This window comes from Talpa occidentalis, unplaced genomic scaffold (genome assembly GCF_014898055.3).
Source record: "Talpa occidentalis isolate TD23 unplaced genomic scaffold, MPIMG_talOcc4v2.1 talOcc4.9, whole genome shotgun sequence".
In the NCBI taxonomy this organism is placed as follows: Eukaryota; Metazoa; Chordata; class Mammalia; order Eulipotyphla; family Talpidae; genus Talpa; species Talpa occidentalis.
This window is the reverse complement of record NW_023605305.1, coordinates 115,038,984-115,158,707: the sequence shown is the minus strand read 5'-3', so window position 1 is coordinate 115,158,707 and position 119,724 is coordinate 115,038,984. Positions and strand designations below refer to the sequence as shown.

General features: G+C 44.9%; 2 protein-coding genes, 1 long non-coding RNA gene and 1 pseudogene across 5 annotated transcripts; 1 reads left to right on the top strand and 3 right to left on the bottom strand.

Moving 5' to 3' along the window:
* Nucleotides 1-7,310: 7,310 nt before the first annotated feature.
* On the bottom strand, nucleotides 7,311-14,922 carry PLEKHO1 (pleckstrin homology domain containing O1). Its single transcript, XM_037499604.2, is given in 7 exon segments — nucleotides 7,311-7,874; nucleotides 7,877-8,108; nucleotides 9,077-9,178; nucleotides 9,538-9,642; nucleotides 10,252-10,392; nucleotides 14,259-14,405; nucleotides 14,863-14,922. Coding segments are annotated over 7 exon segments (1,218 nt in total). The 5' UTR covers nucleotides 14,890-14,922; the 3' UTR covers nucleotides 7,311-7,410.
* A 523-nt stretch (nucleotides 14,923-15,445) lies between these two features.
* On the top strand, nucleotides 15,446-22,702 carry LOC119237268 (uncharacterized). Its single transcript, XR_005123235.2, has 4 exons — nucleotides 15,446-15,508; nucleotides 16,540-16,618; nucleotides 17,406-17,756; nucleotides 22,283-22,702. It is a non-coding gene; the product is annotated as an uncharacterized LOC119237268 (long non-coding RNA).
* Nucleotides 19,254-72,988, bottom strand: VPS45 (vacuolar protein sorting 45 homolog). 3 transcript variants are annotated; one of them, XM_037501446.2, is made up of 15 exons: nucleotides 72,742-72,988; nucleotides 71,995-72,129; nucleotides 70,174-70,234; nucleotides 62,229-62,308; nucleotides 61,137-61,205; nucleotides 60,878-61,015; nucleotides 60,333-60,443; nucleotides 58,030-58,164; nucleotides 57,134-57,247; nucleotides 56,576-56,743; nucleotides 48,895-49,053; nucleotides 48,583-48,690; nucleotides 47,718-47,839; nucleotides 38,444-38,575; nucleotides 19,254-19,886 (listed from the first exon to the last, which is right to left on the bottom strand). In XM_037501446.2, exons 1-15 carry the CDS (start codon nucleotides 72,832-72,834, stop codon nucleotides 19,799-19,801), a joined length of 1,713 nt encoding a protein of 570 aa, XP_037357343.1. In that variant the 5' UTR covers nucleotides 72,835-72,988; the 3' UTR covers nucleotides 19,254-19,798. The 3 variants fall into 3 exon arrangements, with proteins under 3 accessions (XP_037357343.1, XP_054546855.1, XP_037357344.1); XM_054690880.1 differs by lacking the exon at nucleotides 72,742-72,988 and adding an exon at nucleotides 72,594-72,628; XM_037501447.2 differs by lacking the exon at nucleotides 19,254-19,886 and adding an exon at nucleotides 19,900-20,750 and having other exon boundaries at nucleotides 72,742-72,915.
* Nucleotides 72,989-86,297: 13,309 nt separating this feature from the next.
* Nucleotides 86,298-86,398, bottom strand: LOC119237304 (U6 spliceosomal RNA; annotated as a pseudogene).
* Between the last annotated feature and the right edge of the window lie 33,326 nt (nucleotides 86,399-119,724).

The window sequence follows — 119,724 nt, the reverse complement described above, 5'->3', positions numbered from 1 at the left end:
GCTGGACCAGTGGGCAGCGAGGCAGGCGTGCCAGGGTGCACGAGGGCAGGGGGCGGGGAGGCTGGGAGGCAGGCAGCACGGAGCCTCCCGGCCTGTCCTGATGACTGTGGTGACTGGTGTGTCTTCTGGACCTTCCATGGGACATCACCCTGTGGGAGGTGTTCAGGAACCGAATGACAGATCTATCCCAGCATGCCCGCTCATGCCCGCTCATGCCACTCTGCTTCGGAGCCCTGTTAGATGTGGCAGTTCAAGCCTTTCAGCTCTGCTTGGTGTTGGCCACCACTTGCCCCAGGCTTCTAGGGAAACACGGATAGCTCATTTGAATCATCCCTGGGGGGTCCTAGCTGGAGTATAAACCCCATATACCAAGAGAGTACCCCCCAATTAATCAACTCCTACCCAGTTTTTCATTCAGTGCTTGATCAAACACTCAAAATTGAGTCCACAGCAGTCTTCTTCTGCTCCTGGGGTACGCGGGTCTTCACTAGTCCCTTCTCCCTTATGAGGCCCAACACGTTCTCAGCTGAAATGTGCTGTGTCTTAGTTGTCATCCTGACCCTTTCAGGGAGGGGCTTTTGCATTGCCTTTCCCAGGGGCAGGTGGTGCTGACTTCTAAGGAGGTGGGGGGGTCACCTGTGTAGGGGAGACCGCCATCTGCAGGGACAGCCAACATCCAAGGGCACAGCTGCCCCACTGCACAAGTCATTGTTCCAGCCGGGGTTTTCGCCCCCAGGCCCTGATTCAGCACAACTGGTGTGTGGGGCAACTCCCCAGGCCGGGCAGGCTCATGGTTGATTCTGGCAAATGGAAAGAAATGTGGAACCCTTGGCACTTGACGGGACTTTAATGCCGAAGCAGGGGGCCGGGTACACAGACACACCTGCAGGCTGGGCAGGGGACAGGCGGCAACGAGTCTCCCAGGCCCCCTCCCCGCCCAACTCTCTCCCAGCTTTGGCGTCTCGGCCCAGGTGTCTGTATTTGTACACGCGTGGCCCTGCTCGCCGGCCGCTCCGCCCAGGTGTCCGCGATCCCGGGGGTGCTGCCCCGTGCTCACGCTCCCAAGTGCTTTTTGCAATAACACGATATCACGTGTGGGCGATGAAACCTGGGGGGAAGCGAAGCTGCAGGTGGAGGCCATGGAGCCCACAGAGGCTGGCTGCGGAAAGGCGAGAAGGGGCCTGAGCCCCCACCTTCCCCACATGGTGTCCCTTGGTTGAAGGGTCTAGTTCCTGACTTGGTGGAAAGTTAGTCTTTGAGGGCCTCCCTGGTGGTGCAGGGGTTAAGTCTCAGTGCTATCAAGCTAGCACCAGCCACTGCGGCCTGAGTTCGATCCCCGGCCAGGGAGCTATCCACACGGCGCAGCAGACCTCTCCTGACTCCCCGTTGCTCCCCTCAGCTGTGTTTCAGTGGATCTGCCTCAGTGGATCTTCCCCCACTCTGTCTCTGGGAATCCTCTCACCCCCTGCCATCTGGCCTGCACCCCAGCTCTTGTAGCAGAAATAAAAATAAGTCTTAAAAAAAAAGTCTTTGAAGCGCTGCACCTCTATCAAGTCCTGAGTTGGGCCTTAGTCTTTTACGGCTTTCCTGCCTTAGGCGCTCAGACCTCTTTAAGCAATAGGAGCGAGACTTTGGTCTGTCAGTAGGTAACTGATTCTTTACCCCTCTAAGAGGCCAGTGCAGCTTAGTAGCACTCAACCTAGTCCCCCATCCTCGAGCGCTGTCCCCTCACTCTCCAACGCCCGCATCATCTCGTTGGCCAGGGCGGCCCCTCACCAGATGATGCTGGTGCCTGTCTCCCTGGCTGGAGACTTTCCTGTCTCTATTACTTTCCTTCAAATTTGCTTGCAAACCAAACAGTTCTTTTTATAGTTCCTTTCTCTTGCCATGTCTCATTGTCTATGGCTAAGGAAAGTGTAGTGGCAAGCCTGCCGGCTGGCATGCAGGGGGCCAGGCGCCTGGGGAGGCGACCGAGCCCTCCATCCCCCTGAGAATCTTGACTCTTTCTCTGGGCTCTCTCTGGGCTCGCTCTGGCGTTCTCTGGCGGTCTCACTTCTGTAGACACCCGTCCTCCCCGTCCTGTCTCTGAGTGACGCCGCCCTCAGAGCCCCGCCTCTAGGCGTAGGTGTGCACACTTATGCACGCCCACACCATGGTCCAGGTGCCCACTGCCAGGCACGCGTGCCCCATGCCCATGCTCCTGAGCGCCTCCTGCACCACCACGACCCAGGCCGCAGGTGACAGCCACAGAGGCCAGTGGTGCAAAAAGCCTGATTCGCTTACCCTAGAGAAAGCCTGCTGGCCCGTGCAACAGTCTCCCTGGAAATCTCAGCCACCACCTCCCAGGCCACTGGGGACACTTCCTACCTTCCAAGTACCATAGGGGACAGCTTCGAGAATTCCTCCACCACCCCGGAACACAGGCGGCCCCTTTCACCTGCTCGCCTTCCTCCGCAAGGGCCTCCTTGCTGCCTGTCCAAGCCCTAACAGGGCCCGATGCCGATGCCACAGATTTTGGTGTGAATTACGGCTGCATCCCGCTTCTAAAACGTGCGATTTTAATGTCAGCCTCTACTGCTAACAAACCACCTCAAAGCTTTGTGGCTTAAAACAACAGCGACCTGCTCATTTCTCACATTTCTGTGTTCCTGGCGGCTGGTGCTCCAGTCTCACCTGATGGGCAGCATCCACCTTGCTTGCCGGGGCCTGGATGTTGGGGTGGTTCTGGGTGGTTTCGGGAACTCTTTCCCCATGTGGCTCACGTTCTCAAGGGGGCCAGCCCAGGATTCTACGAGCCGCTGCATTTGAAGAGGGCCAGTGAGAACGCCTCAGGACCTCTGGAACTTACACGGCAGCGAGTTCTGCTGGTCAAAGCGAGTCACAGGCACAGCCAGGTCCAAACAGCAATGGCTCCTGAGTGGGAAGGAGGCGGGGCCAGCGAGAACCATTATTTAAAGATCTGTCACAGAGTTGGCGTAAGATGCCTGTTACTCAGCCAAGCAGCCATGCCAAAGAGGCACTCGAGTCTAAATGCTTTGACCCCAGAGCGGGGTTCAGGCCAGAGCAGTGCATTCTGGAATCATCCACATACAGACATGGTGCGCACGTGAGCCGCCTGCCCTCAGGTCCCAGGTCCCGGCATCAGTCTGCGGACAAGGTGCTGGCCCGGCGCGGGCCTCCGCTGCAGCAGAGCGGACAGCCTGTCCCCGCCTGGACTGGCCTTCCCCTCTGGCCTCCCCTGGCCAGGACGGCAGGATGGCAGCTGCGAGCGCAGGCCCGGGACAGAAGCACAGCGCGGGCTCGGCGGCGCGGTCTGGCTCCCAGTGCTGGGCAGGGCCCCTGCCAGCCCCACTCCACAGCTGCCACTCCTGGCCCTTTCCTCCCACGCGTCATCTAGAAGGTGATGGTTTAGGCAGCGGCCCAGGCTGGCTGCTCTCCCTGAGGTCCACGCTTCTGCTTCTGGGGCGGAGGGGCTGTTTGCTTTTATGGCTTTAATATCTGGAAGCCGGAAAGCAAGAAGGAGATGGAGCTCTGTCCAGAGCCAGCAGGGGTGACGGGGGAGAACCAGGAAGCCACGAGGAGGAGGTGGAGCCGCTGGAGCCGGTGATGAAGATCCGAGTTCCGACCCACGACTCTGAGTGGCTCTCCCGCGACCCGCCTTTGTAAGAGGAGGCCCGCGGGGTGCTCCGTGCTCCCGGCTGCGCGCCCCTCTGCCCTGACACCCGCGGGGGCCTGGGAGCCCGTGCTGGCCAGCGGCTCTCCCACCTGAAAGCAGTGCGCCCACACTCGGGACCTCCCCGGGGGCTGCTTTAAAGCTGGCCCTCATTTTGCATCCTCGCCCTGCCGGCCTCCCAGCCCTGGGTGGGTTGGGTTGGGTTTGGGTGAGGCACGGGCGTTTCTGGCTCCATCTCCCGTTTTCTGAGCCGCCCGGGCTGCACTAATCGACCCCGAGGGTCTAGCCGGGTGTTCCTCAGATCTCGTTAGCTTCTAATTAGCGCAGAGAATCTGGGTCAGAGGCGACTGGTGGCGCGATGGTCTCAGGGGCACAGGCGAGGGGCACAGCAGACAGGTCCCTGGTCTGCGGGCGGGGTGAGCCGGGGACAGGGGCGCGGACTGCGGTCACACACGCAGACGCAGGGTCACGTGCAGGAGGCGCACACTCGTGCGTGTGCGCGCGTGCGGGTGTCTGTGTCTCACTCCTGCATTTACTTGGGTTTCTTTCCAACCTCTCCATATATGGTGTGGCTCCCGAGCGGGCTGGGGATTGGCTGCTGTCGAGAGACGGGGAGTGGGAAGAGAGCAGCAATGAGGCCTGCCAGGCCTGGGGGGCCCGGAGGGGGCCGGCGGGCTGAGGGTCGCGGCATGGGGCTAAGGCGCTGCCCGGGAGGTTCGGGAAGGGGAGTGAGTTTTGGAGACTGGCTTCCTGGGAGGACGAGGTTGGGGAGGGTTGGGAGACGGCGGCGCGGGGGTCCTGGCGCTAGGCTGAGCACCTGCGTGTGGTGGGTGAGGCTGGAGCAGGAGTTGGAGAAACTTGTGGATTCTCCCCGGGCCCTCCCCGCCTCTTCACCCTAAACCACCCAGGCCGGGCGGTGGGACCCGCATGCAAATGAACTCATCAGCCTTCCAGTCACACCTCAGACATTTCCTACGGGAGGGGGAGCAGGGCTGTGGCTTTCTCTGTTTCCCCCAAACCCTCTGCCTCACAATGTATTGCAAACTGCCGGAAAGGTTGAGGAAAATGTCACCCACTTCAGCTGTGTCCCGGCTGCCCTCGCCGCCCCCCCGTCACGGCTTCCTTTCCCATGTGTGCAAGAGAACACAGCGGAGTCTTCGGTGGGGGAGAGGAAGAAGCCTGCTCCCCGCCCCCCAGCTGTCTGCAGGCCACCGGGCAGTGAGGCCCCCGCCGACCTACCAGGGTCGCTGTGACCGATGACGGGGAGGGAGGGCGCTGCAGGAGAAGAACTTGGAATGTCAGCGTGAGGGGAAGAGGAGCCGGGAGGAGGGAAGACGAGGAACCACATCACCCCCCTGTCCCGGCGCCCGGGCTCACACCCCGCCTTCCCGAACAGAAGCCACGCGCAGCCGCCTCAGGTTTGCGGGCAGCCTGGCTGTGTGCCGAGCGCTGAGGTTTCTGGAGACGGGACCACGCTCTCTCCCCACCTCTCGGGGCCTCGGCACAGCTCTGGGCCTGTCTCTCCTTGAAGTTCAGGCAGCCCCAGCCCTGACCAGCTCCTGCGCCCCAGGCCGCCTGCAAACTGTCCTCCCGCCGCCTGAGCCCGCCTGAGCCCGCTGCTCGCAGAGAGTCACACTAATAATAGCAGCAGCTGCCGCCACCGCAGGTCAGCGGCCACGAGTGCCCCACATTTCCTACCCAACACCCCCTGCACTTTGCAGACGACTGTGGTGGCCCTTGGAAAGCGTGTCTTGCCCAGGACCTCGTAACCCCAAAGGGGCAGAGTCAGAACTTGAAACCAGATCTGTCTGGTTCCAAAGCTGGACTGTGGGGGCCCAGTGCGGTGCTCCAGGCCCCCGAGAGCCCAGAGTCCAGCTCTTAGCCTCCCAGCGCCCCCTCATCTTTCTTTCCTTCTTCCCCTCCCGTCTCCTCTCCGGCATCACCCTCCATCCTCCAGCTCCCCTGGGAGCCACGGATAACTGGCATGTTGGGGTACACACGTCACTCTTGCTTTTTGTCTTTTTCATTATGTGGGAACAACAAGGAAGGAGGAAAGGGAAAATGCTGGTAAAATTAATACAAAGATGGAGACTTAAAAAAGAAAATATCATTTTAAGCGAGACTTGGAGCTTCACAAGTGCACCCTGATGACCCGGCGCTGAGTGCAGGGGGCAGCACCCAAGCGTGGGGGCAGGGCCGAGGGCCATGAGCACAGGGCGTGTGCACCTGTAATTATGGACACCTGGGCCCAGTGAGCGCGGGTGTGCACGTGTGTAAGTGCCCACACCTGTGCCGGGGAGGGGGTAAAGGCAGCAGCAGCACAGCGAGGAGGCCCACTCTGAGGAAGGCCACGAGACAACGCCAGAGAGAGCCAGAGAAGGGGTGCAAAGATTCTGGGGGGGGGGTCCAGGAAGCTCCCTTGCCTGCCTGGCTCCCAGCTCACCTGCCTGGCCTGGGCCTGCCTCCCTGCCTGGTTCCCTGAGAGAGCATTAAGGCCTATGAAACTCCACCGAGGGCTCCGGGACTCCTGATCCGTCTGCCCTGGGCCTGCCTCTGCCACCAGGACAGAGGCCTCTTCTCCCCTTCTCCACCCCAGCGTCCTAAGGCCACAACAGGGCGCCTCACAGCCTGACCCACGGGCAGTCTGTGCTCGGTTTCCCCTTTCTCTGCTCCCCGTGAGGCTCTCGCTCTTGGCTGCCCAGGTGAGAGGCCTTGGAGGGGGATGGAGAAGCTGCCAGGTGCCCACTGGAGAGTTTCTAGCCCTCATTGACTTGCTGCACGTCTTCTCTCTGCTCCCTTCTCTCCCAAATCCTTGTCTTCACAGCTCCCCTCGTGCTTGTCAGGAAGCCTAATCTCGGCCACGCCTGGGGAGAGCACACGCCTGGGGAGGCGGGAGGCAGCTGCCAGGCAAAAAGATGTTTTTCTAAAGTCAGGGTTTGGCTGGTGCAGGGGGAGGTCTGCGGAGGCAGAGGGGACAGGAAGCCCTGGCTTGGCCGAAAGAGGAACCTGGACACACGCCTGGTTTTCCCCTTCCCCGACCCCGCTTATGTCACAAATAAGTTTCATTCTTAGTTGACTCTTCTGGGGGTCAGCTGCTCCCCACGCCAGGCCCTGCGCCCAGCGCCCGAGCCCACCCCGACTCTCGGGGGCCGTGTCTCTGAGTCAGTGACGGGAAGGGGAGCTGGGGGGGCACCTTGGGGCAGCCCAGTCTCCGCCAGCCCAGCAAGGCCCCGTGAGCAGTCGCCTGGAGTTTCTAGCCCCACAGCAACGCCTCAAGCCCGGGGTGCATTTCACGGCCCTGCGCGCGGATGGGGGTGCTGGCGTCCATAGCCTAGAGCTGCGCAGCTGAAATTTCACCCTCAGATTGAAAACCTGGAATGAGACACGAGAAAGCCCCCCCACCCCCCGCCCCCTGCAGCCTGTCCTGGCCTTGCAGCTCCTGCTGGCTCTGGGGGGTGGGGTGCAGGTGTACGGTCAGGCTGTGCCCTTTCAGGTGAAAGCTTAACACTGCTCCGGGGTCCCCTCCTCTCACCTGGGGCAGCTGGGGTCTCACAGAGATGAGGGGCGGGAGGGGTGGGGTAAGGAGGGCGGGGGCGGGAGGGCCGTGGCAGGCTGGGGCATCAGCAAGAGCGACGAGTTTGATTACGTTTTTGTTTTTTTGTTTTTGACTGAGGTAAATAAAAAAGGTTCCTCCTGCGACACTGTCTGCCTCCCCGAGTTCAGGCCCGGCCCCTTCCTCACATCAGGCTCTTCCGAAACTGACTGTGCTGGGCGGCCTGTCTGAGGTGGGAGTCGGGGGTCTGCAGGTCCATCTGCCGGTAGAGGTCCCGCAGCTCCCGGACCTCCTGCAGCACCCTCTTGGCCTGGCTCCAGTTCGAGGAGGCCTCCCCCAGCAGCCGCTCCGTCTCCAGCAGCAGCTGCTCTGACTGCGAGTCGGGGGGAGAGCGAGGGGGGTCCTTGGCCTTTCGCTTCCCGTCTCCCAGCCCCTGAACCTCTGCCAGCAGCTCCTGAGTCTTCTCCAGTTTCCTGGCCACCAGGTCCTGGATCCGGGACAGCTGTGCCGGGTGGGCCGGGGCGGGCGCCCGGGGGTCCTCCGGCCGCGCTTGCAGGGGGCGGGCGGCGTCCCGCGGAGACAGGATCTCCTCTAGGGAGGCGCAGCGGCCCTTCTCTGTGGGGGTCAGTTTCTTGGGCGCCTGGGGGTGTAGGTGGCCCCCTTGTCTGGCTTCTCCCAAGGCCGCGGGAGGCCGCCTGCCCGGTCCGAGGGGGGCGGGACGCGGTCCGAGTCTGCTCTCCGCCGGCTGCCCGCCAGCTGCGCCGCCGACTTGTCCAGGTCCACCCGGAAGCTCTCGGCACAGGAGGTCGGCTCCTCGGGGGAAGGGTCTTCCTCCTGGATCAGGTCCAAGGTCAGCATCCCGTCCGAGGTAGAGGTCGAAGCCTGGGGAGGAGAGGGCGGGCCCGAGGGGGGTCACAGGGGCGCCAGCCGGGCTCCCTCGAGCCTGAAGCCGGCAGCGTCCCGGCCTTCCGGGCCCCTCCCGACGGGCCTGGGCTTCTAGGGGCGATTTCTGACTGAATAGTGATTGCAACTTCTTTTATTTTCCTGTGATTTCAAGTCATTTCTCCTGCCTGGGGCCTACATCCTCCAGCCTGAGCTTCCTGGGGTGTCTCTGTGCTCAGCATGATGGACCCCGAGTTGGGTTTGACACCCCCTGCCTCTTTCCACCTCTGCCCCGGGCCCCGCACACGCAAGCGCCCAGCTCTGTGGCTCTCAGAGCCCCGGCTTGATGATAAAACTCGTCCTTCTACTCCCAGAATGCTGTCATTACAAAAAAACAGCGAAAAGGGTGTTCACCACCACGGACGTGTCTTATATACGCTGTCTCAGTCGCTCCTCACTGCGGCTCCTCAGGGTAGACGTGAGAAGGGCCTCACTTTATAGCTGAGACACATTTCAGGGAACCACAGAGAACGCAAATCGCCAAGCCAGGCTCTGCCCCAGCTCCGTCCTTCCGCTACACCCGGCCTCGAGCTCGCGCCGGGGCCAGCAAGCCCGGCTCTCCGTGCTGGCGCTCACGGGCCTTGCTCCCTGGCAGCCCGAGGCCCCGATGTCACCCACCTGCCGCCTTCACTGCCTGGACGGTCATCACCGCCTCTGTTTTTCACCTGAGGTGTATCTCATTTCCCAAGACGATACATGCATCGAGGGCAGGGCCTTCTGATCTCACGGTAGGGCCCAAGGAACTCTTGGCCCGGAGGAGTCGGGCGGGGGGCAGAGTGGAGGGCGCCCCTAGCCCTCGGCGTGGGCATCCCGGGGCCTCCCAGCTGTGCCGCGGGTGGCTGAGCCGCCGCGTCGGAGAGGATGTGGCGGTGACTCTGCCAATTTCTATCTCCTCACAGGCTACCTACCACGGCCATCAGGTGTCCCCGAGTTGGGGGGCGGCGGGAGTGCTGGATTTTCGCCCTGTCCCGCGTGGGGTGAGCCAGATAGCTGTCCTCCTCGACTGTGACCTGCAGAGTCAGGCCCACGTCAGAGACTCTCGCCCTGGCACGCCCGAGGCCCCAACAAGCGTGGACCGGGAAGTGGACCCACCCCCTGCACTGCTTAGAGTCCCGACCTCCCAGGCGGGGGTCCCGGGGGCAGGCCTGGGGCAAGGGACCTCCGTACCCCACGCCGGAAGCCACGGCAGGGCCAGCACCCCAAGGGCCAAGAGGAAATGGCAGGTGAGACATGGTGGCGGGAGGAGAACAGGGTTTTCAAAAGGGAAACGGAGACGCAGAGCCGGTGGGGGCAGCTCCACAGGGTCTGCCTCGTCCCAGCGGCCCCCCGCCCCGCGCCCCTCGCCCTTCCCCGCGGCCGGTCCCCTGACCTCATCCAAGATGCGGTTCTTGGCTCGGGTAATGGCAGCGTTGAGGGCGCTGATCCACGACTCCTTCTCTTCTGGACTCACCGCCAGGAAGATGAGGTTGGGTGCCTGTGGCGAGAGGCTTGTTTCAGCCAGCGCGTGCGAGCGGGCGCCTCGCCTCGCCAGCGGGGAAAGGGGACATGATCATCTCATCCTCTCGGGCCCAGCGACTCTGTTTTGGGACCAGGCCTGACACCAGGACATCAGCCCCTGCTGGCGTGAACTGCCACCGCCCGGGGGTTGTGTCAGGAACGACCTGGGGGGGCGGCGGCCAGGGAAGCGCCAGTAACTTGCCACTGGCGAGGCCCGCAGCAGGCTTGGCGAAGGCCAGGCACTAAAACAAAGATCCTGAAATGTCTGAAGAAATAAGACTGTGACAGGAGTGGCTTCCCGGGCTCCCTCAGATAAGAGGAATTGGATTCGGAACTTCAACCGGCTCGTGGTACAAGGAGAAGCAATTTTCTCCCCGGAGACAAACGCGCACGCCTGTGTCCGCGAGAGACCGGGTGTGCGTGGACACCTTACAGGCTGGCCGGCCCGGAGGGGAGGAGATGGCCGCAGTGTTCTAGGTTAAATAATAATGGCAGAAGAGCAACGCAGGACTCTGAGCTGAGATCATCCGAAGGGGGAAGAAGTTCTCCTGCCCCTGGCCCCAAAGGAAGGCGGCGGGTGACGTACCGTGTTGCCCGGCTGCCTGGAGTGGGCCAGAGTAAACTTGCTGTGATTTTTCTTGCTCCTGCTCTTGGATTTCCGGAGCTCTTCACACTTCTCATAGTCACTCAGGTCAAACACCTCTTGGATATTTTTCTCATCTTTTACCTAGGGGAGGTTGGCAGGGAGGTGGTGAAGATAAAATGACCCCGTCCCTGCCTCCAGTCTGTTAGCGGAGAGCAGTCTTGGGAACCAGAAGCTTGAGGAGGGGGAGGTGTGACGGGCCGGGGCTGTCCCAGGAGCCACCGGGGCGGTGACGGTGGGGGTGGGGTGGGGGCGCACAGCTTGGGGCAGCCCCACGTCCCGACTCCTCAGGCGGGTCCCCCGCTCTCCTCAGACACACCACCGTGTCCAGAATCCCAGGGTGTCTCTCATCACCACCCCCGACTCTGCCTTCAAAGGACACAGCTTCCATGGCTGACAAGGGGAGCCAATCACCCCGAAGTAAGCAAGGCCCAGGCGGCCCCTGATCGTGCAGTGGAAGGAGATAAAGGCAGGGCCAGCCCCTGGGGGTGCGGGGAGGGAATGAACGTCCCCTCCGGCCTCCCCTGTGGCTACCGGGCCTGGCTCCCACCCGGGACACGCGCTGCCCCAATCACCAGCTCGGCCGCTTCTGAGTTGCGGCTCCAGGGCACAGCGGTGTGTCCAGTTTGTTGGGTTTGTTGACAAGGTGCAAAATGCTCCTGTGGTCCCCACGCCTCCTTCCGCTCTCCCAGGCGCTCTCCCAGGCACTACGACCCCCGAGAGGCCCCTCCAGCCATGGATGGCCGTGGAGAGCAACCTCCCCAGGACTAGATTGCAACTTGGGAAAAAAAATCTGCCATCTCTTTCCACGAGTCCAGCTTGAGAGACTAAGTCTCTCACCGCTGGGAAGTTCGTCTCTAAACTACGCCCTTCCTGCTTGAACTATTTCTCTCAAACCCCGGTTCTACCCTCAGCAGCTTGATCCGCATTTGGCTCTTCTCTCATGCTCAATGTCTAATCAGAGACCACAATTCTATCCACATCCTCCGCCCCGGCCTGCCTTCTCTGAGCGTGCAAGCGGATCCCATGAACATTTCTTCCGAGGGCCGTGTAAGCCTCTCAAGTCTCCACCTCTCCCCCAAGGTGCGCCCACAGGCCTGGTCCTCTGAAGCTCGGCCGGCAGATGGCTTTGGCACCAGGGGAGAGGAGATGCAGTCTCGGCCCGGCCGGAGCGGCCTGCTCAGGAAACCCTTTACCCTCTGCTCCTTGAGTGGGGTGGGAAGACCCTGGAGATGAGCTGGTCACGTTTTCCTGGATGAGCAAAATCGCTAGAACTTGTCTTGTTAGAACTCAAAGGGTGACAGGAGGCACCTCTTCCCTGGAAGAGCCCTACCTTCCCTGATGGGAGCCATTTCCCGGGGGTCTCCCCACTTGCCAAGCTCTGAACCGGGAGCTGTGTGTGTGGAGGCTACTGCCCACCCCCCCGGTTCTCACTGTTTCAGTGGGGACGTGGCCACCGGCCTAGTCTCGCGAGGGCCTGGCCTCTGGCTGCAGCTGGACGCACGGGGCCACACAGCTGTAGCCAGCTCAGGGGCGGTGCTCCTGACATCCTGTGGGTGCTCCTGACATCCTGTGGGTGCTCGGCTGCTCCGGGCTCCCCGGCTTTGGACTGGGGAAGGACAGAGGGTGTGAAGGATTATGACAAGCAGGAAAGAGGCTGGCCAGGGTGGCCGAAAACAATTCCCAGAAGCCGGGGGCATGGTTTTGGGGTGAGGCATCGCTGCTCCTCACCCCCTCCTGAGTCCAGGCTATCAGCAGAGGCCAGAAATCTTGGAAAGGAAAGTGCTGGGTGTGTGTGCGGAGCCAGGGGAAGAGGGCTGCTTGTTCTGCTTTCCTTGGGGGAGGGAAGGAGGGAAGGGAAGGGGTGGAGAGGAAGGGAGGGGTGCTCTGGCTTGGGGGGCTGATAAGCAGCTCAGGGAGAGGAGAGGGAGGTGAAGCCTGGGCAGGGGACAGGTGGGGCCCATGGTCGGAAAAGTCCGTCTGGGGCCTGGGCAGGACGGGCGCCTCCAAGACCCCAGTCCCTGCTTTCCCATCGTACTCCCCCAGTTTCGTTGACAATCGCCTCCTCCCAGAGTCAACCCTCCTTCCCGGGCCCTTGGCCCACAGAGAAGGACTCCCCGTGTTGCCTGAAAACACGGGAGCGGGGCTCCCTCCGCCAGGAGGCTCATCGGCTGACCGTGTTCCGAGAGGGCCTGCCCGCCCTGGAAGGGGGGGCCCTTCGGCGAGGCACGGGAGATGACCCTCACGCACGCAGGGGGGTTGCTGCGGGGGGCTGCGGGGGACGAGGCTGAGCAGGCCCTGCCTTTGCGAGGAAGCTTGAGGAAAGAGCAGCGCAGGCGGGAGGGCCAGGGCCGGGCCTGCTGGCGCTACCTGTGAGTGCCCATCACGACACTGCGTGGTGGCCAAGCTGACGCCCCGGCTCTGCGGTTTTCGGGGAGTGGGCAGAGGAGGGCCTCGAGTCCTGGGTCAGCTCCGGGCCCCCAGGCCAGGGAGCATGGAGGGTGGTCAGAGCGGAGCAGCAGCACAGGGCCGCCCTCTTCTGTGCCCTCCCGGCGGGGGGCAGTCGGCCCCACGGCCAGTCACACGCTCCTGACTCAGAGGACACCTCACAGGCCGGGCTGAGGTCACCCCAGCTTGTTCTGGACCCCTCCTCCGCGAACAAGGTCAGGGGGACGCTCGTGCCCCCAGATTCTGTTCTCTGGACAAACACGAACAAGAAAAAGCCGCACACCGGCCATCCCGCCCTTCCCGCGCCGGCTCTGCCGTCCTGTCTCCCCCCTGGCGCGCGGGAAGGTCTCCCCGAGTCTCACTAGCACTTCCTGCCCTGCTGAAGTTCTGGGGAGCAGGAGATGCGTTGTGACACTTGCTGCTTCTTTTCTTTTCTCTCTCACCGGAAAGGCTAAACCAAACTGGAAAGCGGGCAAATTGCAGACAAAACCTTCTTCGCACTTGGGGTGGGGGAGAGGTGACCCCCAAAAGTAAACCATCCTGTCAGAGGCTTCACGGCCAGCTCCCAGCTCAGTGTGAACAGCAAGGCTGAGGCGCCATAAAGAGGGGGCGCCCCGGGCCCAGCTCAGCGCTGCCCGCCCCGCGCCTGGCGACTGTTCTGGGGCGCTCACTCCGCGGCTGTCAGCACCATAAAAGGATTTATTTACCCGAACGCCGCCGGGATGAGCGTCTGCGGCAGAAAGCAGAAGAGGAGAGGAGGAGGAGACTTCCCGCCCTGGGCCCGGTGGGGCCGCGGCCGGGCAGGTGGGGCGCCCTCCCGGGGGGCCGCCCTGGGGCCCGCGGGGCAGTTCTCGGCGCCGGCACCGCTGCTGACCCCGCGAGGGGGCCGAGTCCGGATCCCACGGTCTGGGCTCAGGTTCTGGCCCAGTGTGGACGCGCCTCAGTTCAGCTCCGAGCCGAGGCTCCCGGGGGCAGTCTGGGGGTGCGAACTCCATTTTCCCTCTCTGACAGAAACGGGGGCGGGCCGGGAGCGGGGAAGCCACGCGCCCCTCCCGCTCCGTGAGCCGCGGCGCCGGCGGACGCGAGCACCGGCCCCGGCTCTGCCCGCGGCGCCTCCGTGACTCTGGGGCCGCGCGGCCGGGGGACCCCCCTGCGCCCCAGCCGAGGCCGGGAGGGGGGCGCGCGGGGCTCGGAGCGGGAGGCAGCCGGAGGGAGCCGCGGCTGAGCCGCGCGTTGTGGCAGCGACCGCGAGGAGCGCCCACCTCCCGCGGCGGCCGGGCGGGGGCTGGGGGGCGGGGGGGGGACCCGCGCAACTTTCGCTCCCCTCGGCGGGGGTCGCCGCGGCGGCCGGGGAGACCCGCCCGCGACGCGCTCGCTCAACTTCCAACTCCGGGTCGGGTCTCCCCCAAGGGGTGACCTTCCTCCGCAGACGCGCGGGGTCAAAGCGGGGTGCGGGGCGCGGGGGACCCCCGGAGGCCGGGCGGCGGGCGGGAGGCGCCTACCTCCTTGTCGGAGACGTAGAGCTGGTCCCCCTTCAGCACCACGTAGCGGTTTTTCCAAATCTCCCTGAAAATCCCCTTTCCGCAGAATTTCCGCACCCAGCCGACCTTCTCGGGCGCCGCCGCCGGGTGGCTGCCGTCCTGGGGGCCCTGCTCCGGGGCGCGGAGAGGGCGGTGAGCGGCCGGCGCCGTCGGGTCCGGCCTGCGCGCGTCCCCGGGGCCCGCTCCCCCGCTTTCGGGGGCCCGCCCCCCGGAGGCTGGAGTCGGGGAGCCCGGCGCCCCGTGCCCACTTCTGCGGGCATCTCCCCGAGCAGCGCCCGCCCGCCGCGCCCGCGCCTCCCGCACAAACAGCCCGAAGTGCGCGGGCGGCGGGGCCGGCCGGGCCCGGAGCTGCCCGCGGGGTCCCCCCGGCGCCCCCCGCTCGCGCGCCGGGGCCGGCGGCTGCAACTGCGCCTCGCATTGTCCCGGCCCCCGCGGGCGGCGCCGGTCGGGGCGGGCGGGCGGGGGCGGCCGAGCCGCGGGGACCCCCGAGCCGGGCGCGCACACAAAGCCCCCGCCGGGCCCCCGCGGCCGCGCGCCCCCCGACGGCCCGGCCGCGGCCGCTCACCCTCTTGGCGGAGTGGGTCTTCTTCATCCTCCCGGCGCGCGGCAGGGGCCGGCGCCCCGCGGCGGGGCGCAGCGCTCGGAGGGGCGCCTGCGGGGGAGGCGGGCAGAGGCCCCCGGCGCGCTCCGCCCTCCCGCGCGGACTCGCCCTCCTTTGTAGCTCCGGTTACAGCAGGGCCGGCCCCCCTCGCGCCGCCCGCCCGCGCGCCCGCCCCCCGCCCCCGGCGCCCTCCATGCCGGCCCGCGCGGCCCGCGCCCCGGCCGCCCGCCCGGCCGCCCGCCGCGCCCCCGGCCGCCGCCCCCCCGGCCCGCGCAGTGGGCGGCCCGGCCCGGCCGCGGCCCATCGGCGGCGCTGACGTCGCGGGTTCGGAATAAAGGGCGAATCGCGAGCCGGCGCCGCCCCCCGCCCCCCGCCTTTGTTTCTGGCTCGCGGAGGGGCGAGCGGACGCCCCGCGCCCCGCCGGGGCCCGCGCCCGGCCCTGGGGACCCCGGCCCCTCGCCGCGCGGGTGGAGCCGGAGCCGAGCGGGGCCCCGACCGCGGCGGGCGCGGGGCGCGAACCCACAGCGGCGGCGCCCGAGCGCGGACGGGCGCGCGGGCGGGAGGCCGCGGCGCTGGAGCCTCGGAAGCCTCTGGAAGCCTCTGGAACCCGGTGCCCGGCGCGGGCGGTGGCGGCTGGGAGGGTCAAGCGCCGGGAAAAGTTTTCTGCCCCCGCGGGCATCGGGGTGCGGGGGGTCGCGGGGGCCGAGAAGGGGCCGCCGACGCGCCGCTCTGGCAGTTCGCGGAGCCTCAGGCCTTATGGGCGCCCCGGGAGAGCGACCCCGAGGGCGAGGTGGACATTGGGTCGCCACTTGCGGGGCGAGGGGGGCAGAATGGTCGGGGCGCGGCGGCTCTGCGCGGCGGGGGGTCGCTGTCTACCGCCCCCCAGCACCCCGACCCCCCGCGCCCCAGTGCTTTAAATACAGCTCCAGGTGCGGCCTGGGCTCGCGGCTGCCGGGGTGTCTCGCCCCGCTGCGCTGACACGGGAGATCCGCACCTGCGGGCCCCACCCCTCCCCGAGAACGGCGGAGGGCGCAGCACCCCAGGATGCCCCGACTGGGGCGCCCCGCGCTGACCCGCCGCCCCCGGGTCCACTGCAGAGCGGGCAGGGCAGGCGGCGTCTCAGCAGCCGCTTCTTCCCCACCCCCCATATTTAATGGGAACAGGGGAGTCAGGAGCCCCGGTTTGGTGCCGGCTGCATCGCCACCTGTGCCTTAGGTCAAGCTACTAATTTCTTTAGGCCTCGGCCTCCCCCTGCCCCCACGTGAGACCGTGAGGGAGGAGCCTCAAGTTCGTCAGCAAGGAAGTTGGGGAGATCCGTGCGCGGCCTGGGGGGGGTCCTCAGACAGATAAAAGCCGCCCTGTAGGGCTCATGACTGAGTAGTGACTGCGGGACACTGCCTGAGTGGTGGCCCCTCAACACACGCCGATTGAAGGCGGGGAGCTGGGGGGGGTGGGTGGAGATGTGTCCAGGGAGAGGACCGTGTTGGCTAAATTTGGGGTTTGAGGAGTGCGTGGGCTTGGCTTTTTCTGCGGGTCCTATGAAGGAGGGGGCTCCGCTCTCTTCTCCTCTCCCCCGACTCTCGCAGCCGGTCAGATTCCTCTTCACCATTTTTCACTGACTATACGAATTCCTCTTTTTAGATGGATACAGACATCCGTTCTTTGCAAACGCTCCTATATATAATTTCATTTCTTGGACTCCTCGGCGCTACCTTGTGAAGTACGGAGAATATGTTATTTCCCCTTGGAAAATGAGGACACAGGGCCTGGGGAACAAGTCAACCGCCTGCCCCCCAGTCTGACTGCTCTCTGGTTTCACATACACACACACACACACACACACACACACCCTCCCCAAGTCACCCTTCCCTTCCCACCCGCCATCTCTGTTTCCCACCCTGTTAAAAAGTGATTTTAGAAGAATGAGAAAATCCAGGCCCCCGCCATCAGCGGGGAGGCGCGACACCCTGGTCAACCGGTGGGGCTTGCTGGCCAGGAGGGTAGATGGGGCCTTGGGGTTTATAGTTCAAGCAGCTGCTGGTTTAGGGAGATCAAGTAATTCACACCCTGCCCATCTTCCCCCTGGTTTTAGTCAACATGCAAGCAGCTCCCGCACGCCGGGTGAGGGGCCTTGGCTGCATCAGGCAGGAGCTGGAGCCCGTGGAACGCCAGGCGAGGGACTGCTAAAAACTCCAAATCCTCCAGAGCAATTTTCAGATTCCAGAGCAGATGCATGTGGGCAGTAGAACCTTCCCTGCCTGTCTGCTGCTCAAGACGTTACATAAATCTTGGTTCTCTTTCTCCTTTGCTGCTCCACGCTCTCTCCCTGCCCCTGCCTCCCTCTGGGCTGTTACTCCTCCTCCTGTATCTCACCCCACTCTGGCCTTCCCCTGCTGCCCACCCCCCATACCTGATTAGGGATCTACCTGGGAACTGTTTCCAAAGGCCAGTTCTCCCAGGAGAAATCTCACAGGAAGAACTGATGGGTCCTTCACACATTTCTCTAGCTTCTGAGTGTGATACCACCACACAAACGACAAAAGTAACTCAAGCCAGTTTCTTCTGGAGAGGCGAGAGCAGGAGACGAGGGACTCAAGAAGGGGGAACCGCCCTGACTGCGTGGTCACCAGGAAGGCACAACTGCCAGGAGCTTCATTCTTCAGCTGAATATTTTAAGAGTAACTTCACTTAAGGGAGGAAGACGTTTGCTCTCAGAGACAAGACTTGCGAGTCGCTGCTCAGGAGCTTGCTGGGAGACGCTGTGACCCAAACAGCGGTCTCGCTGACACCAAGTGACGTGGTGTTTATAATCGGGACACGGAGGTTTTGACTAGCCCACTTCCACCCATGCGGGACAGGTCAGTAAAAGCCTCGGAGACCTTAACTAATAATGGCATCAGCTCTGTAAATCTTAAATAAAGATACGGGTCTTTGATCCCTAATAAGGCAAAACCAACTTCTGGCCCCAGACACGCTGGTGGTGGGGGGGGGTTCCTGGCTCGGGCTGGGTGGCAGCCGAGCAGTGCGATGGGACGGGTGAGGGAGAATGACGCGGAAGGTCTCTGCTCCTCTGTGTCTTACTCCAAAGGGGCAGCTTGTCAAGAAGGGACGTGGGGGCGATCTTTCCGGGAGGAGGGGTTGCTCGTCCTTTGAAGACTCTATAACTTGTCAACGGCTGCATTTAAAATACTGCCTCCCTAAGTGAAGGCAGCCTCACTTTTTACACAAAAGCAACTTAAAAAAAAGTTCCAAAGGGACTTGCAAAAGCAAAACAAGATTTTAGATTTCGTAATCGGCGGGACGAAAGCTTTGGGGCTCATGTGAGGACAGGGGAGGGAAAGAACCGAAGAGAGGCCTGGGCAGGGGGCTGGCCAGAATGACCTCTCAGCTTCTCCCTTTATTTCTTGAACTGCTAACCCCCTACATGGGGGCTGACAGGAATCCAATCATCTTGTGTAGTGGTTTTGTATCCTCAACTTTAGAGACAGGAATCAGGAAACGAATTGTTTACCATAATTAGTCAGATTGTATCCATGTCGCAGGGTGCCAGTGTCCGCAGGGTGCCAGTGTCCTGAGCGCTCTGCGCCTATTACCTCGCTAATCCTCACACCCTGGAGGAAGGGACTTGAGGACACTCGTTGTATAGATGAGTAAACTGAGCCACAGAGACTGAAGGACATTCCTAAAGTCACTAAACGTGACCTAGATTTGAGCCTGACAGACTTTTCATCAACATGAAAGAGGCAAAAACTATATAAAAGGACTTGCAGAGAACTGGGGGAGACTGTGCTGTGCCGTTGGCTGTGTTTTGAGAATGACATCAGGGCTTTAACAATGTCATGACTTTCCAGTGCTTTCAAGAGAAGAGAAAGTGACATCAGAATTTACTATTTGGGGCCTCCCCGGTGGCGCAGCGGTTGAGCGCTGGGTTGCGAAGCTGCCAGCAGCCTCTGCAGCGCCGGTTCGATCCCCGGCTGCTCCCCAGCCACCGGAGGAGGGTCCCACATGGCGCGCAGACCTCTCCTGCCGCCCGCTGCTCCCCTCAGCAGTGTACTTCGGTCCTTCTGCCTGCTCTGCTCCCCGCTCTGGCTCTGGTGAATTCTCTCACCCTCCCGCGCTTCTGACTGTACCCAGTGCATGCATAAACAAAACAAACAAATGAATAAATAAATAAATAAATAAATAAATAAATAAAACATGCCTCTAAAAAAAAAAAAAAAATAATAATAATTTACTATTTGCCTTGACACACTTGAAACGTCCTTTGGGGAGCGGCCAGGCCCTCTCGATGTTTGGTATAAAGGCGCACCCGTCTGCTCTCGTGAATTCCCATAAATGGTTATTAATCCCGAAGAACCAAAAACAAATCATCTGTATCTTTTCACAAAGTTTTATTGTAGTCATACATGGTTGCCCAGCGCCGCAGAGCCCTGCAGTGTGGGGGCGCAACAATTTGTGGCTGGCTCTCTACAGGAACACGAGGAGTTTTCAGAAGTGAGCTTGCGGGAATGTGGTTAATGAAAAGTAACGGGTCCAGAGAAGAGAGGAGGCCAGAGCTTCGGACGGTGGCTTTTCTGCTCCACCCCCTAAGCTCCGAGAACCCCCTTCTCGAGTAAGAGCCAAACAACATCCATCAGGAGCTGGAGTGACTGTGCTGTCAAACACACAAGCAACACATCTCCTCACCGGCTAAAGACACCACGAGAAAGGGGTTCGGGAAGGGCCTAGACTTACTCCCAGCTCCTCACCGGGAGTCTTGGTGTCTGTGCCGAGAGTTCAGGAGTCAGGGCTACCTGGAGACGGGTCGCCACGGGCAGGAAGCCCGCGCTCTTCTCCATCACCTCCGCGCAGGGGGGCCCCGGGCGGGCGGGCAGCCGCGCCATCCTCGCTCGGCACCATTTCACCTTCGGCTCGCCGGCCTCGCCGTTATCTGAGCGTTCTCCTTGCCCCGGCTGTGCAGTCCAGAAGCTAGAACTTCCTCTAGGAAACTGATCAGTAGATTTGAGGTTACTCAAAAGCAAAAAAAAGCATCTCCCAACATGGACGATCTTGCTCCTGACAAGTGACCCGACGAAGAGGTAACAGGCAGCACTGGCCTGAGGCGCGGGTCCAGCACGGGCGTCTCCTGACTGGAGGGAAAGCCCCTTGGTGTTCCGCCCCAGGTTTCGCTATGTTTTTTTTTTATCAATAAACTTGCAAAAGCTGTTAAGGCTGGTGTTTCAGGTTTGAGATGTCTAGCCAGGAGCCCAGAACCACGTCACTCAAGCACCAGTCTTCTATTGTCCTGTAGCTGCTCGTGGCCCTAACGTCTCCCTCATCCAAGGCAGACCCGAAAGTGACACCAGCGTTACTTTTCTAAAATACAGAGTAGATTCCACTGCTTACTCTCCCCTTTATAAGACTTCTCCCGGCTTTAAAATATTCGTTTTGCTTAGAAAATAATGTAGATTAAAATTCAAGGCCCTTCATAAATGTGGCCTAGTAATGATGTTTGTATTTTGTTCTGAGAACTGCCTGAAGCTCTGTGTGTGTGTGTGTGTGTGTGTATCTACCTATGAAACAGATGCTATTATTCCTCTTCAGAAAGTAAAGACAGTTGGAGGTCAGAAAAAAGTGTCAGGAAATGAGGTAGCGTTGCGTTTTGTTTGAAAGATTACACAAGATGTCTTTGATTAGTGACTTTTGGTAAGAACTGGTTAAGCAGTAATTAACGGTGCTGAGAAACCCAATAGCAATTTATCAGGCGACCTTTGGTTGGCTCTAGATCCTGCTGCATGTGCAAAGGAAGGAGTGACTTTCCTGAAATTATGCTTCAAGATCCTCCTCTGGGTATCAGGACTCCACATTCTTGACTGCAAAGAGAAAACACTTACTATTTATATTTGCCAAGCCTAATTTCGTTTCCTGGGGCCATTGTGACTTTTAAAAAGTATCTATTTGGGGACTCTGGTGAGTCACTGCAGAATGCTTTTCAAATTATGGGCGATGAACATATTGGTATCTGTCCCCCAAATTTAGACCATAAAAAACAACAACAATGACTTTTCTAGAGCTGTTTTAAAATCAGTTTCTCTCTCTCTCTCTTTTTTAAAGATTTATTTATGCATATAAGAACTGGGGTATAGTCAGAGGTGTGGGGGTAGGGATGAGAGGACTCACCAGAGAAAGGGTGGGGAGCAGGGAGGCAGATCTACCAAAATATACTGCTGAGGGGAGCAGTGGGGAGACAGGAGAGGTCTGCTGTGCCGTGTGGGTAGCTCCCTGGCTGGGGATCAAACTCATGTTGCAGTGGCAATAGCTTGATAGCACTGAGACTCTAACCCCTGTGCCACCAGGGAGGCCTTATAATCAGTTCTCTTAAAAAGCAAATTAAAACCCTCCTCCTGTGGCGCTGTAGTCCGACTCGGTTCAGGCCAGAACGGTTGAACAAATTCTTTCCCAGGCATCCACTACGGAGTGGCCCTGGGAGGTGGACGAGGGGCACCTGTCATGATTCCTACCTGAAGGGGCTCTGGCCAGAGACGGGAGAGATCACGTCTCAGCCTCAACACAAGATGCCCAGACAGAGTGCCGGCGCCAGCTCAGCGGGCCCACACCCCCACTTGCTGGCCTGGCGCTGTCTAAGGACAGACCTCTCTGACTCTGGAGAGAAGGAAGGTGGGCAGAAAAAAGCCCTTATTTTAAAAAGTCAAATTCAAAAATCTTATGCCACACGCTGCAAAATGAGTGTCTTTACTTTTAAGTCTTTGGTAAGGGCTAGAAGCCACCCCTCACAGCATTTCACATGGTCATTACTAAAGTAACTGAATTCAACAACAGTGCTCCAAGCAGGTTACATGTACAACCAACCCCCCCTTCTCTTTGATACTCCACAAATAGAAGTTGCTTCCAAGTTTCTTGTTATACCAAAGACACTAAGGGAATCTAAAATCAAATCTGAAAAGGGGTGTAATGAAAAAATGGGGTGTAATGAAAAGGGTTGTAATGAAAAAAGTGAATGTAATGGAAAAAAACACTTGAAGGAAGATAATAAGAAAAAAGATCTGCCTTAACAAGCTTCCGGTTACCCCTGAGCACTTAGCTGTTGGCGCTGGGCAGGCGAGTGGGAGAGAGGAGAGAGGAGAGGAGGGAACTTCTAAAAGCTAAAAAAAAAACCCCACGAAAAACGTTCTGTGCCCTCAGCTCACTGCTCTGGGAGCCGCTTTGGTCCCACACCTTTTTGCTTTTGCGCGTGTCATTCAGAAGTGTGCCCGCGCCTGGCACGTAGCCAAGGAACGATGCCTCTCCTAAAGCCCAACTCCTGGGCCGCTCCTCCAGGAGCTCTCCTCAGCCCCGCGGCCTTCCCTACGCTTACTACTGTTCCTCCACACTTTGTGATTCACAGATTTGTTTGACTCGATCGCTGGACCATAGGATCTTCAAAGACAGGGGCATCTTATTTTCTCTGAATTTCAGCTCCTCCTGCTTTGAACAGACCCTTGCCTGAAGCAGCTGGTCCACACGCACCTTCCTGCGAGCTCCCAACGTGCCCAAACAGGTGGACGGAACATTCTGTAACAATCCTGGGCTTTCGTGTCCGCCTGATGCTCCTCCGTAGAGGCAACAGTAACAGCAAACCAAAGAAAAGAAGATGACACACACGCGTGTCCACAGGCGGGGCGTGGGGACGCGAACGGCGCGCGGCATTGACAGAGAACAAAGCCCCGAGGAGCCGCCGGGCGCCGAGAGGCAGCGCTGAGTGTAGCCTGACGCCACTGTTAAATAAAGCTCAAAAATAAGCAAAATAACACAGTCGTCAGAAATTCATAGATACGTAATAAAGGGGCGATCCCCCCCCCACTGAAGCAAGGGGACGAAACACACCATGGAGGGGCGTCCTGCGGGGCAGCAGCGGGGATGCGGTACAGGCGGCGCCCGGGCCGTCCAGGTGTGGAGTCGGGGAAAAGCTTCAGGGGCGTTCGTTAGGTTCTTGGACTTTCTGACTTACATGTTACAATACTCTTTTTACACATTCACATATATTACAATAAAGGAAAAAACAAGCTGAATGGGGGTCTTTACTCCGGAGGTTCTCAGAACCTTTACCAAGCTAATGTAAACTGTGACCTGCCAAGAGAAGGATGAAGTGTTTCCCAAAGTGAGTGGCTAAGGAATCCCTTTTAAAGGGAAAATCTATCACTATCTCCCCGAACAAATTATCCATAGAACAGACCTTGGGAGACACTGAATTAAGATATAAAATAAATCCTTGATTATACCCAATGCCATTGAGGTTGCTCCCGCCTAAGACACTCGCTTCCAAACCACGAAACTGCAGCTGAAAACGTGGCGACTCTTCCCAGCTCCCAGCTGAGCGCTGGGCACTTCACTCAGGGAAAAACAAAAAGCAAAGCAAAGCAAGACCTAGCAAGCAGGGTCCTCGGTCCCTTTTCCTCTCCCGCTGGGAAGACCTGGCCAAAGAAGCCACCAGCAGGATTCCTCGTGTTTCCAGTGTCGCGCATGCACCGGGGTATCGTGGGGGAGAGATGACGGGCCAGACCATGGCGCCAGAGACAGGTCCTGGGCTCCTGGGGACCGAGCTGCCTGCAGTATCAGTTGCAAAGAGGTCTGCGAGGCGGTCACCATCTGATATGATGTGGTGACACGCAAGACACGCCAATCTGTCAGAGCGGCCACAGCAATAGTGGCCACCGGCGTGCGCACCCACACCCACACCCACGAAACCAGCCTCAGACCCTGGCTGCAGCAACCGGGGGCCGAAGTCTGCGCAAGCTCATTCGTTATAGGGGAACTCACGCTGGTGGCCTCACAGGGGAACTTCTAAGTGAGCACAGATGGAAACTGACCACTCAGTTTTTTCAGAACCACAGAGGTCTCTGCGCTGGCACTGCCTTTATAGTAACTTTTATCATTGCCCGGAGAGTCCCACCTGGGATGACAGTCTAGTCCCGCTCTTGGATGATGAGAAAGGAGGGGTTCCCAAGTGAAGTGATGCAGGGTGAAGAGGTATGATGAGTCACCAACGTCTGCTTTCACTTGCTTTCCCTGAGTCTAATAGCAACTACAATTGCAGCAGCAAAAAGCAACATTTATTGAGTGCTTGTCTGTGGCAGATTCTCTTCTAAGCCTTTCACTGTAGTACATAACCCAGCTGTTACAACAGCCATGTGCAGTTATTACTGCCTCCGTTTTATGGTTGAGAAGATGGAGGCACAAAAAAGTTAAAACAATTTGCCTAAGGTCATATAAGTGGACACCCCGCAAAGCTGGGACTTTAAAAAAGTCACCTGGCACTGGCGTTTGTGCCTTAATTGCTACGCTACACTGCCTTCCAGAAGACCACAGAGGCCCGGAAAGCGATTTATAAATACCAGGCCCCATTCAGCCCCGGTTTCTAATGACATCTGCGAGAAGGCGGTCAGTGAGCTGGGGAGGGCGACACGGGGCAGGTCGTGGGCCTGCACTGAGGGGAGCAAACCGGCTACTTGCTGCTTAATAATCCCAGGAGCATCACACGGATGGCTTTTTTAGAACTCGCAGAACATTTTAGTATTTTTTTCTGATCATAAACACATAGGCATGTAGATAATACAGGAAATAGAGAAGCAAATGAGTCACTCTTGAGCCACTACACAGAGTTAGCATTTTTGAGCTGTTCCTTCCAAGTTAATTATTGTTTAACCAACAAATTCTGAAGCAAACACGCAAGTACAATATGGTGGGTCTTACACACTATACAAATAGGCACATCCTATAAACTTGTAAGAAAACAGTATTTTCCTAAAATCGACATTCTGGCTGCAAGAAGCACAAGCCCATTCAAACTACCTTAAGCAAAAGAAAGTGTCCCAGAGGGGAGAGACTGGGCACTGGGCTGCCGAGATCAGCGCCTTATAAGGGCCTGAAATCTGGAAGAGCAGCTGCTCAGGAACCAGACTGGCACCTACTGCGTGTCTCTATTTCTGTCCCACTCAGTTATTGATCTCCCTCCCCCCACCCCAGTTTATTTGCTTCTTCTTTTTCTGCATTTGCGTTGAAGAAAACTTATTTTTTATTACCCACGTCTTCTTGCATACTCAGCCCTCTTCGGCAGAGCCTCCGCGGCAGTCACAGTTGTTCCAATTTCCCAGTGAGTCTCCAACCTCCCTGCCATGCCTGGGCCTGACATTTGCTCTGTCTCTTCAAATTGTGTTGTTGCCCTTGGTATGCCTTCTAATATTTTCTTGCTAGTGGGCAGGAGCCACCAAGTAAAAGGAAGTGCAGCCAGGCCTTCGGAGGGCGGAGGTGCTGCGCTGGGAGGGATAATCCCGTGCTAAGACTTTAATGAGCTGAATCCTCTGTACTATCAACCTCACATCTCTCTTATACAGGAGAGGATGGCTAGAGCTAGGTGAAGTTGAATATTTTCTTTCCAAGAAGAAAACTTTTTAAACCAACCTTCTCCACACTTAGGAATGATTTTTAAATTTATTTTGAAGAGGCAGGAGTAGCTGACCTCAGCGCTGGCAAGGTAGACAGTGGTAAAACTTCTGACTGGCAAATGAGTAGTTGAGCATTTTGGAAATGTTTATACTTTCTGATGCAGTTACTTCATTTCCACACTGCTAGAGCTGCGTGGTATCCAGGGCCACACCAATTTGAGCTTGAGTTCTAGCTTGTTATATGACTTCAGGCAAATTACTTCATTTCTCCATTTTCTGTTCTTTCATTTGAAAATTATCTCTTGGACATGAAGATTAAATGAGCTAATACATGCGAAGAGTCAGCAGGCTGCCTGTCTAGCATGTTATATGCTCAGTGATCACCTCACATGAACAATGGACACGTGTAAGGATGTACAGAGATGTTATTTATTACCACACTGTTTACAAGAGTGAAAAACTATGAATCATATCAAGCAATGATATGATAGCTGATAGTTCTCAGTCAGGTGGGAAAGTATACAGTGGAATATACAGTGGTATATTTGTGGAATGAACAAAAACTGAGGATTGGTTAAATTGTGGCAAAATCAGACAACGAGATGCTATTCCATCATTAAAAATGACAGAAGTAAGCATTATGGGGTATATTCCCTTTCAGTTAGAAATAAAAGTGTGCACATACACAGAAAAAAAAAAAGTCTAAAAAGTAATACCTCAGGATGCTGACATTTCATCTGTGATAAGATGGGGGAATATGGACATTTTTATTATTTTCTTTTTACTTGACAGTATTCAATTTTTTTCTGTGCAAGTATTATGAATTTGCCTTGTAATGAAAGCTATTTTTAATTAAAAAATATATAAGTATGTTCCAGTGCATAAATACACTGGAATCGGGGGCACGCCCAGATTCAAATGTTGGGTTAAATTCAGTTTTTTAAAAATGCATTGATATGCCTACTCTCCCAGGAGGCATTGAAACCTTTCAAAATATAAAACATGTTATCTCTCTGACACCTGGCACAGAACCATCTGAATAATTAGCATTCAGTAAATGCTTGTCAGTGACAGGCTCACTCTCATCACAGCACTGTCAGCTCTACACCTGGGCCACAGGAGGAAAGACTCTCCCAAACCTCTGCAGAGATGGTAATGGTCCCACAGTTTCAAAACTGATCCTGAAACGCCCACTGTAAAGAAGAATGCCCTCAACTTTCCTCTTCCTTTGAAATGCAAATTCTGTCACAGGATCCTAATTTTTCTGTAAATAATTCAGAGAGGAACCAACTCTTGGTTACAGGAGAAGATCCAAGTTTCTAGTGTTACTTGTTTAGGTAGAAATCTATAAGGACCTGTTGATGATAGGAATCTGCCTCCTCCTAGCTGCAAATTTATTTACAGAAATCTAAAATCCCATCTTCCAAGCCCTAAACTGCATACTATTACAAAAAACCATTAATGTCACTGACTAACTCTGTCAGTATTACACTATTATTAACAATTAGGCATTGTCTTAGGTAGTGATGAAACTAACAGCTGCCACTAATTCACTGAGTTAATCATTTTCATTCAAAGAGCAACACTGGGGTCTCCCTGGTAATGCATGAGTTCGAACCCTGGTCAGGGAACTAACCCACAGGGCGCATCAAACCTCTCCTGTCTCCCCGCTGCTCCCCTCAGCAGTGTGTTTCAGTAGATCTGCCTGTTTGGGGCCTCCCCGGTGGCGCAGCGGTTGAGCGCTGGGTTGCGAAGCTGCCCGCAGCCTCTGCAGCACCGGTTCGATTCCCGGCTGCTCCCCGGCCACCAGAGGAGGGTCCCACATGGTGCGCAGACCTCTCCTGCCGCCCGCTGCTCCCCTCAGCAGTGTACTTCTGTCCTTCTGCCTGCTCTGCTCCCTGCTCTGGCTCTGGTGAATTCTCTCACCCTCCCGCGCTTCTGACTGTACCCAGTGCATGTATAAACGAAACAAACGAACAAATAAATAAATAAATAAATAAAAACATGCCTCTATAAAAAAAATAAAAAAAAAATAAAAAAAAAAAGCTTTAAAAAAAAAAAAAAAAAGATCTGCCTGTTTGGCTCCCCACTCTGTGTCTGGAGAATCCTCTCCCCAACCCCCCACCTCTGGCCTACACCCCAGTCCTTGTATGCATAAATAAATTAAAAAAAAAAAAGCAACATTGTCAAATCTCATTCTTAGATGACAAAAAATCTTAAAACTCAATGATTCTTTACTTTATACTATTTTTGCCCTGCATTGGTTTATATTTCCAAGTAGGCAGAAAGCATCACATAAAAACATATATTGTCTGCCTCACTGCAAGTGACATTTATAAGCAAGGGGTTAAAAAAAAAAATCAAAGCCAGACAAATCTTCCTAAAATATTACTTTGATTGCTTGTCAAGGTGCCCCTACTGGAAATAAACTGTGTGTTCAACTCCAACCTTCCAATTTATTAACTCTAAGACCTTGGACAAGGTACTTAAAGTTTCTGTACCTTATTTTTCTCATTTGAGAAATGAAGCTGATGATAATAATAAAAATACCAACTTGGGTCCTCATGAGAACTAAACAAAAAAAGTAAAGCAACACTCTCCAACTGAAATGTAAAGTGAGTCACAAATATGAACTGCTTGTGTCTAAATGTTCTAGTCACAGTAAAAAGTAAAAAGAAACAGATAAAATTAGGTTTTCAAAGCACTTTTGATTTTAACCTATATTTTCAAATTATTACCTGCTTAAAATTATTAATGAGATATTTTATACTTTTTTGGATACTAAATCTTTGAAATCTGGTATGTATTTTAGAACACACCTCAAATTAGACTAGTCACATTTCAAGTGCTCAGTAACTGTACTGGCTGGTGGCTAGCTTACTGGACATCACAGGTATGATTTTAAAACAGTGTCTAGCATATGGTATCTGCTAAGTAAATTTTAGCTCTTAATATCATCATAACTCTCTTAGGAATTGCTATGGATCAATGTTTTTCAAAACATATGACTCACACATAATACAGCTAGTACCAGCAGGTAGTTCCAGGGCATGGCATTATATAACATGGAGTTACACAGTGAGAAAACTACTACTTTCTAAGTTATCTTTTTATCTTTTACACTGCATCACCGAAAAAGTATCAGTTTGATATTACAGTGTTTTGTTTTTCAGTTTTTAATTGACATATAAATCATAGGCAATAAAATGCAACAATTTTAAGGGCATCCTTTGATGATTTTTGACAAATGTATAAAGTTGCATAATACTTCCTCAATCAAGGTAGTACAATATTTCCATCAATTGAGCAAGGGCTTCTTAAAAATCAAGAAACTAACAAAATCTCAACAAGAGCCATGAACTCAATTCCAAACCACTGACTATATAATGTCAAATTGTTTTCCATAAAAGTTATACCAATTTACACATCTACTGGTTGTATTTGAGACTGCCTTGCTGTATTTTTATTTAAAGGACATAAATCAGAAATGGGACAAGAGTTTATTAATATATAAGGTGTCCAATAGTAACAGTATACAAAAACATACCCTTAAAATTGAAATTATATGACCACTAAGATGATCTTAAATAACTTATAAAACATGGTCAATATCATTAGAAGTGAGAAAAACAAATACAAAAGCATATAGACAATGTGATCCTAATTACATAAAAAACAAAAAATAAAACAAACAAAACTCAAAAATCTCTTGATAAAGAAAAAAACAGGAGAAAATACACTAAAATATTAGCAGTGGTAAGCTCTGAGCTGGATGTTATTATAAATATTTTTTACTTTTATATTTAGCTTTTTTTGACAATGTGCATGAATTACTATGGTAAAAAACCTATTTTTCTTCATCTGTCTTTGCGAGGTAGAGTGAAAATAAGGCAAGCAGGCTCAGAATCCAAGCCAAGATGCTTATTTATTTTATTTGCAATGTAGGAGCATATGCTCCTGACACATCACTAGAACAGAGGCTCAGTCCATTACAGGTGAATGATGGGTATAGTTCAGTCACACAATGAACAAATGTTCATTCTGAACATTTAAGATAAATAATACTTCTCAAGCCATATTCACTTAGCCAGGGTAACCCTGCTTGGTGTAAGTCAGGTGTCACAGTGCTGCTCAAACTCTCAACACACACAACGTGAATGCCACTACTTATAGCAGCAGCATCCACAACAGCCAAAAGGTGGAAACATCTCAAATGTCCGTCACTGATAAGATAGATTAACACAATGTGGCATGTGAAAACAATGAAATATTCACAGTAAAGGGAATGAAGTGCTGATGTAGGCTACAAGATGGAGGAGCCCGAAGACACTGCACTGATATAAGGGGCCACTCACAAAGGACTACATGGTATAAGAGTTCATTGATATGAACGGCCCAGAATGGACAGAGACAGAACTCAGATCCACGGCTGCTTAGGGATGGGTGAGGGGGATTCTTTCTGAGGTGATGAAAAGTCCTAAAATTGACGTGATGGTGGAACACCATCTGTGAATATCTACAAACCACTGCATTGTATACTTTAAAGGACTGAGTTGTATGGTATGTGAATTATATCTTAATAAAGTTGTCAAAAAACAATACACTCTACAACATCCTCTAACTCACAGGGAGAACAGTCCTCACTATAGTCTGCTCCGCCCTTCACAATCAGGCCCCAGACGCCTCTCTAGGCTTCCTCTTTCTCAGTGCCACCCCCAGGCCCCCAAGGCCCTCCTGTCTCCTAGGACACAAGAAATGCTCTGCCTTAGGACACAGCTCTGGCTGTGCTTGCGATGCTCTCCACAAATTTTTCAGGCTCACCCTCTCACCTTGTCAAGTCTTTGCTCAGCCTTTTCATGATGAGGCCTTTCCTGACACCACACGGAGTAGCTGACTCGCTGTGCTGGCCTGGTCACTACTGATTTCCTTTTACCCTGTTCTGCTTTTTTCTCCCATGGCATTTACTATCACGCTTTCATTTACAAAAATGTTTGCTTATTTGTTGAGGTTATTGTTTTTTTTTTTTTGTCTCCCTGCATTAAAATGGAGGTTTCATAAAGGTTGGGATCTCTGATTTTTCCCACAGAGGCATCTCAATGCCCAGTGAGTATTTGCTGAATGAACCTATTTGCTGAATGAGCAAGTGAACAAACTATTAACTTTATGTTGTTCTCATTTGTTCAATAAATATTTATTCATCTCTTCCAGAACTTATAACTAGGACTAATGACTTTTTTAAATTTAAATATTTTATTTTATATAATTCTTACATCTTTTTTCATCTTTGCACAATGTATGCATTTTCATTTTGGTTATGTTCCCCATACAATTGTACCCCACCCCCCTTATTTTGACTCTAGTCCTTCCTCTCCCCTTTCCCCCCACACCCGTAGTGTGTCTCTGGTTTATAGTAGCTTGTTGATTTTGATTTTTACTTTGTATTGATTAGTCTTTTTCTTTGTCTCTTATTTAGGTTTTCTAAATTCCTGCTATGAGTGAGACCATCCGGTATTTTTCTTTTTCTTTCTGACTTATTTTGCTGAGCATGATCCCTTCTAGCTCCATCCACGTTGCGGCAAATTGCATGTGTTTATCTTTTTTGAATGCTGAGTAATATTCCATGGTGTATATGTACCACATCTTCTTGATCCAGTCATCTATTTTTGGGCATTTGGGTTGTTTCTAAAGCTTAGCTATTGTAAACAGTGCTGCTATAAACACAGGGGTGCAGGTGCCCTTTGGGATTACTGTTTCTGTGTCCTTTGGGTAAATACCTAGGAGTGGAATTGCTGGATCATATGGAAGCTCTATGTTTAGTAGGTCAAGAAGTCTCTACACAGCTCTCTATAGTGGTTGGACCAGTTTGCACTTCCACCAGCAACAACAAATGTTGGTTCCACAACCTCACCAACATTTGTTGTTCCTAGTTTTTTTTAATATGTGCCATTCTCACTGGTGTGAGATGGTATCTCCTTGTAGTTTTGATTTGCATTTCCCTGATGACAAGTGATGTTGAACATTTGTTCATATGCCTGTTGGCCATTTGCATTTCTTCTTCAGAGAAGTTTCTTTTTAGCTCTTCTGCCCATTTTTTGACTGGATTATTTTCTTCGTTTTTGTTGAGTCTCATCAGCTCTTTGTAGATTTTTGTGATCAGTCCTTTATCGTTAGTGTTGTGTGCAAAAATGTTCTCCCAGTCGGTGGGGTTTCTCTTTGTTTTGGTTATTGTCTCTTTTGCTGTGCAGAAGCTCTTTAATTTGATGTAGTAGGACTACATGACTTTTGAATGAGATACTGGTGAAGATCTCTGCAGTGCTACAGGATGACTCACGTTACATATGATTCCTAGAAGTTGAAAATGGACTTATTCTCCCTAGACAAGGATGTATTAGGTCAGGATGACTAAAGAGGCAAATGAGAGGGAAGTAGTAAGGAGGCAAAAATGATTCCATAGGGGCAAATCCTGCCAGGGGATGAGAGTCTGTGCATCCCAAGCCTGTAGGGCCCCGGGGTCCGAAGTGGGATAGGGGGAGGGCGGGGGCACCGGCGTGTGCTCAGGTCATGCCAACTCCATCACACACACCCTCTTCAGGGCCAGTTCTCTGCCTTCAGAAAGTTATACTTCTGAAGAGGTCTCCGTGATCAGTTATCTTTTCTTTCTTTGCACTTCATTAAGTCCAAAAGGAGAAGGGACAGCAAGACAAAATTCATCTTAAAGCCCACACACCCATGGGGAGAGACGGCAGGACTGCCTGCCTCTTTCATTCACGAGGCAATTTTAATAAGAATGTTACTAAGGAGATAATCAGCTTCTGCAAAGTTCCTGGTGTCTTACCAGTAAACACATGCCTTCTATTTTAAATAGTATTTAAATCTCAACAAAGATAATCACAATCACACCAAATCAAAGCGGGCCTATAGACACCAATCATAGACCCCCAAAGGCCTGTAAAGCTCCACTTTACTGTGAGCAGAGCTTGAATCACTGAGAAATTTTGTCACAGAAGAACTATTCTAAAGAAATAAGATACTTCAGAAGGCAGCTTAAATTACAATTTTAAATGAAAGCTGAATTTCAGATTCAACTAATATATATTTCCTTTTAAAATCTAAGGGCACAGATCTTCAGGTACTTCCGGGCTGAAGAGGAAGAAGCTTATTTATTCACAGCCCTATTCCCTTATCAAAACCTACACTCATTTCTGGAGATAAGGAAAGAATTCTTTCTATCCTTAATTTTTTGGTTTTATCTACAACTCAGATCTTGTTTCAATTCACAGTAAGAGCAGTCTTCTGTGGACCAAACATAGAACATGTCCGGGAAGAAGGTGCTGAAATCACCACGTGAGGAGTGAGGGTACACATGGCTGTCTAGAATGCTGGGGACCAATTTTGACCTGTCTACCCCTTACATTATAAGTATCTTGTCCCAAATCATACACTAGTTAGAGATGGTGTTGGGATGTGACGGTGCAATAAATCTGCAGTGATCTCAGATTCTGTCTAAGAGATCAGGAAACTCAAATGACCTGTATTCCGGAATATTCCTACAGAAGTATTTCCCTCTCAGAAAGGATAGCAGCTTCTTTGTGGGCACATCACACTCCCAGGTTCAGAACATGAGAGTGCTTTCTGGGGTCCCTGCAATCCATATCCTTGTGGGGCAGTCTAGGCCATATCTGACATGATTCCAAGCATAGAAAGAGGGTACTTATCATGGCATATCTAAGCCTACTGTTTCCTGATTGCCATCCTCCCTCTAAACAGTACTTTGTGCTGTAGAGCCCTTGACAAAGGCCAAGTCTTTGTCACACATTCATTATTTCCTTAAGATACAGCCCATGTAGGGGTCTCCCTGGTACTGCAGGGATTAAAGAAACAGAGCTATCAAGCTATTGCCAGCCTTGCGGCATGAATTCGATCCCCGGACAGGGAGCTGACCCACGTGGCACAGCAGATTTCTCCTGTCTCGTCAGCTGCTCCCCTCAGCAGTGGTGGATTTCAGTAAATCTGCCTTTTCTGCTCCCCACTCTGTCTGTGGTGAGTCATCCCCCCCGACACCTCTCTACACCTCAGGTGTTTTATGCACAAATAATAAATCTTTAAAAAATACATATAACCCATGTATTACATAGGAGATTTTACAAAAAACTCTCTTACAAAAATTAAACTCTAACAATTCACTGAAATAAATTACTCAACATTTTCTCCATCATCAAGATGTTCACTGCTAGCTCACACTGACCCTACTATATTCAGGTATAAGACTGTTTTTAAAAAAAATACTAATCTTTTCATTTACCGGGAATCTAAGATTTCAACATGTATCAAGAGTTGTAAACTTATTCAATAATTTCCTAACCCCAAGGTAACCCACATTCATCATGAAAAATCAAGCCCTTCCACTGAAAGCTGAAACTGTATGGCATTCAATTACTTATGCCTTTATAATACACATCCTCTGTAGTCTTAGATTGATACATTTCACCACTTATTGGTCAGAGGCTATGTATTTATAAAAACAAAATATAAAATCCTGATAATACATGATTTATGTATGATAAACATTAACTTTTTTCCAGGTTGGCAAGACCAGAGCAAGACCCTTTTCTTAAAAAGTTTCAATGGTCAGGGTCAGTGAACCAGCCTGTTGAAGACTTCATTAAATCCTCAGTTGCTAAGGATTTCTGCTCAAATACACTCCCCGGTACTGCTCAGCATGTTGTTAGGTCAGAGACAGAAAGACCAAAGCTGACTAGTCTAAGGGTCCAGGCTAAGGTCTTTGCAAGGCTGCCTTACTTTCTCAATTTCACATAGAGGGTAATTTGCTTAGGAACTAGAACACTAATTTAAGGAAAAAGCTAGATATTTAGTTTTTTTTTTCATTTTTTAATAGTAAAATGCAATTTATTCAGGTACTATTACCAGCCAAACATCTGAAAATGTATGCATTTTTGTTTATATATGACTAAATTACAAAGATGAAAGTTTTTGCTGACCTATCTTCCATTTCAATCCAATACATTTTCGAAATTGAGATATAGATATTTAGTTAAAAACTTCTGATATTCAAGCTAAAGAGAAGATGCCACAATTCTTGAACAATGGCCATGGGGTTAGAAATAATTAGTGGAAAATAGTCTCAAAGGTATTATTTAAGGGTCAATTAGTCTTTTGGAATTCTGATATCAAAGTCTATTTAAAAACATATAATTACAAATATATATGAGAGAACTCAATTAGATCAAAAAAATAAAATCCTATATAGCAATCAGATAATAAAGAAAATCTTTAAACTTTAAATAATTAAATACTCTCCAGAGAACAATACAGGTGTCAGGCAGTCAAGTAATATTTATGAAGGAAACACACGTGATTAAAGGCAGGGGCTCTGACTTCAAATCTAGGAGCTCCTATTAGTCAGGTTTAGTTGGGCAAGTTAATCTCTCCATGCCTCGGTTTTCATGGATAGAGTAGAGATAATAATAGATCATACCTCATACAAGGCTTAAATGACTTAATAAAGTACATAGTACAACGTGCAGCCCAATAAGTATTATAATCATTTTTTAAAAGTTTTTTTATTTATTTATACAAGATCTGGGGTATAGGCCAGATGTGTGGGAGGGTGAGAGGATTCACCAGAGACAGAGCGGGGACCAGAACAGGCAGATGGACCAAAGACACTGCTGAGGGGAGCAGTGGGCGAGGCAGGAGAGGTCTGCCGCACCATGTGGGTATCTCCCTGGCCGGTTGGGAATCGAACCGGTGCTGCAGAGGCTGTAGACAGCTTCGCGGCGCTGCGTTTAACCCGCTGCACCACCAGGGAGGCCCTATAATCATTTTTATTAGTAACTGCAGCAAAGAGAAAAATTTGACTAAAATAGTTGTGATAGTATTATGTCATTCCTGTGCTTAAAAATATTAATTCAGTGACTACTGAACTAGGTTCAAAACGCTCAATTTGAAATTTTAAGATATGCCAGGCTACCTTTCCAAATAATATTATCTAATAGTTTTTAAATTAGAGGAAATTTCACATGAAGTCACTACTATTTTTTTATACTCTCTCAAGATCATAACCACACTCACCCTCCCACGTCTGAAATTAAGGCAGACTAGAAAAGGCAAAAATTCTCTTGCGATAAATTACACAGAAATGTGGGGTAAAAATGAAAAATATCCTTTTAAATGAATAGCTGACCTCTTAAAAAAGTAAAGCAAATCTCTAAGAGCCATCACAAAAAGGGAAGGAAAACTTAAGTAGGTAAGTACAGACTGGTACTGTGACTCCTAGCAGTACGTTCTGATACTCATAAGTATGAGCACTGTATTTTAATAGCCACAGTGGGTCAGGAGACAGGACTAGGTCTCTAATTCCTCTCTTTTTTTTTTTTTTTTTTTATTTTTTTTTATAGAGGCATGTTTTTATTTATTTATTTATTTGTTTGTTTGTTTGATGGTTTTGTTTATACATGCACTGGGTACAGCCAGAAGCACGGGAGGGTGAGAGAATTCACCAGAGCCAGAGCGGGGAGCAGAGCAGGCAGAAGGACCGGAGTACACTGCTGAGGGGAGCAGCGGGCGGCAGGAGAGGTCTGCGCGCCATGTGGGACCCTCCTCCGGTGGCCAGGGAGCAGCCGGGGATCGAACCGGCGCCGCAGAGGCCGCGGGCAGGTTCGCAACCCAGCGCTCAACCGCTGCGCCACCGGGGAGGCCCATCTAATTCCTCTCAGCAAGAAAGGGAATTAGAACTGAGAGTCTCATAAGGTAGAGGCTTTCATTGAAAGACTAAAAAACCAAATATCTTCTGTCTGCATAGGGAGAGAACAAGGAAACTTAAAAATAAATTTGTATGACTCTGACTGGTTGAGGGACCCTTTACTATAAAAATTAGCATAAAAAAATAGTTGCAAACTGTTAATTCTCTTCAACTTAGGCCCTCGTGAGTCCCACAGATAAAACCCTGTTTAAGATAACTCATAATCCCAAACTACAGAACATATGCAGACATGATTTCTCATGAGCTACTATCCCAGCAGACGCAACAGCAGAATTAGATAAGCGGTACTTCAGATTACAGCATTAATGTGGTTAAAGAAAAATGAAGATTTTGACAACATGAAGAAAGAAGACTAACAAAAATATCAGGCAGATGTGAAAAAGAAGTAAAATTTACAGGCATAAAAATGTAATCTTTGAAATTAAAAACGGAATGGACATATTAAATATAGATTAGAAACAGCTTAAAAAGAAAATTACTGAATGGACTAGTGATCTGAAAAAATTTCACAGAAGGGGAGGGAATGGGAGCATAGTATCTCTTAAGAACACTTACAATGAATCTATGATGACAAAAGTCATAACAGTTATTTGTTTGCGGGGAGTTATGACAAGCAGTCTAATAATTATCACAAGTTCTAAGGGAGGCTTCCAGAGACGATGGGAATGTCATATTACCTCATCTGGGTGGTGGTTGTATTGATGTATTCACTTTGTGATATTTCATTGAGCTGTTTATCATTTGTACACTCTCCATACATAATATTACACCTATAGATGTAGTATTTCTGTAGAAATTATAAAAGAAAATTCTACTGCGCAGTTTGCACCAAAATAAAATGTTGATAGAGTATAATGATAAAACTAAATAGAAGCCTTACAAATAATGGAAGAAACAGAGGTTAACATTTATCAACAATTGTGGCTAGGAAACAACTTTCTAAACACAACACCAAAGACAGAAATCACTGTTAGCTTTAAATTATAAGTTAAAAATACACATACACAACAATAAAACTTTATACAACATTCGCAATATCCTTAGAGACAGAATTCTTAAAAACTACTAGAAAAAACCGAACAACCCAGTTGCAAAATGGGCAAAGAATAAGAACTGGCATTTCACAAAAGAAATGTGACCTGTGAGCTTTGGAAACTGATGAGGCTAAGTAATTCGCCTAAACTCCCAAAAACAGTCAAGAAGGAAAGGCAGGATTCAAATCTAGGCACTCCTACCCTTCGATTAATATTTTTAAATGAGTAATTATATAATCTAACACTGGAAGATATTTCTATCATAGACTACAAAATGCATATTACAAAACGAAAAGTACGCTTGAGATCCATTTCTGCCCACAAACCACATGCAAGTTTACACAGGCTTAGGAAAAATCTGAAAGGTCAAAATATGAGAGTGGTTAGATTATGGGAGCTTTTTCTCTCTTTCGCTTTTCTGAATTAAAACAAATAAGAGAACGTATATATTACGTATATATTACTTCCATTATAAAGGGAAATGTTACATTAAAAAGCCAAATAATAATACATAATAAATACCGAGGGAAGCTCTTCCCTCTCAGTAATCACCCCAGTCACCACCATCTTCAGCAAACCCTTAAAAGGAGCCATAGTAAGCACAAGTATATACATAAAAATGTTAGGCCCCTGCACATCCAGGGCTCAGCTCAGGTCTCTCAGGATCTTCAGTCATTACGTCCAACTAGCACGCAATGGTTTTCTCGTCTCCTTCTGTCTTTCCTAGACTTAAATTCCAAATTAGTCTTCCTAAAATGTAATGACCCCTTCCCAAATTCACTGCTTAAAAACTTCAGATGATTCTCTATTTTCTACACAAGAAAGTGGAAATTCCTCAGCCTGGAATTCAAGGCCTTCCACAGTTAAGGCATTCAATCAGCCTTTCACTTTATTGTATACTACCTTTATACATTTATATTATTCACCTTTATATTTTTCTTACATTTAGTATTTAAGTATTTGACTTAACGAATGTAGCTAATCAATCTAACAGAAACAATGTACAGACGTCACCACCATCACGTGTTGGTATTTCCCAAGCGCTCGTCCGTGGTTTCTCCTTCTTGGGACACAGGGACCATAAATCGTTAACATGCAGACTGGTTCTTACTGTCCAAGTTTTTGACCTAATTAAGTGATTTATGAACTTAAAAGAGTCTACATCCCTCATGCCACGTATTCCATGTGTTAATGCCTCAGCCCACAGCTCTCTGGTCCACGCAGACCACACTTTGCCCACATAGAAGGAGTGTAAGCTTGACTCCCTGGGAAAAGGACAGAACTGCAGGCCTGGCTGGTGCCCTTACCTTCTCGTGTTGTGCACCGTGGTTCCTCCAAGGACAATCCTCACTCCAGGAGTGGTGCGGTTCAGGTTATAGACTGTTAGTGCTTCTTCGTAAGTGGCTCCTCCAATCATGAACACGACGATATCCTGAGGCCTGTGGCAATGAAGACAGTGAATGTCCACAGGGGAAGGGGAAGAGGGAAAAAGCTGTTGTTACAGTTATATACACAGTGTTAATTTATAAATCTTTCTTTTTTGGTGGAGGAAGTAGAAATAAAGCAGAATAGAATAAAAGGTTTAAAAAAGTTTTAATTATCTGAAATTGGCAGGAAACAGAGCAGGAAATGCTGAATAGTGATTTGCTTTCTGTTTATGAGCGGATGTCTTATAATTTCTGTGCTGTGGATTTGAGAATAGCACAATAGTGTGCTTGCTGGAACCAAATGTGGAAATATTCTTTTAGATGCAAGAGGCTGCAGTATGCTTCACTGTGACATGGTATCAATACAGCAGTAATTGATGCCTGTAGGACCAATCTCCTTCAAGGATGAGCCCTTTGTCAAAGACTGAGTTACAGTGTCATTCCAATGGTCTCTGTCCAAGTATTTTGGAAAGTACTGGCATATTTGGATGTCCTCAGACTTGGGAACTAGACACACTTAGTATTTTAAGTGTACAAAAAGAATAGGACACATAAATTGATGCTGCTTCTAGGATCTCCACCTTGTCTTAGAGTATCTTTGTCTCCTAATCCTTTGATAAACCAATAAAAAGAAGCCATGGAAACAAACAAAACTCCATGGTGTAGTTTTGACAATGAACAAACTGACACACCCGCTGGCTGGGCATCCAGCCTCCCTGAGGAGTGCTGCAGGTTTACTGTGTTTCCATCTGTGTCAAAATGGCTTCATAACAAAGGCAAGTGGCCCTCCTACCTGCTCCTTCTGCAGATAGCAACAGAAAGGAGATCATATCACTTTTCAAAACTGTTCAAGTTTCCCATGGATTTCTTTTTTCATGCCTTCAAAGAAGACAAAATTACTTAGTTTTAATAAGCCAGTAATGTTGTTAAACTACTTCCTGGTTATCACTTAAATGGCCTCAAGCAGGGACATCCATTTTGAGGGTCACAGAACAAAAGTGCAACAGATCAAGGTATTTAGTCAAGGGACATATAAGCTCATGTATAAACCATCAAAAAAACCCCTAACATTTCCTTTCTGTGTCACTTTCTGTCGCTTCTTAAAATACCTTGCAGGAATTAACTGAGAGAGAATTTGTTCATGTGGGACTTCAAGAAACAGAATTAGCTACTGTGGCTACTTAAAAATGTTCAGATAATCTCTGAGTTGCTGAGAAACCCAATGAAGGCTCCTGATGATGAAGACAGGATTATTGTGCAATTAGGGAGAGGTGACAATGACATTTTTATGTGAACTTGAGACTAAAATCATGCCTTTGAAACACTAAATTTTACTTTTTAAGACAAAATAAGCTTCATTCAAGACTACTCACCTGGAGTAATTTATCAGCACAGTGTTTTTATCAACACAGTCTATGTACTGTTATATATTTCACAACCATCTAAAAAACTAAAATATAAGGTGTTTGACTAGATGTATTTGTACATGGTACAAAATACAAAAAGGCACACTGAAAAAAAACTACCTCTCACCCAGTAGTCTTGGACCCCAATTTCTCTCTACAGGCAAACACTACAGCAAGTTTCTCATATCTCCTTTCAGCAATATTATCTGTTTGAGCATATATATTTATAAACAAACATATTTTAAATATGAGTGAGTGTGCAAATAATTAACAGGGAAAGGTTTCAGAAGATAAAATATGTTTTCATCTTATTTTCTTTTTTTTTTTTTTTTTTTTTTAAATAGAGGCATGTTTTATTTATTTATTTGTTTGTTTTGTTTATACATGCACTGGGTACAGTCAGAAGCGCGGGAGGGTGAGAGAATTCACCAGAGCCAGAGTGGGGAGCAGAGCAGGCAGAAGGACCGAAGCACACTGCTGAGGGGAGCAGCGGGCGGCAGGAGAGGTCTGCGCGCCATGTGGGACCCTCCTCGGGTGGCCGGGGAGCAGCCGGGGATCGAACCGGCGCCGCAGAGGCCGCGGGCAGCTTCGCAACCCAACGCTCAACCGCTGCGCCACCAGGGAGGCCCAATTTTCATCTTATTTTCAATAAGTCAATCTTGCCTTCTTTTTTCTCAAACCACTATACCCAGTCACCAAAACTAGAAGACTCATGTTATCGTGAACTCTTCCTTTATCCTTAGCCTCCACCTTTTATCAGTGACTAACTATTGAAGAGATGGTAGGAATCTAAAACAACAGTACTGCAGAGATATTAGTCCTAAATAGGAAAAAAGGGTGTATTTCTTTTAGAATGGAGGAATATAAAGGTAGGTGTATGCACATAAGTCTATATGTAGCAGGGATAGACATTAAAGGATTTCAAGTCTGGCAGACTCAGTTCTTTTTCTCTGTGAAGTGGGAGACACTGGTGTGGGCTGGAGTGAGCTTGGTGACTTGAAGAGAATGGAAAATATTCAAAACTGTTATGGAGAACTACACAAGGGGAGATGATTAGGGGCACATAAAAGATGGGCTGAGTATCCCCGAAGACCTAGGGCAGGGCACAAGCGATGACTCTGTACTGACACTTATCTGTGACTGGTGTGATTTGCTCTCTAACATGGAGAAGGAGAGCTGAGCCTTAAGGCTAAATGATTTATCTGACATTAACCTGGCTTTAGACTCCAGGGAAGGAGGCTCCTTATATAGTCGTAAGAAAGCAACAACGCTGTCCATGAATCACTGAACTTTTCTACACATCAAGTTTCTTGCTAAGCCATTTGCTTAGGAAGAGCTGCATGATTATGAGAGTAGTATTTTTCTATTAAGTATGATGAACATTTGATTATTCGGGGTCTGACTATTCAGGTAAAATAGTGGTTCTCTTCTTTTTTCCGAACTGACATGTTGTATAACATTTCTACTCTTACATTCTCCTAATATTTCTACAGAGCAGGAAGGGGAATAGGAGCAGCTAAAACCCAAGTTCATTTCTTGTTAGTTTCTTTAGGAATATAATTCATGAGAAAAGATCAAATAAGCCACAGTTGGCTGCAATTTAAAAAACTGACAGGCATCCCTGTAACTATTATCACAATATTACCCACATGGATCTACAATAAATCTCTTTTTAGCAGTAAATGTCTAAGGATATAAATTTTCAATTCTTTCTAATACATTGGTTCTAGAAGCACCAACGATCTCAAATAAAAATGGCTTCTCAAGTGCAGTCACAACTGGTTTAATATTACTAAGGGATGCAAAGGATGAGTTTTATGGGGAAGAAAATCCAACGTTTTAAGAATGTGTCATCAAGGAGACAATACTCCACCAATAGTTTGGCCCATTTTTTTAACTATCTAGGGTCAGTGTAAGTGGTAAACAGAAAAAAAAAAAAAAAAAAACAACTCACAGTGTTCAGAAATAGTAAAGTCAAAACCAACATGAACTTACATTCTTGGGAATCAAGCATTTTTGTTACAGTAGGAACCATATGCAATATGCTGTGGTGACCAGCAACTCCAGCCTGAGACGTATCACACTGTTTATCTTGAGTAAATACTCACGAACTGCACAAATTACGTCACTAAGAAGAAGAAAGGGAAGTTTCTCCCTTGCAGGGGTAGACAGTGACGGGCCCAGAACCAGAGAGACACACTTTTGTTTTGCGTTCCTGACGTGATAAATCAATTTTAAAAGCAGCTGAGCAGACTAATGAGGAAAATAATGCTGTTTCTCCACAGCCGCCCTCTGATAGCATCTTTCTCAAGAGACTGTCTCCTAAGGAAAAGAACGGCCAGGTCTGGGAAGGAATAAACTCCAGCAGGTTTCTGTCATTGCCACGGAATGCTACCCTCGAGTCTGGTAATTTCAGGGTGCCAGAGTATTTTTGTCTTATGGAGAGGGAAGAAAATGTCACAGATGGTAAACTGTGGGTGTAGGTTACATTAATGTCAGGATGAAACCCAGACACAAGGCTGGGTCGGCTCGAAGAGCCTGATTCAACTGTGTGCCTCGCAAAGCTGACTGTGTCACGCTGGTTATGAAAACACTGATAAACGTCGTCCTGCGCCTCCCACTCACTCAGGCTGACTTAGGAGAAACAGTGATGGGGAAAAAAATTTAAAAGAACGTCCCTGACATTTTCCCTTTTTATGCTTTTCCACAGTCAAATATTAAAGTAGATGTGCTGGGGGCCTCCCTGGTGGCCTAGGGGTTAAATCTCAGCGCTATCACCGCCAAGGCCTCAGTTTGATCCCTGGCCAAGAAGCTGACCCACGTGGCGCAGCAGACCTCTCCTGTCTCCCTGCTGCTCCCCTCAGCAGTGGACTTCAGTAGACCTGCCTGTTTTGTTCCCCACTCTGTGTATGGTGAATCCTCTTACTCCCCGCACCTCTGGCCTACACCCCAGTTCTTCTATGCAAAAAAAATAAATTTTTTTAAAAAAGTAGATGTTCTGAAGAGGAAAACAGTAAAATACATAGCAAGTCTTTTTCATGGTTGGTTGAAGTCAAGTGGAATACACAAGTTCAATTCTTTGTGCACATTTCCTCTGTATGCTCTGTAATTCACCATAGCAACCAAAGCATTAATTAATGCAGACAGCAAACATTAGAAACAGCAGCCAATTCATGCTGTATAGAGATACAAGGATACCGTGAGAACCCAACCAATTTACATCTTATTTTATTAGGAAAAAAGACCAAAAAATTTCTCGGATAGTATTTCTGGAAATTACTACTTCTACATAGGGAAAAGTTAAGTGGAAAAACATAAACTTATATAAGATAACATTTTATCTATTTTGTGGACCATTATACTTAGGGCTAAAATTCAAATTTCTGAACATATTTCCAGATGGTTAAAATCCTATGAGCATTTATTGTAGGATAAAAGGCCAATGGAAAAGGACTGCTGCTTTCATAGAAATAGACCTAAGCTGCAGCAGCAGGATTCTACTAAATTCATGAGGATGAGAAAAAGTAGTTCCTTTTTGAAAATTGACTAATTCTGAAATGTACAACCAGATAGTTCCATTTTCTCCCCCTCCCCCTCTGGTAGTGTCAATTCTGCCCTGGATTTCTAGGGTTTGTTTTGGTTTAGTTTTCTGTCTATTCCACATTTTGCTTTATATTCCACATGAGTGAAACCATCAGGTATTTGTCTTTCTCCTCCTACTTGTTTTGTTCAGCATAATCCCCTCTAGTTTCATCCACGCTGTTGCAAACAGCAAGGCTTCAGCTTTTTTATCACCGAGTAGTATTCCATCGCGCACATACCAGATCTTTGTAACCCATTCCCGCACTGGGAACTCAGGCTGTGCAGACTTCCTTCTGGTGAGCAGGGCCAGTGGTGGTTTGAGTCAGGCGTCTTCTGGGCCCTACACTGTAGTCTTATCACCTGTTCTCTGCCTTCTTCCTTCAAAGTTTGTGCTATTTTAGAAGCTTGCCATACAGTCGCACTGTTTTCTCCTGACCTCCTTTCCTGGTCACTCTCTTATTCCCTGAAGACTTGAGCTCTGGTTTATTGTCCTCCTTTTCATTCCAGCTTCTTCCAAGATTTTTAGTGACTTCAACATTAATGTGGATGACTCATCCAACATCCTGGCCTCCTCACCCACACAGATCCGTTCTCTCTTCTACAACCACCAACATCCATCACGATAACTTTTTCATTACAATGCATGATATCTACTCCTACCTTTCCATTTCTTCCTCAGCTTCCACTGTTGGCTTCTCATCCTGTCTCCCGGGTTTTCCTTTTCTCTTTCTATACTTTCAACTTAAGTGATCTTTTCTAGTTCCATGGTTTTAAATATTGCCAAAGGGGCCTCCCTGGAGGTGCAGGGGTTAAGTGTCAGAGCTAACAAACTAGCGCCTGCCACTAGAGCCTGAGTTCCATCCCCGACCAGGGAGCTCACCCACACGATGCAGCAGATCTCTCCTGTCTCCCTGCTGCTCCCCTCAGCAGTGTATTTCAGTAGATCCACCTGTTCTGCTCCCCACTCCATCTCTGGTGAGTTCTCTCCCACCCCTGCACCTCTGGCATACACCCCAGTTCTTGTATGCATAAATAAATAAATCTTTAAAGAATAAATATTACCAAAATCTTTTTAAGTTTTATTGAAGTAATAATGACTTATAAAATTATAATACTTCAATATTTACTGATCAGTATTTGTAAATACTATATTATGATTGCTACCAAAAGTCTGTTTTTCATAATTCACCACACAATTAGCTCCTTTTACCAATTTACCCAAATCCTTTTTCCCTTCTGGTAACTACTGTTTTGTTCTTATAGTCCAAGAACTTGTTTTTGTTTCTTTACCTTTCACATGAACGAAATCACATGGAAATATCATCAAAATCCTGACTTTCAATTTACTGTCTGACATTTCCACTTGGTTATCTAATGGGCAGCTCCAACTTAACAACAGAGCTGTTGATTTCCCCCCAAACCTGAGTTATTCTTCATTTCTCTCCATGCTGTATCCCATCAATCTGCTTCCCTGCACAGGGCACTGATTCTACCTTCTCATCCATCTTCCTGATCCAAAACACTTTCATTTCTTGTCACCTAGACTACTGTAGCTGCCTTCTAAGTCTCAATAATCATTCTCCTCACAAGGTGATCTTTTAATGTGTAATTCAGTTCATGTCACTTACATGCTGAAAGTTCTCCAATGGCTTCCTCTGGCATTTAAATAACATCTTCACCAGGGCCTATGATACTATGCGGTCCAGCCCCTGCTTATCTTTTCAACTTCTTAGATCTTCTTTTCTCCCTAAGAATCAAATGCCTGCGACTTCTTTCTATTCCCTGATATTGTCATTTTCTGTCTTTCTTTAAGGTCTTTGCTCTGCTTCCATCTGCTTGTGATACTTTTCCTCCTAATCATTGTCTGATGGACTCTTTCTTTTTTTTTTTTTATAGAGGCATGTTTTATTTATTTATTTATTTATTCGTTTGTTTGTTTGTTTGTTTATACATGCACTGGGTACAGTCAGAAGCGCGGGAGGGTGAGAAAATTCACCAGAGCCAGAGCGGGGAGCAGAGCAGGCAGAAGGACCGAAGTACACTGCTGAGGGGAGCAGCGGGCGGCAGGAGAGGTCTGCGCGCCATGTGGGACCCTCCTCTGGTGGCCGGGGAGCAGCTGGGGATCGAACTGGCGCCGCAGAGGCCGTGGGTAGCTTCGCAACCCAGCGCTCAACCGCTGTGCCACCAGGGAAGCCCTGGACTCTTTCATGTAGTTCAAAATCTAAAGTACTGGGGACCTCCCTGGTGGCTCAGAGGTTAAGTCTTACTGCCATCAAGCTATCGCCAGCCACTATGGCCTGAGTTCCATCCCTGGTCAGGGAGCTGACCCACATGGTACAGCAGACCTCTCCTGTCTCACCCACTGCCCCCCTCAGCAGTGTATTTCAGTACATCTGCCTGTCTCCCCACTCTGTCTCTGGTAAATCCTCTCCCCCGTTCCCCTCTCCCACAGCTCTGGCCTATACCCCAGTTTTTGTATGCATAAATAAATAAAATAAATCTTTAAAAAAATCTTAAGTATAACCCCTCAGTTTCTGTCCATCTAAAGTAGACCTCCCCACCCCTACAAAGTTACTTTGTAGCTTATATTCCTGCTTGCTTCCTGAATAGCACTTATCTCATCAGATTATATTCTTTGTTTATTAATTTACTGTCTGTCTCCATGGTAGTTCCTTGAGGGCAGGGACCTTGTCTTTCCTGTCACTTCTATGTTCCCAGCATCTTTACCAGATATTAACATATTTAAGGTACTCAATAAATATTTGTTATGGAAGGATGGAGCAATTCATTTATTAACTATGTATGTATTTGGGTGCTAGTGATGAATGCTAACAGAACCTGATAGCAAATGAACGTCCACTTTGTTGGAATAGAATCATTTTGAGATTTGTTTGGAAATGAATCACCCAATTAGAAAGGTTTGCTGTCATGAACTAATCATACACAACATACTTTTCTAGTAGTCTCTGTTTTTTTCTATAGCAGTAAGTAGCTAACTTCTTGTTCAGTAACTTTTATATGAAATTCACAAGAAATTTCATTTTCCCACGTTTTCATATTAATTACAAGGCTATTAATAGTTACACTATTTTTCAAAAAGTGTCTCAGGATTGGGTTGGTTTTCATTCTTCCTACTTACCTTATACTTCTGATGTCAAAGTCCTTAAACATTTTATCTGAATAAGTATACTCTCTGAATTTAACCCTAGATGTTCTGTTAATGGATTTTTTAAAAAGATATTTTTGTTCTGTTACAAAATTATTGAGTCCTTTTTAAAGGAACAAAGTGAAAAATGTACTTTTATCATATAAAAGAATCATCTATGTGTCTGAAAATATTTTTCTCTTTTCAGAAATTTAATTCTCTTTTCAGAAATATAATTTCATTATATTTATGAAACATTATTCTTCTAGGGCTCTTAGATTATGATTAGCTGGAATGATAGAAGTTATACCAACAGAAACAATTCTTATATAAACCTAACAATAGACTTCAGTTACACATACTAGACTCTTTATAACAAGCAGTACCCATAAAAAATATAAGAATATCATTTATAACTAGGTAGAATTTGAGTATAGTAAAAATTTCAGATTGGGCCAAAGTAAGTTGTTTTGGATAATTTTTTGATTTTATTAAAACTAACAAACCACTGTATTAAAATGACAACTAATTGCTTCTTCCAATTAATACCCGAAAAGAAAACTATCTTTTCTCCTGTGTAACAAATGGCCTTTGTTAATTAGGTCTCAGTTTGTATGCTGGCCACATTTGGCAAAGTCCAGCCTTTCCCCAAAATAGTAACAACCTGCTCTGGATGGCAGTCAAGCAGATCTATTTTTGGCTTCAATATTTGAAACTCCAAATGCAGATGCCATGGAACTGAACCCTAAATGGCATAAACTGATCTGAGAAAAAAAGGAGAAAAATCTAAGAATCTGGGGTGCTCCAAAATACATGTTTCTTTATTCCAAAAGAAATAATGCTTCAGGATTACAGGTGAATTTTCATCTAATTTCAATACACATAAAACCAAAAGAATCTTGTAACTGAAACAACAGGGGAAGAAGTAGGATAGAATCTTAGTTGCAGGCCCTTTCATTACTGTCAATTTCCAATTTTTCACTGTTTCTGGGTTTTATTATTAATATCTTTGTTATCTTACCTGTCTCTGAGTGTGCTGGGGCCTAGATACGGGTACAGGTTTTCCCTAAGCTTTCCTTTGATGAGATGGTCCAGGGTCTCATGCAGGAAAGGCTGATGCTGTGTATACACATTTTCTACTCCCTAAGACAGGAGAAAATGGTCTTATATCATTTTGGGGAAACTTGCAACATAACAGTTAATGATAGTCTTATCAGAAAAAAACATTAAGTAGAGATTTCATGAAATTAGATAAAATTTTAGGAGAATTTTAATTAAGTAATTAAAAAATTGTTTTCGCCCACTAGAAATGTTCCAATCTCATAAAAAACACTGTAATTTAAAGCTAGGTATTATGAAAGAATTTCAAAAATGGAATTGCTTAAATCCTTTACGTTTCTTTGCTGATTCTCATCGTTTTGTGAGAATGATGCAGGGTAGATGGCGCAAATAAAAGGAAGGACCTCACAGAAGAGGAGGCTGGAAACACTCAAGAAAATGGAACATTTTTCAGGAAACTAAAAAGATCTAAATTAAAAATTAAAACTAATTTTTGACTATTTAAGAGAATAGATTAGTACTTTTTAAAGTTCTACAATTTTCTGCTTTACTGTTATTTCTCTCAAAGAAAAACTACCTAAGAAATCTTAAATTACAAACAAATGGAGCAAAATAGCTACGACGAACAGAACTGTCTCTTTACTCCTGGGTATGTCCTAGAAATATCTCCAGGTATTCCCTGAGAGGGATGGGTCGGATCTGGCGGAGCTTCCTGAGGGCTCCCACTGACTGTCTAGGGGAGAGGCCTGCGGTGGCGCGGGCCTGGGGAGTGTCCTTTCCACTCAGCTCAGCGGCTTCTCACCGAGGGCAGCAGGGAGCTGACCTACCTTGAGTCCTTTGAGGAACTGCTTGGTAATAGACACGGCGTCTTTGGGGCTGAAGAGGTCGCTTCCTCTGACCCGTTTGCCACCATATTCAACAACTGCAGACACGAGCTTTGAAGAAAGGAATAAGAACCTCTTACTGCTTGGGGATCAGGAAGCTCATTTCATTAGAAAATAACTTTGTTAAGGAAACGAAGACATGAGGGGGCAGTATTATAGATTTCTGTGACACAAGAGAGTGTGACATCATGCATCTGAGCAGAGAATGTAGTAACGGAGCTGGTTCCTGTTCGGTGGAATATATGAAATCATTACCTTCCGGTACTTCTCGGAAACCCCTTTATTCCTGAGTTCCATCATCAGTCCTGACAGGCTGTTGCTGCTGTGCCGCTCGTAGTGCAGAGCATAAAGCAGCACCAGCCGGGCGGCATCCAGCTCCGTCACTTTGGGGTTCTGCAGCAGCCTCTTGACATTCTGGGGAGAGAGGGAGCTGTATTTACCCCCTTCACTTGGGTGACGTCGCATGATATCTCAGATCTAATAATTACTGACTGGCAGTGACACATCTGGTTCACAACTCAGATTACTACTAGGGCAGTGTGCAAAGGGTCAGGCCGTGGGCTTGGCAACTAGTTCAACTATAGAAAATGAAATGCCTTTCGCCCAAGGTAAGATTTAAGTAGGGAAATAAATTCCCACTGATGAGATGGCCCAGGGTCTCATAGGAAAGGCTACAATTTCCTCGCTGAAACCAGAAACACGTACTATTTCTACCACTTCAGTCGCTGTAACACTGAACAGGAACGACCAGCTGACTGCAAATCTACCAGCGCTAGTGACTGACCAGTGAGAGGGGGAGAGGTTGGTGGAGAGTTACATAGGAGGAGGGGGTGATGCAATCTCCAGGAATCGTCAGCTGTAACAGTGTCTCAACATGGCATAGAGATAAGAGCACAGAACAGTTGTAAACTTAGATTGAAGAGGGCAGGAACTTACAGCAAAAGAAGCTTGAAGAAATCCTATTTTACGTTTTGCCAACCCTCACTTCCATAGAGTATAGATGTGATGTGTGTTTATCATGCAGCAGGACAACTTAATTCAAGTCAACAAACACTTTCTGAGTCCCCTTTAAGCATAAGGTGCTACACCGGCACTGGCGGGATGCAGAGATGAGGTGGAGAAATTTCTGTCCTCATTGAGGTCTTGGATGATGGGGTGAGGGGCTGAAACCTATTCTGCTGCCTATTCTACTGCCTATTCTACCTATTCTATTGCCTGTTGTATTGCCAATGGGTTTCCTTAATGTACCTCAGCTCTCTGCGATCGGCAACTATAATAATTGGATTGGTATCAATTTAGCACAGAGGCATGTTGGTTAATATATACTTTTCCTAGCATGGTACTGTTTAGAAGTGACCAGGGACAAGTCTCTTCTTTAAAGAGGAAGAGAGAAAGAAGGAATGAAAATCCTACAGAAGTGTTTCCTGTAGGGAGTAGCTGTTTTTCTTTAGCTTACGAACTGCTGTACTTTTCACAAATGCTAAGCTACATGGGGAAAGGCATGTGCAGATGACAAGTATGCAAAGATATTTCTCTGCGTGGAAAAACAAAAGAAAATAACCACCAATATGACAGTCCCATATCATATTTTAAAATTTTGACAAAACTAGTCTCCAGGAGAAGCAAATGTTTGCAAGACCTTCAATCTAGAAAAGGAAAACATGAGCCCCAAAGACTGAGTATATTTCTAGGTGCAGATGCAAGGTAAGACTTAACTGTGCTAGTATTTTTGTTAGAATTGTTATTTTCATTAGGGCACTGACTACCAAGTTATATAGAGTCTTTTCTTCTTTTTTTTTTGCTCTATACATTTTAAGTGATTGTTTTTAACCCTATTTTCCAATAACCCTTGTTTATTTATTGCATCATTTGGCACGTGTGTTCCTGAAACATATATGAGCACATGTGTGTTCCTGAAACATATATGCACACATGCATACAAAAAACAAAACTGGAAATCAGGGCAAAGAGGGGCAGGGGACACATGGTGAAGAAAAGCACATCTGGTTGCTGAGGAATCAAGAAGACACCATAAAGGAGGGGCATATGCAAAAGGCCCTGAAGAATCAGCTCGTGCTGGGTTTTGTTGGAGAGACTGACAGAGGTTGGAAATTAGAGAGAGACTGGCAAGAACCTCAGAGGGCAGTGGGCTCTGAAGGAACTAACATCTATGTGGTCCTTCACAAATTACAAGGTGGTTTCACACATGTTCTCATTTCAGTACTTCAAAATAAACAGGTCAAATGTCTAAAAGCTCTTTTTTTTTTTTAAAGATTTATGCATACAAGAACTGGGGTGCAGGCCAGAGGTGCAGGGGGTGAGAGGATTCACTAGAGACAGAGTGGGGAACAGAACAGGTGGATCCACTGAAACACACTGCTGAGGGGAGCAGCGGGGAGACAGGAGAGGTCTGCTGTGCCATGTGGGGAGCTCCCTGGCCAGGGATCGAACTCGTGCTGCAGTGACTGCTGACAGCTTCATAGTGAAGAGACTTAACCCCTTGCGCCACCAGGGAGGCCCTGAAAACTCTTCTCTTCACACTGCAGAGGGGCTGCGATACAACAGGGAGCCTCAGAAGAAAGCCTGAGCAGGATTCCTACTGCTACTTTTCTGGGTTAACATTTCACCACTATCATCCTTAAGGCGAAATAGGAAGAAACGTCTCTTCTATAGATTTACACTGTGCAGTCACTGTTGTGCTTTTCCGTGGAGCAGTCAGTGAATAGAGCCTATTTAGAATTCTGTTCAAATGTTCCTCTAGTTTCTACTATAATATGAAGAAATGTCAGGGTACAAGTGATTACCAAGTAAATACATACAACTTCCTATGTATCTCAATCGGCCTGGCATTCCTCCGGGATCTCTGTCACTTTTCTTAGAAGCACAATGTTTCATATCCTGCCCTTGCAGTCATTCTCTTTTTATCCTAAAACTACTCAGTTTCTGGTTTAGTTATCTGGGTACTTTTAAGCAAATCTGAGATACTCAAGTAACCATATACACACGAAACTGATATAGGGACGATCCCAGACGATTTGCTGCATTCAGCTTGGGCCCTTCTCATGTGCTCCTTTCCTGAGTCTCTTCATCTGGATCTTGACTCTTGACTCAGTTTCCCATTAAAAAATCCACTTTGTTCCTCGAGACCAGGTACTGGTATTTAAAGTTCCTGGCGTCACTCTGAGCTATCTCTGGATGTGGTCAAGACCTGAACCAAGAGTACTGTAGTAGACTACTCTGCTTGCTTTTGAGCCCTTCGGACCCAACACTGGTTCAGGTCAGTGTTCTGATAGATTTATCTATTTCCTCATAAAAAGAAATCTGTAGGCATCAGCTGAGATCGTTCTCCTTGAAGAAGCAGGGTCTCTCGGTCTTCCTGGATTTCATGTTGTCCTTAATTCTGAACTATTTCCCTCACAGTTCTTCGCTTGGCTGACAGTAGCCTACACTATATATATACATTATGTTGAGATTTCAGGGTAGTAACCAGAGCAGGGGAAAAAAAGAATCTGAGAGACTTCTAATTGCATAACTGGTTTATGCTACATGGTAGTATTTATATGTTGGAAAAATGACTAAGTTACATAACGTACTTTTGGGTTTCTTTTTCCTTATTAAATTTTCCTGGAGACTAGCAAGAGACAAAAGTATACTGTCCCATAGTAACAATAGGTAATGACTGAGCAAAACAGAAAACTACTGTCTACTTAAGAAGGATTCAAACATTTTCTACCAAATACGAACATTCTGGTAGGCTTAATTAAGGAATAGGAAAAGAAAGGCAAAAACACAGTTTTTGGAAGTCGAGTTTTAAAAAGGAGCTACAGTTCACTCAAAGGACATCAATGAAAAACAATTCTTCCTTTCTGATATTTAGAGATCCTTCCATTGTTTTGGGCTACTTTTCTACTTTTTATTTTCTTCCACCAAAACTATGATGAAGGGGCATAATAAGAAAAAAATTTATAATGATATACATTTTAACCATTGTACATGTAAAAAACCATTACATGTAAAGTCAGCAACTAGTCTCCATTTTTTGGGTTTTAATCTAACCTAAAGAACAGGATCCTTGCCTTGCTATCTACTAGCACATTAATGTAGTGAAACAGTCAATGAACAGCATTATAAGCTAACAGATTAGAACAGCAGGATGGAATAGGCAGAAGCCTTCAATATGCTGATATTATAAAAATAAGTCAAATCTAACAGTTTGAGAGAATAGGGTGGAACTATAAAGAGCTTCTCTAGGGAAAAATGATAGAAAGAAGACAGGACCCAATTCTACTGAATGGTAAATGCATCGGAGTCAGCATTCTTGTTCTAAATGGCTAGCTGACATAAAATTTAGCTTTGCTGTAGGTCTTTGGCTGGTCAACACTGTTTCTGAAACCCTGGTTAAGCAATAGCTTAAGAGAAAAGGATCACTCACTCTTAACTGGTCACAGTATAGTTGTTGGTTCGATGGGTCCTAAATAATTTTCTCAAGATTTTAATGAGAAGGAAAAACAAACCCTTCTGAGATCAGGGAGAGATCCAAGGTCATCAGTGGACTAAAAAACATGTCCTGGATATCATAAAGAAAACAGAACACACCATCGGATGGTGATACTGACAATGGACAATGGTAAGGGTCGATTTGTGCGAGAGTTGTAAGTACCAGGTACCACAAGCATAGTCCCCCAAAATCTTTGAGGCAAGTACTGTTATTTCCCTCCCCCCAGTTTATGGACCCCCAAAAAGACTTAGAATGGTGTTAAAAATCATTTTCAAATTCAAGCCATCAAAGGCCCAAACTCTTAGCCACTATTCTATATTGCTTCCAGTAGAACTCTTTCTCTTCATTTTTCTAACAAGTATTTGACGACTCTATACCATGTATCATTAATAAGATGATCTGAACTCTTTTACCCAAGACCAGGGAAGAAAGATGGAAAACAGACTAGTTCCTCTGTCTAAGACAACACAGAAAGGGAAAACTGCTTATTTCCTGAAGATGTTTCTCTTTATGGTATGAAAAAAAATCTTTCTTATTCATTAAATGAGTCATTTCTAAGGCTAGGGATAAGCCTCAATGGTAGCATACTGTAGCTGGGTTCTGGTGAAATCCTTTCTAAATCAAGTTTTTGTTAGCCTCTAGAATAGCTGGTTAGAAGTGACAGTGAGTTGTAGGTTAATTTTTAGCACTATATGAGCCTCCTTCCCCTCCCCTGATGCATTGACTATTCACTAAAGCAAATCTCATCTCTACTCAAAACCTCAATTCATTGCTTCATGACGAATTATCATCCAAGGTCAAGCCAAGGAATGCTATAACCCATCTAGGGGTCAGCCCCCGGCATGGACTCATTATCAAACAAAAGTCTCTTTATAGACTATTTAAATGAAGTTACCAAAGAAACCCTCTGGGGGAGCCCAAACCAAGTGCTCACTGTAAAACCCTAACAGCAGGGCAAGAAAATCTCCAAAAGCTACCTTTACAAAATATAAAGCGGATCACAAATGGAATTCAGTGTTTAAAGTATTTACTTTTCTTTTAAAGTAAACAACCAATAAGATTTCAAGCAAGGAATTACAGTACATTTTTCTAACTGCTTTCCATATGGTAGAGAGATAAAGATACTAAAATTGGTTGGTGGTTAAGTTTAGTTGTATTGTTTTGAAGGGGAAAATAAAATGGTAAATAAACATAAGGCAATTTAAATTTAGCTATAGGACAATATTTTGTGTTTATTTAATAAGCGGCAGAAAACTCATTTTAGTGAGAAAAATATTTTTCATAGGAATATTTCAATTAGGTCCACAAGACAACAAAAAACTATTATTGATAGTATTGTTGAAAGTGAGTTGGCCAAGTTAAACAGGTTGTATACCTTTACAAAGGTATACTATTGAGTGATTAAAAAGAATGAGTTTTTAGGTTTTGATCTGGAACAGATATTTCAAGATATGTGGCTGAATGAAAAAGAGAATGCAGAACTATGTGTACATTGTGGTGGCAACTGAATTACAAAGATACAGGCAAGCACTGAAGCTTTAATGTACATGAAACTGCAGGATGCATGTATTCTAGTTTGCAGACCTAGATTAAAAAGTCAGTCCCCCTCCAAAGTCTGTGTTTTTCCTTTATACTTTATACCATGTTGGTTTTATTTTATAAAGTAAAGCAGAATTGCAGCAGGGAAAGAAACTAAGTTTTAGAATGTAGGGTCCTATTAATAAGGAAATGTGTTTCTTATAATAAGTGGCTTGGAAATTGCTATCTCCCAAAGGACCCTTGTTCCTAAGTTACTTGTTAGTGAAACCACATTTTGTCATGTCTCAGGAACCTTGGAATTATCTGACTTGTTTTGTCCTGTTCTTATGTCCCATCTGTCACTAAAGTGTTGTCTCCTCCATTTGACAAGTCTATCAGATTTGTCCTTAATGTACATTTTTACTACTGTCACTATGAGTCTACCAGCCTTTCTGTTTTTTGCCTCTAAATCAATCTTACTAGATTAAATTTTCCAAAACATCACTTTCATCCTATCAGCTTTCTACATAGGAACCTACACTGGCTCTCTTTGTCTAGCTCAGCAGCACAAATTCCTCTTACATGCTTCATAAACTGGTTCCTGTTTACCAATTCATTTTATCTCCTATTTCTCTTCCACACCCACTCTCAGCAGGTCAAACTGTTTGTTATTTCTTGCATACTTGTGCATCTTTGCTTTTGCTGTTATCCCTGACTGAAATGCTCCTCCAGATTCTGTTCATTCTTTATAGTCCATCTTAGTATCAGCTTCTCTAAGAAGCTGTTGCTGATAACCTCAAATTCTATGACAGTGTCATAATTCTGACTTAAATATTATATTGAAATACTAATCGTTTAAGTGATAATTGTTTTGTGCGCTTTAGTTTTGTCTCTCTCACTAAACAATACCTTTCCTGAGGCCAGGGTCTGAGTATGTCATTTTTCTTTTAAGATCCTCTGGTAGCTTCCATCATTGTAAGATTAAAGCCCAACCTCTTTTCCATGGCCATGCCTGGCCCCATTCTGTCTTTCTGGTTTGTTTGGGAGCATGCCTTGTCTTGCACTAGCTACATGAGTTATTCTCTGTTCCTGTAATACCCCCCTGCCCCCCACCTTCCCAGTCTCTCTGATTTAGAGTCTTCCCCTTTTCTCTGGCTGGTGCACTCTGACTTGCTTGCCCAGACCCAAATCTAATGTCACCTTCTGTAGGAAGTGCTAAGACGCCCCACCCACAGGGAAAAGAGTTGTCCTTCCTCTATAAATATCTCCAGCACAGCACTCACTGCAAGATATTCTAAATCCCGGATTAAGTTTCCTCCCCCTCTATTAGAGTGTGAGCTCTTTGAGGAAAAGGATGGCATCTTATTATTCTTTGTCCCTCTAGATCCTCAAAGCAGTATGTACCAAAAAAAAAAAAAAAAAAAGCAGTATGTACATGCATTCAAGTTTGTGGAATGGAAAGCAGATGCTGAGTAATTAAAAAAACTTAATGTATTTGAATATACTGATCTTTTAAAATCTTTCCAACAGCGCTCTGAGATAAGTATCACGCCTATTTTATAAACAAGAAACTGGCTCAGAGATTAAGCCAACAGCTTCCAGGTCACAAAAGCCAGTAAGGAGAAAACGAAACACTAACATCCAGATCTTTTGGTTTTAGTCTAATATTCTTCTGAGGAAATTAGGCTGCCTTCCTCAATACTCAGTTAACTGCCTAAGCCCTCTGGGGCTGCACATCATTCTCTAAGGCTCTTATGTATCTCTCTTCAACAGTATTAATTTGTGCTCCCATCTCAACTCCTGGTGAGACTGTAAATTCCATGTTGGTGAAGAAGGATTACTTGCCTTTGCATTTCTTGCTCTGCCTGGCACAGTACCTTACACATAGTAGGTGCTCATCAAATTGGACTGAATAGATACCTGGAGAGCACTAGAATGATCATTTTGACAGGCCAGCTCTTGTTCAACCTCCGACACCTCCAGTAGATTCCGTTCACTGACCAACCGCGACAGCTCTCCAACGACTGTCACGTGCTTTGACACAGTCCCAGACATCTTCTTGAACTGGGGGTAATTCTCAACAAAGGCCTGCCATGGAAAACATCAATAGAAGGGTCTGTCATTTCGTGACCAAGGATAGGCATAAATGAATTCAGGGGGAGAAAAGCAGGGATTGTTCTGCCCAGACTAAGGCATCTACATCCTTTAATCACTTGGCTTAAGAAGAGAGAACTGGTATAGGTCAGTAGGCAGAGTCTTTAAATAGTCCAAATATGACTGAAGACTGAAAAGAAGCACATGGCTTATTATGAAGTTCTCCTTATACTCTTCACTAAAGGCGAGGATCACAGAAAATAATCTCAAACCAAACAAAATGAATCAAGATAGAAATCAGACCCAGAATATTCCAGAAATGTTGCTTACATGAATAGTTCCAAAGTCTTGCATGTTAGTCATCCATGTACATGTTCAATTTACCTTCATGTCTGCTATTGATTCTAGTTTTTGTTGTTCTTTTGGTTTCTTCTTCTGAAAGTCTTCCATGAGATTCTTTATATTGCTACCAATCTCAGCAAAGTTCAGATACATATTCTGTGAAAAAGGAAGTCAGAAACACAGTCCTATCAACTAATGACACTTTCATTGGCCAGCACACTGGGGAAGAATATTATTACTATTCTCACTGGCTACCAAAGAAGGGGAAGTAAATAAATTTGGTTCAAATTTTTAAGTCTAAATCTAAATAAAGTATGTGATTTCTTCTTTTTTTCTAAAAGATTTATTTATTTATGCATACAAGAACTGGGGTATAGGGCAGAGGTGCAGGGGGTGAGAGGATTCACCAGAGACAGAGTGGGGAGCAGAACAGGCAGATCTACTAAAATACACTGCTGAGGGGAGTACTGGGGAGACAGGAGAGGTCTGCTGCGCCATGTGGGTCAGCTCCCTGGCTGGGGATTGAACTCGTACTGCAGTGGCTGCTGATAGCTTCATAGTGCTGAGACTTAACTCCTTGTGCCACCAGAAAGGCCCTAAAGTATGTGATTTCTAAGAAGAAAATATTAATATTATGTCCTTAGCAAAATAGTACATCCTTAGTAACTAGTCTTCTTTACATGGAGGGTCTCTAGCTCAAATTTTATTAATACTTCGTGCTATATTAAGCATTAAGGTTGTCAGTTAATTGGTTAAACATCCAAAAGTCAAAATACTTTTAGATTTCACACTTTGGGTCAGCATATCTAGACATGCAGTCTGTCTAGAGAGGCCTCTGTCATCCTCCACCTGAAACCCCTCCTGCTTTCATTCAACGAGTCAGCGTTGAACTTCTTACATGAAACAAATGAAAACACAGGCAATTTTAAACTACGTACATTAGCATAGAATTCATCATTTTCAGCAGATAGGACCACCTCTCTTAAGTCTTTGCTGATGCCTGGCACTCTGGAAAGATCAATCCGATTGTTGTTTATTCCCAGTAGTTCATGGACCATGGCTTGATACGTCCACTGAATAAAGAATACGTGACAAAAACAAAAAAAAATCCAACTAGTAACTGGCAACACATAAAATAGTAAATGTTCAGGAAAACAAATAAGAACTGACTATGTCCTTAGTAACTAGTATTCTTTAAATGGAGGGTCTCTAGCTCAAATTTTATTAATACTTTGTGCTATATTAAGCATTATGGTTGTCAGTTAATTGGTTAAACATCCAAAAGTCAAAACACTTTTAGATTTCACACTTTGGAAGAAGGGCAGCAAGATTAATATTCCTAATAGAAAGAATGCAAATTAGAGCCATCATTAGTTCCAATTTTTGCCTGTGAATTAAAAGTATATTTTTGGATTCACAGATAGGGCTATATTGGTACTGCAGTTACAAGCTGTACCATTTCCTGTATGCTGCTGTGGTTTTCTGCAGCATGAGAAGTGTGTTCTTGCAGATCTGAGTAGTGCTATATATATCCTGGGAGCACTAATATTATCAGAAAAAAACCTTGTGAGTTGATCAAAACACACATATTCAGAAGCTCTCCTCTAAATACACTGTATTTTAACTTAATATTTCCAGTATTGTAAAATATGAACTTATTTAGCAAAACTGGAAAGGAGAAACCCTCAAGTTTTGGCTTCTTATCCTTACAGAGAATAGGTGACTTTTTAGTCCTATGTCTATCAGACAAAACTAAGTAGTTTCCAGCACATTGCCTTCTAAATCTAGAATCCAAGTGCTAAAAATATTTACATATCCTCCATCTTAAGCAAACTAGAGATTATAACTAAGAGATGATAAAAGATGGTGCTTTATTTCCTAAAATAACTGCCAAATGAATCCTTGAAAAGCAAGCTTCATTCGGGATTTAAAGTAAGGACAAGATGTTTTATGCTTTCACAGACAGCACCCTGTGTGTGTCTCTGCCATAGCACTTACTCTACAACTAAAACGATCTGTTTACTTTTCTCCCCAATGAACCAGGAGCTCTCTGAAAGCAGAAATTGTATCTGTTAACTTTTTATCTCAAATACTTAGTACAGCACTCTAGGTACACAATAATAGTTCCTCACTAAAATCTGTTGAATAAATCGTTGCTTATCTTTGTTTATCTATTTCTTTACATTATCAAAAGTTTCTTAGTAATCATATTACTTTGAATTTTAGGAATATAAGGCGGTCTTACAGAATAGAGAGTTGCATTCTATACCCACAGATTTCCCTTAGTATGAACATTTTTATAAGGGGGGAAGAAACTGAAATATAGACTATGCCTTTCGCTATAAATTCAAAATCATGTTAATAGAGCAACTAGTATGTTCAGTGCCCTTGCAGGAAAACAAACACTGGTAGGACAGTCTTCCTTGAAGGAATGTGTAACCCAGTGTAAAAACATCCAAAGGTAAAACACGGCAAATGCTGCAGAAGATGTAAGACAGACACAAAATTTTATAGTAAGTTTAGGGGAAAAACCATGTTTGATGAAAAGAATATGGGCTAAAAGGAGACATTTTGAGTGGCTTTAAGGAGAAGAATTTTCATGGGTTAAAGTTGGAAAACACCCAGCACTTACAGAGGTAAGAGCACGGGTGAAGGGGTGTGCACAGCAGGGAGCTGCAGGTTTTATAGGGGGCTGGGCCCATACTCTGAAAGCTCCTGGATGCCAAGTTTAGGAGTTAGTAGTTAACCTAGGGTGAGAAGGGGAAATAACTAAAAATTTTTTAAGCCAGGAGTAATAGGAACAGAACTGTGCTTTAGGAAAAGTAATTTGATGACACTGTTTCCGTGAACTATATTAGAGTAAAAAGAAAATAAAAGTGGGGAATCAAGTAGATGACCACCTCAGGATTCCCACACGATATCAGGGTCTAGACCAAAGTAATGGCAGCGAGACTGGAAAAGGGAAGACACTGGAGAAGTAGAAGTCACAGAACCTAGAAGCTGCCTTGATTAGGGGTGGGGGTGGTAGCAGGAAGGGACAGGAAGAATGAGGCAGAAAAGAGTCAAAGATGATTGTGGCTAGAAGAACAGATAATACCAAAACACTAGGAAATTCCAGGCAAAAAGAATAGCTAAAAATAAGGAAGGAAAGAGATGGACCATCTTATTCATCCCCACATCTGCATTGAGATGAACACCGCTTGAAATCATCCTTCTATTATGCTAACAAAGGGTTCTGCACCTGGTTTAGCAATGGGGTGATGGCATCATCGCAGCGATCTAAAATAAGTAGCAGTGGAGGAACTTCAGTGCGCCGGAATTCAAACAGTTCATATTCTTTAGTTATCACTTGCTGTGAGCAAGAGAGAAAGGTGGTTTAGTCAACCAATTAGCTGCAGACAGAAATATATAAATAGGAAATTAATACAGGGAAACCACATTTAACAGTAACAGTTCTTTGCACCTTCACAGGCCTTCCATAAAAGGATTAAGAAGCTTTACAAAGTTTAACAGCCTTCCTTTTAAAAGGTTAGGATTTGAACCTGTTATACAAGTGGCTTACCTGGATCAAAGGAAGTTAGGTTGCTTGCAAGTGTTTCTTGGGTTAAACCTAAGAGTCTCAGTTCTATTTTGTTGTTTTGGGTTTAAATTACAATAGCTCCTTCAGCCTGTACACTTAACACATCCTCTCCATTGCTGAAGACAAAATATTCCTTTAGTTTCTAAAACACGGTAAGGAAATGAATGGTCTCGAGGCTTTGGAGCTTTGGGTCAGGAATGCCATACCTTCACACATTCTGCAAGTCGCTTTGCTGCCTCTGATGAAAGCTGATACCGAATCATGGGGCATTTCTTCAGAGACAGAAGGAGAGCAGTCAGTCCTTGGGTGGTTCGGGAGAGTTGGGCTGGATCCCAATTTCGACCCTTTTGTTAAAAATGTATGTTCAGAGAAAATAGTTTCATTTTTTTCTTGTATGTTCAATGGCTTACAGAATTCACTCCCACCAGATAAGTGAACTTATTTTTTAGCCCCTTTCTTCCATACCTGGCAGCAACCCAAAATATTGAGGGAAAACAAATGTGGATTCACAGCAATATAATCACCATAAAATTCCTGCAAACAAAGCACCAAGGTCATCAGTCAGTCATTCCATAAACATCTTGCCATGCAGCAGTATTTTCCTATATGATATAATCAAATTTAAGGAAATGCAGGTGTAAAAGAGTACAAAGATTGTTCAAATAACAAGTAACAATGATCAATGTGAGAGAATGAAAAAAGAATTATAAGCAGCAACAACAAATCTTTTTTAAAAAAGGTTGTAAAGTTATAGATGTATTTCTGGAGACCTCTATGAACACTTACATTTACTGCTCAGTAAAAATAAACCACCACCATAGGATATACAATGTCACACTCAGTGAACTGAATAAGAACTTTACTATGCAGTGTATTCTCATGAAAGAGAATATGATTTAAAATAGGTCATTCTTTTTTTTATTAATTTATCACCTAGCACATCCTTCTTAAAATCCAAAATATTTAACTTTTTACAATTTATATCCATTTAAAAGTCTTTATTTGCTGCCTTTACTTAGGTGACAAACCTAATGAAACATCTGTGGTAAATGTATTCAAGGACACTGCAGTGTTTAAGAAGAAAAAGGTAACATGATGTGCTTTAATGTGGTGTACTGTACAGCATGCAGAATGAATCTCTAGAGTTTCCAAGTTTTAACCTCATGACAAAATCAAGACCTATCAAAACAAGAGACTCCCTAACAAAAGTTGAAGAAACCTCATTTACATTCTTTACTTTCTATTCTCTTCCAATCCACTCAGTCCTGTCATGAGGGACACCCTTATGGTGCTGCTCATGAAGCAGCAGAGGACATACATGACTGTTCCCGACCCTGTGACATCCTGCCTTCCCATCCAACAGGATCACGTGCCAGTCCAATCTCCCCAGTCCCATGACTCTACTGTTCCAAACTTTCCCATGAACACAGCATGTTCAGTGCCCATATACTGTGCCTGCTCAACAGCCTCCCTTCTTTTGAGACCTTCCTAATTTTTAGAGTGAAATGTTTATAAAGGGTTGCTCTGAAGGGTGTGTTAGAGGACCAACATGTTTACCTGAACCTCAGCCACGACTTCTTGTTCATCAGCTTCAGCCAATGACTTCACATCACTCTTGCTGATCACATTACTGAAATCTGAACCAGAAATATGAGTTGTGATTGATGCTGAGGAGCTCACCTCTGCTACACTTACTCATAAACGGATCTGACAGTGAAAGCCTAGCAGATAAGTAAAATTTAGTGTCCATTGTGGCATATATCAAATTCACACTGGAATGAGTAACACGCCTATGTTTAAACCCACAAAATCATAATAATATTAAAAAATATTAAATAAAAACCCACAATTGTAGGCATTAGAAGATACTAGGGGATTAAGTCATATTCAAAATAAAGGGAAAGAATTACATTTTTATACTTTAATATACAAACTTTACCACCAGGTAACCAAATATTTTATAGAAATACTTTAGCTAAAAAAGAAGATATGCTAATGATAGAAATAGGACATCACTGTATTCAATCCCTAGTGAATCAAATGGAAACATCCAGCACTGTAAAGTGTTCTAGACAAAAAGAAATTAAATTTGAATCTAATTCAGCCTCTATATCCAAGCACCAGTTTATAGTAGTTAGAGGGCATAAAAATATTTTCAACTGCAAGGAACAAGTTAAACTGTCCCATGAGGATGCAATAAGCAAGCTCCAGGATGTTGGAAACTTTAACAGAACAATGGACACAGTAAATCCTCACTTAATATCACTGGGGGGGTTCTTGTAAACTAAGAGATACTTAGAACAAAAGCAGGTTCTCGAATAATGATGATTTCATTCAACAGGGACCAGTATTGTTTTTTTTCTCATCAGTGTTACAAATAAAATAATGTTGAACAAAACAATGTTATTTGAGGATATAATGTAGTTTCTTCAAAAAGTAAACTGAAAAGAGGGAGAAAGGAAGAGGAGGGAAGGGAAAGGAAAAGGGGGGAAAAAAGGGGACAAGGCTAGGAGGAAGAGGGAAGAAGAAACATGTGGACTGTACTATGAACTTAAGTCAAGCAAACCATGAAAAATAAAAACAAAGGCAAAAGAATTTGAAAGTTGAACACTGAATGAATAGTTGGAAATAGGAATTATTTTTTATTATTTAAATGTAATAACGGTATTTTTATGTCTTTAACTTTTATATATGCATGCGGAAATATTTATGGATGGAATCATATGATAACTTGGAATGCCTTCAAAATCATATTGGTGGGAGGGCCTCCCCGGTGGCGCAGCGGTTGAGCGCTGGGTTGCGAAGCTGCCCGCAGCCTCTGCAGCGCCGGTTCAATCCCCGGCTGCTCCCCTGCCACCGGAGGAGGGTCCCACATGGCGCGCAGACCTCTCCTGCCGCCCGCTGCTCCCCTCAGCAGTGTACTTCAGTCCTTCTGCCTGCTCTGCTCCCCGCTCTGGCCCTGGTGAATTCTCTCACCCTCCCGCGCTTCTGACTGTACCCACTGCTTGTGTAAATAAATAAATAAATAGTTAAAAAAAAAAAAAAATCATATTGGTGGGGGAGTAGGTGGCAGCACAGCTAAAACAAGATTGGTTATGGGACACTAATTGTTGAAATTGGATGATGATCACATTGGGATTTATGATAGTCTGTCTACTTTTATAAATATTTGAAGACTTTCATAATAAAAAGTTCTTTATTTATTTTAAGATTTATTTTATTTATTTATGTATACAAGAACTGGGGTGTAGGCCAGAGGTGTGGGGGTGGGTAAGAGGATTCACCAGAGACAGAGTGGGGAGCAGGACAGGCAGATCTACTGAAATACACTGCTGAGGGGAGCAGCGGGGAGACAGGAGGGGTCTGCTGCACCATGTGGGTCAGCTCCCTGGCTGGCTGCAGTGGCTGCAAACTCATGCTGCAGTGGCTGCCGATAGCTACATAGTGCTGAGACTTAACCCTCTGTGCCACCAGGGAGGCCCTTTATTTTTTGATAAAAGAACAGAAACTATTATATAAGAGATTTAGTAAACATAAAAATATACAAAAATAAAGTTAAAAAAGTTGAGGTTAACAGAAAGCCAATTTCGTGTTAACATAAATTGTGCTGAAGGTGTATAAAGAACAAAATTACTGTATACAAAGTCATTTTAGTACATTTCAATTAAAGTAGTGAAATTGATTGCTTCTAGTTTATTTTTCCTAGTCAACAACCTTTATATATATATATATATATATATATACACACACACACATATACATATTTCTTCTGATTCTTAGATTTACAGCCCAAATCAAATAATCTTTAGAACCAGAAGAGTATTTATTAATCATTAATAATTAATCATTATTAATCATTGTTAATCCAACTGCTATATCAAAGAACCCTCTTTAGAGAATGAGTCTCACTCATGATCTATTCAATTTTTAGTTAAGAGACTCAGCAAAATAGTGATGCTGTTATAAGGTCACTTAAACTGGGCAGCAAAGGGAATCTGTAGATACATACAGGTATATTATATAAGTTAGGTACTTAGGAAAATGTAGAAATTTTTGTACATATATAATATCTACTTAGCTTGTGATCAGACTAAAAAATACTGGGATGTGTATACACTTATCAGAATGACTAGATAAAAAGTAGGGACAACACCAAATATTCATGACAATACAAAGAAACTACATCACCTGTATTCGTTAGTGGAAATGTAAAGCAGTGTAGTCACGCTAGAAAATGTTTAGCAACTCCCATACAAACCAGCAATTGCTCTCTCAGGCATTACTTATTCTAAAGAAATAAGACTTATGTTTAAAGACTTAAACAAAAACCTATACATAAATGCTTACAGCAGCTTTATTCATAGTAGCCTAAACTGGAAACAACTCAAATGCCCTTCAATGATGAACAGTTGGACACTTTGTGGCACATTCATACCAAGAAATACTATTCAGTAATAAAAAGAAATGAACTACTGACACACACAGTAATCTGACTGAGTCTTTAGAGAATTATGTTGAGTGAAAAACTCAACCTCAAAAGGCTGTAGACTGTATGATTCCATTTATATAACTTTCTTGAAATGACAATTATAAATATGGAGAGCCAATTAGTGGATGCCAAAGATTAATGAGTGGGTTGGCTGGAAGGGAAGTGAATGTAGCTGAAAAAGGGTCAGTATGAAGGATCCTTATGGAGATGGAAATGTTTTATATCCTGGCTATATCAATGTCAATATCCTCGGTAAGACATTGTACTATAGTTATGTAAGATGTTAAACCAGGGGAAAAGGATATGGATCTCTATTATTTCTTACAACTGTACCTCAATCTATAATAAAACTGCCTATTTTTGCCTCTTGAGGTTCTTGTAAGGACCAAGTGAAATAATACATAAGGAAGTTCTTTATAAAATACAAAGTCTTATCACAAATGTTAATTTTTAGTATTATTAAAAACTATAGTTTATACTGAATAAACTATATATATATCTTCAACTATAGTGTTAACCCTAAAACTCAAAAACCTTCAAGTTAGCTTTAAAACTTATCAAATGCCCTACTGAATATTAAGTTTTGTTATTGGTGTTAAAAATGACACTGAATAAACTATATTAATTCTATAAAGATCAACAATGACATCTAGAGGAGAATAGATGTAACTTCCAAAGCAGAATATATTACATAAAATAAATCCATATAAATTGTATAGTAACCATAATCTTACTTTATTTCTAGGATTATTCATCTAAACCTCCCCCAACAAAGTTGTACCATAAAAAAATACTTAATGATTCATACTTTCAAGTATTACATAAAGTTGCAAAGAGAAGTGGAATGTAGTCATCTAATAAGTAAAGTCAATCTCTACTTTTCCAACAAACTCAAATATATTCTCCCTATCCAACAAAAACAACCAAGACAAGCACAGATTTAGACTTAAAGGCTGGAAGACAATCCTACCAGCAAATGGCAATCAAATAAAGTCAGAAATAGCTATACTTACATCAGATAAAATAGACTTTCATCTTGCAAAGATAATAAGGGATAGAGACTGACATTACATTTTGACTAAGGTTCTAATACAAGAAGAAGAAATAATACTCATAAATACATATGCACCCAAACATGGAGTGCCAAGATAGATAAGACAGTTGTTAAGAGAACTAAAGAGAAATATTGAAAATAACACAATAATACTAGGGAATTTTATTTTTATTTTTTTATACTAATATTTTTTTTTTATTTATAGAGGCATGTTTTTATTTATTTATTTATTTGTTTGTTTGTTTTGTTTATACATGCACTGGGTACAGTCAGAAGCGCGGGAGGGTGAGAGAATTCACCAGAGCCAGAGCGGGGAGCAGAGCAGGCAGAAGGACCAAAGGACACTGCTGAGGGGAGCAGCGGGCGGCAGGAGAGGTCTGCGCGCCATGTGGGACCCTCCTCTGGTGGCCGGGGAGCAGCTGGGGATCGAACCGGCGCCGCAGAGGTCGCCGGCAGCTTCGCAACCCAGCGCTCAACCGCTGCGCCACCGGGGAGGCCCGGGAATTTTAATACTCCACCTACGATTGTGGGCAGATCAACAAGACAAAGTAAGAAAAACAATAGCCTTAAATAAGACAATGAATCAAACAGATTTAACAGATATCAATAGAACACTCCACCCAAAAAAACCACTGCATATACATTTTTCTCAAGTGCACATGAACATTTTCAAGGACACATAATATGTTGAGATAAAATCTACTGTCAATAAAACTATAAAGATCAAAATTAGATCAAGTACTCTCTCTGACCATAATGTCATAAGCTAGAAACAACTATAATTAAAAAACAAACAGGGGGTCTCCCTGGAGGCGCAAGGGGTTAAGTCTCAGCACTATGAAGCTATTTGCAGCCACAGTAGCATGAGTTCCATAACCCACATGGCGCAGCAGACTCTCCTGTCTTACCTGCTGCTCCCCTCAGCAGTGTACTTCAGACAATCTGCCTGTTCTGTTCCCCACTCTTCTCTGGTGAATTCTCTCACTACCCCCTGCGCCCGCACCTCTGGCTTGTACCCTAGTTCTTGTATGCATAAATAAATAAATTTTTAACAAAAAACAAAACGAACAAACAGGAAAACCTAAAAGTACATGTAGACTAAATAAAATGTTGCTTAATAGCTATTGGATAAAAGAAATTAAAACAGAAAATTAAAAACACCTTAAGACTAATGAAAATAAGGATACAGGCTACCAGAATCAATGGGATGTAGGCAAAGAAGTTGTAAAAGGGAAGATAACTGTAATATAGACCCACATGAAGAAGCAAGAAAATTCCCAAATAAATTACCAATACTAAATCTAAAGCAACTTGAAAAAGAGGAACAAACAAGATCCAAAGTTAGTAGAAGGAAGGAAATATAAATAAGATGGAAATAGAAGGAACCTACCTCAACATAATAACGGCAATATATTTCAAACAAACAACCAATATAATATTTAATGGTGAAAAATTGAAAGCATTCTCCTTAGGATCAGGAACAAAAAAAGGATGCTCACTGCTACCAATTGTCTTAATATTACAGGTTTTGGCCCAAGTTATTAGGAAAAAACAGGAAATAAAGGGAATCTAAGTTGGAAGAAGTGAAACTATCACTATTTGCTGACAATATATTATTATATATAGAAAACTAGCTACTGGGAATAGTAAATGAACATAGCAAAGTGGCAGGCTATTAAATCAACATACAAAAATCCACAGCATTTCCATATACAAACAACAAATGTGAAGAAAAAGAAACCAAGAAACCTCCATTTATCCAGGGAAAATGAGAAGATGTTGTTATGGGATTTAGAGAGTGCCAGTAGGGAGACAGAAGGGCATCCTATGCTCATGGAGACAGGAAATCAACATAATCAAAATGAATACAGGGCCTAAGCCATAAAGTTAACGCAATCCTCATCAAAACAGCAATAATATATTTCAAAAAAATTGAAAAAATGGGCCTCCCTGGGGTGCAGTGGGATGAGCGCTGCGCTGTGAAGCTGTCTGCAGCCTCTGCAGCATGGGTTCGATTCCCGGCTGGCCAGGGAGATTCCCATATGGCGCAGCAGACCTCTCCTGTCTCCCCGCTGCTCCCCTCAGCAGTGCTTTCGGTCCATCTGCCTGTTCTGCTTCCTGCTCTGTCTCTGGTGAATCCTCTCACCCTCCTGTGCCTCTGACCTGTACCCCAGTTCTTGTATAAAAATAAATAAATTTTAAAAAAATTGAAAAAATATTGACATTTATATGGAACTATAAAAGGCTTTGAATAGTAAAAGCAATCCTGAGAAAACCAAAGAAATGGAGGAATCACATTACTTGACTTCAAACTTTACTATAAAGCAACAATATTAAAAACTATATGGTATTGACACAAAAATAGATACATATCAATGACACAGAATCAAAAGTCCAGGAATAAATCCACATACATATCAGTACCTAATTTATGATCAAGCAGCCATGGCCATACAAGGGGGAAGGAGAGTGTCTTTAACAGTTGGTGCTGAGAAAACTGCAAGGCCACATGTAGAAGAGTGACGCTGTATCATTCTCTAACTCTATGCACAAAGTACATTCCAAATTAAAGGTGAGGAGGTAAGACCCGCAACAATAAATTATATAGAAGAAAACATTGGTGGTATGTTCCATGACATATATAAAGATGTTTTTGGAGACTTGACCCCTATGGAAGGGAAATAAAAGCAAAATTAAACAACTAGGATTACCTCAAGTTAATTTTACACCGGTCGGGGGGTGGGGAGGGGGAATTAAAAGGTCATGTGACTGAACAGGAGAAAATATTCATATGATATATAACCAATAAGGGTTAATATCCAAGATATATAAAACACCGTTCAACAACAGAACAAACAGCCCAGTGGGCAGCACAAATGAACAGATAATTGGCAAGGAGGTTATCAGAAGGCCAACAGATGAAAATATGTCCATTACTTCTAGTAAGAGAGAAGCAGGTTACAACTACAATGAGATGCCATCTACCCACGAGAAAGGCATGTGTTAAAAAGACCCCCAACAACAAGTGCTGGAGAATACATGGGGAAAGAGGAACCCTATCTTGCTGCTGGTTGGAAGGTAGACTGGTATGGCCATTGTGAAAGTGCTTTGGATTCATTTAAAAAAACTGAAAATGGCATTATGGTGTGACCCCACAATTCTACTCCTGGCTATCTATCCAAGGAACACAAAACCATTAATGCAAAAACTATTCCTCTACAATGTTTATTGCAGCACTGTTTGCAAGAGCTGGAAGCAACCTAAATGGCCAGCAATAGATGACTGGATCAAGATGATGTGGCCTAGCCACATTATGGAACACTATTCAGTCACAAGGAAAAATGAAATGCAGCCATTTACAGCAAAATGGGAGAAGTTCGAGGGAATTATGGTAGTAAAGCAAGTCAGAATGACAAAAACAAATATTGGACATTTATGAACAGATAATTTGAAAAAGATGCAGTCAGGGCTCTGAGGTTGAGAGCGGGGAGAAAGGGAGAAAGGGACAAGGAGATATAAGGGATGGTGGTGGGGAAAAAATTAAAATCAGCGTACCAAAAACAAAACAAAACAAAACAAAAATACTCTCCCCCCAAACAGATAAATCAGCTTTTATGCTTCAGTTCTTAGACATATAAAATAAGCATACATTTTTTTTTTGCAAAGGTAGCATAAAAAGTGTGGTTATTTATAACTTTTGAGTAACAAAGAATTTTGAAAGGCAAAGTAAAACTTACATGTTTTTACCTAGATGATCCACTATGAATGGAAATCATATTTAGCTACCTGAAATAAAATGTTGGTCACAAGACTTCTGATACTTTGAAAGGACACTAAAAAACCCACCAGATTCTTATAATGATGGATTCAATTAACTTATTGATGTTAAGAAGTACCCAATGGAACATACTAGCTTAGGATACAGCTCTATAATGAAGTAGGTGAAATAACATACTTACAAATAAAATATATACTGTATTTGGGTCTTCGAAGCTCCTGAATCAGATAATTCACATTCTCCTAGAAACAAAATATGAGAACTGTTTAAGTGAGAAAGTAACATCACCCACTGATTTATGTAGCTATTTACTGAGAGTCTGTGTACTGATATAAATGTGGCCCCCAAAATATACATGATATAAAATACCAGTTTTGAATGTTAAAAAAATGGTATAGTTTCTTACAGAATTAAATGTAAACAATGCATATTGCTTGTTAAATGGGAAAAAAGTATTAAAAATTGTCATTTTGACATTAACTTTTTAATATAATCTTAAGGAAAAATTGTTTTTAAGGACACATTTTAAACCTAAAATTACTGCCTCATAAGGCAAGAGTAACAAAATAAAAGATTCCTAAGAGAGTTTGAGAGACTATATATGTAACTGTGAAGGAGGTTCTCTAATACAAAATGTTAGGAAATGGTGGACTAGATTATCTCTAAGCTACCTCTTGGAACCAAAATTTCATGACTAAGAGCTACAAATGTGAAACAACAGGAAACCAGAATAACACAGTATTAATTGACGTAGTCATTCATTCAGGAACTATGAGTATTCTCTGTGGTAGGCAAGGGGACACAATAGTGAGAAAAAACACATCATCGCTGCTCTCTGAGAGCTTACTGCTGGTAGGTGAGACAGATATTAAATACACAAACCATCTAAAGCTTCGACCATCACAAGCAATAAAGAGAAGATGAGGCTATAAGTGCTTGTAAGAGGATAGTTTGACCTTGTCAGCAAGGCCAGGAAAGATTTGTCTGAGGAAGTGAAGATGGCTGCAACAGAAAGAAGCATGTGCAAAGGCCTTGCGGCACAATGGAATGTAGAAGACTGAACAACTGGCTAAGAGCGAAGGGGGAATGGTTTGAAATGAGGTTTCAGAAATGGTAGGAACTAGATGACACAGGATAGGGCAGGCCACAATGAAAACTGAACACAACTACCATAAAAGGGATGGGAAGTCATTCAAGGATTTCAAGTGGGGAGGATATCATCAGATTTGTGTTTGGGAAAGTACATAAGGCACAAGCATGATAAAAGAGTGCACTGGAGTCACAGACAATGAATGCAAAACAAGAGAATATACAAAATAAGATTGAAGTAGTAGAGGATTTTTAAATGAGAGACTCAAGACAGATTAAGAAAATGATGGATCAAAGCTGACAGGTTAAAGAACCTTTAATTAGGGGAAGAGAATAAATGGAAGACAGGAATGAACCTGTAGAGGGATGAAAAGACTCAGCTGCTGTGGGGCTGGAGCAGGGACAGGACCTAGGAGGATGATATATAAGGGCGACCAGACCAGGTAAAGGAGGGCTATGAGGGCTGAGATATAAAAATAGATTTAATCGTAGTAGTAAAATTGAACCAAGTATGCATACTGAAAAAATGAACACCTAAGTGTGCATACATATGAAAAAAATGATAAATTCTCAAGACGCTGATATAAGTGTGTAAGTACATGAGATGATATGGCAATGGTGTTCAATGTGCTAGGAGGTATGGAGATTAATCCAGTAATACAGTTATATAGGTCTCTGTTAGAGTAGTTAGTGGCTTTGGAAATAGCTGAGCACTTTCTTGAAGGATAAACTGGCTGTAAGGAGTGAAGTGAAATGGGAAAAGGAGGAGAGCAAAGATTAAAACGCTGATAAATCAGGATAATTATGATGCCACGAATGATGATTAACAGAAATTTATTTTGCCTTCCTTATGCTTTCAGATCGCTGTGTTCTGTAACTGCCTGGGCGGAACACAGCTCAGTTAATGTCCTACCTTCGTGGGTCGAAGAAAACAAATTGCTTTCAGGTGTTTCATGATCTCTCGATTTTGAGAATCAATGCGCTCAAAAAGGTACACTTCCTTCTGAAGAATCTCTGACTGTGTGTACACCATACTCACGATGCCAGTCTGCAACGACAAAGGATTAACTAGTATTATGCTAGTCCAGGACAATAAAAACAAGCAGTAAATATTTTTCATTAATACTTAGCTGGGGCCTAAAATATTTTTCATTAATACTTAGCTGCACAACTTAAATACTGAGCAAGTAGGTAACGCACCACAATGAAAAACAAGCTTTCCCAAACAATCCCTGAACTTTCCCCAACCCCCCCTTTTCCCCATCAACTTAAAGTTGTTGGTTTTTTTTTTTTTTAAATTCTGTGGCCAACAAATAATAATCTGACATCTCAGCTTTACTTTCAAAACACAATGTTGACTGGAAATAACAGAACCACTACAGCCTTCAACTGCTGTGTCTCACATATTTCTTGGCAGACACATTTAGCAGAGGATTCTGATCCCAATGAATTATCCGGGTACAAGAAGAAACCTCAGGGCAGTGGTCAGAGCCATTGAGACTCAAAACCTACTCGGTAAGTCCGACACAACCTTTCGTTGTGTGAAGAACCGACCCTCCTTTAAGCAGCTTTAATTACACGCTGAATTCCACAGTGGAATGCGAGCGGCCACTGTGCAGGAGGGGGGCTCCCTCGCAAACACGGAGCAAAAGCAACTCACCGTCTCTTTATCCATGAGAAGAACTTTCATACCCGGTCCGCTGTCTTCTATCATTTTGGAAATGTACTGCTTCACCGCAAAAACCACGTTCATGGCGGCGAACTGACAGGTTACCCCTACAGTCCCTCCCGCCCCCTTTTTCCTGCTAAATTAACCCCTGGCCTGTGGGCCGGGTCTCAGCTTCCTCCCAGCCTGGCTCCACTTCCGGGGGCCCGGGCAGCGGGGCTGCTGGGAGTTGTAGTTCCGCCGTGTGGCCCGCGGGTCCCCGCCGCACTGGAGGGACCCCCCGGACACCTGGGACTCCGCACCCGGCGACCTTTCTCGGAGCACCGCCTGCCCGGAGCTATTTGGGGGCTGGACTCCCGGACCCCTGGGGCTTGGTCCGCCATGGCCGGGGCCTCGGCCGAAGCCTCCGGCCGTCGTGGGGAGAGTGGCGGCTCCGGGGTGGAGGGACCCGGCCTGAGGTCGGCTCGGAGGCGAGAACAATAAAGCCTGGCCCTGGTCACTGTCTGCCATTGACGCTTTCTAGGTGGGCAGGAGGGGAGCGGGGGGAGGGGGCGAGAAGATGCGCGCGGCCCTGGCGCGGTTGGCCTTCGCGCCCTGGCTGGGTCCTTAGCAAGGCCTGGACAGTGGCCGCTGCCGAGGGAGGCTAGAATTGATTTTCCACCTCTGAAGGGTCATCTGAGGTTGAACGGATATTTGTTGGTTGAATGAACAAAGGGAACGCCCCTAAGGGATGTTTTGGGAGAGGCCTCGGAGTCCCACCCCACCCCTGACCCCGAGGCGTGGGGGGTGGGGGGTCCCCACCAGGGCCCCGCGCGCGTGCGGTGGGGTCGCGGCCCTCCCAGCCTCGGGGCGCCGGGTGTGGGCTCCCACAGAACCCGAAGCTGAGCGGAGCCAGCCGAGCTGACGAGGCAGAAGCGGGTATCCGGTGGGACTAAAGGAAGCTAGCGTGGGGATTTTAAGGGCTCATTATGATTGTGACTTTAGAAACCACAAAACCCATCAATTTCTAAATTTCTGCATTTATGTCTATACCCTACAGGTCTCTCCATCATGCCATTTCTCGAAAAGGAGAATATTTTCTGGCACCTTTATGTTAGAGAATTGTAAAATGGGAAATAATTGCAAGAAATCAGTGATTATAATTGCTTGTAAATATCCTCACCAAAATAATGAAAAATAATGGTCTGTTGGGGTCGGTTTAATTACTAGATTCAACAATACCAATTAATCCTTCTTTCATTGTATTATAAGGAACATAATTGAAACTAGACCCAGAACATATTAACATTCCTCTGGTTGTTGAGAATACTTATAACTCACTATGTACAATTTTCGGATTCTTTAAGGGATGGTAGAAGCTACTGGATATGTTGCAGATTTTTGTCACCTCTGAGATTGTGGAGAATGTGTTTATTTTCTCTCATTTTCAGTCTTCCTTCCAACTAAATAAAACTTTCTATTAGGCAGATTTTCTGGTTTTGAGATATGTCTGAAAGAAAAGTCTTAACTTACATATCAAAATGAAAATGTGACTCTTTAAATGGATACAAGGGAGAAAAACCTAATGTTATATGAAAATTCTACTCATCAATAAAAATGTACCTATATTATAGAAAATGGAACCTGTGCTAATGAATGGTGAAACACCTGTAACTCTTATAAGTTGCTAGTATTTATGAGAATTCACTTTCACTCTCCTGTGTCACTTAATTTTTGTTTTTTCTTACAATCCAAACTCTTGCTTTGTGACTCATCCAGAATAAATCTAGATGAGTTGCAAGAGACAGCAAATTCAGAAGCTAGTATGAAGTATCTTACTTTTTTATTTAGGGTGTAAAGCTGCACCAACAAGAGGTATTTTAAATAATAAATAAAGGCATCAAATTATAAATTATTACATTCTTCAAATATGATTACATTAATTATAAAAGTTTGTAATGCAATTATGTAAAACGTTTTCACAAGCCCAAGAAATCATGCTTTAAGGATAGAAAACAGGAAGTTAAAAATTTGGTATTTACCTTTGTACATTTTATTTAGACTTACAAATATGTGTGTAAATGAAATCATCAGGAATGATTACTTGAATAATTACAAGTGTTTCAGCATCTTACAAAGTGTGTGCTATTTAGAGGTTTAATTACCTGTTTCATATTTTATCAAAATTATGGTTTTTTACCCCATAAGAACTCAAAAGCTTGATATAAAACAGGATATATAAGCTTCAGTATGATATATTTATACTCAGTATAATTATAACAATATGATCAAGGCTTAGCTGTCTTAGATTGTTAATTCTCTACCATTTCCTTGTTGCTGTGTGTTAACATTTCTCCTCCAAGTCCTAGATATGAGGCAAGATAAAGCTGAAACTCAAATTCAGTAGCAACTGAAAAATTTGTAGAAAGAATGAGAATGTCAACCAGTCCTTCCTTGTGCAATTTTCTTAACCTCTCTAACCATTTCCTTGTGTGATACGTGGCGATAATATAATCTCTTTTGAAACTGTAAGAAGTAAATGAAATAATGATCAGAGAAAGTGTGCCTAACACATAGTAAATGCTCAATAAATATCAGCTTTAATTATTTGAAATAAAAAGACAGACATAACTTTTAGCTTATTTTTTTCCATATAATGTTGCAAAGATAGTTTTTTTTTTTTTAAAGATTTATTTATTTATACAAGCACTGGGTACAGTCAGAAGCGCGGGAGGGTGAGAAAATTCACCAGAACCCGAGGTGGGAACAGAACAGACAGACTGACGAAATACACTGCTGAGGGGAGCAGTGGGCGTGGCAGGAGAGGTCTGCGCGCCATGTGGGCCTCTCACCGGTGGCCAGGGATCGAACCGGCGCTGTAGAGGCTGCAGGCAGCCTCACAGCCCAGCGCTCAACTGCTGCGCCACCAGGGGAGACCCTTAGTTTATATTTTACTTATATCTTATTACTTTTGACAAGAAAACTTAAAAAAAAAATAGAATCAATTTCAGAACTGGTAAACTCTAGCTTCCAAATATTTCTATACTTTATATTGCATTACAATACAATAATAGAAATAGTAGTGGAAAGATTTGAGCCATTCCATCATAGTTTGTAAAGTAAACAATTTCACAAAAAGACAAAAGTTAGAAAAAAATGTGTTTCAAGTGATTTTAGAGGCTCAGTGTCTACTCAACTGCAAATAAAAGAAATTGTTAAATTTATGTTATACTTGGTGATTTAATGCTAAGCTTCATGGTAGCAAAAACATTGAATAGCTTTAAATTATTAAGTCACAATTATTTGCAGCAAACTGAGAGAAGCCCCTTTTTTTCAATTTGCATTTTACTGTTTGTTTCTTTGTACACATCCCTTTTACACATCCTTTTTAGAAAGTAGATTGTCTTTTTTTTCGAGGACAGAGAATTTCCCCTCCTTCTTTTCACCCAGTGCAGTGGCCTCCACACAGAAGATACCCAATAAATATTTAATGTTGGTGATACTCATTACTGGGCAGACTGCTACCATGCCATGTTAAGTAAAGTGCACAGTTTTACACAGAACAACAAAGAGATCGACATACTTACCGAGGTGTTTCATGCCAAAATTTTTATTGAATGAGATGGAATAGATTCTGGGAAAAATATCATGGACTTTCTTTCCAAATTCCCAGCTTTCTTTCCAAATTTCCAGGTATATTGCATGGATGTGGACTTGCTCTATCTGGTGCTCTTGTGGCATTACATTGTGTTTAATCCTCTCTCCGGCCGTGATTAGAGAGAGGATTAATTTCATAGAATTGTGGATTATAATTTACTTTAGAAAGCTTCAGCTTTTAAAAAATATTCAAGTTAGCGTGGATGCTTTCATACTCAGGCAGAGGGCGCCCTTGGCCCATCAAGAAGGTACAAACAATTTAGAGGCTGTAAAATTTGGGTCCACTAAGTTGTGGTTAAACGAATGAGGGAAGATGCATTGTTTTAGCCAAAAATAGAAAAGAAAATGCTAGTTTATTGAGTATGATCTGTTTTTGTCTTTCGATCTTATTGAATTGTTGCATGAATTGACAGCCTGGTGGCGCAGGTGGTTGAACACAGCTCTGTGATGCTGTCCACAGCCTCTGTAGCATGTGTTCAATCCCCAGCCAGGGAGCAACCCACGTGGCACAGCAGACCTCTCCAGTCTTGCCTGCTGCTCCCCTCAGCAGTGTATTTCAGTAGATCTGCCTGTTCTCCTCCCCATTCTGTCTCTGGTGAATCCTCTCACCCCTGCACCTCTGGCCTACACCTCAGCTCTTGTGTGCATAAATAAATAAATTAACTTAAAAAAAAAATAAAATTTGAGGGTGGAGGGCCTCCCTGGTGGTGCAGGGATTAAAGACAGTGCTATCAAGCTATCAGCTATCGCCAGCCACTGCAGCACAAGTTCCATCCCTGGCTAGCCAGGGAGAAACCCACATGGTGCAGCAGACCTCTCCTGTGCTCCCCTCAGCGGTGTATTTCAGTGTATCTGCCTGTTCTGCTCCCCACTCTCTCTGGTAAATCCTATCATTACCCTCCCCCCACACACACCTCTGGCTTTCACCCCAGTTCTTGTATGCATAAATAAGTAAATCTTTGAAAAAAAATAAATAAAATTTGAAGGTGAAATCTAATTATAACTTCTATTCATGTCTGATGGCAATTGATAGTATATCTGTTGATATGAATATATTATTGTGTTACGCCGTGTGCTGAGTGCTTTCCACACATTATTCTCGCAATAAGTCAATGACTTTGGTAGTGCTGTTAACCTCTTTTTAAAAATAAGAAAACAGGGGCCTCCCTGGTGGTGCAAGGGGTTAAGTCTCAGCACTATGAAACTATTGGCAGCCACTGCAACACAAGTTCGATCCCCGGCCAGGGAGCTACCCACATGGCGCAGCAGACCTCTCCTGTCTCCCTGCTGCTCCCCTCAGAAGTGTATTTCAGTCCATCCGCCTGTTTTGCTTCCACCTCTGTCTCTGGTGGATCCTCTCAACACCACCGCCCACCTCTGGCCTATACCCCAGCTCTTATGTACAAAAATAAATAAATCCTAAGAAAATAAAATAAAGAGAAAGCAGAAACATACATAAGTAGAATTCCATTTCTAAGTGACAAAACTGGGAGTTGAACCACGAAATGAGAATACCAGAATCCATGGTTACAGAATACTGTGGGGCAGAGGACAGTTCCTTCTGTTCATGGCACAAAATATAAAGTTAATAGTGAAACTGATTTTTCCTCTTTAATTTTCAGTTGTTATTGAAAGACTACAGCAACATGCAGACTCACTTGACTTAGTTTAGCTATAATATGAGGAAATCATACTTTTTATTTACTGGTGATATAATTTAAACTCAGATGTTATAGAAATAGTCAATTCCTGGTCAGAGGAACAGTCAAAATTAGAGTACCATAATAGAATGAAAAAAACACTGACTTGAGAGTCAGGTAATCTGATTTATAGTATATTTTACTGCTAATATCTGAGTGAGCTTCACAAATGATTTCAACTCACAAGATCTGTCTCTTTCAAATGAAGGAAATGAACTAGAAAACCTCAGTCATAGATCTTTGAGTTTTATCTGGAAACCATTCTCTGTTTTATATCTGTACATTGCACATATCTTGTTCAATTTCTGGGAACAGTGCGTTAATATAAATTTAATAATGTCATGCATCTGTGTTAGTATTGTTGTGGAGACCCCCAAACAATGTACAGCCCAGAGTCATTGGTCTTTGACATTTCTCAGGACACGCTTTCATTTTCTTTCAATGCCTGGTTCCTGGGAAGAGCTTGCTCACTTTTCTTTAATTTTGATTAGAACACTTCCTTAAGGGAGGGGAGAGGATAATTTTCTCTTCTTTAATTCCTGATGGAAGGGTGTGGATTTTATCATCTTTTTGAGGGGAGACTGCAAAAATGTAGGGGCAGAGTGCCTATTAATATTCTTTTGCTTCCTCCTGTGAAGTATTTAGGAACTATTCCTTTCTGAAAGTAAAGTGTTGGCATCAATGCTTAAGATAAAAGCTAAAGGGGGACTCCCTGGTGGCACAAGGGGTTAGGCACTGCACTATGAAGCAATCTGCAGCCTCTGCAGCACAAGTTCGATCCCCAGGCAGTCACGGAGCACACCCACATGGCGCAGCAGAACTGTCCTCTCTCCCTGCTGTGCCCCTCAGCAGTGTACTTCGGTCAATCTGCCTATTCTGTTCCCCACTCTGTCTCTGGTGAGTCCTCTCACCTCCCCGCATCTCTGGCCTGTACTCCAGCTCTTGTATGCATAAATAAATAAACCTTAAAAAAAGATAAAAGATAAAGGGACTGATGGTCTAGTTTTTAATGTGAATGTTTAATGATGCTATTTATATATATATATTTTAAGATTTATTTATTTATTTATACAAGCACTGGGTACAGTCAGAAGCACGGAGGGCGAGAGAATTCACCAGAGCCAGAGCGGGGAGCAGAGCAGGCTGAGGGACCGAAGTACACTGCTGAGGGGAGCAGCGGGCGGCAGGAGAGGTCTGCACGCCATGTGGGACCCTCCTCCGGTGGCCGGGGAGCAGCCGGGGATCGAACCGTCGCTGCAGAGGCTGCGGGCAGCTTCGCAACCCAGCGCTCAACTGCTGCGCCACTGGGGAGGCCCTAATGATGCTATTTTTAATTGAGTTGAAACTTCTAAATTGAACCACACTTAAATTCTAAGTCATCTTTCTCTGTGGTTCTTTTACTGGGTCACCTCTGTGGGCATTTAGTTTTCAACACTGGTCACTGGAAGATTTATGGAGGGTATTCATTCTTTTGAAGACCTGCTATGTTAGCCATGGAAATACAGCATTGAAGAAAAACAAATCCCTGATCTCCTGGAGTTTACAATCTGGTGAGGACACTCAGACAATGAACAAAATAAAATGTATAATAATTAGATGGCGATAAGTCCTATAGAGAAAAACAAATCAGGCTTAAAAAAGGGAGATGGGGAAATATTCAGAAGTTCAAGGCTTGCACCTTATACATAAGGTGGTCAGGGAGTCCACCACTGAGTGGACAATTGAGCAGAAACCTGAAGGGCGTGAAAGGAGTAAGTCATGAGGTATTGTAAGGGCAGGAACTGGACACGGGGCAGGTTTTCTGATCCCATGCAGATCGGGTAAAGGAGGAGTCAGAGTCCTCAGTGGGTTTTTGCAGGTCTTTTTTGGGGTTCACCAGGCATATGGCAGGCAGGGGTGCTGGGGGGCTGGCAATCCTCCCAGCCCCCAGCAAATCCTTACTCTATCTGGGCTCTCTGGCCTTCTCTGCTCCTGCTTCGGGCTTCTTCTCTTTCAGCTTCTGCTGCTTCAGCTTCTCCTGGCGTCCCCGTGACGCCGCCCTTAAAAGCACAGTCTTAGCACAGGTGTACCCACTCAAGGTGCCCGCCATCAGGCATGCATTCAGGATCACAGGGTTCCCTCATCTATCCTGATGGCGGGAGGGCAGAAAAGCCTGATATTTTTCCTTACCCTACAGGTATGTAAATAAAGAAACTTCCAGGTGCAAACCTCCTCAAGTGGGAGAGCAAAGTGTCTGTTGTAGGTAGCTAGAACTGAGGCTTTGAGGGAAAAGATAGACAATGGTAAACAGTTGAGCAGGACCCTCTGGTGAAGGCGTTGGCTTTTATTTTGAGTGAGATGGGAAGTTACTGGAGAGATCTGAGAAGATCATTCTCTGTCCTGAGAATAAAGTACAGAGAGCAAAGGCAGAAAACAAGGAGACAAATCAGGAGCTTTTGTAAGATAGCTGGAGATTGTGGCATATTAGCTGATGGTTGGGACAGAGGACTCCCAGCAAGATAGCAGCAGGTTTTTAGCCTGAACTGGCAGTACAGAGTAGCCATTAACTGGGTTGCAGAAGAGTAGGAAACCTGGTTTTATGGGAGTGTCTCCCCAATACTTTTCCACTGTTCCTCATCACCCACATGCCACACACCTGAAACTCTGTAATAGTCAATTTTTATAGATGCTGCTTCTCCCAGTCCACCTTGTATGCCTTAGCAATTGAGACCCGGTTGTTTGGATTGGGGGAAAATGAATGCTACAAAAATGTCCATTGGTTAAATATACTTTGTATTTATTTTCTTTGTATACTAGGAATTTGCCTTTGTATTTTTTTAACGTTGTTTTTAATGGTTTGGTGCATTCTTAATAGAACTACAAGCAATATAATTATCTTCTCTGCTTTATTAGAAATGCCTTTGTATTCATGTTAATTATATTAATTTTAACTAAACCAATCATGTCTCTATAAATTGATGTTTATACTTCTGTAAGATAAATATGAAGTCTTTTTGTTCAGTTTTCTATTTTTGAGGACTTGCTATAAGACTACAGCGAATTTAAAAGTTGGCAATAGAGGAGTAGATCTGTATTATTAGTCTGCTCTTAATGTTATACTAATCATGCAAAATATATAATTAGTTTTTGCTATTTAGCATACACAGAACTATAATAGCACAGACTAGAGACAGTGACATAAGGTACAAGAAAGCAAGTAAACTACTGTCTAATTAAAACATTTAATTCTAATATTAGCAGAGTTCTCTAGAAAATAAGTTAACTTTCTCAGTGCCTTTTTGTCTCCTTTCAAAAATTTCTCAACTCTAGTGTGTGTGGAATATTATTTCAAATTTTAAGAATTTAAAAACAGGATGTTATCTGTTTTCAAATGGGATTTGAAATCTGAATCTAATAGTTCTTGATATTTTTACTGATCCCTTTGGCACTGCTGGACAATCTGGCTACTTGGCTACAACTACTATATAAACATAGTGATATCTAGTTTTTTAAAACTGGTTTTCTTTTTTTTCTATTAGTTTAATGGCACACAACTAAAGAGCTGTTTTCACAAGTTATCCTACGTCAGCTTCATATTTTAACTAATTTTTCTCCTTTATGGTGATGGAAGAAGTGAATTGTGTTACATGTGGATTGTCATTTTGGGTTGTTATAACTTTTTTGCCATATATCCTTGACCTTCAGGTAAGCAATGCATGAATTTATATGGTCATTGCACCCCTGAGTTTGATGAGAGTTTTGTGTTTTTAGAATGTGTAAAGGCAGGACAGGACACAGTGCAGGTTTTCTGATCCCATGCAGACCGGGTAAAGGAGGAGTCAGAAGTCCTCAGTGGTTTTTTGCAGGTCTTTTATTGGGGTTCACCAGGCATATGGCAGGCAGGGGTGCTGGCTGTCTTCACTCTATCTGGGCTCTCTAGCGTTCGTTCTGCTGCTTCTCGGCTTCTCTTTCGGCTTCTGCTTCGGCTGCTACTGCTGCTGCTGCTACTGGCGTCCCCGTGATGCCTCCCTTAAAAAGCACAGTCTTAGCTCAGCTGAATCCCATCTACCTATGCCTACACCCTATTTTAGGTGCCCGCCATCAGGCATGCATTCAGGACAAGGATCCATCATCTATCCTGATGGCGGGAGGGCAGAAAAGCCTGACATTTTCTTTACCCTACAGAATGCTCTTAGAATGGTTAAGGGCAGGAATGGGCACGGAGCAGGATCTCTATGATCCAAGCAGACGGGTGGAGGAGGAGAGAGTGCTGGAACCCTCAGTGACTTTTGCAGGCTTTTATTGGGATATACCAGGTACACGGCAGGCAGAGGTGCTGGGCAGCCAGCAGGCCTCCCAGCCCCCAGCATGTCCTCACTCTTTCTGGGCTCTCTGGCGTTCTTTGCGTTCTCTCTGCTTCTCTCATGGTTCTTCTGCTTCTCTGCTCTCATGGTTCTGCTTCTGCCGCGTCTCTGTGACGCCGCCCTCATAAGCCCAATCTTAGCCCAGGTGAATCCCGTCTACCTGTGCCCACACCCTATTCCAGGTGCCCGCCATCAGGCATGCATTTGGGAACGCAAGGATCCATCATCAATCCTAAAGGTGGGAGGGCAGAAAAGCCTGACACTTTACTTACCCTACAAATGGGATTAGCCATCACACAAATGAACAGAAGTATGATTTAAACCTTTAATAACCCCCATATTTGAAAAAGTGTAATGGTGCGGAATTTTATTTACTGAGACCAGTTTTTGTATCCATTGTGTGTTAACTCACCAAATGTGTTTGAATCCTTGACTATGAAGAAAAAGACTCCACTGTCATCTAAAAATGTTTTAATGATTATTATTTACTGCGTCCATGAGCCTAAAATTAGAGAATCTGAAGAATCGTGAGAGTTGGAAGGGCATGTAGAAGTCATCCGGCCTGGTGAGAGTCTCTCTCTTCACCCTCCCTCACAGAGTCAGTCATTATCTGCTTAATTGTCTCCAAATGGGAGTGAACTCAGTAATTCACAAGAAGGTTTTTCCATTTGTGAAGGGCTCATATTGTTAGAAATCTATTCTTTATATTATTAGAGACCAAATTAAACTTTTACCCTTTGCACTTAGTTGCCCTCTAAAAATTATATGGAACAAATTTAAAGTGTCCTTCACGGGTGTGGTATCACTTGTGTTCTCCCCACTGTTCTTTTTCTGGCCATAAACATCCTGGTCTCCTTCACTCTTTCCAGGACACGGCTCGGAGACCCCTTTACCCAGCTGACTTGCTCTTTACTCACCGTAGTGAATATATCATGTAGGCAATTTTCCTTGAACGTCAGTGTGCATGAATACCTGGGGTGTTTGTTAAACGTGGAAATTCCTGAAACCCCAGAATACTGACTTAATAGAGCTTTCTGAAATAGGGCTCTAGAAGCTATACTTCTAGAATTACCATCCTTAATTTTTTTAAAAGAATTACTCCTTTATAATTACCCAAAGGACACAGAAACATTAATTCAAAAGGGCATCTGCACCCCTATGTTTATAGCAGCACTATTTACAATAGGTAAAACGTGGAAACAACCTAAATGCCCCAAAATAGATGACTGGATCAAGAAGATGTGGTACATATGCACCATGGAATATTACTCAACAATCAAAAAAGATAAACTGATGGAATTTGCAGCAACATGGATGGAGCTGGATGGGATCATGCTCAGCGAAATAAGCCAGAAAGAAAAAGAAAAATGCCGGATGGTCTCACTCATAGCAGGAATCTAGAAAACCTAAAAAAGGGACTGAGAAAAAGACTAATTGCAATAAAGTAAAAATCAAAATCAACAAGCAACTATAGACCAGAGACACACTACAGTGGGGGGAGGGGGAAGGAGATGAGGGATTAGGGTCAGAATAAGGGGGTGAGAATTGTATGGGGAATATAACCAAAACGAAAATGCATACATTATGCAAAAATGAAAAATATGTAAGAATTATATAAAATAAAATATATATTAAAAAATAATTATTCCTTGATTGTAAGATTTTTTAATTTATTTTTTATGCGGAAGAACTGGGGTGTAGGCCAGAGGTGTGTGTTGGGGGGGGTTGGTGAGAGGATTCACCAGAGACAGAGTGGGGAGCAGATCAGGCAGATGGACTGAAATACACTGCTGAGGGGAGTGGTGAGCAGCACTGCTGAGCAGCAGGTGAGACAGGAGAGGTCTGCTGTGCCCTGTGGGTCATCTCCCCGGCGGGAATGGAACTTGTGCTGTGCAGTGGCTGCTGACAGCTTCACAGTGCTGAGACTTAACATCTAGCACCACCAGGGAGGCCCCTGTACAGTGCATTTAAGGCAAAAGGAAGCCCTAAATGTGAAAAAAAGGGGAAAATATTAAAATTTGTAGGTAAGCTGTCTTTATGCCAAACACAAAGAGCACAAATTTTTAAAGAAAAAAGACCAGCTAATTTGACTGCATTAAAATGAAAGATTTCACTACAGCCAAAGCACAAAAACAGAGGAAGGACATACACAGGCCGGAAGACACCTGCATGGGTGTGTGTAGGTGGGTGGTGTTTATATTTGAAAGGATTAGTATCTAAGATACCTTAAGCTCCCGACAAAACACATACAGTTTAAAATAGATAAATGTGGGGGAAAATGAAAAAAGCAGAAGCTGACAAATGTGTACAATCCTATGCTTAGTTTAGTTTTTAAGTGAAGGCACTGAGTCAGGACTGGGAATCTTTGATTTAGGAGCAATTCTTAAGCAGAAGACCCCAAGCTTAACCACAAATTGACATGAGCTATTAACAAAAGAGAAGCAGATGCAAACCTCAGGTCAAGAGAAGGACACGATTCAAAACTCTGTACTGTCCAAATTCTACCCAGGTTTTTGAATTTTTCATAATTAGCTCTTTTAACTCAAACAAGGTGTTTGATAAAGCCTAAAACCTGTGTGCTTAGGTATCAAGTCTGCTAAAATAGATAATTACTATACAAATCTCAAAATGTTGCTGTTATCTTTTCTCCCCTTCCATTTGTTCTTGGAGGCATATGTCTTTATTGTCAATTTAGTGGGAGTTACACAGGTAAACACTGGTTGATCACGGTCTATAAAAAGTCCTTTCCTTCATATTTGTAAGAGCAATAAGATAAGCAGGTCTCATTATTGTTGATGGAAGTATTTGGTGTGACTTGAACACTTGAGATCTATCCTACCACGGACAGCTGGCATACTTTTTAGGAACTGATCTTTTCAGAAACTATTTATTATCAAGGTATAATGGACATATAACACTATATTCGTTTTATGGCTATCAAATAATGTTTTGCTATTTGTATATACTGCAAAAAGACCACCACAGTGTGTTCAGGAAACATCTGCCCCACACATAGTCTCGACTATTTTTCTTGCCATGAGGAAAGGAATTGATCTTTAAAATCACTTGCATTAGATAAACTGCTGAGTCAGTTGGACCATATCAGATCTAAATTTTGCCAGCTTTTATTTCTTATATATGCTTGAAATAGCCATAAGGAAAAACATCTTAAAATCAACTATTTTATTCTGTGTCAAAGGGATGAATATAAGCAGAAGAGTAGTTTACCATTATTTTTAAAAGTCTGACAACAGAGTATTTATGTTGTTTCAGTTTATTTTTTATTTTTTTAATTAATGATATACCATTATTTTACATCCTTGCCTTTTTTTCACAATATACAATTTCTCCCCTCAGCTGTGGTCACCATAGTTTGCCACCACAGCACCCACAGTCCTCTACCCGTTTTCTCCCCCCTCCTCCCTTCCCCTTTTCCCCTCCTCTGGATGCCTCAGGTCTATGGTTTGTCTTTGTCTGATCCTTTCTTTGGTTTCTCTATATTCCACATATAAGTGAAACCATCCGGTTTCACATCCTTCTGGCTCACTTCACTTAGGATAATCCCTTCCAGTTCCATCTATGCTGCTACAAATGGTGTGTTTATCATTTTTGATCGCTGAGTAGTATTCCATTGTGTATAGAGAGCACATCTTCTTCATTTGCTCATCTGTCCCAGGGCATTTAGTTTGTTTCCATACCTTGGCTGTTGTAAATAGTGCTGCTGTAAACACAGGCATGCAGGTTGCCTCTTGAATTAGTGTTTTTGTGTCCTTTGGGTAGATAGCTAGGTGTGGAATTGCTGGGTCTTGTGCTAGATCCATTTTTAGTCTTTTGAGCAATCTCTACACTTCTTTCAATGGGGGCTGGACCAAAAAATATGAGACACTTCGTGAATGTGCGTGTCATCGTTGGGCCCTGCTAGTCTTCTCTGTATAGCTCCAGTTTTAGTGTAGGTGCTGCTGGAGCAAGCACTGGTGCCTCAGTTTAAATTGTACCTGATGGTTGATTCAATTCTAGGAATGAATTAAAATATGTAAGCTTAAGTTATTCAATTTTCTGAGAGCTATTATTAAATTATTGTGGGAAAAATATTTATTTCATTAGTGAGTGATGTTAATATGAAAATCACCTGAAAGGATATTTTAATTTCATATTTTTTCTTTCTGGATTCTCTGCTTTGTGGATCATTCCATTAAAATATTTAAAAAAAAATCTTCACCCTAGTTTTATTTATGATCATAACAAACTTCAGCAATGTGAAAATGATTGATTACATAGTGGTGGCTTCATTCCTTAAAATACTGTGCAGTCAAAAATGTTATATAATGGGGGCCTCTCTAGTGGTGCAGGGGTTAAGTCTCAGTGCTATCACCAGCCACTGTAGCACCAGTTCTATCCCCAGCCAGGGAGCTGACCCACATGGCCCAGCAGACCTCTCCTGTCTCCCTGCTGCTCCCCTCAGCAGTGGATTTCAGTAGATCCACCTGTTCTGCTCCCCACTCTGTCTCTGGTGAATCCTCTCATTCCTTGCACCTCTGGTCTACACCCTAGCTCTTGTATGCATTAATAAATAAATAAAATAAACCTTAGAAAAAAGTTGTATAATGATGAACATGTAATAACATGGTAAAGTTTTATAAAACGACAACATGTGCTCAAGTAGCAGGCAAAGCATTTCCTGGGGGCGGACAGTGTGATGTCCTGAAAAGACCGCCTTTGAACCCAGCGACCAGGAGTTCGGTTTCAGTTTTACCCCTCACCAGTTGTGTGACTCGACTCCCTGGATCTGTTCCATGGGGATGTTGTTAGTTGTCTGCAGGTTCAGCATGAAGGTGAGAATTAAACTCCTACTTCACACAATCCTTGCCACACAGTGGTAACCTTAGTCAAGTGACTGCTACTATCATGACCATAAACAAGACAGACCTAAGGTGGATGGCAGAAACACACAAATATGGCAACCTTTGCTCCAGGGGTGTGGTTGGTATGTTGCTTTTCTCTTCTAGAAACTGGAATGCAGGCTGCTGGCAGTTCTGTGTCAGAGGACAGTCAATGTTCTAAATGTCACTGTGTTTTGTAAGCACAGGCCCATGCCACCCAACCTGCTCTCTGTGCTCCCCTCCCTGAGGCACAGGCCCTGGGTCTCCAGCTGCCTTTTTCTTTCCTTAAAAGTTCTTATCAGAAAAAAAAAAGTTCTTATCAGAAGGGAAAAAAATGCAAGTATGTGAGGTGAACTGTGGTAACTGAACATCTCCTTGTGTACACATACAGCAAATCATTACGTTGTGTGGTTTAAACTAATACAGTGGTATAAGACAATTATATCTCAATAAAACTGGAAAAATAAAAATAAAATTTTCATAGCTAAGAAGCAAAAGTGCAATATTATCCAGATGGGCCCAATCACAGAGGTCCTTAAAAGTGGGTGAGGGAGGTTGAAGAAGGTCAGAGAAAGATGTAATGATGGAAACAGGGTCAGAGAGACCCTAAAATAAGAGTCTTACATGTTTCCAAAAATGGCTTTAAAAGAAGAGATTCCGGCTATGAGAAAAATTAGAAATGACTTATTTTAGAGTGGTTTATTCTGATGAAATAACCAAAAATGAGTGTGTTATTTCTTGAGTAAAATACATTTGAACCAAGTAGTGAATAGAGCAATATCCCTGCAATCTTTTCAGTGGAGTTGTAAGATGAAAAATAATTCTAGACATGATTTGCCAATTCCCCCCACCCCCCACCCCATGTTGCTATTGCACCGTGATGTGCAAGGGTAGTGGTAGGTTAAATGGATAGTCCCTTAGTGCAAATTAAGCAGTGGCACAACCTGTACTTCTGGTCATTTTGTTGTATCCTTTGCTGCAGGCCCTTGCACAAAGAGGAGGGAGAGGATGCTCAGCAGATGCCTATGTTAAGCCGTATATCAAAGAGATTTGCAAAAATATGCAACAAATGCCATCCTCTCACCAATTGTTTATTTAGGAAAATGCAGTTACTTTTCTAAAAACATGTTATCTATGTTTACATATGATGGTTTATTTTTAAATAAATTAATAGTTTAAAAATATCTCAAAATATCTGTTTCAATATGGTAAATATCAATAGTTACAACTTCTAAAATCAAAAACTCTTTGAGGTCCTCAATAATTTTTTTTTTTTTTTTATAGAGGCATGTTTTTATTTATTTATTTATTTGTTTGTTTTCTTGTTTATACATGCACTGGGTACAGTCAGAAGCGCGGGAGGGTGAGAAAATTCACCAGAGCCAGAGCGGGGAGCAGAGCAGGCAGAAGGACCAAAGTACACTGCTGAGGGGAGCAGCGGGCGGCAGGAGAGGTCTGCGCGCCATGTGGGACCCTCCTCCGGTGGCCGGGGAGCAGCCGGGAATTGAACCGGCGCTGCAGAGGCTGCGGGCAGCTTCGCAACCCAGCGCTCAACCGCTGCGCCACCGGGGAGGCCCCTCAATAATTTTTTAATGTAAAAGATTCCTGAAACTGAAAAGGTTGAGAAACACAGAAGCAGAGGCTTAAAAAAAAAAAAAATTGGGTGTTGATCTTATGAAGAAAACTGCAAAAATTAATGATACAGTGAATCATGAAGCACTCTGAATCACAGAGATATTTTGTAAAGACACATAAGTAAATATAAAATAATAAAACTGCAGTAAACAAAATATGTTATTTGGACAAGTCAAAGCCTACATTTATACGTTTGTATTTTTGGCCCAATCTAGTGCTATCACAACCACAAGACTTGAACTAAAAACTCAGAAACTTTCATTCAAGTGTTGGAAAACACTTGTAGCTTATTCTGGCAGCGTCCTATTATGCTAAAAACCAGAGGGATGAGTTGTTTCAAACGTTTGCAGAAATGATTTATTTTCATTTATTTTTATTTTTTTCAAAGATTTATTTATTTATGCATACAAGAACTGGGGGTGTAAGCCAGAGGTGCAGGGTGGGGGTGAGAGGATTTACCAGAGAGAGTGGGGAGCAGAACAGGTGGATCTACTGAAACACACTGTTCAGGGAGCAGCGGGCGAGACAGGAGAGGTCTGCTATGCCATGTGGGGTAGCTCCCTGGCTGGCTGGGGATTGAACTTGTGCTGCAGAGGCTGGCAATAGCTTCAGAGTGATCTTTAACCCCTGTGCCACCAGGGAGGCCCAGAAATGATTTCTTTTTAAAAGCAGTTTGTTAGCGGGAGAACAGAAAAAGAACAAAGGTCTGAATGAGGATGGGTTGGAGCAGGCCAGGACTCCTGTCCCGACTCTGTGGTTGTCATTCCTCTTGCCACAAGGAGAAGTTAGAGGCTGGTCAACCTCTCAATAAAACTGAATAATACACCTCTGGTCAGCCTCTAACTCAAAGCCCTTCTGTGAGTGATTTTTAAGTTCTGATTGGTTATGCCCTTAATAGAGAACAATGGACACATGAGATTTTGTGTTTATTTTTATACTTTGACAGACTGGCTCAATTACCTAATCTATGAATTGATCATCATACCTCTTCATTATATCTTGCAGACTTATTATTAACACCAATCTTTGTATATGAAAGTATTTTGAGAAATTAAAAGTGTTAAATGAGAGAGGTGTATTATTCATAATAATATGCTTGGAGACATTTTAGTATTGTGGTTTTGGAGTTAGACTAGTCAAGGCTTATATTTTGGTTTTGCCACTCATGATCATGTAACGTGGAACATGTTTCTTCAACCTGTGTGACCCTCCGTTTTGTCTGGTATGATGCTTATGATAATGCTAATTCTCACGGGTTTTTGTGAGAATTAATGATGGTAAAGTGCTTATTACAGTGCCTGAACCATGTGCAGGAGATGATCAGTGAAGGAGCAATAATAATTACACTAATGTTAATTTTACATGTTAATGAGCGAGGTTAGGGGAGACCAGAGGGCGCCCACATCGTGTCCTATTATTCACCCCTGGCAAGAGCTTTGAAGCACAGAGACACTTGAGTAATATTGAATATCATTTAAGGACATAGCTAAGATTCTTATCTCCCCTCAACTATTCCGCTTAGTTGTCTGGACAGCAAGGAAAAGAATGAGGTTGGGAGACTGGAGACAAAAAATATTTTGTCCTCAAAAAGCTATATTTAAAAGACGTATATTAGTGAATAGCAGACTTTTTCTGTGCTATTTTTAAAAGGTGATAATACTAGTATCAATATGAAACAAGCTGGTGGAAATGTAAAGTGGTACAATTTTTTTTGGCCAGGCAATTCAGCAATATGTGTTGAAGATCTTACAAGTTTTCAAGTTTTGACCCAGCATTTCTATTTTTAGGAAAATTTTCTAAGGACAAGAAACAGAGACGTGTTAAAAAGATTTGTGTTGGGCCCTCCCTGGTGGTGCAAGGGGTTAAGTCTCTTCACTATAAAGCTATCGCCAGCCACTGCAGCACGAGTTTGATCCCTGGCCAGGGAGGTGATCCACATGGCACAGCAGACCTCTTCTGTCTCCCTGCTATTCCCCTCAGCACTATATTTCAGTAGATCCTCCTGCTCTGCTCCCTACTCTGTGTCTGGTGAATCCTCTCAACCCCGCACCTCTGGCTACCACCCCGGTTCTTCTATGCAAAAAGAAATAAATAAAATCATTAAAACAAAAACAAAAACAACACTATTCTGGCTGAGCAAAGGCACAGACCAAATTTTGCCCACAGGTTTACCAGTTTAACAGCTAATGTTGAAGAATATTAAAATGTGGGAAAATATTCATGTGACATTATTTAAGGGACAAAAGCAAATAAAAGTATAGGTAAAGGATGATTACAATTTTTTAAGGGCCTCCCTGGTGGTGTAGCGGTTGAGCGCTGGGTTGCGAAGCTGCCTGCAGCCTCTGCAGCGCCGGTTCGATCCCCGGCTGCTCCCCGGCCACTGCATGGCGCGCAGACCTCTCCTGCCGCCCGCTGCTCCCCTCAGCAGTGTACTTCGGTCCTTCTGCCTGCTCTGCTCCCTGCTCTGGCTCTGGTGAATTCTCTCACCCTCCCGCACTTCTGACTGTACCCAGCGCTTATATTAAAAAATACAAATAAATAAATAAATCTTAAAAAAAAAAAGTTTGTGTTATGTGTTTTATGGACATATTCCTTACCTGTCTGCTGGTTGGTCTGTTTTATGTATGTAGGATACTTGCCAAACAGTAATTGCAAACCCTTAGAAGGGTTTCTATATGCCAGGGACTGTTTTAAGCACTTTACATATGTTAGCCCACTCGATCCTCAGAGCAATAACAGATGCTATCTCAACCCTACTTTACAGATGATAGGGCTGAGGCTAAGAGAGGTTACAGAGATGGAAAGTAACAGAGGTGGGATTCGAGAGTAAGCAGTAGTTCTGGGCTCTTAACTATTATGTGACGTTAAAATAAAAAAGTTATGACTTAGCTGAGATGTGTGTGTGTGTTTTGGTAGTTGACACTTCTATAATAAACATGTATTTTATAATAAAAAAAAACAATGTTTTATCAACACTGCACATTTATTGCCCAAGCAAGCGCTCCTTTTGACCTCTCCAATGACTGTTCTCTACTAATGAAAATTAGTTTATCTGACTTGCTGGCTGAAACCTTAGGCCCTGAGGAAATAAAAAATAGGACAGGTAAATTGCGTGGGGGTGGAAGGGCGACCACATCACTCAAGGCTCTGTGGGACAGCAGGAGGGCAGGGAGCTGAGCTGGGAACGCAAGACTAGGTTAATGGGGATGCAGCTCATGCCGCCAGCACTGGGGACACCGTGTCATGGTGCGTTCATGTCCCTCAAAGTTTTCTTGAACTCATTTAACAAATATTTATTAGATTCCTCCCTTGTTAGCCACATTCAGGCACACAATGGAAAATCAGCTAAAGAGCCCATAACCTTAGTAAGGGCCATAAGGAAGCATCAGAATAGCATCATCACCAGTAAAATGATACTCTGTGTGCCTGGGGAGGTCAAAGGGGGAGGACTTTATTATTTTTTTCCCAGTTTTATTGAGATATAATTGACATATAACCTCGTGTAAGTTTAAGGTATACAGGTGATGATTCAAAACGCACAGATGTTGAAATATCATGACTGCAATTAGGTTGGTTAACACATCCATCACCTCGCATAATTGCCTTTTGTGTATGTGTCGTAACTTTCAGGTATATAATACATTATTAACTATGGTGACCAGGCGACACCCTACACCCCCAGAGAGACCGTCATTTACCTACTACTTTTTACCCCCCTGTCAGGATTTAGGCACCTGTATTTGGGAGAGATGGCAAATGATGAGGTAAACACATTTCCTGCCCTCACTGGGCTTACATTCCAATGCTGAAGACAGAGAACTAAAGATAACCTGGCCTAGTGGAAAGGCACAAAAAAAGAAAGAAAATGCTCCAGCTCAGTTTCTAATCTGGCAAAGCCAGGATGCTGAAAACACAGCACCAGAAAAAAATATTATAGACCATTCTTACTTATGCACATAAGTACAAAATCTTCAATATTAGCAAACACAACCAGCAGTGTATTTAAAAAATAATCCTTCATAACCAAGTAGGATTCATTCCAGGTTTAGAAAATGGTTCAACTCAGAAAGTCTAAGTAATTCATTAGATGATACATTAAAGGAGGACGGTACAAAGACAGACCGTACAAAGAAAACCTAGCACAAATACCCATACCAGGAGGCCCTAGTTATTTGCAAAGTGCATGAGTAATTTCTCGGCCCTATGAAGGGCATCAGAAGCTTCGGGACTGCCTTTCTGCATTCCCTCTGCGTTGGTTCCACAGGGTGCTGACATGGCCTTCCCTGCAGTGTCTGGTGCACCTGCACCCTGGCGGGACCCCCAGACAGCCTGCGCGGCAGTGGAACCGTCTGGCAAGAGCTTCCCCTAAGCTCTTGAGCTTCTTCTAAGCTCTTGACTTTGAAGCCCTTTCCTGTTGAACAAGGCGAGCTGCAGCTTCCTCAGCTGGTCGCCACTTACAGTTCTTTCCTCTGAAGCTGCAGGCCTGGTTTTCCTCCACCATTTTCAGGGGGATGAGTTTTTTACGTTCCTCATGCTGAACCGCGGGGGCAGGACAGACAGTGGAAACGCTGTGAGTTGCCTCTGTGAGCACTGCTGTCCAAGCTGGCGTGACCCTCTTTGGTTCTGGAGTTGCGAGGCAGGCAGTGTAAACCCTTGCATTACCTCTGACACACCAGAGGTTCTTAGTGGCCCAGACTGGATCGGCTTCTTTGGCAATAGAACATTATAAGGTAGGGAACCAAGAATCATCTCAAGAGTTTGTCCCTGTAAGATTCTTTTCTCTACACATTCCAGGAATCCCATCTGGCCTACAGAATAGTGCCACCAATACCTCCACCAACAGACCAACACCCAGGTCCAGCAGTTTTGCCACAAGACACCCCAGAGCTGCCTGGAGCAGAGTTCCTAACAGTACAGCCGTACTGCTGATAGATGGCTGACAAATTTCCCACAGAGACAGATCTGGGTGTGGCCAAAAAATGACAGACCCCCAGAGTCTCTGTGGGCCTGAACGCACTGCTCCTGTCAATAATACATATTCTGAACAAAAAAGAATAGAACATAAGTTTCTTATCTTGATAAGGATTCTCAACATATAAGAATGAGAACCAGAAGACTTTACAGACAAGAGAATTCATTACTATATTCAACATTTATTGAAGTCAAACCAATATGATAATGTGAGAACAGGAAAAGGCTCCAGTCTGGAAAAAAGAAAATTTTCCTTATTTGAAGATGACATGGTGATATACATAGAAAGGAAAAGAAATGAGCAAACTGTTGAAACCGATCAGATCCACATACAAAAACATGAAATGTTTATACCAAAAGCAACCACTTTGAAAATGAAACGGGGAAAAATTCCTTTCAGATCAGAAATAAAAGTGTAATAATCTCATCAAATAATTTTGATCTGTATAATTTAGTAATGAAGAAAAATGTATAGTAACCACATAAAGAAAATTATAAAACTATGTTTAATGCAAAATTGTGTAACTAAACAACAGCAAGTGTTCATGTGACAGTCACAGATGCTGGTGCCTTTTGCTAGAGCAGTTTCAGCAAACTGGTGGAAAGGGGTGCCCGATTTCAGTAGGTAGAAGAGTGACTGGAGTTGAAGCGAGAGGAGATGAGGCAAACACCTCAGGAAACTTGACCTCGGGGGAGGACAGTAGCTTAGAGGAGATGCAGTGTGTGTCCAGTGAACGTTTAGTGAGACTGGTTCTATATGTTTGGGGTAAGACGGGGGCAATATGAGAAGCATGGAAGGGTCCAGGAAAGGAAAACAAATGGAAATACAGAAGAGCCAAGAGAAATGGAATATTACTGCACAAGTTCCCTGAGGAGGGATGGCACTGACCTTGATTAGAAAGGGCATTTCGTCAAGCAGAGAGGGTGAAGCCCTTGCAACTCCCCTGCTACAGCCCGTGGGATAAATTGCTTAAACTGCTCTGATCTGCTCATATGAAAAATGGAAAACCAGGAGAATGCGACCACCAAACTGCATGTGCCCTGATGGAGCCTGAAGGGTAAATAAACTCCTCTGGTAGCTGCAGATAAACATGTTCCCAGATTCGGGTTAAATTACTGAAACTTGCTCTGACCTTGTCAGTGAGCTCATTCTTAAGCTGCTGGTAGCGAAGCTGTAGAGCAACCTTAAGCGACAGGATCCTAACTGCAGTTACTCATCACAGTTACTTTTCTGCTGCAAATGAAGTCTTTAAAGTATTGAGAATGGCCCCCTTGAGTCGCAATTCAAATATAGGGAAACTTGTTGGCACTCCACAGCCTGCTGCATCAGAACTCTGGCTAAGGGGTTTAATCAATGAGCAGTTAGTGGGTAGAAGGACCCACTCTCAAAATTCCATGAGAGCTGTTGTTTTGTCACTGAAAGCTTCTTGTTAAACTTGCTGTCATTTTGACAAAAATGATTGATCTCATCTTGTGTAAACATAACCTTCATGAGACTTAGAAGCAAAGCTGAATTCCCTAGGGCATTATCAATTAAATTATTTTTGTTGTATTTATTGAATATTGTTGATATTCAAATTATTAATAGATAATTTTAATTCATAAAAACTCCTTTGGGGGGTGCACTGGTGGCCTAGGGGTTAAGTTTCAGTGCTATCACCACTAAGGGCTGAGTTCGATCCCTGGCCAGGGAGGTGATCCACATGGCACAGCAGACCTCTCGTGTCTCACCGGCTGCTCCCCTTAGCAGTGGATTTCAGTCCATCCAGCTCCCTACTTTGTCTTTGGTGAATCCTCTTGCAACAGGGTGGTCCCCAGGAAAGGGGGAGGTTCCCTGCCCCACCCAAGGGAGGGTGGAGCTGAGCAGCAAGAGAAGAAGCTGCAGGAAGAGACTGAGGAAGGAAGGAAGCAGGATGGAGCCAGGAGACCCGGAGGAGGCGCGTGGAGACACGTGAAGAAACTGTGCTTGTCTTTTGGTCGTGGACTGGGTGACACAGATGTGGGTGAGACCGTGGGGAGGTGACAATGGCAGCTTTTATCTGGATGTTGATTTTGCTCTTTTCCTTCCGGGCTTGTCCGGTTGTTTGTGACCCTTTTCTGTGGGTCCCCACTGGAAGATGCTTTAGACTTGTGGCAGGCTTTGGGGCCTTGTTCTGGGCCAATCCCATATGGATGGACTTTTACCCACGAGGGGACGGGTAACTTTGGGTGCTTCATTTAGAAACTAGACTCTTTGCCTTACCTGTATTGTTTCCTAGTTTTTATTAAAGTTCCTTCCCGTTAAAGTCTCATATGTTTTGTGTTGATGCGGCGGATGGCAGAACCCATTTAGAATAGGCAGGTTTGCGGGGTTTGGGCTGACCCTCTCCCTGTCCTATAACAGATTTGGCGTCCAACGTGATTTAGGACAGAGCCATCAGTGGTTAGTCAGCCCCATGGGAAATTGGGCTTCCCTATGGCACTGGCTACCACAAGCGCAAATGTGATTTTTGGTTTCTCCGGTGTGTTTGTTTCATATGTCGATTTGCTGTTGAAAAACTGGCTTGGGCTTTGTGAAGATCTGTGTGTCTGTATGTAATTTGTTTGTAGTGACTTGCTAAGACATTTGATTTTGTGGAAATTGTTCTGTGCCAGTTTTACTCAAAAGATTAGGCAGTACATTGGACCATGTGGACAGATCAAAGATGGCGTCTGAGGCCACTTGGAACTTTTTTTTTCTTTCTTTTTGTAATCTCTGCTGTCTCATTAGCATTTCTAAAGGCAATAATGGTTCTTCAGTGGTATGTTGCTTTGTCTTTGACTACTTCCTGCCCTGTGTCTGATGGGTTTTGCAAGCCAACTGTGGAGCAGTGGTGTTTTAATTAGCAAATGTATGCCTGGGTGTTAAGGAAAGAGTAGCCTTAAGCAGTAACTGGTAATTGCTGGTATCCTTGATGGATTCTTGGAGATAACTTGAATTTTTGCAAAGTCTGGATCAGAAAAATTAACAAGATTTTGTCTGAGTCTTGAAGGATTTGCTACTGTGAATTTTGTCTACACAATTTGTTTTGGGCATGTTTGCCATTTTGAATACTGGATTTGTTCAATTGCTGGTGTAAGACAAGATTCTAAGTTTCTGCTTCCTACTGAGGAAGGTCTGTTGTGGAAAGCACTCTTTAGGGTGCATCATGTAACTGTACCAGGTTTTCATACCTGTGTTGTTGTTGCCCCTCCCTAGTGTGGGGGAGGTGTAATCTGTGCTTAGATGTTTAATCTGCTCTTTCAGCTTCTGTCCCAGAGTGGCTAACAGAAGTAAGGAGATGACTCCTTTTAATTGAAAGTTAATTACTGATATTTTGATTTTGCTTTTTCAGGTTCTATTCCAGGAAACCCAAGGAGTGCCTGCTTGGTGGCTAACAAGAGATGACTCCTTTTGCTTGAAAGTTAACTGTTACTTTTATTCTTACAGTTGCTGTACAGAATACCCCAGGATTGACTTCTAATAAAAAGTCTTCAACACTGAAAACCCTAAGGTGATAAACAAGGTCATGTGATTCTTGTGATTAATAAAACTTTTCCTTCCTATTTCCAAAGTCTTAGGTTTGCAGGATGACAACTGGAAATTTTTCTGCCAGCAACACTCCACATTTTTTTTGGACTTTGATATTTTTTTTCTGAGCCTATGGAGTAAAACTGCAGTTACATAACATTCCACATGGCATAACTAAAAAAAACTGTCTTTGTCTATATGTTGTATGTCTGTATGTCCTTGTGTCTAACTGTCTTGACCTCCAGTGATCGACGAATTGAAATACATGGTGCCCATAGACGTTGGAAAGGAAAAAAAAAAAAAAGAGTCTCCAGTTATGAGAAAAACAAAAAGTTATGGTTTGATTGTCAACGTTGTGCTACTGAACTAAGCCGGTGCCTTCATAGAGATTGAATATTGTTGTTTCTGTTAATTTTCTGATATTTATGGCAAAGCTTCCCAAAAATCTAAATTCAAATACAAATTTGGTAGCCTGTCATTTGACTGATGCAAGGAAATTTTGTGGAACCTCAGTAGAGCTCCTGAGACACTCCACGAAGTTTCTCCCTTTCCTCCTGGGAAGGCATTAGATGAATTTGTTCTATTTGGCTTTTACCTAATGGAGTAAACTGGAAGGGAAGCATTGTCACTTGGGAAAATGGTAAAACTTTGGTATGTACAAAATGTTAACAGTAGTTTTCTAAAATGTGTATGAAAAAAAACCTCTCAGTATCTGGTATGTATGTAAATTGTCAATGGTGCTTGTCACCTTGTAATATTGTATAATTCAATTGTTTCACACCTACAGAAATTGTTTCTGGAAATATAGGGAGAAAAGGTCTCAACAGATTCCTATTGATGGAACTGTTGAGAGTAAAAAAACTTTCCTACAAAGGACTGAATAGACCTGGAAATACACCTGACATTTACTAAGGTTTCTTTGACATAATACTGGAAATTTTTTTATGCATTCTGTCCTGAATCCACGAAGTTTTTGTTTTGTTTTGTTTTGTTTTGTTTTGAGTAACCAGGATCTGCAGAAAGGTTGCAATTTTTTTTCCAGCAAAGCTAACTTGTCACATTTTCTCTCCCCTTGATACCAACACGGCATACAAATAGTGGTAGTAATTTTGCTACTTATCTTAGAGTCTGTTTTTGCATAACTTACATAGGGATTTTGCCTGTTTTAACAAAAAAATTGGACATAAGTTTCATTGTGTGGCTTTGTGTGGAGCTCCTCCAGAAAGTTGAAACAGAGCTGAACCAAGAAGAGGAGAACCTGTTTGCCTTGTTTGTAGGGTTCCAGAGACCTCCAAAGAAGGTGAGGAAGCTTGCCTCCATTGGCAGGACTGGACAACCTGGCCAACGAAAAGTCCCTGGTACCCTCAAGAAGAGGAAAGCCCAGGTGGAGTCTGATGAGACCAACTTTGTACCTGAAGCATGCATCGACTGGATGCCACCGGTTCGCTCTGATCCTGTATGGAGTATTTCAACAAAGCCAGCTAAAAATTGCTGTTAGTTATTTTCTGCCCTGTGATTTTATGCAAAAATAGGAAAAATGGTTTAAAAGTAGATTTAGTTTGCAAACTTTTGCTATGCTGTTAAAAGTTTGGGATCAAGTTTGAGAAAATTTGTGTTTTACATCAGTTGAACCATTTTAACATTTTTTTCCCTGTGATTTTGATATATTTACTATCTTGTTTTAGCCAATGCTCCAAATTTTTTCTTTTGGCTTGGATAATGGACTATTTTTAAGTAATGAAACTCATACTGGACATTCATGGACAATGCTGCTGACTAATTGTTGCTTCTCTTACACACATTGTAACCCTGAAAAAAGACTGTCTCCTAAGATTGCACCATGAGATCTGTGCCACCATAGATATGGTGGAATAAAAATTAAAAGGGGGGATTGCAACAGGGTGGTCCCCAGGAAAGGGGGAGGTTCCCTGCCCCACCCAAGGGAGGGTGGAGCTGAGCAGCAAGAGAAGAAGCTGCAGGAAGAGACTGAGGAAGGAAGGAAGCAGGATGGAGCCAGGAGACCCGGAGGAGGCGCGTGGAGACACGTGAAGAAACTGTGCTTGTCTTTTGGTCGTGGACTGGGTGACACAGATGTGGGTGAGACCGTGGGGAGGTGACAATGGCAGCTTTTATCTGGATGTTGATTTTGCTCTTTTCCTTCCGGGCTTGTCCGGTTGTTTGTGACCCTTTTCTGTGGGTCCCCACTGGAAGATGCTTTAGACTTGTGGCAGGCTTTGGGGCCTTGTTCTGGGCCAATCCCATATGGATGGACTTTTACCCACGAGGGGACGGGTCACTTTGGGTGCTTCATTTAGAAACTAGACTCTTTGCCTTACCTGTATTGTTTCCTAGTTTTATTAAAGTTCCTTCCCATTAAAGTCTTATATGTTTTGTGCTGATGCGGCGGATGGCAGAACCCATTTAGAATAGGCAGGTTTGCGGGGTTTGGGCTGACCCTCTCCCTGTCCTATAACACTCTCACCCCCGACCTCTGGTCTATACCCCAGTTCTTGTATGCATAAATAAATAAAAATAAAATCTTAAAAAAAATAGCACCTTGCACTTTCTCCTGACCTGGGCTTTGGGGTCACAAAACCTTTTATTAAGTCAAATGATCTTGATGGGATTGAATCCAGGGGTTACTGTAGCTTGAGGAGGGCTCTGCAGAGCTTGCTAAAGCCTGCTTGACTCTCTTAGCCTCACGGTGTCCATTGTATTAAGGATACCACTGAAAACTGCTTCCAGTCTTGCCAAACCTGTTTGATTTAAACAAATAACTCTTCTGGCCAGAATGATTATACACAGAAGATCTAGTGAAAACACAACTATTGTTGAATACTATTTAACCAATTATTATTATCTAATACATTAAGTTTCTTATCTAAAGGAATTCAACTTGAGATTATGGTTTTTGATTTGGATATTAATATATAATTTTGTCTACTTCAGAAAAGTGGTTTTTATCTCCTGTTATTTTTCCCTGTATTAAAAATGTGTGAGAGTTTGGAGAAGAACCAAATTATATGAATGTCTTACAATGAAATTTACTTGCTACTGGTTTTTCATTCTATCATACTGTTAGTGGGAAGCCTGAGGGGTACCCCAGGACCCCTAAACCTGCTTGCCCTAAATAGGTTCTGCCATCCACTGCATAAAGACAAAACATGTTCTTAGTGTGTAAAAAAAACAGAAAAGAACGTTGATGGAATGAGTGTGCATAGAGAGAAGAGAAAGGATGTAGTCTCCCAACGTAACACCCAAAGTCACCCGTCCCCTGGTGGGTAAATGCCCAGGCAAACATGGTGGCCCAAAGCAGGGCCGCAAGACCTGAGAGCTTGCCTCAGTCTAAGGCACCTTCTAGAGGGAACCAAGGAAAGGGCCGAGGCTCTGGGCAAGTCTGGAAGAAAAGGAGCAAAATCAGCTCAGATTGAGGTAACAGCTGCCATTGGCCGCTGCCCCAAGGGTCTCTCACCCGTGGCTCTTCCCAGAGTCTCCTCATGCCTTGGCTCACGTGTCTCCTTCCCTGTCGCCCAGGCCCTGGTGCAAGTCCCAGGCCGCGAAGCAGGCACAGCTTCTTCACATGTCTCTGCTCCAGCTATCTCCTTCGGGTCTCTTCTCCCCAGTCCTTTCTCGCTCCCCCTTGCCACCCAGCTCCACCCTCGCTCAGGTGGGGCAGGGAGCACGGAGCCTCCCCTGTCTGCAGGTGTCACAGCGCTATCACTATTTTTTGAGAATTTTTGCGCAGTGCAAAATGCCATAGTCATGGATGGCTATGGTTTAGAGTTTATCTACAGTAAAAACTGGATTTTAAATGCTTGGGGAAATTCCTGTGGAAAAAAGAGACATGTAGAAGAGCCTCTATCAAGTTTTATGTGCACGCCCAATGTCTTTTGAAATTTCAGTGTGTAAATTTCCTTTTAGCTTACACAAAAGTAAAAAGAAAAAAATGTCTGAAAAATTCTTCTGGCCTTGGCTAATTAATTATCTTCATAATTTGAATCCGCCAAATTAGCTGAGGAAGTTTCCTTACTTTTCTACTTGATAGAAAATAATAGATAGAATATAACATTATTTATATACTGCATAGGGAACTAATCAAGTAAAGAAATATTTCCAAGTTGGAAGTATGCACTGTTCCTTAGCATTTGTCCTTTCATCAGTAGATGGTACTAGTAACGGAGCCAAATGATCATCGTGAATAATCTTCTTTGGTAAATGAAGTCGGAAACATCGAGCTGAGCACACCTACCTCTGTGTGGTTCCCATTTACTTAAACTATGGTATTATTTACTACATCTCTCTGCCTCCCCTACGGAGGATAGCACCTCAAAGTTAGGAATGGTGACATAATCTTGTATCCCTAGAGCTTATCACATAAAGAAGGCACTCGTCACAATACTTTGTCTAGAAATTAAAATTTTCTAACATCAAAAAATGTTAATTCACAGTTGCGATATTGTGATTTACAAAAAAAAATATGCACGTGGTCACTCAGATGACCAAAATATATTTCTCGTATCTATTTGGTCTTCACCCACAGCTCCTGGCTCTCACAGCTAGTTCCCCATAGGAATTCCTTAAATGTTGAGCGTGTTAAAGGTGTCCCTTTAACACTGAACTTTAATAAAGTTCAGGAATGCAACTGTTGGAAAATACCTGAGGGCGGGGCTAGTTGCCAGGGAAACCAACTTGCAAAGAGACTAGAACTTATAGCTCCTTTCCCTGATTTCCGCGGAGGGGAGGAGGGCTAGATGTGGGGTTCACTTGCTAAAGGCAAGTGATTTAATCACTCGTGGCTGGGTAATGAAACCTCTATAAAAGCCCAGGAGGAAGGGACTTTGGGGAGTCCTGGGTAGGTGAATATGTGGACATTTAGGGGAGATGGTGTGCCTGGAGAGTGTATGGGAGTCTGTACTTTTTCCCTAAACCTGGCCTCATGCACCTCTTTTGTCTGACTGTTGATTTTTACTGTTTAGCTTCCTTTGCAACAAATCCTTCAGTGATGTGGTGAGCAAAGCTTTCCCGAGTCTGTGTGCTGTTATAGCAAATTAACCCAACCTGAGTTGGGTGTCACGGGTACCTCTGGGCGACAGCAAGTCGGAGGGGGTCATGGATATTACAGTCCCCAACCCAAAAGAGTGGGTCCTTTGTCCTCTAGGGGAAGAATTCACTGGAGAGCACAAGGTGTAATTGAACCAGCTATACCTAAGGCTCATGCGTGAGTGAATCCGAGCTGAAAGGAGAATGAGCCTGGTTCAGGGAACCAGGTTGGGAGGAGCTATTTAGAGGGGAGGTCCAGGTGTGGAGTGGAGGAAGCAGTGTCGTAGCTTGTTCTGGGTTGAGCTGTGCCCAGGCATGTGGAGAAGGGTTACACTGCCACTGTGCATTCAAGCTCTCACTTTCTTCCTCCAGGAAATTGTGAGATAATTGTTTGTCCCTTTATTCACCTCTGGCAAGGATCTAAGGCTTTTTGTCTACCAGGGCATCTTACGATCAGTGTGGTGGGTCAAATTGTTTGGGTGGGGCTCTCCATCCATAATTTAATCCACCTGTTCAAAAAGGAATTGGGGCAACTCATCCTACCTGCCTGAAATTTCTCTTACCTAGGTTGTCTCATGGGGACCCCAGATTTATACCCGTTATTGAGGATCATGAGCTTGCCTGAGTCTTGCAGCCAGCAAGGGTGATTTGGGAGACTGAGGCCTTAGCCTGTGGAATCTGCTGTCCAGTAGACAGTGGCAGAGCTGAGTTGGGTCCTTGGATACCCTGTTGGAGTTCAAGAATTGCTTGTTGGTGTGGGAAGCCCTCAGCATCTGCTGGAAATCGACCTGCAGGGTACACACCACCAAATGGGCCACCGCTTTTATTGCATCTTCAAGACATCACAAAACAGATCTGAGAAATCACCGGCATTTTGCTACTTCTATAGCTAGACACCTTAGATCTTATTCATCAGCTCACTGAACAGTTCCTTTTTGACAGATACCTTCCCAAGATGTCCTGTGTCCTTGTCTTTAACTGTTGTACCTTGCTGAACAAGGCAGCTGAATTTGACACAAGTTCAACATCCTTTCCTTCAAGAATTAACTCATCTTTCTGGGCTCGACGTACTGAACATAGCTCATCCTGGTCTCATCCAAACCCTGCAGATGTATTTTCACCCAAGAAACTTTGTACTTCAGCACAGGCACCACCCTCTTGAATAACAGGGTTGCTGGGGAAAGTGAGGCTTGGGAACCTCATCTTGTCGTGAAAGCCTTTGTTTTTGTTCTGTTGGTGACTATAGTTAGGCGAGCAGTAGCCAGTTCCTTTCTAATTCACACTCTTTGTTACCTTGGAGCCTATTTTTCTGTCCAATGAGAGTGAGTGCCACACGGACGTGATTGAAACCCCATACAGGGTGCCTCTGCCACTGTGTGTCCCTACAGAGAGATACCAGCATTTTCTGGAATGTCCACAAACTGATTGCTGAGAATGGTGTCCGTTTTCACAGTCCCCATGGCAAAGAGCTTGATATTTTTAATTTAAAGAATTTTAAAATCTAATTTTATTGCAAATTGTAGTACCCTAAATGGAATAAACTTAAGCTAGAAAGGGGAGTGTATTGGCTCATATGACCACAATGCAGAAAGCTCTTGGGTGGAGCTGTTCTCATAGACGGCTGGTCCCAAGACCTTGGCTCTCGTGCCGAATCTTCTCATTTTTTCCTCTTCATTTTTCACCCCTGCTTTGCTCTTTGTGTTGATTTTAACTTATTAAGTTGCTGCCACCATATTTCAACCACAACCTTAAATAGCCCCGAGCTTAGATCCCTAAGATTGCATAGCCTGAGAAAAACCTAGTTAGTAAATCCCAGGGAGGTGCTCTTAGATAGGTCACATTTGGGCTATGTGTCATCTTTGCACTAATCACTGAGGTCAAGGCAGATGGGGTGTTATGTTTAAAATGATGTGGGTCAGGGACTTATCTCTGTGGTGGGAGAAATGGAATGCTGATATTGGCAAGTCCCTCCAAAATCACATGGGTGCACTAGAGAGGACAATTTTTCCAAAGACAGTAAATCCTGGTGTCATCAGACAAAATAATAACTATTCATTGAACCTGCATCATGTATTGCTAGTTTTCTTCTAATACACCTTCTGACCATCTTCCTTAATAAAATAATCTCTCACTTTAACTTGGTAAATATAAATTTATCAGCTATCTTTGTAGCTGGATGTGGGCATGTCACCAAACTCTGGCCATGATGTAAGCAGAAATGGGTGCAACGTCCAGGAGACATTCTAAAGCCGGGACATGCCTTTCTTCACTACTTCCTTCACTTTGCCCCTTGGAAAGCTTTGGAAGATTCTCCCTCAAGGCCACTCTTGCTCCCAGGCTCTCCAGGTGCTCTTGCAGCTCTCTCTAGCCAGACTTTCCCAGCTCTGCGGTCCCCATACAGTTCTGCCCCGAGTTTGAACACAAGGCCCTGGCTGCATCTCCTTGCCAGTCATGTGATTTTAACAGAGGCCTCCATGTGTCTTTGGCCACAGTCCTGGGTCTAGGGCTGTTCATCTAACCCAAACATAAAACTTTATCAGCCCCACACTGGAAAACCTATTGGGCTGATGATGGGCACCTGAGGCCATGTGACCCAATCAGAGCCCTTCCCCCAGATTTTTTTTATAAGCAATTAGTAATGCTCATCATGCAAGCATTTTAATTTTTTTTTAAGATTTATTTATTCATACATACAAGAGCCGGGGTACTGGTCAGATGCACGGGAGGGTGAGAGGATTCACCAGAGACAGAGCTGGGAACAGAACAGGCAGAATGAGTGAAATACACTGCTGAGGGGAGCAGCAGGCGAGACAGAAGTCAGCCGCACCATGTGGGCTTCTCACCGGCCGGCCGGGATAGAACCCGTGCTGCAGAGGCTGCGGACAGCTTCACAGCGCTGCGTTCAACCTCCTGCGCCACCAGGGGAGGCCCCCCCACCCCCTCCCCCCCTGATTTTTTAACTTGAACAGAGAAAGCTGGCTTTAGGCTTTCTCTCGTGGAGAGCATGAGAGATATGAGGCTCTGGGTGGTTTTTCCCTCCTGTGTGTAAGGAGCTAGCCTGTACCAGGAGGAAATGAAGCTCACGTGTAGAAAGATGCTGTAATGGAGGCTGTAGGGACATTGGGGTGCGTGGCTTCAGTCTTGCCTGAGTTCCGTCATGTTTACCTTTATAACTCAGGTCAGATGTTTATGATATTTAATGTTGACAGGATGAAGGAGAAAACCAGCATCAGTCTTCTAGCTTCACGTGTGTCTGGCATATAGTACACTCTAAAATGGTAGCTGGAATTATTGTTATTTGTTCTCAAATATCTATAATTATGTCTTTACAAATTCTTGTCATATGTCATTCAGGCTAAACTCCTAAAAGATCAAGAATAATTTTCTAGCTTCTGTGAAGCATAAGGAAAATAGCACGCAGATCAGATCTTTAACCCTCTTTCGTGTCTTATCAAGCCATCTGTTTCTAGACTCTATCACTGTGTAGGCAAATCCCTCATCCTCTTTATTGTCTTCTTATTTAAGCTAATGTCCCCCCATAACCCTGTGAGATCCTGTATTCCCCAGAATGCACAAGTGACAAGTTCCTGCCAGAAAAACTATTAGCTTAGAATATTGTCCTGGTCTCATCTTTCATGACAAAAAAGATATGGCTCTATTTTAAGGGACTTAACAATTTGTGATCTTAAATAGAACATAGGCATTTAAAAGCCAAGCAGGGACTAGATTTAACTTGTGAAATAAAATATTTATTCCATTGCCTTATGCAGATAAATACTTGAGAAGTGTTCTTGTTAATATGCTGAATAGTGGTGATCCATTGAGAAACAATCACCTTTCATGTCCGAGCACTGACTCTTTAGTAATAGAACACTTGGAGGTGTTTCTTTTTTTGCTCTTGGGGTCTTAAAAACATATACCATTGAGGCCTCCCTGGTGGCACAGGGGTTAAAGCCTCAGTGCTATCAAGTTATGTCCAGCCACTGCGGCCCGAGTTCCATCCCTGGCCAGGGAGCTGACCCACAGGGCACAGCAGACAAGTCCTATCTCCCCTCAGCAGTGGATTTCAGTAGATCTGCCTGTTCTGCTCCCCACTCTGTCTCTGGTGAATCCTCTCACCCCCGCACTGCTGGCCTATACCCCGGTTCTTATATGCATAAATAAATAAAAATAAATCTTAAATCTATCTATCTATCTATCCCATTGGACATGGGGTAAATCCTGTGAGTTATCAGAGAGTTGAACAAAACTGAGGGGAATGGCAAGTGACTCCTGACTGATTTGCCGAGAAGATAGATCGTGTCTCAGAGACACCGTGATAGGATGTCATCGCGCGGCCCATGGTGTCCCTTTACGCCCACAAGTCTACTGTCCGCCCTTCAGCCAGCTCCTGGCTTAGGGATCGCCGCTGGGCAGAGAACATGTATGTGCTGTCCTCATGTGAGGACATGTGACTGTGGCGCCTCTAGGTTCCAGTCACCAAGCATTGGAGTTACTTCCTCAGCCAGCTCAGCTGCTGCAGACTCTGAGGCACAAACTTTTACAGTATTTGTCACAGGTGAAGACTGTGGAACTCACCCTGACTCATTTCCTCCATTCTGAGTTCCAGAATCTGGGCCTGGGAAGCTGGAAGAATGAGAGGGAAAGACGCTTCATTTTGGAAAAGGAAACATTTTCTTTCTTTTTTTTTTTAAGATTTATTTATTTATGCATATAAGTACTGGGGTGTAGGCCTGCGACGGGGGGAGGTGAGAGGATTCACCAAAGAGAGTGGGAGCAAAATAGGCAGATCCTCTGAAATACACTGCAGGGGTTAAAGACACAGTGCTGTCGGGGTATCCCTAGCCACTGCAGCACAAGTTTGATCCCCGGCTGGCCAGGGAGCAGCCCACGTGGCGCAGCAGATCTCTCCTGAAACACTTTGTTTCTCAATGACTGGATTAGATGGTGTGTTTGGTGGCAAGAGAAAGCCTAGAGTTATCCCTGTGTCTGTAATGTTAGTGAATTTCAAACGTCCACATTCATACTTTTTTCTTCCTTTTGCCTCTCTTCAGAAAAGCTGCTGAGCTGGCTGGCAAGATGCCTATTTTGTCAGTCTTATATATTCTTCAGAAATCTTACTGATTGATAATGATTTCTTCAGCAGAAGTGGGCTCACCCGGCTCCATGGTCTGGCTGCCCTGGGCTGTGGCTATTCTCACTTTTCACTGAGACTGACCTGGGCTTGGTCCATGTTTGCTCACCCCTTAGCAGGAAGCTCAGGGTCTCAAACCAGCGTCATTCTGCAGGGCGGGACTATTTCCCCTCATACCTGCTTTTTAATCGCTGTGCTTGAGTTTGCTGAGTTCCTGATCTCAGACTTCACTTCCTATTTTGGGCTCTGAATTTGCTTCTTGGACTCGATGACATGATTTTGCTTCTAGATTAATATTTAACCCTGCCACACCTTCCCAAATATAGCTTTACGCTCACCCTCTGGCTTCATTCCCTACCAGCTGCTGTGAGTAAATACCTTACTCAAGTCCTCCCAGGCTCTAGGACCCGCCCAAGCCTGGCCTGCTTCCTCATTATCCCCGTTGGGAAAAAAACCCTGGTCGTTGAAAGCCATTAACACTACCCTATCTGATAACACAAAATAGAACATGTTTCTTACTGAAAGTATATGACCCTGAGGGGTAAAAGTCTGAGTCATTTAAAAAAATTACTAGTTTTTGTTTTCTTTCCAGGGAAAGAACTATAAAAGGGTCAATTTATTTGCTATTAAAAAAAGAATAGAAAATCTTTCATACTATGTACTTTAAAAATATATCACTTTTGGGCCTCCCTGGTGGCGTAAGGGGTGAAGATGCAACCTATGAAACCATCTGCAGCCGCTGCAGCACGAGTTTGATCATCCGCCAGGGAGCAACCCACATGGCGCAGCAGACCTCTCCTGTCTCGCCCGCTGCTCCCCTCAGCGCCTGCTGCTCCCCTCAGCGCCTGCTGCTCCCCTCAGCGCCTGCTGCTCCCCTCAGCAGTGTATTTCAGTCAGTTTGCCTGTTCTGCTCCCCACTCTGTCTCTGATGAATCCTCTCACCCCCCACAACTCCGGCCTGTACCCCAGTTCCTGTATGTATAAATAAAGAAATCTTTAAAAATATATATCACTTTTGTTTTTTCAGAAGGCTGGTTAATGGCAATAGAAGGAGGGAGACTGAGGCCTAGAAGCCAGGGAAGAGGTGGGTAGGGGCAGCCCCACCAGAGACAGGGCCCAGCCATAGGAGGTCAGCTAGAGGCCAGGAGCCACATCTTCATTGGGAAACTAACAAATCAACAGGTGCCAATAATTATTTTGTACACCAAACCTTTTTGGGGAAAGTATGATTTTAGATAGAGATAACAGGGGCCTGCTTGACTTTAGAGAAAATTTTCTAGATACACAATAGCTGTGAATAAAAATCTAAGTTTACAGTCAAATTGTTGTAATTAACAGCAGAGAAACATGTTTTTCCTAAAACAATTCTTTAGTCTCAATCACTTTTATTTTATTATTTTAAATTTTTTGTTATTTTTATCCAGGTGACATTGGTTTACATTATTGTTTGTGTATTAGAAGCGCAGGGTCTTCCCCTTCAGGTGTTGCTGCCACACGGAACCCACCTCCAAGACACCTTAGCCCACCACTCAGATCACTGTGCCTCCTCCCCCCTTTCTCTTGTCCTTACTTCCCCTCTCCCTCTGGAAGCCTCATTTCTATAGTCAACGCTCCAGGGTTAGTTCTTAGTTTGGCCTTATCTGACCCTTTGTTTGATTTCTCTATGTTCTACACACAAGTGACACCATCTGGTGTTTGACTTATTTAGCTTATCATCATCACCTCCAGCTCCATCCATATTGCTGCAAATGGCAAGAGTCTATCTTTTTTGAGAGCTGAGTAGTATTCCATCGTGTATATAGGCCCCATTTTCCTAACCCTCTCATATGTATTTGGGTTTCTAGGTTGTTTCCATAGCTTGGTTACTGTAAACAGTGCTGCAGTGAACATAGGAGTGCAGGTTTCCCTTCGAATCAGTGTTTTTGTGTTATTTGGGTAAATACGTAGGAGTGGAATTGCTCAGTCTTGTGGTAGATCTATTTTTAATCTTTTGAGAAACTGCCACCTTGTTATCCAGAGAGGCTGGACCAGGCTGCATTCCCACCAGCAGTGGAGGGGGCTCCTTTTTCTGCACACCTTGGCTAGCACTTGTGAGCAGTTTCATTTTGAGCAGGCCCACCCCTAACATTTGTGGGACCCTGGGCAAGAGTGCAAACAGAGGTCCATATACTCTATGTCTTCATATTTAAAAGTGCTACATAAAGTTGACAAGTTGTTAAATAATATTTTGTCGGGCCTTCCTGATGGCACAGGGGTTAAAGTCTCGGTGCTATCAAGCTCTCTGTCCTCAACCACAGCAGCACGAGTTCCGGCCAGGGAGCTACCCACAGGGAGCAGCAGACTTCTCCTGTCTCGCCTGCGGCTCCCCTCAGCAGTGTGTTTGATCAGTCTGCCTGTTCTGCTCCCCACTCTGTCTCTGGTGAGTCCTCTCACCTTCCCCACACCTCTAGCCTACACCCCAGCTCTTGTATGCATAAATAAATTAAAAAAATAAATCTTTAAATAATATTTTGTCCCTCTATCTCAGCAAATTCTCATAAGAACTTGGAAGGCCAGGTCAAAGTTTATAATTATTGGATTTCTGTGGCCTGGACGTGGTGGTGTCTGGACCCTGGAAAGAGGTTCACTCAGGCCGTGGAAGCAGGCTCAGGACGTTTTGCGGGGGATCTCAGATGCCCAGGAGCCCAGAGGGTAGTCTCGAAGCGGGTCCCAGGCCCCAGATGTGTGTGTCTACTGATCACATCGATGCCACATCCCTTGGGGAGGGAGGAGCCGGGGGGATGGGGGGCGTGGGGAGTACTGTGAGAGGAGGTGGGGACCCAGAGCCGCGAGGCCTTCGTGTGGACGTGAGGGCGGCATGATTTGTCCCTGGGACGCCCCTTATAACTCCTGCTCTACTGCTAACTCCTGTCCTTGTCTTTGCCTCTTTTCTATCCACTGTTTTCCCTCAGAATGTTCAGAGCCTGCCTGTCGTTCTGTTCAGATACTAGTTTTACTAAATAGGACACATGCATGGTGTCTTCCATTATTTCTCTCTTTATTCCAATTCCCTCTACTAATTATCTGGGACCTTTCTTATTAGCAGAGTCACCCACAGGAGGCCTGTGAGGAGGAAAGAGCGTGGGTGGCAATAGTCTGGGCTGAGCTTGATGCTTTCTCCTCACCCAGGACGAGCCCTCAGACCCTCCTATTCTTGGGGTCTGTGGTGAATTCTTCCCCTTGGGGCTCAGGCCAGTGGCCCCAGAGACATCACACAGGGAGGGGGACACTGGCCACAGCTGGAGGAGCAGAAACACAAGAAGGACGGGGCCCCTGAGCAGGCCATATTAAATGAAAGGAAAATGAAAAATGAATGTCAACAAACACCATCACCACTTAGGTATTTATTTGGTACATATATGGGGGGAGGAGGCGCACTGAGGCCCATGGGGTCCCTGTTGCACTCACAGTGGAAGGGCATTAAAGGGGGATATGTCTTTCGCCACCTTTCTGTGAAGGTGCCCCGAGCCCCTCCTTCACGGGAGGGCCCCCTGTTCTCTCCGGAGGTGGGGGTGCCTCTCCTTTCCGGTCACTGGCTGGCTTGCTGGAGGATGGCCTCACTGTCTCCACTGTCGCCTGCTGCTTTGCGCCGAGGGCCCCAAGGCGATAAACAGCTGCTTTCATTTTCCCCAGACACGGCTCCTCCCGTGGGCTGTTTGGGGCGCGCTGGGCCTTGCTGAGGATCTGGAGGCAGCGGAGAGCATTGCGCTGCCGTGATGCCAGGTCTGCTCGCCTCCTCTACAGAGGCCTCCTTTTCCTGGCCCCCTTCCACGGGCTTTTGTAGCTTCATTATAGCACATTCATTAATGTGTCCTGCTAAGTTATGAATTATCTGTTCCAGTTCCCATTCTGAGACTCAGAAGTACCAAGAGAGACTTGTGGTGGGCCCACGTCCCTTTCCCAACTCTGTGAGGGGAGCAGGCAGTGGGAAAACATTTTTCCTTGCTATCGAACGACATCAGCTCCCTTAAAAGGCAGCAGCTATAGTCAGTTTGATTTTAAATAATATTCTTTTTCTCAATGTACACAGTGATCCCAAAGCAAATTATGGGCTCTCTGAATTCCTTTAGTTCCTCAGGGCTCTGTAGTGCCTTAGTGCATTAATAATAACAACAATAAAATGATAATAATACGTATTATTGTAGGTATATACTTAAGTATATAAAATATACTTATAATATTTTATTTACTATTATAATAATAAGCATTATTTGTATCGACTATACATAACTTTCTCTTCAAGGATGACTGAAATATTTCAAGCAGAAATAATATGAGCACGATTTTATTTTAGGTAGGACATGAAAGGTAGTAGTGTTACAGGGCGGAGAGAGAGGCATTTCAGAACTCCCAAACTTGCCCGCTCTGAATAGGTTTTACCATCTGTTGCCCTAAGACAAAACATATTCTAGTGCGTCAGAACCTTATTTATTTATTTATTTTTAATGAATGAATTAATTTTTTTTAAAGATTATTTATACAAGCACTGGGTACAGTCAGAAGCGCGGGAGGGTGAAAGAATTCACCAGGGCCAGAGTGGGGAACAGAGCAGGCAGACCGACGAAATACACTGCTGAGGGGAGCAGTGGGCATGGCAGGAGAGGTCTGTTGCGCCATGTGGGACCCTCCAGGTGGCTGGGGATCGAACTGGCACTACAGAGGCTGCGGGCAGCCTCGCAGCCCAGCGCTCAACCGCTGCGCCACCAGGGGAGGCCCCAGTGGGTCAGAACTTTAATGGAAAGGAACTTTAAGACAATTAGTGTGCAATACAGAAAAGGGGAAGAATGGGGAAGAAAATAGTTTTTAAATCAAGCAGAGTTCCCCATCCCCTCATGGGTAAATGCCCAGCCAAACAGGGTTGGCCCAAAGCGGGGCCTGAAAGCCGCCACAGTCTAAAGCACCTTCTGGCGGGGACCCATGGAAAAAAGCCTGAAACAGTCAGATAGGTCTGGGAGGAAAAGAGCAAAATGAAAATTAAGATAAAAGCTGCCACTGTTACCTCCCCACGGGTCTCTCACCCACGTCTGTGTCAACCAGGCCAGGACCAAGAAGCAAGAGCAGCTTCTTTGCACGTCTCTGCTCCACGTGCCTCCTCCAGGTCTCCTGGCTCTCCAGCCTGCTTCCTTCCTTCCCTAGTCTCCTCTCCAGCTTCTCTTCCTCCCTGCTCAGGGAACCCTCCTTTGGTGGGGCAGGGAACCTGGAATCTCCCCTTTTCTTGGGGGCCACTCTCTTACAGTAGGAGAAGAGAGAGATGACAGAGACCCATTGTGGAGTTATTTTATAATAGTGGAGCTCAGAGGCAGTGAGCGAGGATTGTGGCAGTGAGGGTTGGGAGAAAGGAATACACGCCGTGACTCGAAGCGGAGGCACATCCAGTGGATTCAGATGTAAAGAAAACTAGCCTAGGTATAGGCAGGGGCAGGACTGGGGAGTGTGTGGTGTAACCTGATGGGAGCTCAAGTCCAGCAAGGGACGGGGCTGGGGGTCCCCCCAGGAGTAGACCAGAGCGATACCAGCTCGCTGGACGGGGCCTCACTGCTAAGAGGCAGTCACCACGCTCTCCTGCTGATGCCAGACGCGGTCTGCTGAGAAGGGTCTGAAAACACATTTGTCCTCAGCAGGAGAGGAGGAGGAACCGGATGATGGAAAGGCAAGTCTTCTCAGAGAAGTCTTGTAGGAAGAAGGAAATCAGTGCCCCACCGGGTGTCTGGGCCAGAAGCAGCAGCTCTCTGGGGCATGGCTGCCTGCGGTCCTGGCCGTTCTGGCCCGCAAGTGTGTCTTCTGTGTGAGGTGCAAGACATGTGTCAAGCAGAGAGGGAACTGGACTCCAGTGCCTAGTCTTGCTTGTGCAAACTGAAGGGCAGCGCATGTAACTGTGCAAACCTTACACACAGAGGGTGTTTAAAAATAACAACAGAGTCACCCAACTGTGTCAATCCCCATTTTGTTGGGCCTTTGGTGCCGTCGAGGCCGTGGACCAGGAAGCCAGCGGCCTGGAACTGTGGGGAGCTTATTGGCAAGAGCGGAGCTGCCCTTGTGAATGACCTCAGGCCCCGGGGAGGAGCAAAGGGCCTGAAACCACTCTCTGGCACAGACTGAGGTGTTTTTGACAGGCACCGGTAACCTTCTTCTACCAGCTATCACTCAGCCCCTAGTCTTCCTGCCTCTCTTACCAAGCTGGCGCCTGCTTTCCACATGTCCCTCGGTTCAGGCACTTTTCTTCTGCTGTTCCTGGGGCGCTCAGTCAGTCGCACCCCTCTCTAGTGCCTGGTGTTGCTCTACTGATGTCTTCAGACCTCAGGGTTTCATCTCTTCTTAGACTAGGAAGGTTCTCCAACACACTAGGTTAAGTGTAACCCAAGGCAACTAAGGTGACGCTTCGCACACCAGATTTTTTTCCAACTGAAAAAACCAGCATCTGTGTCCTTCCTTCTGAGGCTCTGATCTGCAGGGTGGGGTAATGTGGGAACAGCCCAATGCTAAGCAGGGGGTGCCTGGAAAGCGAGTCAGGGGCCATCAGTGGGTGAAGTTCTAGTGGATGCCCGTTAGAGGAAGCCACTCAGCCCTGAAGCTCTCCAGGGCAGGAGAAGCAGCATTTATTTATCATTTAGAAAACATTCTGAGGGTGCAGTTTCTGGAGAGTCCTCTATTAAAAAAGGGGAGTTTAGTGCCGGCTTCTGTTCCCTGAATGCCTGGGCTTGGCCTGCCTCCAGTACTGACCTAGTCAGGGGACACGGTGACTTAGTCACTCCATTTCCTGGCCTCTGCCCATTGTCTCAGTCATGTGTTGGCAGTGTGATTATTTGCTTTTCCTCCAAGCCTGAGGGTGTGTCACCTGCAGAGATGAAACTGACCCACTAGCTGGCATTCCATTTAGGTAAGGTAGCATCTGTCTCTTCAAAGCCTGAGGAACTGGCTTCTCTTCCTTACCTATCTACTGTGAGGACTCCATGGCCTCACCAGCCTGTTCTTACATCCTCAGGGGATTCGTCAGGACCAGAGAGGAACATGCCCAATCTTGCCAAGTGCCCTTTAATGTCCTAACTTAGCTCTCCTGGGAACAAGCACTTGCAATAGTCGAGAGCTGATAAGTCCTATTTATAATAAATTCCCTCCAGTGATCCCTAGTGTTCCCAGTGCCTGGAGGTGAGGGTTTCTATTCAGGGGTTCCCTTAGACTAACCCTAGGAATTCTTTAGGGACAATGTGTCACTGAACTCTCTTGCTGTTTCATTACTGCTAGATGTTTTTCATGAACTGATTAAACGGTTTATTTATGAGCAAATACTTGTAAAAACTAATACTTCAAGGCAATTTTTTAGATTTGAATTGATTGGCAAAGACATTTATAGTTAGGAATTTATATAGCAAGTCTTTAAAAGGGGATGACACAGGTTGGGCCTCAAACTCTGGGGAGAAACATTAAGACAGAAGAAACTGGACAGGGCTGTGGAAGCTCTTCCTGGCTTGCTGGGCGGACTGCGCATCTCTTCCTGGCTCCCTGTTTGTGACATCACATGGGTAGCATGAAATCATCAGCGGGGAGAAATATTTATACCATGAAAATTGGTAAATGCCACAAATCAGGCCTTTTTCCTCCTGGAGAGCTGGTTGTTAATATTCACTAGCACACCTATGGTGGTAAAAGAAGTAAAACACAGGGCCTCCCTGTTGGCGCAAGGGGTTAAGCACAGCACTGTGAAGCTATCTGCAGTCTCTGTAGCACGAGTTCGATCCCTGGCCAGCCAGGGAGCTACCCACATGGCGCAACAGACCTCTCCTGACTGTCCCGCTGCTCCACTCAGCAGTATATTTCAGTCAGAACAGAACAGTCTGTTCTATTCCCTACTCTGTTTCTGGTGAATCCTCTCACCCAACTGGGCCTGTACCCCAGTTCTTGCATGCATAAATAAATAAATCTTAAAAAAAAAAAAAGAAGTAAACATAAATGCAGAGAAGGAAATTAGCAAGTCACATTTGGAGTTATGGCCAGACTGGGTCAGGCTGACTAGTATCTTACTGGGGAGATTAAGACAATTTTGACTATTCTATAGCTATCGAGGAACTGTTAACGATTTTTTAATCAGTCGAGATGTTTTTGGATACAAGTAATAGAAAAACTAAATTCAAAATGTCTTAAACATAAGGAAGAGGTATTATCTCATATGGTAAGAATTTCAAGAAGATTCACTCAGGTGCCAATTCAGCAATTCACCCAGGACCCAGATTCTTTTCATCTTTTTGCTCTGCCATCCTTCTTTGCATGTCTACTTGTTCTCAATCCAGAACAGCAGTTCCAAATCCAGGAACATTCAGCAGTGGGAAAAATCATTTCTTCTTTCTCTTTGTCTTTTTGTAAGAGCAAGGAAATCTAGCAGATTTCCTTGAATCTCACACTGGTTAGAACTTTATCACATGCTTAACCCAAGTACTGTCAAGGGGGAAAGACCCCCATGATTGGCTTAGATCTATCTCTAAGATCCATTTCACCCATCTCCCTCCCACTCAGCCACCACCCCTTCACTGGAGCCAATTCCCTTGAAGTCCACACCAGGTGGAGAAGGAGGCCTACTTGGACACAGTCAGGATTCTATAAGCAAGGAGGAAGAAGGGGGGTAGACATTGGTTAAGTAACCACCTGCTGCTGCAGCTTTTTTTTTTTTTTTAAAGATTTATTTATTTATGCATACAAGAACTGCGGTATAAGCCAGAGGTGCGGGGGATGAGAGGATTCCCCAGAGAGAGTGGGGAGCAGAACAGGTGGATCTACTGAAACACGCTGCTGAGGGAAACTGCAGGCAAGACAGGAGAGGGCTGCTGCGCCATGTGGGTCAACTCTCTGGCTGGCCTGGGATCAAACTCTAGTGCTGCAGTGGCTGGTGATATAGCTGTATAGCGCTGTCTATAACCCCTGTGCCACTAGGGAGTCCCCTGCTACAGCTTTTGAATAGAGAGAACATATCAGAGAAATATTTTGGGAGGCATCATCTGCAAAGGTATTGAGCTGACAGAGGCCCTGAGAATAGAGACCCAGTTAGTATTAGAAAGGTCTGACATGTGCTATGCAAACAATGGTTCTCAACTGCCCGTTCATTAGTTTACTCAACAAAATTTAATGAGTGACTGCCAGGGTCAGGCACTATGCTAGGTAAACTTACAGAGCCTCACAATCTAATGAATGAAGCAAGTGTCAATCTACAAGCAAATCCAAATTTATGACATGGATAAATGTTTTGAAGGAACTCTGGATTTGTTTTCTTCTTTAAAAAATTTTGTCTTTCTAATTTTTTTTAAATCAAGGTAAAATTCACATACAACAATATATACATATCTTAAATATATAATTTCATGTACATGTGTAATAGTTACTCCTGTCTGGATATATAACACTTCATCATCTCAAGAAGCGCCCTCATGCCCCCTTCTATTCATCCCTTACCTCCCCCAACAGGCAACCATGGTTCTGATTTCTAGCATCAAGATTGCTTTTTTTATTCTCAAATTTCATATAAGTTAAATTTAAATTTCATATAAATTTGCTCAACAAATTGATTTTGAAATTTATCCACTTATACATTTAAAAAAATTATATTTCATTGTTTGAACAATGTCTTTGTCTTTTTTTCTGTTGGTAGACACTGAACTATTTCTAGGTTGGGCCAATGGATGAATAAAACTGTTGTGAACATTCATGTGTGAGCATTTTGTGGACACATGTTTTCATTTCTATTGGGTAAATATCTAGGAGTGGAATTGCTGGGTCATGGGGGGAGAAATGTATTTAATTTTATAAGAATTGTAGTTGGCCTCCCTGGTGGCACAAGGGGTTGAGTCTCAGCACTATGAAGCTATCGGCAGCCACTGCAGCGCGAGTTCAATCCTGGTCAGGGAGCTGAGCCACATGGCGCAGCAGACCTCTCTTGTCTCCCTGCTGTTCCCTTCAGCAGTGTATTTCATTAGATCTGCCTGTTCTGCTCCCCACTCTGTCTCTGGTGAATTCTCTCACCCCCTGCACCTCTGGCCTACACCCTAGCTCTTGTATGCATAAATAAATAAATATTTAAAAAAAGAACTATAGATATTTTAAAAGTATGCAGATTCATGGTCCTCACTCCCAAGAGCTCTGCGTTAGTCTAAGATTCCTATGGTACACAGTAAGTAATTTCAAAAAGTCCACAGAACCTTTGGTCCAAATTATAGTGGTGATTGTAGAAAGGAAGTTATTTTGGCTTGGTTTTCTTCTCCACCATAAAAGCATATAAATGCAAACAATTGATTTTTTTGGTAAGCTGCAAAACAACTTTCTCTGAACATTTCCCCTTCTCTATTCACTAGCCCCAGTGATGAAATAGTCTTTCCTTTAATTTCTCTGGTGAAATGAAAGTTGTTTTTTTCTGTTCTTGCTTAAAGTGAAAGTTCAGGAGCTCTTTGGAACAGCACTTGGAATTGCTAAGATGGTAAACAAAAACCAGCCTGTAGGGTGAAAGAGAACTTGGGACTGAGACGCGGAGAAGGTGTATAGAGGCCCTGAGTGTGCTGGTTGGGTTTTCTCTGCAGCTTTTACTTTCTTTCCTTACTATTCTTCCACCTGGCAGCAAAAAATCATCAGCTGTGTTCTGGTTGCCGACAACTACATTGGACAGCTGCTTCTAAGCGGCCAGCACAGTGTCAGCCTGAGCGGCTGGCTGCGCATGGTGAGAGAACGGGACCCGGTTTTTAGGCAGAGAAACTGACACATGGAATAGGAAGGGAGTCACTTCATGGATTAGCGGCTGGCTGAGCTGGGACCAGGACACAGGTGGCCTGGCGTGCAGCCTGGTTGGCCACACTGGTGTCCACACAGCCTGGTTGACCCCAAACAAGCAACCCATTGAGCAATTTCACAAACAACAATGAATGATGGATGGTGGAATGAGAAGCAGGCACAAAGCAACTGCAGCCCCATCACTTCCTAGGCCCTGAATTTCCAGGCAAGCCTGTAAAGTGTGGTCACTTAAATGAGTTTGACCAGCAGCTTGACCCAGCTTTCAAATTTGCAAACTTTTTGTGGTCACTGCCAAAAGTCACAGTCTGCCTTGTCTGACGGTGAAGAATGCTTCTGAACTCCATGCCCAGTCCTAAGATGTCTGGGGTAGTAAAGCGAAGACTTGAAAGACACAGTTCACAAATGGGTATAAACTGTTTCTGGGAGGGTCTGGTGGAACAAGTCAGCGTTAGATTTTCAAAGCTCTTCATCAGTGGCTCTGCCTGCCTACATCCAGTTTAGTCAGCAAGGACCACAGTTCTGTTAGAATCAACTTACGTGACAAGGATCAGCCTATTCTCCTCAAATCTGCCACTGAACAGTTGCCAAAATGTGTGGCCTCCACATGCATGAAGCCCAGGCTAAACCATTCCACTTGCCAGCCTGTACTGTTGGTGCCAGCCCCCTGCAAGGCACTCTGACTAGCTCTGCCTTGGTATGGCTCTAGGCTCAGCCCTAAATCTTCCAACTCTACACCCAGGGTAGCCCCCAAGAGGGAGAACTGTCAAGGAAGTGTCCTATTTCAGGTGCCGATTTTCTAGTCTTGAGCTGTGTAATTCTGAACGCCTCTGTGCTACAACTGTGGCAATTAGAAAAGTGAGGACTTAGAAAGTAGTAAGGGGACAGAAAAGCAGACTGTGATATTTGTTTTTAAATGGTGCTATTGGGCACAATGCAGACGTTTTAAATATGCGGACCAAGCGCCCCGGTGTTAGGACTCTGAATTAAAATTTAGAACTTCTTCTGCAGACCACAGCAGAGGCTTAGTGCCATTTTGTGTTGGTGGTAAGAGGCATTTATGAAATGGCTCTTCTTTCTTAAAAACAGTCCCAGATAGCCGTCTCATGTTTATTTATTCCTTCAACGAATATGGAAGTTTTGCCGTGTGCCAGGCACAGCTTATTTTCTCATTATCACGGCTGATGGCAACTCACCATCAACTGCCTTATATCACAGTTTTACGTATTTTACTAAAGTGGAAGATCTTGGATGCCTGGAATGACGTCGTGTTCACTTTCGTGTTTCTAACAGTGCCCTGCACGCGGTG

Bases quoted from the DNA above. Each gene is read 5' to 3' on its own strand.
- VPS45 (XM_037501446.2), bottom strand. From the start codon at position 72,834: ATGAACGTGGTTTTTGCGGTGAAGCAGTACATTTCCAAAATGATAGAA. The intron at 70,235-71,994 runs GTAGGACATTAA...TTTTGTTTCTAG, and splicing joins GTTTTCTTCGACCCACGAAG to GAGAATGTGAATTATCTGAT. The intron at 38,576-47,717 runs GTAAGATAACAA...TCATTGCCACAG, and splicing joins CCCAGCACACTCAGAGACAG to GCCTCAGGATATCGTCGTGT.